At 41.0% G+C, this 144,179-nt stretch overlaps 2 protein-coding genes across 2 annotated transcripts; both read right to left on the minus strand.

The window, feature by feature from the left end:
• Window positions 1-3,829: 3,829 nt before the first annotated feature.
• Window positions 3,830-6,233, minus strand: foxl3 (forkhead box L3). The gene is made up of 3 exons (XM_035912189.1): window positions 6,033-6,233; window positions 5,115-5,283; window positions 3,830-4,812 (listed from the first exon to the last, which is right to left on the minus strand). The coding sequence occupies exons 1-3, from the start codon at window positions 6,137-6,139 to the stop codon at window positions 4,339-4,341; spliced, it is 750 nt and encodes a 249-aa protein (XP_035768082.1). The 5' UTR covers window positions 6,140-6,233; the 3' UTR covers window positions 3,830-4,338.
• A 4,533-nt stretch (window positions 6,234-10,766) lies between these two features.
• On the minus strand, window positions 10,767-67,362 carry fam20cb (FAM20C golgi associated secretory pathway kinase b). Its single transcript, XM_006800933.3, has 11 exons — window positions 66,065-67,362; window positions 65,702-65,877; window positions 61,136-61,214; window positions 19,939-20,031; window positions 15,865-15,980; window positions 15,147-15,327; window positions 14,738-14,847; window positions 14,482-14,563; window positions 13,397-13,456; window positions 13,042-13,192; window positions 10,767-12,608 (listed from the first exon to the last, which is right to left on the minus strand). Exons 1-11 carry the CDS (start codon window positions 66,574-66,576, stop codon window positions 12,492-12,494), a joined length of 1,677 nt encoding a protein of 558 aa, XP_006800996.1. The 5' UTR covers window positions 66,577-67,362; the 3' UTR covers window positions 10,767-12,491.
• Between the last annotated feature and the right edge of the window lie 76,817 nt (window positions 67,363-144,179).

The following is a 144,179-nucleotide window of genomic DNA, read 5'->3' on the forward strand; positions in this document are numbered from 1 at the left end:
ACATTTGCTTAAAACTACAATACCTAGCTTCTGTTTTAATTATCTTGCCTTTGCTAAAAATGACAAACAGCATCTATTTTTAAATGTCTTTAAAAGCTTTCATTTAATGTTTATATGTGTGTGTGTGTGTGTGTGTGTGTGTGCGTGTGTGGAATCAGATGTGAGGCGATCCCAACAGCTAAAGCTCAGCTGAAACTGGATCATGCAATAGCATGGTCAAAATACAGACTCCAGCCTGTATGAAATTTTGCATTGGGGCATTTACAGAGCTGTGCATGAATAAATACCTGCAGACCTCAATGAACTGAAGCAATGTTGTAAAGAAGAGTGGGCCAAAAATCCTCCATAGTGATGTGAGAGACTGCTAAAAATCAAATCATGCAATCATCGTGCATTCTGCATTTTAGCTCAGTTCTTGTGAAATAAATAATGAGCCAGTGTAATATGCCATGTGTTGTTGTTCATGTGAGTTTCTGTTTAAATGTAAAACCTCATAAGAACCAGATGATCTTTTTTTGTTATGTCCTCATACATAAAACCTACCTACCTAGCATACTTGGGTGCAATGCAATGCACCTACTTATTAGTCCTACAAAACAAGCGTATAAATCGGATGAATTTAACTCATCGAAAAGCTTCCAAAGGGACCAGCAGCACTGTGGCTCAGCAACTGGAATGAGCAGAGGTGAGGCCTTGCAGACAGCTCCCCGTGTACTGGCACACTTACAGCAGACACACCCCTAACTTGAAACCCTGACGAAAAATCTGAGAAAGCGATTAAAGACACCCAGTGGTTATTTAATGGGGGTGGAGTGGATTAGGTATAGAAACCAAAAATATTTTTATGCAGCCTGAAGTTAGACGTTTAAGCCTGTGGGGATTGACTCACTTTTGGAGCCAGCCACAAGTGACACTTAAAGTAACTGCAGCTTTGGCCACTTTATCATGGCTTCTCTTTTTTTTAATTTTAGCACAGGAGGTCAGTGTTTGGAGTGCTAAAAATAACAGCTTTAAATAGTACCTTAGTTAGGTTTAAAGTGTTGCTAAACCGCTGTATCTGAACACATTGTTCTCGGCTATGTCAAAATGCGCCCTGTTCTTTTTTATTTGTGCAATTTGTGCATATTTGTACCTCCAACCAAACCTTTAACCCCCGCTGTCCCCAAAACTTGACTTAACTTGGCATGCATGCCACATGAGAACTGACATATTTAAACAGATATCTGGAAGATTCATGGCTTGCATTTTCATTAAAATGTCAAGCCCTTTACTACATTCAATTGCCTATTTTCCATTTTCTTTCCAAAAACCCTCCCGGTCACTTCCAGTCCTCCCACTTCTGCTGTATTCCTAGAAGGGGCATGCAGCCGAAATATAAACACGTCTCCCAACTGCAGCTGATTGACACGATATGTTGATTTTCTCATTGCTGACACTCACTTGAAGACATTTGAAAATAATAGCATATTCCAGTCTTAAAGCAGCTCTGCACGCGTCACGAAATGACAAAGGGCAGAGGTGTGTGTATGTGCAGGTCCTCAGGCTATTTCACTGCTCTTCATTAGTTAGTATACCCTAATATGTCTTGGAAGTGTTTGCGCCACAATTCATTTGCACTTCTGCAACCATAGCTCAAGGAGAGTTTAGACAGTATGGTGCAAAATGCATTTAGATCAAAACACCTAAATTCATCTCCAATCCCATAATTCCCACCACAGCCTCAGTGAAATCCGGTCGCTGCGAACACTCAAGATTAAATGACCTATTTGTGTTTATAATTCACTTGTTACTGATGTTGCAGACCAGTGGTTTCCCAATTTCCTCTACCTGCAGTTCCATTGTTTCTCGCCCTCAGCTGCTCATTTCACCTGGCAGTACGGGCATAATGAAGTTTCAAACAAAACCATACTTTGTAAATGGAAAATATTGTGGAATTAATTATAAATGACTGGTGCAAAATATTAAAAGGACTGAATGAGGCAGACAGACGGATTCAGATATTATTATTTAATAGAGGCCATTCATTGGGACACCGCGCCAGTAGCTACACTTTCATATATTCACTGACAACGTAATATGTGCATTGACTTTTCGGGCCTCACTGGTGCCTTTCTCTTTCCTCAGACTCCCTTAGCCTTGAAGCACTTTATGCTAAGTTAATTTACCCAAATATATCCGCGGCATCACGGCAGCCGCCTCAACATCAACAACTTTGTTAATGGAAACTTGCTGATCCATAAACGTTTGTGCCGCCACAGACTTTTTGCTGGGGGGCAGCTCACGTATGAATGTTAAAAACCATACAGATCGATGAGGGGCATTTGCAAAAGAGGCATAAGGTGTGTTTAATTATAACTGCGTCAGGGGTTTGTGGGTGTGAGCACGCTGCTGGGGGTGGTGTTGCAGTTTAAGCTTCAGAAGCGGGGGGGGGGGGGTCTGGTATTTAAATAGGGTCACTCCTGGGCCTCACCTTGCAAGTGTTATGCTATATTAAATGCCACTCATGTTAAGTGTGTTGAAACCCTCCTTTGATGTAGTCAAGACATAATATAAAGGTTAAATTGAAAAATGTCCCCATCCACAGCGCAGGAACATGCCATGATTGATCTCTCTTGTACAGGAAAGAAATGTTAGGCAGACCTGTTTAGTTAGGCCTCCTTTAAGTGTATGAATACAATATGCTGTAATAAGTGAGCGGATTAGAATTTAAGTGTCAGTCAATCAGGATTTCAAAAGGTCAGTGAAAACAGAATTTGCAAAATGCAGGCTGAAATTAGGTTTAAAATAACTGAATTCCACCAGAACAGGCTTACTTGACAGCAGACACTTATCATAGTTGGGAAACCTTAGCTATTACTAATTACATTAGCAATGGTGCTAATCTAGTGCTTGTTTTTAACCCTTAAAAAAACATTTAAAAATGCATATTAATTGTAAGCAGGTTTTGAGTGTACATACAGATAAACTGACCAATTAAAATGGACAGAAATCGGTGCCACGGATGCCAACAATCTACACAATGACTATCATGTCTCCTGATAGGGTGTAGCATGTTAGCACGCTAACATTTAGCCTATTTACCAACATAAAACTACGGAATACAATTATTATTTAGTGGGTATCAAAGCAATAAATGGAATATAAAATCAAGTTAAGTTTTTTTAAATAGTATATGAATCAAATTTAAGTGTATGAAATTGGGTATTTGTAATTTGGATTTGTTTAGAACACAAAGGATCCTGAAGCTAAAGCTAATTTGAGCCTAGCACTTAGTTATTTACACCTATATGATTTTCCTTGGTTATACTAAGGCCTGTTTGTAACTAAAAGAAAGACATTTTTTTAAATTGTTCACACGAGATTTAAAAAAAAAAAAGAAACGAAAAGAAGCTCAAAAATAAATGTTTTTTTAATCAATATAAAATTAATTTGAAAAATGTTAACATTTCAACCAGAAATGTAATATACTTATTATTATGTTTTTACTTGGATGTTAGAGCTTCTCTGATCAGATCAGTTTTTATGTAGAAAATAATAAGAGAATTAATTAATTGAAGGTATTAAAAAATACCTATATTAATAAACATTTTTATTATTATTACGGATTTGCGTTTAAAGTGTTTAAACTTTGAAAATATTTTGGGGATTAGTATTATTATCATTATTGTTATTTTCTTTTTGGATAGGAATTTCAGATTGAGCTGGGGTGTAAATAGAGAAAAACAAATTGTGTAAGCCACATTAAAGGGTGTAAAAAAAAAAAAAGGGGGGGGGGGGGGGGGAACGCTTCAAAGAACAAACCATACAAGTTTGAGTTTTTTCCCCCTTTATATCAACTTTTGATCTGAACATAATCCAATAACTTCCTTTGTCTGATCCATTTTAAAACAGTTTTACACACATCATAATTGTGCTCACAGTTTCTGTGTATATACATACAGACAAAAATCTATAAATGGTAAATGGCCTGTATTTGTATAGCGCTTTACTAGTCCCTAAGGACCCCAAAGCGCTTTACACATCCAGACATCCACCCATTCACACACACATTCACACACTATAAACCTAGTCTATGTCAGCACTAGACACCACAGACAGTATAATGATAATATCCTTTGCTGAAAGTTCAAAGTTAATCTCTTGGATGAATTCCCACATGTATTCTTAGACTTTTCATTTAGATTCCACCACACAATACTGTACCTCCTTATTTTGTTTCTGCATTTACATTTTCAAGTAAAATTCCTCTTGGAATTCCTGTCTTCAGATGTCCTTGTACTTCCCAGTTTTAGACACAGACCGTGATGAAATAAGTTTAATGTCTGCTTCCTTCTCCTCTTACAGAGTCCAGAAGTGCAGGTTCAGGTGCTGTGGCTCCAGAACGTGTATCGGCGGCCCTGGGGGCCCTATATGCACGGGGCCATGGGAGGATCTAAGCCCAGACAGGGGCGGATCTGGAGTGGATAGGATGTAGTCAATGCTGAACTTGATCTCTGACTCTGGTTTCCCTTGCTGGGTGGGGTTAGGGATAAGGTGGTTATGTTGGGGACCGGGTCTTGGTCTCTCGGGGTTTAATGGGCAGAGGGTGGATTCAGGGTCAGGACGTCGAGCTGAGGGCGTGTGCTGGTTGCTGTGGCTCTCCAAAGAGTGGAAAGGGCTTTCTCTGGAGTCACGGAGGCCAATTTTCATGTTTCTCCGGCGTCTGCGACGGCGAAAGTTGCCATTTTCGAACAAATCGAGCATGGATTCACAGCCAGTGGCAAAAGTCCAGAAGTTTCCCTTTCCCTTCTCATTGCCCTCAGTCCGAGGAACCTGCGGAAAATAAGACAAAATATGTCCTTTTTTTTACTATAATAATAATAATAATTATAATGATAATTGCAAAAGTAATTCTGCTGCTGTAATAGGAGGAACACATCTTCTGTCCTTTATCAGGAAAGTAAAAAATATGTATAAGGAAGCGTCTTAATCATGACAACAGAATTGAATACAACTAAAACCAATGATACAAATAACTGATGATTTCTTTCTTGAAAAAGCCTAATGGGAAATAAAAATCTGTGTGAGATGCACCATTTTTAGTTCTCCCTGCACGCTGTGCTGTGGGTCCTTACCTTGATGAAACAGCTGTTGAGAGACAGGTTGTGTCTGATGGAGTTCTGCCAGGCTCTCTGGTTGGATCGGTAGTAGGGGAATCTCCTCATGATGAACTCATAGATGCCGGACAGAGTGACCCGTTGGTCGGGGCTCTGCTGGATAGCCATGGCTATCAGAGCGATGTAGCTGACACACAAACACACACGCAAACTTTCATTAGGTGAAACGTAGTAAGACGAAAAGAGGCAATCAAATGGGGAGAAGAAAAAATATTGACAATATTTTGTCAATATGTAAAAAAAAAAAAAAGTCCAATATTTTATCTTTGATTTTGATTTCATTTATTTTACAAAGATCAGAAAGTACATAGATCCTCCAAGTGACCCCTTTTTTTTTTTTTTTTTTTTTAGCAATGATTCTGTTAAAACAACAGTAATTTATATTGGAGAATAATAGTACTGTAAGCACCAATCATAGATGGCTGTGAGCTCAACAAGACAAAATATAGTTTGTTTTTTCAGCTGTGCTGAAAAATACATTTTAAAAAATCCCCCAAAAAGAAGTCTGGTTTATTTTTCTGAGAAACGTTTTGAGTATTATAATGAATTTCACTTTAAAGTTGCAGTTATAGTTAAATTAAACCAGGTTATCATCATTTTTTGTGTCAGATTTGTAGCACTGGGGAAATAAAAACAACAACAAAAAAACACAAGGCATTTTTCTAAGTAGCATTTTGTCTAACGAGCTATTATTAAACTGCTTTTCTATGACTTTACATTGTAAAGAGAGACAAAAAGTCCCACTGGAAAACAGAACTGGACCTAAATGTAAAATTTGTCTTTTTGTGTGTATGATTGTGTGTATAATGACTAATACACAAAAAATGGGGGAAAAGAAAAAGAAAGAAGGAACTCTGTATTAATAACCCTCCATACCTGTACGCCGGTCTGCACATTTTCTTCTCTTCGTCCGTGCTGGAAGAAGGGTATCCGTCACCATCGTAGTTGAAACAGTTGAAGGGGTAGTGAGAGTTGTCAAACATATCTACACTTTGACAAGTTTGACGTGTAATCCGAGGTGTTTGGCTCCTCTGAGTGTCCTGGCCAAGGCCCAGCAGCAACACCCTGTCCTGCTGCTCTGCTCTGCCACCATGCTCTGCTCAGCCGACTGACACTCACTCCGAGCCCTGCTGATGACGGCTGCCTCCAGCCCCCCCCCCCCCCCCCCCTCTTTCCCTCCCCTCCTGGTCCCAGCTGCTCTCCAGGAACTGCTGCTGATCTCGAAACCCGCAGCCTCCTCTTACGAGGTCGTTGAACCCTTGCGACCCTCCTTTGTAACACCAGTATTTTCGGCAACCTCTTGAAAAAGAACGCTTTTTCCCACCTTTCTTGTTTTTATTTTCGGGTCAGGGCCTGTTTCTAAGCCAGTCCCCTACCTCTGATCGCCGTTTGTTTACACACTCTGCTTTAAGTGGCGGGTGTAGCACTCAAAATCTATGCAAACTCAGATGTAAATCATTGCACCTGACTACACTGCAACAGTGTTGCTACAACACAGAGTAGTTGTTGACTTTTCAGAATAATGACTGGAGACTTGAAAGCACATGAAAGAAAATTATAGCTAAGGAGTTATAATATATACTATCTAAACTATATATTATACAGCAGAATGTTTCTCTGTATCAAAACTTGCACTCTGCCTTTACCCCTAACCTCCACTCAGTTGTCCTGCATCTGGACACAGCCAGAGATGATGGATACGCTGCAGGGTATTAAAAGCTTTCAAATTTACACTCCCAGATTTTTCCTTGTAATCTCCAGCCCCATCTGACACAGACAAGCGGCATCTTGCGGCTCATTTTGGAGTAATGATACATATTCTCCATCACTTATTAGCAGACCGGTGTGTAAAATAAAGTTTAAATGTAACCCACTTCCAATCATGTAGGACAAATCGACAGCTCCTGGTTGGGGAACTAAAGTGCAACTTTAGGTTTTCAGGTGAGCTTGGCTGTGTTTACTCACTCCTGCGTGCTCACGCAGAGCCGCCACGTTACAGTGAGAATATCGTTGCTGTCAGCTGTCACTGCAACTTGACAAGTCTTGCGACTCGTACACAATCATATAAAATCAGTGCAACCTTCTGCTAAGCTCTTGCTGTGCTGATGCAGTCCACCCAGCCTCTCGCTGTACCCGGAGAGAACATACACAGGACAGACTGCTCCTCTCCCCCCCTCCCCACCTTCAGCAGGATTCTGGGTGGTCTCCAGGGCTCGAAGGCCGCCTTCATGTTTTATTTTACTTCTTTTTATAGCTTAATCTCTCCAAATGTACCTAAAACAGCAAAGCCCAAATCAACAAACAAAATCCTTTGCATCTTTGTTTCCCTTTTCTCTCCGTTAACTCTTTAGGGTGTATGTGTGTGTCCACTCTGGCAGACTTTTTAGCCAACAACGGGAAGTATTGTAGATGCTATCTATAATGTTCTTTAATGGCCATAAATTGTTTCCGTGTCTTTAAAACAGGGAGATGTGTATTCTGAAGGGCTCTTAACGGGGCAATTGGAGCTCTCCTGTGGGGCGACAGAGGCCGGGAAAACAGCCCCAAGGTCTGCCAAGCCTCTGTGTGTGGCCTTTCTGTTGTTGGAGTCACATGTAGGTCCTACGCTGGTGCGTACGCACAGACATTAAAGCAGTGCTTGTATTTATTTCTGACAGCTGATCGAGCAGTTGAAAGGTCAAAACCGTGCTTAATTTTCTTGGAAAAAACGTTGTTGTTTAGTCTTCATCCACAAAAGGATTCACAGTTTTGAAGTGAAGGTAAAAGCAAGATTAACCCTTGAAGGTCAGTGTAAGGTGCTGAGAGGAGATGCCAAGGCGGCACCTTTGATTCATTAACAAATGTCCTTAAGCAAGTAAAGATATTGCTCTAAAACTGATTTAATGTCCCCTCGTGTTTTTTTTTTTAAATTGTATGACTGATTTGAGCTCATTCAGGAGTAGAGCCAAGAAGAAAACACAGAGCAGTTCAAACATGGCTGTAAACAGGACCGACAGAAGAAAAGGGGCGCAGAGGAGGAGAAGGAGAGGTCACAGTATCGGGCTGGTTTGAACTGAGATCTGATAAGCACCTCGTGGCTCGCTCCCATGACTAGGCTTCCTCTGGCGTCCTGTCTGCGGCCGGCCGCGGAGATTACGGCCCTCAGTAGTTCTCCTCTGGTCACTCTCTGTCCCTCTGATGGTTGTCTCAGATGCAGCTTCCTCCATTCATCACTCTGTCTGCCTCGTTCTGCGTATCTGCGTGTGCGTGCATGCATTTATGTAAACCAACCGAAGAGCCTTTCCGGGGGCTGTTCTGTGAGGAAAGGTTATCAAAACACAACCGTGCACTGGGAACTGTAAACATGGTTATGCACAGATCTGAGGCTGAGGGCCATTTTCTTTTGCACTGCACTGTGCAGCCATCCTCACTGCCACCACCTGAAAAATTACACTGGATGATGTGGAGCTCTTCAGTATCACAGGGGTGCCGATTTTCCCCTTTTTGCCTTTGTCAAAAGTACTTATTGACGGTATGAACTAGTTATTATTAATTATTTTTATTGATCATAACACTATATATTAGGTATTATTAATCTCTGGCTCTCTTCCATGGTGTGTCTTTTGTCCCATTTTCCTCCCCATGGCTGCCTCTAAGCCTGCTTCTGCCAGAGGTTTCTCCCTGTTAAAAGGGAGTTTTTCCTTCTCACTTTCACCAAGTGCTTGTTCATAACGGGATCATTAATTTTTGTCTTTCTATGTATTATTGTTGGATATTTATCTTGCAATATAAAGCATCTTGAGGCAACTATATAAATAAAATTGGATTGAATTGAATATATTAACATAACTGGTACATGCATATTAATTATTAGCTTCTCTAAAGCTCTTGTCTACAGATGCTGACAGATGTTATTTACAACTGAGAGGGAAAAAAAGAAAAGAAATTTAATAAACAAACAGTTTTAAACTTTTAACCATAATTCCACAACTTCAACATCAGTTTGAAGGACCTCTTTAATACCTGGATGTCCTCAGTGGAAATTTTGGCAAGAGAAAGATATTTTCTTGTAAATAAATAAATAAAACGTCATTGACAGAAGGGTTAAGAAGAAGACAAAACACACACAAACACACACTTCCCCAAGAGGAAGACAACATGATTCACAACCAGGGAGGCTTTTTCCGTGATGATGTGACAAAGAGCATCACTATCATGAGCCTTACTGCCATTAAAGATCTACCTCCAGCAGTGCCTGCGTAAGGCCCACAGTATAATCAAGGATCACAGCCGTCCATGTAGCACACCAGCTATTCTCAGGCAGATGGTATCCACCCACCCCATGTACTTTCAAGAATTTTTAATTATTGATTATTTTTTAAATCTTTTTTATCTGACTTCTCGCTACTTTTCTCATCTTAGCTTTTAAACTCACATTGCTTTTGTTTTTTTAAATTTATTTTTACCTTGACTTGAGAGCCGAGTTATTATGGTTGTAACTGCTTTCACTGACGAGCTGTGCCCCTCCAAATACACGTCACCAAACTGGTGACGTGTATTTGGACGTGTATTTTAGGACTCCTAAAACATGTTTTTGATGCATGTTGAGCATTTATTATTATATTTTTCAGAATTGTTGTTGCCAGTTAAATGACAGGGTGCTCTGTGTTTAAATGCATTTACAAACTGCAATTATCCAAATATAAAACATTCCCTCCACTCAAAGTTGGAAGGGGGACACTAGACACAAGTGGGAGTTTGTGGGGATTGATTTCTTTTTACAGCTCGCCTCAAGCAGCATCTAGAGCAGGGGTGTCAAAAATAAGGCCCGTGGACCAGAATTGGCCTAGCCAAGACTCAAATCTGGCCCACTGGACGTCTTAAAAATTTGTATGACGATATACATTTTTTCTACAATAGGAAATTCAGTTTTTTACATTGAGTTTACAGTAAAATAAATCATACACATGTATTTATGTTTTTTACAATTTAAGCTCAAAGAGTCATGTTGATAGATTTCATTCATTAAATAGAGCAGCATTTCTTTTGTGTAGTAAAACTGAGATGCGCTGTTGAAATTGCACCTCTTTTTTTATATTGAGATGTTTCAGGGATGAAATATACAACTACACTTGTTTACACTCACAGAACTGTGTTTTTACTGGTCTGCCCCACTTAAGCGTTTGTGGCACTTGATATAAAATGGGTTTTACATCTCTGATCAAGAGGAACTGCAATTTACCCACTTCTGCCTTGGCTTCAAATAAATTTACTAACTTTCACAGGTCTCGCTAGTTTGGGGAAAAGTTTGGGGCATTTTCAGGTAAAGTACCAACCAAGGAACATTTGCACATTTGTAATGAGTTATGAAGTTTTTTAAATGTTGTTGAACCACATTACGTGTTTCGTGTAGCATGAAAAGGAACAGTAATTACTCCCACAAAACCAAAGGATCCACATTAAAGTTGAACAGGCCAAATCTAATCCAATATCCTAACTATCCTGAGGACTGAAGGTCAGAAGAAAAAGAGAGAGCTCAGAAAGCTGCGAGGCACTGAGGCGGATGAGGAGGTTCGCTCTTCTTCTTGAGCTGAGTCAAAATGATCTGGCTCACTAAAAAGAGGCGGAAGAGTGCTTGCATATGATTTGTTTAATGACATTTCACATTAGGTTGCTTGCTTTGCTTTAGAGAATGAAAAAGACACATTGTTACTGTCAGGAAGAAGTGTGTACGGAGGGAAAAAAAAGACTCAAATTATGCTGATTTTGTTTTATTGCACTTTTACCATGATGCAAAGAAATTCAAGATAAAATCCACAGAAACGATGAGCGGAATAAAAACTAAAAGAAAGAAAAAAAAAAAAGAAGCATTTTCACTTCAAGGACACCATCTAAGGTTCTCCGTTGATCCACCCATACATCCATACACACTGTACCGCCCTGACACAGGACTATGGAAACTTAATAAAAACCCCTTATGGAACAGATGGAGTCAGCACACATATGTAGACCTCTGTGTCTTATCTATAGCTCGTACCCAGGAGGAGCTTAACCCTTTCTGCTATGAATCCAGACATTCAAGTATTTCTATCATTGCACAGGCACTAGATTTTTCCTAATGTAATATATTAAACTTTCAGCCAGTGACTGAATCATCGACACCAACAGTTAAGCAATGAGCTGCTGGTAATGAATGAAATATACATCCTGAAAAATAATCTCTCCACAACAGCAACATCTGGACATCAAATATATATTACAAAGAAACATTAGTGTCACATTTGGCTTTTGGTACCGTAACTCTAACCGCATGTCTGTTGCGCTGAAGGCAATAAAGTTGGGGGAACAAAAAAAAAATTGTAAATGCTGTAAACACAGGTGGCGATGTGTGGTGCCTGTAAAATGGGACTGCCAGTACCCGGCAGCTGGCCACCCTTTTTGCACGTGCTCAGGTTGCCCTCTTGTGGACAAATTAAGGAAATTCAGCTTTAAGACAAAGAAAAAAGGAAAAAGAAGATATGTTACTGATTAGTATTCATTTTGAACAATAAATAATAAATACTCTCTTAAGGACATGTAACATTTATGGGCAATAATTCATGGGCTAATCCAGGAGTAAACCTGCACTCCACTCCAGTCGAATATTTTTCATCGTCCAACTATGAGATGCTGAAACGGCTCAGCAGGAATAAAGTTAAAAAATAAAAATCGCAGCAAATCAATATCATTTTCATAATGACGATAACAGGAAGTCCCCTTCTACCTCTTCCAGGCACCCTGATTGGTTAACCATAACGCTTGCAATATTCAACAGCAGGTAGAAACACATAATTCAGCATGTGAAGAGGAGGGGGCCGGATTCTTTTACAAGTCCCTCGGAATTCACTGAATTCAAAAAAACGGGTCCTGAACCAGAAAGGCGAGAGAAGGCGTCCTTTGCAAGACTTTAGCGGTTTGGTTGGTCGGCGGGGTCGGCTGTGGTGGTACACTAAACTCAGGGTTGGATTTTTCAAAGGAGTCTAGGTGATGCGGGGTGGTTCGGTTCTGCTAAGCCCCGGATCGCTCCAGAAATCTTCAGCATGTCTCGGGCATCAGTACAGTTACAAGTTAATGCACTGTTCTTTTTTTCAGTGCTATCCAGCAGGCGTCCTCTTCTGCGCAGCCTATTACCTCGGCAAGGTGGGCTTTCCTGTAAGTTCAGCAGAATTTAAGCCCTCGGAGAAATTAAGCACAGATGGAGTTCATCTGCGTTACAGGATTCCAGTTCAGTTTAAAGGTAGACTGGGTTTGGTCTGTCCAGCCTCAAATCTCCAGGTAGTCAGTCCAAGTCCTGCCGCCAAGTGCCCCCCGAGGCAGCTACCTCCTTCTCGGGCCGTTGTGGGCGTGGTCTGTCCCTTGGTATCCCTGGAGGTCGTCCTCCACCACGTAGCTGTATCCCTCCTTTTCGATGCAATCTGACAGCACATTTAGCACCTGGTGACGAGAAAACGCCAAGCTTTTAGTACACAGTGAGCTTTTTTGTAACCACTAAGTACTGACTAGCTTTTCCAAGAACAAGAGAACAGTGACACCACTCTCAGACCTCTGTGGTACTCCTGATGACTCGTCAAAGAGCCGAGACTTCCAGTTCGTGATCTCTTATTGTTTATGAATGAAAAGAAACGAGGGAAAATCTGGGATTAAGAATTTGAGACTGCATTTAAGTAAATGTGTTCCTCTTTTGTCCTCCAAACACACTTTCTACTGGTCAATGACTCCCGGATATCAAAGTCTTCAGTCACTTCTAGCTGCTGAAAAACATTAAGTAATTATCAAATGAATGTGTTTACTGACTGTTTATAGTTTCAATTTAGTACATTCAATAGACAATCCCAAGCAAACTGCTTTATGAGTGTGAAGCACTGACCTGGCGCAGTCGTCGGTCCATGGCGTCTAGATGTGGCTGGATGAGGATAGGAGAGAGGCGGTCCCTCACCAGGGACTCTGCCATGAGCACAGACAGCTTGTATTCCTCCTTAGCCAGCAGCTGCAGTCGCAAGTGGGTAGACTTCCTTACCCTGCAGAAAGAGAACAGCCGGGGGAAAAAAGAGTCAGCGCAGCCACACGCTTTACATCTCTGCCTCTGCTCAGCAACACTCACACCAAAATACAACAACACCCCATGTGCTTTACTAGCCTCATACAGATTATAATTTTTAAATAGGTTTTTGTCCTTCTATATTGCACTATCCTTCCAGAACTATCAAAAATGAAGACCTCACCTGCAGCACTGGTTCAGTGGCACCAGGATGGACAGCTCATCATGCGAGTGTTTTCCAAAGCTAGGATGGAAAAGCATAAATAAGTGTGCAAAATGTGATGTGGTTCCAGATTTCTGTGCATCGTGTCCACAACACCTGAGCATTATTTTTTTTGTTTCACTTATTTGGTTTAATTTGAATGGCCGGACAAAATTAAACATAGCCTGTTACGATTTTCCTTAATTTATGTGTACACTGTTGCAATGGTGGATGCTCACATTTCATATACGAGCAAGTTTTAAATATGAAATCAAGTCTTATGAGCCAAAAGACGAAACTTCAAAGCGATATAAATTTTTTCAGCTTTTTTTAAATTACACTTTTTTGTTTTTTATGATGTCATTGAGAGCTGATATCCCTTATTTGGTCATCTCAGATATACAGCGCTGTTTGTGGAGCTCCAGAGATGCTAACAGTTAATTATGCAAAGCTGCTCTAGTAGAGTCCAGAACTGAAATCATGGTGTCATAAATTAGTATAAGGACTTTAAACATCCCTCCATTTTCTTCTCCTTATTCAGGGCCGGATCGCAGGGGGCCACAGCTTAAGCAAAGAAGCTCAGGGCGTCCTCCCGATAGGACATGCCCGATACACCTCACTCTAGAGGCAGTCAGGAGACATCATTGTTAGATAGCCAAACCACCTCAAACCTCACTTACTGTGAGACCCTCTCAAATGACTGCACAACCTCAAACTATCTCTAAGGGAGAGTTCAGCTGCCCTTTGGAGCACGCTCATTTATGACGCTTGTATCTGTGATCTCATTATTTCGGTCACTACCCAAAACTCGTGATCATAGGTGAGGGTAGGAATGTAGATTAACCAATAAACTGACAGCTTTGCTTTTACGCTCTGCTCTCTCTTCACCACGATGCACCAGCGCTGCGTCTGCATCACTGCAGCCAAGCCCTCCTTCAAGAACAAGACCCCACGATACTTAAACTCCTCTATTTAGAGCAACAACTCATCCCTGACCCGCAGCGGGCACTCACCCATTCTAAACTTAAGCTATGAGTCAAAGTAGCAAACGTGCTGCACTGACTCACCCTCTGCCATTGTCTAGATGGATGATGAAGGTCTCATTTCCAAACTTTTCAAATGTCTCATAATGGTGGCGATCCATGTTTCCTGTTAAGAAAGAGGAAAACAAAAAACAAATCAGCTAGTGGATGTTATGATATGTGAGTAATATACCTGCTTATAAGGCTACATACTGTATAACGTTCACTCGACTGAACACTAAACAATCCGACTTTTCTGCGTTGGTAGAAAACTGATTCTCGTCTTATGTCAGACACTCACCCATGAGGAAGTCAAAGATGGTCATGTCCATAATGTCCAGCAGTCGTGTGCCGCTGTCATAAGGTGGAGTCTGTTTGACCTCCTCACAGTAGTCTGGGTCCACCTCCCATCTGAAGAAACGTTTAATACTTTTATTTTTTTGCATCTGATTTGGAAAATGTCTTTTAAACCCATTTCCCTTTTATGCTATCTACTTTTAGATCGAAGTGTTTTTTTCCTGCGTCGTAATAAGATTGAAATTAAAGCTGTACAGTCAGCAATGACCTCTTGCACAGCTCTTACGAATTCATGCTGCTGGTAACTGTCAGTGACTTCAATAAACACCCCCTGATTGCAGTGAATCGCTCAGTATTTGCTTCTACTGAACGTGCGAATGCAAGAGTGTCTGAACACGGGATCGACGTCTTACTCTGCCTTCTTCCGTTTGTGGTACGAGCGTCTCCATGGGTTCCTCCAGGTCTTGCGTTTGGCAAGGGCCAGGTCCGGGAGGAAGGCGGCCAGAGATCCTTCTATCTGGTCAGGTTTACCACACAGAGCGTGCTCAGTGGAGCAGTAGTAGGAACACTCTCCGTAGAAGCACACATTGTTGGCTAAAAGTCAGAAAAATAAAAGCAAACACATTCATATACTAATACTCTGATCAGCCAGTCAGTGCTAAATACTTAAAGAGTCACTGCACTCTTTTTCTCTTTTTGTCAGTCGGTCCACATATATTTAAAGGCCATTTTCCACCCGATTGAAATTACCTGGGGATGCTCGCTGACCTGTATTAATTGCTGAGATTGTCAGTAATTTTAATCCAGTGACAATTTTCCTCGTGTATAATATGTAAAGCTGCATTGCTAATTAACTGTCGTGCTTTGGCACAAGGTAAAGTCCCCTGATAATACTAATCCCATGCAAATGAATATCACAGCAATTCAGGCCAAAAGACATGCTCTACATTATGATCAAGGAGGTGCTTTATTTTTGCTGTGCTTTTGCATTTTTTGAGGGGGGGATGTTAAATAATCTTTCAAGGTGTTCTTCTGACATCAACAATTCAGACCATCAGCAGATGTTTGGGAAACTGCACATGGACACGAGCGGTTTTTGGAAGAGAAGCTAAAAATAGTCTAGATGTGTACCTGGTGAAATGAAGAAGGTCCTCCAGAGCTTTTTATCTCGTGTAACATCGCGGATCTCTTTTGTCATGTTAGCTAGTCGGCCGGCCACAGGAGGGACACGACGGAAGTCCAGGATCCTACAGGATGGAGACAAATACTCAGGGTCAATTGACTTCAGTGGCAGCCCACCAAAAAAGTATGAAAGCGATGAGTGCACGCGTCCAAACAAAAGATACATTAACCGTGGTTATTTGGATCTGGACCGTTCGTCAACAGTGTTGGTAGTTGCAGTAATTGCAACAAGACACAGGTCATTATTTTAACCTAATGTTTCACTCTATGCATGGACTATATAATATAATAATATGAGCAACAACTGAGTCATAATTGAGTAAAATCTAAAAGCACAAATGTGATTTAGTTAGTTTAACTTTTACTGTCAAACATCAACCTACAGGCCACAATAGGGCTGCCAAAGGATACCAGATGACCCCTCCCTTCATTGTCCTTTGAAAATCTGCCGTATATTGAACTTCTATGTGTGCACAGCAGCAACAGGGACCAGCTGTTTGTAATGCAGAGAAGCCTTTTCACACCAAATGGGAGGTGAACTTACAATCCCTCACTTAGAGGAATCAGTACTTCATCGTTATGCCACTGGAGCGAAATACCTGTGCTGTCATAGTGAAACCTTATGTGATTGAACGTCACTACCAGAAGGGGGCACTGTGACACAAGTACCAGACAGTTAAGCCACATGCTGGTAAACCTCCCTGTGGTTTTCATGTGGCTGTGGTCCTACATTAAGCTATTTTTTAACTTCAGTGCAGCTTTTTATTGCCTTAATATGCTGAGAGATACAAGTTTGCAGTGCATTCTAATCTATTTCTGGGTTTGTGTTTTTGCATCATTTGACCGGAAACCAGCCCAGATACGGGCTGGTTTCCGGTCAAAGAAAGGTTTAATATGGCGTGAATGTCTTCCTGCATGTATGCAGCCACCCCACTACAGCACCAGCATGGGCTCTTTAAAAATTGATACCTCTGACAACACCTAATGGCCAAGGCCTGAGGGCAGGGAGACACGGGGAGACAGACTGATTAAATGAAATGAAGGCGCGGGAATGAGAGAAGAGAGATGCAGCGATATGGGAGAACAAGCCCATCATACAAATGATGCCATCAAGTGTGTTGGCGGGTGCAGTGACACAGACACGTGCAGTCTCTTTCCTGCTCTCTGTCAAAGAGACAGAAGGACACAGGATGCGGTGTTGTACGGTGCTGTTTGGCCTGCTGGGCCTGGGCCCGCTGCCATGCTAAAGGGAACAGCTAGTGCTGGCTTCTGCCTCTTTTATCACTCACACACATTTTCTTCCATCTTCGTCCCCTCTGATAAGCCCAATTCCCACAGTGCCCATTTCAAACTTGCGTTATATTTAGTTTGGGTTTGAGAGAACCTGCTAGAGCCATGAAATGAACAACAGTGGGAATCGCTGCTTCCCATATTCCCAGCTGAGAAAATGTATAAGACCCAAGTGAGTCTCATGAGATTGGGGCTTATATGGTTTAATATTTTAAGGTCACATTTGGCCTTGTATGACTTTAAATCTGCTGACTACCTAATGCAGCACTTCCCAGTTAAATCCAATCACATTATTAATGATGCCTAAAGCAGTTTAGCCCATATAGGAAAAGACATTGTCAGTGTTGGTGTGTGTATGCGTGTGTGCGGCTGTGCTAGTGATGCTTTAAAAGTGCCTGTGCGTGTGTGTGTGTGTGTCTGTGGGCCCCCCTGGGAGGCAGTGTAGCCTCAGCCTCTGCACCAGCAGCAGCAGCAGCAGCTCTCTGGACAGGCTCTAATTTAGAACAGACAAAATAAGGAAAAAAATTAAGCGCTGCTTTTGGCAAACCCTGCCTGGCTTATATTTAGAATGGCACAGGGCCTTTCGTGCCTTTGGTTTCCTCTTCTTCCCCTTAACCCACACATATGCTGGAGCATATTTTCATGTGTGTATGTGGCGAGGAGGACCAGATGTGAAGCAGACTGGTGAAGAACGCCACTTCTAATGCAATTCCAGATGAACTGTGTCATTGTGCCTAAAGGAAAAGCAGATTCACTATCACGGCCTTCTATGGCCCTATTGTGTGTAGACGTGTGTGTGTGTTTGTGTGTATGTGCGCAAGACCTCGGTATCATCTCGCGTCAGCACAGAGGAGCACCAGGATTCAGACTACAACACAAGCCCTCTGCTCGTAATAGCAAACAGCCACAGTGACGTCAGCACGACTTTAACAGCAACGCACTAAAGCTCATTGCTCTCGCTCGTCGATCGGAGGCCCTCGCGAGGATTTCTCTTTTCATTAAAGTCTCTCCAGCAGCCGGGTGGGCCGTAAAGTACTAGCCTGGTAAAGGCAGTGAAGTCAGAGAGCTTGGTTGTTAGCTAAGCAAGGAGGCTGTAGTCATTGTTCAGTCAGATGCTAGCTGCAGGAGTTCAGCATTCATCCGTTATGACTCATGGCCTCTCGGAGCTCACAGCTTCTGCTGGATGGGTCAAACTCGCACAATTCACTGTGTTTGGGTGAAAAAAAAGAGTATCTGAGGGACAGGAAGCAAATGTGAAAATAAGTGCAGAAGAATATGGAAGGTTTTCATCCACACGGCGTAATGACTATGTGTTGCTATGCTTGGGGTGACTTCAATCGGCTATTTTCTTTTTCCTCATTCAAACCTTTAAAAACAGGTAGAATGGCAACATTTTGATCTTTCTATCCTTTGATATTGTAATAACCAGATTATGCTAATCGAGCAATTATGTAAGAGAATTCACGCATTAATTAGCGAGGCTTCGCACGAAATATGGAGAATATTCACACGAGCACACGTGTCTTAAAGCGTTACTGTAAGACACCGGTACACGGATCTGGTGTTCTTCCCAGGCAGTTAATGAGCTGACACGAGGACAGGCAAAAAAGAAATAGCAATCAGGGAGGAACAAAGCCCTGCAGGATGTTGGCCCTCGCGGGTGGAAAAAATACTTGGGAGGTTAGCGTAAATTTAAGAACATGAGCTTTTTTGCTCCCCTCCTTATTAAGTCTGAAGTGTTTGTAGCAACAGGGCTGTTTCTGGGTGTTATGGTGCTCAAGGCCAGACACCCACTGCTGCCCCTGAAGGAAGAGGGCTTTTCACAGCTAATTCTTTAACGTTGTTTCAGTTAAATTGAGCTTTTGCCTTCTGGTTTGTGCCAAGCTGCATCTTTCCTTGTTTTAGCCACGTTCCAAACATTATTATGTTGGACCCAGGAAGCTGAATAAAAGTGTATTTTTATTGTGTTTCCTTTTGCTTTTTATAATGTGTTTTAATGAAGACGTTTATACATTTTACAAGTAAAAATCTGCAACTCTGAATCCCTCTGCACTTTAATAAAGTTAAAGGCCTTACATTTGCTTTGCATGTCAGAGTTTTTAAGCTAGCCACAGTACCGCTGCTCACAAACAAGACTGTATGTTACCCAATAAATTGCCCTTGCAAAAACTAAACAGTCTGCCTTCGAGTTCACACCAACTCTAATGTCAAAAACCAACAAATTACAAATCAAAAATGATGTGATTTAATTTGTTATGCGCAAATCATTGACTGCCTCATCGACACATGTTTAGGTTCAATCTGAATTCATCAGCTGGGTTATGGAAAAATAAAATGATGCCATTATTTTACATTTTAAAAGTAAATAGGTATGTTGGAATTTCACAATTGAACTGTTTGAATTGCTTTATGGTTTTATTCGATTAAAAAAAAGCATGGAATCAGATATCTTGCCTGTTTTTTTAAGGTTTTAACTGGAATGACTGGTTGGGCATGTCAATCTAGTGACGGTGATCTGTGCCTATACAGGCACATAAAATTCAGAATAAAACATTTACACTGAAAAGGTCTATCTTCGCCTTTATGGTGATGTGCAGCTCGCCTGCGGCTGATAATCTTGTCCTTTGCAGCAAGGTACGGAAAAGCTAAAATCTTTTGATCTCCTGCTTTATATGAGGGACTGGTGGTTTTCAAAAAGTCTCAGAGTATTGTGACAGGCTAGTGTTCACCTACTTGTCCAGATGAAAGGCTGCAATTTCAGCATTGTGTCTTTCAAAGTCAGAAAAATAGAAGAAGTCTGGCGGCGTTTCCTGCTCCCGGGTCTGCCTGCAGGAACACAAGAGAAAAAAAAAAGCACAGTTAGCTGAGGGGTTACACACACACACACACACACACACACACACACACTCGTATATATCTTATGCATAACCAGCAACCTGCAGCGATTTGACACTACGCATCGAGCTATGCATGCATTTCACTGTTCTCAATGATTAATTAGCGTGGATACAGAAAGAATCGAGCCGCAGGCGTGCAAAATGACCGGAATTCAGTGTCACAGTCTTTGACGGGTCCACTACATATTAACCCCTAACGCATTTCCACAGATGTCTCACTCCACAGCAGCCCAGTCAGTGATAATCCGCCCAGGCTTTACACCTGTGCAGCTAATACTACAAACACCATTTGTGAGTAATAACCTAGGCACAATAAACCAGTGTCCTTGCCTCACAAAGAGACCCTCGTCAGAGTTACCCAGGGTGTTTTGTGGGGCAGCGAGAAGGCGGGGACAACTCAAGGTCAAACACTTTCTACAGAAGCATCCACTCCTGTTCTCACCCTACCTATTTCTGTCCAGCTCTGATCCTTCCCTCTCTTAAAAAAACTGCATTCCACACACATTCTGCCTTAAAGCTCTTACTGGAGGGAAAAGAGGCTCTTAAAGGCTTAAATCCAAGAGCTGATGGAACATGGGCCAGGATGGAGAAGGACAGGCTGGATGGCCGTGGTAAAAATAAGAGGGGGAACGGGGGTCAAAGGAAGCAAAGGTGAAAAGAATTCCTGAGAAGATGCTGCTTATAGAAAATATGTAAATATCTATAAAGAATGCAAAGAGAGCCATGAAACTTTCTTCTTTTATACACTCTGCCTTCTCTTTGGTCTTTTTTTTGTTATTGACAACAGTAAATACTTTCCAGGAAGGCAGCTGAGTGTAATGATTTGGACTGCAGCCTCTGCCATTTCTACTTCAGCTAGTTGAGGGAGGATAAGAATGGAAACTATCTTGGCAACTTCTCTTTCTCTCCTTCGCTCTCTATTCCCTCTGGATGGCTCTCTCTGTTTATTTCACTCAAAATCCTCTATCTCACCTCCTCTGCTTCACTGCTCTCCCTCAGAACTGCTTTCTCTAGTTTCGTGTGTGTCTGTGCGTGCGCGCATTCACGGCTTAATACTTTCTATCTGTCTGCATCTCTCTTTTTCTCTCTCCAGTCCATCCGTCACTCCCTTCCTCAGCTGGCTGGCTGATTGTAGCTCCACAGCTGCGTGGCTGACATATGCACCAGTCATTAACTAACCCAACATGGAGCCCAGAAACACTCTCATCCACTAAACCCCCTCCCACACACCAATTTCCTCTCCTTCTTTATCTTTCTTGTTCTGTCTTTCTAAAATCTATCCCCATCCTCAATCTCCCCTGCGAACATTTGACAGGCAGCCTCGTGCAGATGGGTGGCCAAGTTTGACTGCAGCAAGCAGAAAAGTTTGAGAGTGAATCCTGCATCAAAACTGCCCAGAATACAAGAATATTGCTTTTTAAAAAGACGTTCGGCTTGTGTTTTCGCATTAGACGACTACGTTCAGCATCTAAAGTTAACATAAGCAGTAAGTTATTCCTCCTTTAACGTTCCTCAGTCTTTGCTTCCTCACTCTCTGCCTCTCTTTTACTCTCGGCCTCACTCCCGAGCGGTCATTGAGACTCTGCCAGTAAAGGCCAACCGCTGTCTCTTGATTGTATCGCTCTCTCCTTCTGGATAGCCTCGCTTCAGGGACACAGCTCTCGCTCCACACGAAGGAAAAAAATGAAATGATGAAAGCGGAAAGCAGCGTCTATTTACCCCCAACGCTGCTCAGCAGCTCTGCGACAGAAACAAATATCATTCACGCCGACACATTAAGCAGCTACTTTATCAACAGCGGCGTAAAGTCAAGTGCTGAATGTATTGTTTGCCAGGGGGACTGGCCTCCAATGAATAAATGAATTTTGGAGACTAAAATGTGAAGAGGTAATGTTTACATGCACGCAGTTGGTCAGTAAAGCTTGGCATACAGAAGCAAAGGAAACAGGAAGGAACAACAACCAGTGCAATGCATCCACCTACCAAAAGTAAAGCTCACTAACAAAAACTACCTTTTTATTTACAACTGAACAACAGAAAGCTTTTTAAATGTACTTGAAGCGCTGCCTTGTTGTCCAAGTTCATTAACCACAGAAAACCTATAACACTGGCACACTTGTAACTCAGTTAAACTGATGGCAAAACCCAAGCATGCATTTTCTATAAGAGGGATTCCAAACGCATTGCTCTTTTACAATTTTATATTTCTTTTTGAATTTAAGGGTTTGTTTTGAGAGTTTTATATTATCTGAGGTGAAGCTGATAAATCCTTATTAGCTGTACTGGGCCAACCTGTATTCAAGTGGGTGGAAAACTGACCATTCAAGGCTGGCTGACGTGATAATCACCTGTTTAAAATGTATCAAAGTTATCAGTTAGTTGCATGTCTGCTTTAGGTGACAGGCGGATGCACCTCCACTATATTGAGTCAGTACCAGACCATTCTCACCATGTTCGCGGTGCTGTTTAGTCTTTTTAATGGAATTACACGACAAATGTATCTATCAGTGCATTCAGTTGCCCTAGCAACCTCGTCAAGAAGCCTGTGCTCCAGTTTTGGCGAGTAGATATTTATTCATATAATACTAAATGCTGATTAGAAGATGGGTATAGACGCACCTTGCAAACCATATTCTCTTGTCTTGGCCGATATTATCAGCTGATATTACAGAGATGTCGATATATTGGTATCACAAAATATAATTATTTGAAAATGAATATAATTTCATATTTCAGTTTTTAGCAGATAAAGGCGAATGGCTTAATTAAGAATTGAGGTGCAGTTTGGGGAAGGCTAAGCAGACTGAAAACAAGTAACCTGCAACAAATTTATTCTTACCTGCACTCCCACATTATCTTAGTAAGGACTTGTAAATAACCACAAATAGCAAGTGTAAGGGAAAAGAAAAAATATATCGGCTGATATATCAGATTTTTCAAATCCCCAAATACCTAGGCTCCAGTTCGGATGTAATCATCTTTGGCTCTAAAGTTAACAAGATGGCGATGCCCAAAATCATAAACATTTTGAATGTTATGCGCACATTGTGATAAGATGAGAGAGCAGTAGATAAAATACCCCTTTAGAAGGAACGAAAGCTGATTTCCAGCCCTGTTTGGCAGACTGTTGTATAGTTTAAAACAAAGATAATGTAAAAGAAAAAATACTACAAGGAAACGTGTGTTACTGCAGCCCTAACTTGCCAGTGTTTCATGACTGTGCTGACCGTACAGGAGCGTAGTCATGGAGATTTCTTGGAGGATAAGAATGAACAAACATTCTAGTGCGATGATTCATGGCCACTCAGCCTTAAAGAAACTCACTAAAATACTTCACGTAGTCGTGCTACACTCCTCTCCCTGTATAGGGGAAGAAACCACAATAAGGTGCTTTATTCGTGAGTGCTCCACAGACCCAACAACAAAGCTTGTCCAAGGTGCATATGCTTGAATCACTGCTGTTCTCTATGATGGTGCGAATAAGAATATAAGAGCCCAGCGGTATATGTTTATACTTGAGACAAATATCTCTGCCTGTGGCCTGGCTTGATATGTGGCTTCACTGATGCTCTCCTCTCACTGAATGCCAGCCAGGAAGCAGGAAGGCTGGATAATTACCACAGTCCACAACCAATTCAAATGTCAATAAAGTTATTTAGAGCATGTCATTTTGCACCCCCCTGCCCCGCCGCCGAGTGAGAGCAGGAGGAAAAAGGGTAAAGAGAGGAAGAAGTGAAGGAAGGACGCGAAATAAATTGCGACGGAAGGTTAAACAGACAGATTAGCAGTGATGACACGGAGGACGAGCTACGGTACGTCTCTCAGGTACCTTTGAACTCACAAATACGCAGCTGTTTTGCATTATGTAACAATGTGTTTGAGTCGTGGAACACAAGCACCTGTGTTCTGGAATATCTGCGCGCGTCCTGATCAAACAAACCATTAAGGGCACGTTACGAGGGAAGCGTTCCATCAAAGCATGGTAGAGGAAACATGCATAAATGCATGCCACATAATAAAGTCTATAAATGTTTGAGTACACAGTATGCACTGAGTTCAAAGGAAACTGTGAGGAGGGCAGAGATGTCGGCTGTTCGAAAGCTACTCGTCCTTTTCATTTTGGACTGCCTGCTCGAGCCCAACCTTTAAAATATTTACAAATCCACGGCGGACTCGTGCTGAACGAAACGTAGATATCTACAGCATGCATTTCTTCTCCCCCTCAGCAAGAGAAAAGTAACAGTATATTTAGAACTTAGCTGTCTTTCTACACCAAACATCAGCTCCTTTATCATCACAAGCAGGTGAGATGCACTGAGCTGAGCATGCCCACTGTGACCCTGGCCCTGCTGTAAACACATAGTTTACACTGAGTAGCCAGACACTTTCTTGGCTCTGCTCCGAGGGGCCCCCGGCAGCCACCGGGGCAGCGAAAGTCTATTAGCAAACACACAGCAGTGTGAAAACATAAAGAATATGAATGAAAGCGCTGCATCTGGAAAATCTACCTGTGCATACAGGACATAGCTGACCTGTGAAACACCAGCGAGACACAGAGGGGACCAAGGAGAATGGGGGGAAAAGGCGTTTCCATTCGACCTGCTATTGACATCAAGTCACAGTATTTTAATAAGATCTGCAAATAAAAATCTAATCATTAGATTTAATGATCAGTTGAAGCTGAAATACACACACCGAGTAACCTTTATGTGATACACTATGATATATTTTATTGTACCCTTATGAGAATTTATTCTTCAGTAAATTTCCCTAAGGGTACAATAAAATATATAGTATCCTATCATATTAGATCTCCTGCCCTGTGTAAAATTATCTCAGACCAGCCACTATTGCAAATTGTCTGAATGGCCACATAAGTGAGCTATTACAGGATTCCCTAAATTTCCCATGGTACAGCTCAATACCAGCTCTCTTTTTAAAAGTTCTTCTGCATGGTTAGTACCACGCAACAACCTCAGGGGTTTAATAATAAAGCCAGCACAAAGGCCCAAAACTGCAGTTCCATAAATGGCCACTTGAGGCTGACATTAAAAGCAAGTCAGTCATAGTAGATTCACGTGGTAAAATAGCCATCTTGACAGTAGATATAAACATACAGTTGTCAAAGTTCGTGAGAGTACACTAACAAAATTAATGTGTATGGTGTATTCAAAAGGAAAGGGGAAAGCCACATACGACAAACTTGCATCTGAAAAAAACCACTGTAACAATATCCTTTGGACAGTTGGATTAAAGAGGAGATGGCTGGCTATAATGTGCAGTGATAGAAAAACCAAACACAGCATAGCAGAACAAAGACCTCATACCTGCTGTGGAGCACGGTGGTGCAGGGATTTTAGCTTGTTTTGCTCTGTATACTTAAGTATACAGTGGTCCCTCGCTATGACGCGGTTCACCTTTCGCAGTCTTGCTGTTTCTCAGGTTTGGTTTTTTTTGTTTGTTTTTTACAGCGTGTTGTGTTCTGTGTCCTGATTGGCTGTAGACCATTGTCAATCAATCTTGTGCCGTGTCTTCTGTACAGTACAGCATGTGTTCAGCTTGTCACATTTACATAAATCTTCGATTGCTAGCGCTGTGACTCTGAAGTGCTGTACTGTATATTTGTAAGTTTTCTCCCCAACAAACACAACAATGTAGACGAAAACATTTTGCACCGTTAAAGGCAATTGCGGGTGCCTTTAGTTTCACTCTATAATACTGGACTTACTTTTCTATGAAGGTTTGAACTTTGAGAGTGTTTAAACAAGAGAGAATGTTCATGCCTGTCTGAGAAAAGTGTATAAAGTGTGTAGTGAGGGTTTTGCAGCCTTAAAACATCTGTAATAATTGTAAAAAATAAAGTTGGCTACTTTGCGGGTTATTTTTGGAACGCAATCCCGCGATAAACGAGGGACCACTGTACAGCAAAAGTCATGCAACAGGACAATGATCCCGAGCACAGCAGCAAATCTACAACAACTGAAATCGAGGTGTTGGAACAACTCCGTCAAGTCCACACCGCAGCCTGACTGAAAGGCTGCGGTGTGGACTTTAAGAGAGCTGTGCATAAACCAGGGGTGTCCAACTCCAGGCCTCAAGGGCCGGTGTCCCGAAGGTTTTAGATCTCACCCTTGGTCAACACACCTGAATCAAATGATTAGTTCATTACCAGGCCTCTGGAGAACTGCAGGACATGTTGAGGTGGTAATTTAGTCATTTAAATCAGCTGTGTTGGATCAAGGACACATCTAAAACCTGCAGGACACCAGCCCTTGAGGCCTGGAGTTGGACACCCCTGGCATGCCCACAAACCTCAATGAACTGAAGCAACATTGTAAAGAAGAGTGAGCCATAATTCAGAGAGCGATCAAGTCATCCAGAAAAAAAATTACATCAAGTTATTGTTGCTAAAAGTGGTTGAATCATGTAGTATACTTTGGTGCATATATAGGAAAGTATAATCCCAGCCTACCTGTTAGGCATCACCTCTGAACTACACTTTTGAAATGCAAACTTCTGACAAAGAAATATGATTTCCTGTGCTGTTACCTGCATTAACAGCCTGTTAGATGTTTTTTTTCTATTTATAATTAGCTATGTTACAGTATTTTATTTGCATGTCAGGCTAAATTCTGTGATCCATTCATACAATCCATAGATGCCCTTTGCTAACCAAGCTAGCTAGCATTAGCTGACAACTGAGAAATCGATCTCGCTGTCCATGTAAGGCCTCTCAAGGCTTTAGGAAACAAAAGCTGCAGTTTTTAGCAAGTTTATATATAATATGCATCGTGTTCAAACTCTGTGTTCTGGAGTCTAATACAAGCTTTGAGCTCCGGAAGAAAGCAGTGTTTACCACAGTGTATTTCATCTGCTCCTTTATCTTTGAGAAGGTAAGATGTAAAAAAAAAAAAAAAAAAAAAAAACCCAAAAAACAAAAGTTACTCTCTTAACTATTTGTTCACTTTTGCTTTTTCAAAGTTAAAAAAAAGTTCTCTTTTCTCAGAATGTTCCCTCATTGAGTTTTTCCCGTTGCTCACAATCAAAATCCTTTTTAAGACATCAGCAATGCATCTCAGTGGCTTAAACTCATTCATTATGGAGAAAAATTCAAATGTGGTGACAGTCAAAATTATGCACAAAGCCGTTCACTGTGAATTCCTTCCACACAAATCATAATATATGCTTTTTTTTCATTTGCATTTCATGTTTTTCATGGTCCAACTGCTCACTTTTAAGCAATCCTTGCTCGTGCTGCAGTATTCTGTTTCATCTGCAGCTGAGCTGAATTATGGAAACAAAACATCCCCAACATATCGTTTCATCTGACTTTACAACCGGAGTGAATATCCTATCCAAGGTGATGTGTAATAACCCGGGTGTCACCATGTCACGGTGCGTTTGGATATAGACCGGAGAGGATATTTTCTGTTGTTTCAAAGTCAAGCGGCCAATCGATCACCATAAGCCCGCAGCTATGGTTGCGGGCCAAAGCATAAAGAGAAAAAAAGCAGAGAAGAGTAAAAAGATATGCTGCAAAATATAAAAAGACAAGGGCATCTTCCAGCCCCAGCGGGTTCCCACCAAAGGGCTGACTCCACACACTTGTCACAGATCATCTGTGAAAAACCCACGGGCATGGCGGGGAGAGCGCAAGATCGCGTGCACAAAAACATATACGCTCGTACGTACACATCTGCACAAACACAGCACACACACACATTCATAGAAAGAAGAAATAGCAGCTTAAATGATTTTCTAAACCCCGAGAGGGAGGAGCTGAGCGCCAAGGCAGCAGGTAAGCTTTAAATGCATAAGAGGGTAAGATAGCGAATACCATTTATGGGTCAAAAAATACCATCAGAACCACGCGGAGATTGGGGATGAGAGGAGGCGGTGCATTGTTTTATCTCAAGCATAATGCGTGTGAAAGCTGACCTTTCGCGCAATGACATTTGATAAATTGAGAAAAAAGGCTTTTACCAGCATATGAGACAGGCGCACCTGCGTGTTTGTTGTATCTGACGATACGTGTTGCTGTTTACTGGCCTTTGCTGCTATAACCCTCTGCTGTAATCTTATGTCTGAGCGCAGGTTTTACCGCACAAATGGGAAGATGTGACATCTTATTTTGTATGAGTAAGTGCTCCGCTCTGTGGGTGGTGCACTGAGAAGACATTTTGTGTGTGTGAAAGAAAGAAAGCTAGAATGCAAGAAAGAAAGAAAGATGGCAAGGGAGGAAGGAAGGAAGGAAGGAAAGTGACAGAAAAGGGTGCAAGACAAGGAATGGGAGGCAATGGAAAGAAGGAGAAAAGAAAGAAATGAAGGAAGGAAGGAAGTGGAGGGGAGAAAGAAGGAAAAGGTGCAAAACATTTTCTGTTTTTATATTTCCTTATATTTTAAGGAAGGTGACAGAAGGAAATGAAACCAAAGGAAAGGAAAAGGCAGGAAAAAGGAGCAACACATTTGTCTCTTAATTTCCTTATAGTTTAATGGGGAAAAGAGGACTGAAGGAAAGAGAAGAGGAGGAAAAGAAAAGAAATGAAGGAAGGAAGAAAGAAAGGAAAAGGGAAAAAAGCCTTTTCATGTGACGTTAATGTGTTTTTTCTTTGAAATTCAAAATCATGATTTGACTTGCTGCACCTCAGTGCGCTCTCTACCACTCTTCTTTTAAAAGCATTTCAGCGCACCTCTTGAGTGAAAGGCCTTAATACTCCCATCACTGCTGAGCCCAACAGAAACGCCGCCTGTTTTTTTTCCAACACTGGCAATTTACAAAATTTAAAAAATGAGCGTTTATAAAGACACAAACTGATGTGAGCTGAAAAAAAATCAGCATCAACCTTCAACACCTCGTAAAGTCCGAGCGTAGAAGCCATAATGAGTCAGGTAGTAAAAATTTCACTCAAGGATTTTTAACTAGCACACCGCAAACACTCAAGGGCTCTCTAAATAACCTTCACAGACCAATCCAGGTGGGTGTGTGTGCGTGTTTAACTTGTGTGTCACAGTTTCTAAGTGTGATAGCTGTCATGGCTCCCCAGGCACTGCAGTGCTCTTCATCCTCCGCCTCCTCCTCCTTCTATACTCCTTTACCCCTTCAGATCCCAGGCCTGACATACAGAAAGACAGCTGCTTCCTTCTGGCAAAGCTCACTCTACCCCTCTCTCTCTGTAACACATTAACACACGCACACGCACACACACACACACAGAGGAAGGTGTGTAAACACACATTTTTGAGGGGTTTAGGTAGAATGAACTACAAATAGGCACATATAGGCTTCACAGAATAGGACACACACACCCTTACGCACACACTGGCAAGTGATGAAAGTATTGAGATAGCATGATGACAACTAGGTTAGCACACGCACACACAAACAGTGCAAAAATCACTGTTACAGCTTGAGCTATTCCCTGTGGAAAACAGCTATGCGTGCGTGTTAAATGCATTCTCAACGTGTGTGCATGAAGCTAATGTCAATATAATGATTTATGCAATAAAAGTGATTTTAAAAGAATCTGTATTCAGCTGCGAATTGAGCTTCTGTGTCCTCCGGGGCCAGCACCATGTAAATGCAGTCATCCTGAATAAATAGCCAACGCCTTTAGAACACAACAGCTTCTTTTTCTCCCTTTTTTCCCGGTGCCACTTCAAAGAGGCCTGTGCTTAAGCAAAGAATAGCCCTAAATGAAAATCACTGAGCAAAACACAGCTATTAGAGGTTTATTGCGTGGCATGACACCATGAAGTCTGTTAGCTGTGAGAGGAGAAGGAGGAGGAGGAGTAGGAGGGAGACGCTGAAAGAAGGATGTTCAACTAGATTGTTATTGAGAGGCTTTTTTAGACTATGGTGAGAGACAAGGGACAGAAAAAGGTGAAACGTGCGCGCCATTAATTTTAAGACTTCTACTGGGATTATCTTTGCATTAATCCGTCATGGTAAGTGTGGATATTGTGCAAATATTCCATCCAGATAAACTGGCCATAAAGATGAAGTCGTCATTTCAGCATAACCCGAGAGAGATACTCACCACTCCCTCTGAGCAGGCATCAACTCCTTATCTGTGCAGGATACAGCAACAGCACACATCCTAATACAGCACCAGCGTTTAGCTCAACACCTCTACTTATCTATTGCTTTCTTCATTAGAGACAAAAAAACATGCCTTTCTCTTTTTGTTTGTCAGAGGAGGAAGAAAAAGTATTATTTATGGAATGGCTGTGGATAGAAAACTGCCTGGGAGACACTTCCAGGAGTTGTCCTATTCCTTGGAAATAAACAGTCGGTTCTTACTTGGTTTTGAATGCACCAAAGCCAGCAGGAAATCAGCAAGGGCTCCGACTTAATTAAATTGGCTTCGATTAAAAATTGAGTGAAATTCAATTAAGTATTGCAAAAACGCCTAATGCTTTTTCCTTCCACCTGGAAGCTGGAGTCAGAGGACTTAATCATAAAGAGTGAAAGGGAGGATGGATGGATGGATAAATTCTCTCCTTATGAAATCCTGCTCTCTATGTGAGAAACATAACATGAAGGCATAGTAAACATTCACAAGATCTGATTTTCAAACAAAAATGCAAACATGCTTCAGTAAATTCCCTTATAAACCATATAAGAGCAAGACTGAACTGTTTTTAATTTCCATTTCTAAAGCAGGGTTGGATAACGTGTGTGTGTGTGTGTGTGTGTGTGTGTGTGTCTGTGTGTGTGTGTCTGCAAGTGGGAAGGAGAGATGATGAATTTCCCTGTACGGCATAAAAGATGATCCTTAATCTGCCGCATTCATTCAGCTTTCAAAGGAACAACATCAGTGAAGCGCTGCCACCATCAGTTGGCTCACACGGCGCTGCGTGAATGAGTAACATGCAGGGCCACATATTGACCAAATAATCACATTATGTTACACAACTGTACAGACTGCGAATATATATCCGTGCCTTTGAAATGTGACACTTTACAGCGAGGATATGCTACGACGTTTGTGGAGGAAATAAACGAGTGCAGCTTTTGTGATTTGCACAGTTGGAATCAGTGGGAGATTTCCACCCTTGCTTTTATTTTTTCAGTAAATCTTAGGTTTCTGATGTACTCTGCCTCTATTTCTAAGGTTCTTCAAGTTCTGGTACTCCAGGTACTTTCAAGGAAACACAAGTGTTGCAAGCCTGGCGGGCTAATGCGTCTAAGTGCCCCCCCGCTAAGCATCAGGGAATTATAACTTGCAAGTATTAAGTTACCTAATGTATCTTTATTAGCCTGCTGTTACAGTTAATTATTATTACACATATAAAACAGCTTGAAAGACAGTTAAATTTCAACCTAACTCGAACACAACAAACAGCCTAACTGTGCTATTTCCACTGGAGGATACTAAAAACCCCCAGCAAACTAAAGGGAAAGCGCACCACCTGTCATTTCTGGGGTTTCAATTAAAAATGATATGGTCTTAATGATATAAATCCAATCTGAGACGAACAACAATACATACTATATTATACTGTGCCATAATTCATTTAACAAAATTGAGCCAAAATGGAGAAGCAGTTGTAGAAAACTAGACTTCGACTGGACCATCTTTTTTCCCCCAGTCATTCTGTTGTAGATTTGTTGCTTTGATTGGGATCACAGTCCTGTTGCATGACCCAGTTCACACCAAGCTTCAGCTGTCAGACAGATGCTCTCACATTTGACTTGAGGATACTTGGATATATGAAGGAGTTAATGGCTGAAGCAAAAAAAGAGTCAAAATCATCATCCCTCCGCCACCATGCTTGACAGCTGACACGAGGCAATTACGCTAATATGCTATCTCTAATCGTGGCGCTGTGATTTAGCGCCAGACATCTCCACTTTGGTCTCGTCTGTCCAAAGCTCGCTGTTCCAGAAGTCTTGTGCTTTGGTCACGTGTAACTCTGCAAACCTAAACTGTGCTGAAATGTTCTTTTGAGAGAGAAGAGGCTTTCTCCTGGCAATCCTTTCAAACAAGCCATACTTGTTCAGTCCTCTTCAAATTGTACTGTCATGAACTTTAACGTTTAGCATGCTAACTGAAGCCTTTTTGTAGTTGCTCAAACATTGCACTCTCTGACCTTGGGAGGAATTTGCTAAAATATCAGCTCTGGGAAAACTGGGAACTGTTTTGAATGTTTTCCATATGTGAATATCTTCCTCACTGTCGACTTCAAATTCTTTGCGAACGCTCTTATAACTCTTCCCAGGTTGATGACCACTAGCAGGTGCTTCTCTAAAATGATTGCTGATGTCTTTTTTCCTTGGCTTTGTACTAAGACACACCTGAATGCTCCAGACCTACAGCTGCTAAAGCCTCTGCTTTTACAGAGGTCCTCAAACTTGCTCATGATCAATTAATCAAATGCATTTGATTAGCAGCACCTGGCTGCTACTTCTACTCTTATTTCCTGTGGAAGCAAGAAGGGTGAAAGAGTTTTTCACACACCGCTTCTTCATTCTAGCTTTTTCTTCTTCTTCTTTTTTAAAGAAGTACGTAAAATAATAAGTGCTGTTGTCCAGGTGAAGCTCTTTATTGTGTAAAACCTTAGAACTGGCAGATGGTGTACTTTCCTTTCATAATAACTATCTAAAATCTGTGATTCTTCTGCTACACACTTTTGGTTATAAAAGGCAGAAACACTTATTTATTGAGTGTGAACATCAAAGGATGACAGTTCAATCTCAAGCACTGGGATTATATCTGCTGTTAGTCTGACCTCGAGTCTGATCAGCTGCTATAACATTTGTACATCTTATACGTAGCACAATAAACAACCCGGACTCAAGTCCGATAAGGAATCCCGTTCACTCACCCGTGTCTGTAATTTTTGCATATTTAACTTCATTGGAGGCACTTGACGTGGCAATTTGTAAAAAATAACCTCCATTCAGAATAAAAATCTCCACTGGATGATTAGAAGACAGGCTCGGCTAAGACTGATTGCCGTGGCCTTTCCAGAGCTATTCTGTCTCTGCTGAGTGCGTGCCTTCCACTCACTATTGATCTATCGACCCACGGTCCAGTAAAACCTTGCTCAGACCAAAAGGTGAATCGCACACGCACACACACACTACAGGCACGACCAAGCATGCATGTACACTCACACAGACACAGACTAACAGGCATGTTGATTTTTGATGACAAGATTGATGTAGCCTCTCTGAATTATGCTCACGTCAACAATAGCCACTCCAGCTCGCTCACTGTTTGCGATTCTTTAGTGTGTGGCGGCGGCGGTTAGGTGCCATTGACCAGCCTTTGTAAGCTTTTGTCACAGTGATGCAATCACCACAATGCAATTGGAATTGAGCAGCTCAGTAAATAGGGTTAGGAAGGTAAGAAAAGGATCGGCATTGTCTGCTGTAATAAGATGCAGGTGGATGCACTGGGGAACACATCACCATATATATAAAAAATTAAAAGTCAGTGCAAAGAGTGCAGAAAATAAATACTGCATGAATAAAGGAAGGACTCTCACTACTGAGAGGAGTTTAATCCGAAAGTAAAAGGAGTCGGTCTCTTAAGTTTCAAGTCTTTCTGCAAGCCATTGTGACTATGTGAGTGGCCCTCTCTGCTCAGCACTCGAGCCCAGGCTCACTCACCCACACTGAACTTTTCTCTCCGGCGTGCAGCAACAAACGCTGGCGACTGCAGCTTGTGTGTAAGTACATAAAGAGCAGCTCCTTTACAGCTCTGTCATGGCCACTCTTTCTCTCCCTTTGTGTGTGTAACCCCGCACACACACTCCACCCCACCTCACCCTGTGCACTCAAGTGTGCAGAGGGAAGCTTGCTTTTTACAGCTCTACATTTACAGCGCAAATGTGGCAGGCCCACATGCCAGCGCCGTACACGGTGCTTGGTCACGCGCTTTTGTTGTGCGCCGTTTACTTCCTAAGGCGTGCTTTTGATACGCTCACCATCAATGCAAAGCAGCACTTAAATGACAGCAGCTATCAAGTTTATTTCTCATACATGCAATCTACAGAATATCTAAGACATTAGGTTAACACCGTGTACGCCTATCAGGCATAGCATTGTGACCACTGACAGGTGATGTGAATACCTCTGATTATCTCTTCATCATGGCATGTTAGTGGGTGGGTTTGTTAGGGAGGAAGTGAACATTTTGTTCTCAAGGTTCACGTGTTAGAAGTGGGAAAAATGGGGAAACACAGTGAGTTCGATAAAGGCCAAATTGTTATGGCTCCAAAACTGCAGCTCTTATGGGGTGTTGCCAGTCTGCACTGGTCTATATCTATAAAAGGTGTCAGCAGCAGGGTCCCATGTGGCTATATTCACTCTCACTGAAATCACTGAGACCTAAAAGCAGAAAACTGCCTGAAACCAAATATGTAAAGCAATCTGACACCTGAGCTTTTGGCTTTTATGGATTAATGAGACATGGACTCACCTCATTATTTGAAGCTTTGGCCTTGAAACAGCACACATATGACAGACATTCCCCTTTAATAACACTAATAACACGTTTTATAATGAATACCCAGGCACCAGTTTAGTCTCTAGGAAGAAGATTTAAAAGAATATTTAACTACTTATTGATGTTTAACATTTATAACTGATCAACTGAAAAAATAATAAGCTGATGTGTTCATTGCATCTGTAATAAGAAAGAAAATCTTTGTCTAATGGTGCAATCACATGAAATATAATATGAAATCATTTAGAATAAACAAAGCGGGGAACAGAAGCACTGTGAAATTCTTTGAAACGCCTGATATGAAACCCAAACCAATTGCCTGATTTCCCTCCTGAACAACAATTACCGCTAATTATCAGCCTCTCTGCTCTCCTCCGCCTCTGCCCATAGCACTCAAGGCACGTAACACATATCCATCCCCTTACTTCTTAGGCCATTCTTCTTCTGTTCCATCTCCTGCTCCCTTTCGCGCAAACAGCCTTCATCTGCCTGTAACCAAAACAGACGAAGCCGGGGTGTCGCCGGGCCCTGATGGGACAGCGTGAGCTCTAGCACTTTTCATTATTCATGCCCGCCTTCTTCCTCGTCGCAGTTTCCCTTCTTCCTCCCTCAATCCCCCTCATCCGCCCTTTTGCTCTCACAGCGTGCAACGGATTTATTAGAAGGTATTACCAAGAAGGCCCGACGTTACTGCGCTTACATCCCAACAGACCCGAAGGATGGCGGAGAGGGGGTGGATACTGGGAGAGGGGTGGGACAAAAGCCAGAGGAAGGGAACAAGAGGCAACACAACAGCAATACTCGTGAGAGGAGATGTTCTTTCTTTAAAACGCATATTTTATAATCGGTGCTCGAAACAACAGACAGTTTTAATGTGGCTTCACTGAAACGGTCTTTTAAAGCGCATGCATTGTTTCATGCTCTAAGGACTTGAATGTATACTCAGCATCTATTTCCTGTATCAATCGTCAAACCTGTTTCTTTTTGTTTCTGTCTGTTGCTTTTTATAAAGTGAAAGGTCTTGTCCCACGACACTGAAGACAACCACAGAAGAAGATTTTAGACCGTACAAACAAAAGCATTAACGGTGATAGACGTGCTGGTGAGCCAACTTATCCTAAAGAAGACCACATCAGTGTATCTCCATACAAGAGACTGATTATGGCTCTCAGTTCGGCACAGACTGCGGATGGACACGGGCAATATTAATCTTTCTTTGAGCGAGACTAGCCCAGCCTGACACACACACTTAGACACACACATACATGTACATAAATGTGCATGTGCACATACTCCCAGAGGTGATTGTGTCACAGAGTGTGCAGGTGCACAAATGTATAGATGTGCCTTTTTGCATTTGCAAATACGTCTACCAGTTAACTCGTTTATGTCTATGCAAACACATTTTAATGACATACACGGCCACAACACGTTATTTTGTGCCATTTGTTGTATTAGAAGCAGAGCATGAAGCCCCAACAATGAAAAAATAAATACAGAAAACGGGGCTCTCCTAAGCTCATCAAGCGCCTCTCAGAGCTGATAGACTTCGGCTTACAGCACCAGCGGTAGCTGCTGCTAGAGGCTACAGTGCAGAGAACAAAGCCAAGGCTCTGTGAAGCATCACACAGGCCGGCGCCATCCAAACCCCCGAAGAACCTCTCCATCGCAAAGTTCATTGTGCTGCAGACTTATCAGGCCATTCCTGAATAGGACCCACTAATAGAATTATGTGGAGGGAATGAAAGGACAGGAGAATGGCAGCAATGTTTCTGTTGAGAGGGGATTCATTTCCAAAGGAGGCGACGCTCTCATGGACATGTGTTGCAGATGTTGTCACGGTCAGTAACGCCAAAGCTGACACGGGATGAACTCTCGGGCGCAAAGTAAAATAAACCCAGAGAAGTTACATCTACTTCTCGGCTTGGGTAGCAGGCAACAGACAGAAAAAGAGGGAGAGATGAGACCTGCAGGCAAGGCTGTTTCCAGTGAGGTCTGATGCTGAGCGAGCAGGTGGAAAAATAGAATTTCAAGTCTCTCTCTCTCACACACACACACACACACACACACACACACACACACGAGCTGATGTGGTTGATCAATGCTACTGCACAGCAGAAAGTCTCACTCTGGAGTCAAATCAGCACTTTTTTATGTCTATAACACGCGTTGGTGTCTCATTGTAATTATTTTGTAATAAAGTGCACGAGGTTATTAAGAATTAATTCACAGTGCTGAATGAATTCCCCAAAAGCTCACTGAAAATCAACATTTAGAAAGTTTTTATACTTTTATTTTATTGCAATTCACAAATTTGGCTCCTCAAAATAACGACTTCTACTGTAGCAGGAAAATTGGCGGTTCAGACGTCATTGCTGAGTCCCTGCTACACAGTGCAAGCTGGCTCCTTTTATAAAGCCTGCTCTGCGATTCGCTCTCGGGTTTTCATTCATCTGTCATGCACGCTGAGAAGATTTCTCGCAAGCATCAATAATTTGGGCAAATGAGGCAAATTACCAAGTGTCAATTAGAGGGGGGGACAGCGTGCTTTTCTCAATTGCAGTCATAATTTCAGTCTGATAAGATGGGTATATTTTCAAATAAAAAATTAAGTCTAGTCCATTTTCAAAATTCGCTGCTTTTTTCCCCCAAAAAATTGATTGAGGAAAACCATTTTCATTTAAATTTTGTCATTTCTTTGAAATTGAATCATTTAGAGATAACTGCAGTAGTTTATATGCAACCCTGTGTTTCCATGTACCAGCAGAGGTTGCCTGCTGCACTTGTGTTACTCGAGCTGACAGGCAAATGGCTGTATAAGCAACGGAAATTGCGAAGAGGATGGATCACCACATGTCTGTGCTTTGTGCACATGATCAGGTTTTATATGACTCACCGGTGCTCTTGGGCACATGCATATGGTAAATTGAAAATTTGGTTATCCAAATATGTCAGTGGCCAGAGCGTCCGTGAAGGCTAATCTCATTGGAGAAGGCCTCGGCGAGCAGAAGGAGAGTGCAACATTTGTTGAGCTGATACATTACGTTTTTGTTTGCTGGAGCAAAAATTTAGTTCATCTATTATTTGACTAATTGTTTTGGTCCAGAAACTACGGTGGCCCTGAGAGATCAAACACACTCCAACTTATGGAAACACCAGCAAACACAACACAGATGTTTTTCGGGCTTTTTCCAGCGTTGTTTTAGACGAGTTCGTCAGACTAACTGGTGCACTGAGTCAGAGCCAGAGTTATTACAGTTTTGTATTTTCTAATTCTCTTTTTTATTTTGTTTTTGAGCTTTATTGTCAATTCGTTTCGTTTCGGTTCATTTTCAGAGCGGGGCTGAGGATTTCACTCTGCTTTTTATATTTTGAAAATATTAACTTTTCATTCGTTTCAGTCGCTTTAGTTATAATACGGAGGGCATTTGTCAGGGGCAAGATTTCAGAAGTTGAGAAAACAACACTTTATTAAAGTAGTTGACTCACGGTCATGCAAACACTCATGCATATGCATCTAAGCCTCCTCGGGCTTGTTGGCTTGAAAACCTTAACCTAATTGAGAAAGACTAAAACCACAAACATTTTCTCCTTATTTTCACTTTTAGCTGAATATAAATGTACTGTGCAGAAGTCTTAAGTTATCCCTCATTTCCTTTTATTTTGCTTTCAATGAGCCATTTAGTAATTTTCCAGTAATAGTTTTCCAGGCTTTCTGAAGGTCATCAGATTTTTGACTCATTTTCAGTCCAGTTCTTGTACCTGACCATTTTCAGATGTTTTTTTTTCCTTTGTTTGTTAAGCCACTTAAAAACTGACCTACAGTATGATTCATTCAATCACAAAAACAGTACCTCAAAGGATGAACCAGTGATGTATCTAGCAGCAAAGCAACTTTAAAATGGATCTTTTAGCACTTACTAGCAGCCTGTCACAAAACTCACAATTTGTTCCCATTTCTTTAGTTGAATCTAAAAAGATAACACCGTTTGACGGGCATAAAAACAACCTTTTTGTATCACTGCAAATTTGGCACATCTCAGCAAGGTGTGCAGCGTGTTCTTAAAAATTAACTGGACAAGTTCAGGACAAAAGTAGAAGCGGCATGCCGAAAAAAAAAGAAAGAAAAATCTACAATCTACAGCAGATGAACAGTATCTGAAAGTTATGGCATCCGACCTGAGCGATCAATCTGGACCTTCAGTTGATCCATCTACTGTTCACTGAAGTCATGAGAAATGGTATCAGCAGAAAGGTGACTGCCAAGAAGTCATTCTTAAGGAAGGGAAACAAGGAGACATGGCTGAGGTACGTATAATTACACTAGAACTGGACTGAAAATATGTGGCGACCTGTCTCATACAGTGTGTTTCTACAAATATGTGCAAAACATGGTGGAGGCTCTATCACGGAACGAAAGGCCGCCAACATCCAAGGAAGGCTTTTGGAGTATAGACCTACCTACTCACCCAGAAAGCTTGCCTGCAGCCAAATATTGACTTTTAAGCTCGTTAGAATTCTCTATTTTACTTTGGTGCTTGATCAAGACTTTTGCACAGTCCTATATGTAGAGTACTGTTGTTGGTCAGACAGTCCAAAAAACAGCCAAGTCACATGCCGAGCAGCAGCCCTCTCCAAAAGAAAAAAGAATCCTATAACCTCGCTTTTGTCCAAACCTAATCATTTTGTGCAGTATGTATACCTCCCAACGTTACTGTGTGATCCAAATGACAGCATAAGTGCTGGCCCGGATACATGTAGATGCCATCAGATTGCCTCTCATTGGGGATGAAGTCATCCCTCTCTTCTCTTCTCGTCTTTCATGGTTGCTACATTAGTGACAAGAGAGTAATCAAAGCAGCCATTAATGCCTGGCCATTTCCTCTGCCCTTGCCACGCAGGCCCACGGGGCGTGATATGCTTCCACTGGACTGGAGTAAAGACTACAGAGTGTGTGGGTGTGTGTAGGAGTGGGGGGTGAGTGGGTGCAGCTAAAACCACCACCCTAATGGATTTTCCTCATTTCCTGTGGCTTTAGTCTTAAAAGAACGAGGAAAAAAAACATCTGAGATGCTGCTGGTGGTAAGACTTGTGATTTGTTAATGGTTCAAATTTAGAGATAAAAGGGGGGTGGCGGGGGTCTATGTTTTAATCACAATTAACCAAATTCAGAAACATTTAGAGAAACAGGCAAGTCAGTCTTACAGCATGGTTATGGGTTTTTAATGGGGAATGCTGGAGAATAATTAAACCCTCTTTGTGAAGTTTCCGTCTTAAATGACCACTAAATAAAAAGTAACACCGGTTAAAACTACAAATATAAATCTTTGTTTAATGACTTCAAATAATGTTTTTCTGTTCACTATTCAAGAACAACAAAACAGCTGCTTCACTGTGCACACGAGACACATTTTGATTTTCCCATCTAACTCTTGACAAGAGTCCGAAACATCGTTTTCCGACCTTGCTGCATAGAAAATAGCACGGCCAGCTGCTTATGGAGTAACATTATTAACTAAATCAGCGGTCCCCAACCTTTTTTGCGCCATGGATCGTTTTATTGTCAGGCAATATTTTCACTGACCGGCCTTTGAGGTGGATAAATACAACAAAATAAAATGATCCGACCGAGACAAAAATGGTGGTATTTTGCAAATATATTAATAAAGGGGAATTTACTGTGTAATTGTGTAACTTTATTAGCAACGTCCTCCTGAAATGCGCCAACAACAGAGAGTAACATCCTCCTCTCTGCCCCTTAATGCTCTCTGGTCGCTATGGTAAAGTGTAAATATTTCTTTCAAAATAAGACGCGCAACTACAACACGGGAAAAGACCGAGTTAACGATAAAAACCCTGAAAACCATAAATTTCACACCCGAGCCTCAACTCTCGCGGACCGGTAACAAACAACTCACGAACCGGTACCGGTACCAGCTGATTTATTTCTTAGGAATAATTTGGGAACTATATAATGTCAAGCACGTGACTCCTTTCAATAAAAGATGTCACCAAATCTTCTCGTGGCTCGTCCCCTTCTGAGAAGCTGAATTAGGCGTGAGGAGACAAACAGTTCATTCTGTCTACCTCCCAAGTCGTTTCTATCTCTGTCTCCTTCTCTCACTACTTCCAGCACACAGCGCACTACAAACAACCAACAAGGTTTTTTTTAATCCTGTGCCTGCTGTGCACAATTTAATTTAACTCTGCCTCGACTTGTGAGTTTCTTTAATCAATTCTAGCTTAAAATTACCCACCATCCACCACTGCGCCAGTTCCTGACATTAAAGCCCTGTCTCTGTCCCAACACTCTGAAAACTATGTGAGTAATTAGTAATGCAGCCCCCTCCAAATTCTTTCATGTCTGAATTGAAATTTATTGCTGAGACAATTAGTTTAATTATACTGTTTGCTGCCTGCTTAAGAAGGTTGTGGCATGCCACTCTAGCAGGATCCAACTTGTGCCCTTATGTGCGTGTCTCCTCTTTGACTAATGTGTTGTTGCAAAATCATAAACATGGGAAAATGCGCACTGACTTGATTTAGCAACATGCAACATGGTAGCTGACTAGCACGTGTGATTTATGGCACCCAAATCTCTGTTGATCACAGCTCACACCTCATACCTAAAGCAATATGTGGTCGACAGGAATAGAAGAGCTGAGCGCTTAAGCAAGTTCTTTTCTGTAGTTCCTGGCAAAAAACAAAACAAAACAAAAACAGGGGCAGCAAGGGATTGGGAGTCTGAGAGCAATGAACCTCTGTGAAACAGCAGAGCAGAACACTGACTAAGAAGGGAGAGGCAGAAAGCCAAGGAAGTGGGTTAGCAGGGAAAGATGGTAAAAGAAAGAAAAGTAATAAAAAAAATGGTTGGGAAAAAGCATAAATAGGTATGGCACAAATCAAGGGATTTGGGAAAAGTTTTATTTATTTATTTTTAAATGAAAGACAGAGAGAACGGGGATCAAGGTCTGAGTGGCTGCAGCCAGGGACTGTGGTGCCCTGAAATCCCAGGGCTGTGTCTGGTAAATTGGTGGGTGGGGTACATGGTGGCTGTTGATAAGCAGATAGAAAACAGTGCTCAGTGCCTATAAATACATAATAAATACACATAGGAAAACCCTGGAGCCATGGGACTAGCATGGCAAGGGTGCACATGGAGGGAAGATGGACTCCCTACATAAAGATGTGGAGCACTGCTGCAGAGACGTTCAGTGAAAAACGCAGAGATGGATACAGAAATATAGAAGAGGGTGAGAAACAGTGAAAGGGAACAAATTAGATGGAACGAGGAAATTATCCTGGAGAAACTAATGGGATCACGAGTCGTGTTGTTCTGTTTCATAAGACCAGAAAACAAAAAGAGGATGCATCTTACTCCTTCAACCTGTCAGGTTTCAACTTGTTTTTGCCATTGTGCCACCATTATATCCTCACAGATACAAAAGGAAACCGCAGAAATGAAAAATGGTGGAAAGCAACAAAACTGAGCTCGTAAAGCATTTATAGGGGCCGTCTGAGAGGCTTTATGAGCAGAGGAAAACAAGTTTTTGCAAAAAGGAGGAACAATATATGACAGATTCAGATTTTCCAGAGATGTGAAAGCTGGGAGGGTAAGTGGGTCACGAAACTCACAGGAGAGGAGCAGAGGGGCAGCAAATACGGCACACTGAGCCGTTTCCTTCCAGCTGAATCACTCATATTATATCAGGAGAAAATGAGAGGATGGAGGTGTTGTTGGAGGGAGGGAAAGCAGGGCTCGCCTCTCGCTTTCAGTTCTCCCAAGACCAGAGATTGATGGGTGTGGCTGGAGGAAAGAGGAGTGATGGTTAAAAGAAGTGACGGGAAGAAAAAAAGGGACAGAGAAAAACAGGAAACAGCCTGGGGAGGGTTAGATACGAAGCAGAAGAGAGGCGAATGAGGAAATAAAACTGAAAAAGCTGGGAGAGGAATGAAGAGGTAAAGGAGAAGTGCCTAAAAGGTGCTGTCAGAGTCCAGGTGTGGAACATCACGCTTACTGATTTTAGCATACCAAAGATATTAAAGGACAAAGTTAATGATATTAGTAATTTAAATATTAAATAAAAATTAGTAATAAAAAACAACTAATTCCGTATTTAAACATTAGGCTACATGGATGAAGTTTAAGTCGCTGTTTTCCTTCCTCCTCCTTTCTCATCAATCGATCAATCAAATTATTTATATTGCACTTTTCACAGGATAAAATCCACAAAGTGCTTCATAGTAATATAAAAACAGAAATACATAAAATACATCAAAAATCCAACATACAGCACAAATCTAATTAAAAACCAATCTAAATAAATAACTCTTAAGCTGCTTTTTAAAAGAATAAATACAATCAAGGCAACGTAATGATGGAGGGAGAGCATTCCACAACCTGGGGGCCACCGCTCTAAAAGACCTATCACCTCTGGTCTTAAAATGAGTTCGTGGGACTACCAACAGCCTTTGATTAGATGATCTCAGGCTGCGAGAGGGAGCGTGGGGTTCTAAAAGATCAGAAATGTAAGCAGGGGCATCACAATTCAAAGCTTTAAAAGCCAGTACTAAGATTTTAATATGAATTCTGAAATGTACTGGAAGCCAGTGTAATGAACGTAACACTGGTGTAATGTGCTCTCTTTTTCGTGTCTTAGTTAAAAGCTTTGCAGCAGCATTCTGGACTAACTGGAGACGGTCAAGATTCCTTTTGCTCAAACAAAGAAAAAGACTGTTACAATAATCTAAGCGAGATTAAATAAAAGCATGAATAACCATTTCTAACTCAGATTTAGACAGCAAAGTTTGCAGTTTAGAGATGTTTCTAAGCTGAAAAAGGCAATTCCTAATTAACTGGTGAGTGTTGTTCTAGGGACATGGCACAATCAAAAATCACACCAAGGTACCTGAGGCTCGGGTGAACAAATGAGCCAAGAGAACCAAGATGCTGTTTGATTAAAGATATCTGGTTGTCGGGGGAAATAATTAATGTTTCTGACTTTTCAGAGTTCAACTGTAAGTAGTTGTCACCAAGCCACTGTTCAATGGAAGCTAAACATTTAATTAAAGAGGACAGTTTATGGACTTCCATCGGCTTAAAAGAGCAATAGAGCTGAATATCATCAGCATAGAAGTGATAAGACACCTCAGGGAACTGCCTAATTATAAGTCCTAGAGGTAACATGTACAAAAGAAAAAGAATAGGACCCAGAACTGAACCCTGCGGTACCCCACATGTCAGATCCTAGAATGTGACATAAACTGATTTGCAAAAACACTAAAAGATCTGTTGGAGAGGTACGACTGAAACCACTTCAAAGCCAGACCGGACACACCGACTATGAGCCTGTTAATCAGGATGGTATGGTCAATGGTATCAAAGGCAGATGTCAAGTCCAACAAAACCATGACTGAGGATGCTCCGGAGTCAGCTGACATCATAATGTCACTAGAGACTTTAAGTAATGCGGTTTCTGTTGAGTGACTTTTACGGAAACCCGACTGAAATTTGTCATAAATTTCATGTTTTTCTAAAAAAGTGGAAAGTTGATCTGCAACTACTTTTTCCAGAACTTCCGACAATAATGGAAGCTTAGAGATAGGCCTATAATTCTTAAGCTGAGCTGGATCCAAACTGCTCTTTTTTTAATATCAGCTCAACAACAGCATGCTTATAGAACCTAGGGACCACACCTGTTAAAAGAGAGGCATTGCATATCTCTACAATAGAGGGGCCAATGGCAGAGAGAGCATTTTTAAACAGCCCAGCAGGTAGAATGTCATTTGTACAAGTGGTAATTTGTATTCCATCCAGCAGGAGTGAAAGGTCAGGTATGTTCATTGGGTTAAACACTGACAGTAAATGAGGGGGAGGTGGCCCAGAGACACAAACAATATAGTGAGACACTCACTAGTTGCACTCCATATGACAAGAAAAGCAAACAGTGGATGGAAATGACCGTTGTGGTTACCTGGTGGGAAATTAGGACGAGAAAGATCAAGCCAAGATGTTACAAAGTTGTGCAGGCGCCACGTTCTGATCGGTTTTTACTGTTAAACTAAAGCCTTAAGCAATTATTTTACTGCTTACGTTTGCCTTACTCTATGTCACTATGATTGCACTATAATGCTGCTGCTGCTGGCAACTTGCTTCAGTAGATTCACACTTCAAATTAGGAAGTGTGTCATCAGTGATAACAGCTCATTGGAAAAGAAGGATGGAAAAAGACCTTCCCTTACATACACTTAAAAAAGCATGCGCTCTGTGAGCCACAAGCATCAATAAAACATTACTTTTTTCAGTATTTTCTTTCTTTTAGATTATCAGAAATATCATTATCACAAATCTTTGTGAAATATTGTATATATATTATAATTTTGAGGCTATATCACCTACTCCTACTTGGGAGTCACTGGAGTGCCACTTGTGGGGAGCATTACTGTTTTCATGGTAATCAATTGAAAATGAGTAAAGCAACCAACTGACAGACCGGCGTTGCTTGGAGCAACATGGCTAACATTAGGAAAAGGCACTCAGTGCTAAAACCTCTTATTAGTTTTAGCTGAACTTTTGGGGTGCATTAGATTTAGTTCTGCGTCTCCTACATTTAAATCCTATTATTAAGAGATCTCCAGAATCATGTATGGATAGGAGGAATGACTACAACAACCAAAAACAATTGGGAACACTGTCACAAATAGACCAGATAGACAGTTTCTTTATGAGTTAGGCTTACATAAAAAATGTAAAAGTATCTCCTAGATTCACAGAGAGAAAGGGAAAAAAGCTGAAAAGTGAAGAAGCCAAACTGGCCACTGAGACAAAAACTGCCGCTCAGTTCCTCGTGTACCGTCACGCATTTTCCTACAAGAGCACAGAGCAGCAAATCTTCATGTAACATGCCAATTTTTTTTTTCTTTCTTCTGCCTCGAGAAAAACTGGCTTCAAATGCAGCAAGCTAACAGTAACTAATGATGTACACAGCATGACAGATGCATGCACGTTTAATTCAGCGTATAAAAAATACATAGGGGGGGGAAAAAAGGAATCTGTGTATATTTGCATATTTAATGTGAAGCCTTTTCTTACATCTGCTGCACTTAACTGCAGCTTTTTCCATTTACTGCACAGCTGAATAAAGGAGTGTATATTCAGTGAGAGCGCAAACAAACTGCTTTTAATGTTTCCTTACACACTATGAAAGATGCGAAAGCCTCTCTTCAGACTGACTGATAAATTACGAGTTACACTCTTACATTTAGAGGAGGGAGTGTTGCGTGCTGCATGTTTAAGCGGTCTCCCTGCTTGAGTTGTTCATTGACAGTGAAGTAGGGGAGGACATGTAGAATTAAAGGTGAAAACCCTGCCTCGATTTAGACTCTAGGCTATGATTTTACCGGACCATTACTTTGAATGATGAGTCAGCCACGCCCCCTCTGAAGTTAGCTCGTGCGTGGGCAAGAACTGAAACTCCAAAGCTCATATTTGAATAGGCACTAGGCAAACACTGTAAATGCCCCCACCGCTACCACCACCCCTCGCCACTACCACCTCCCCCCGCCTCCATAGCCCTACACTGAGTTAAGCGAACACACAGCACATCATCACAGTTGGTAGAGAAGCACCATCGCTCGCAGCACACTAATCCGTGCAATTTTGCCAAGCTGCTTTCTCCTCGCAGGGCCTAACAATGCTGAAGTCACTTTTCCTGCCTCTCCCTCTCTTTTTCTTTTTTCTTTTTTGCAAACAACAACAAATCATAATCCTTTGGTGAGCTCAGCCATATGGTCTTTTCTTTATCCTTTCTTTATCCACACCCCACTGACATTAATAATCTGTGTGGCTGGGGAGATGGTATAGGGCCAAAACACTCCCAACATTCAAATAATCCCACTGTCATTTTTTTGTACTTCTTTTGGCTGAAAAAGACATTTGCTTTGAAACTGATGGGTTGATGTATCGTGCATCTCCTGCAAATGATGAGGACACAAAAAAACTGTCAGACTGTAAATCATTCACTGCTCAACTTCTAAATATATTTACGTTTTATAGCAACTGAGTTGTAAAGGGCAACAGAAAAACACTGACAACCCGAGAGGACTTGCCAATAAATCTATAGTCCTTCGTAGCTTTACAGTAATTTCAGCTCTTTGTTTAGCTGACTGCTGCAGGCGGCGGTTGTTTTCACAAAAATCTTTAAAATCAATTTGTGCTTTAACTGTTCAACACCAGCACAGTGAACAACTAGCTGGTGAACACAGTGGGGCCTTTAGTTATTAAAGAGATATATGTTTCCTCCAAACCAGCGCTAAAAGTAGAGGAAACGATGGACTTTTCATTGGGTGACCAAGAATTACATTTGTGCAAATGCAGACTGTAACATTTTGCAAACATTTTGTTAGCCAAATGAGATTTAGCCGTTCTGTATACACATGCATGCAAAGCTGCAACCTAAGGCCCCAATCGCACAGGGCTAGAGACCAGTCAGTCACCCGTAGCCACCAGTCTCTATGGAAAAAAAGTGTATTCTTTGACTGGTTGGTGAATGGTAAATGGAGGTTTCTACCAGTAAAACTTGCACCAACAAACTCTTTGCGAGTTTCTTCGGCTCCAGTCAATGGCAGGTTCCCAGTAGTTAGCATGGCAGACAGTGACTTGTCTTGCTAAGCAGCAGTCAAACTGATAGCTAAAAACATTTTTATTCAAAGTTAAATTTGTGTTTGTAATGTGCTGTTTGCAGGGGTAAACTTTCACTTTGAAAGCTAATATTCTCCATTGCAAATTTCAAGCTTCACTACAGCTTAGAGAGTTAATTAAAGTTAGTTAGTTAAAGTTTTTCTTGACAACTCAACTGCATCTTTTATGCAAACTACAGGCAATAGTGACATTGTGTTAGTGAGGAAACCAGCAACCTCAATCAACCACTCGACAACTGGGAAATACTTACTTTTCCTTAGCAACCAGTGGCTGCCAGATATTCTCTGACTAATCTTTAGGTCTGTGTGACTGAGGCTTAAGCAGAAGTTCCAAAAAACTGCAATTCACTGAATGACCACTTCAGGCTCCCATCAAAATGTTTGAGTGAAGATTTTGTTTATAATTCAGCAGGTAAAATTTGACTAAGGCTTAAAATTTACATTATAAGAGATGTGGCAGATTTGACTGGAATACAAATACAGCCATCTGCCTTCACTCATTTGGTTGCACAGCTCATTCAAGAAGTCTTCCATTGCAATCAGTTTTTGCCAGTGAAATTGTGTTATTGTATCTGTTGTATCCATGTAGCCATACAACGCGGCTTGCAAGCATCAGCCAGCAACAACAACTCCACACTTTTGTCTAAATATCTTCAAAAATAAAAGATATGGGCATGGTCATAAAAATAAATTTAAGGCATCAAAATGTGAGTCTGCATACCAGCGGGTCATGTAACTGTGGCTGCATCCGTCTTTTAAAATTGATGTTTGGTCCCTCCAGCACTAATGCAGGCAAGCAAGTCTTTCTTCCAGTAGATTTGTCTATTTTCTGAATGAGAAGCCTCCAAAGTCACATTACCGCACTTTGTCAAATTATGTAACGATTGTCTTTGTTGTTTTTATTTCAGCAGAGAGCGCTAACATGCCAAGAGGGCCCCTATAAACTGTAATGAAACTGAAGTGTGGCCAGTAAAAAAACAAAAAAGAGCAACTGAGAATATTATTGTGCCACTAAATCAGCACATCCCAGTGGAACAAATTACATGCTGTCATCACTTGTAAATTATGTTCAGTTCTTAGACATCCAGTCCTAAAAGGTGGAGAGAAAGACTCACAGTTCACTATAGTTGTACGTTTTTTTTTTTTCATTGCGATTCATGTTAGGCATCTATTCATGTTGAGACACGGGTGCTGTGTTTGACTTTTTAATCTTCCCATCTGAGACTGGCTGCTTCACTTGTTTCGAGTACCCACCCTGGATTTTTCTCCCCTCTACACAGGACGTCCACGGCTAAAACTTGGGGGAATATGCAGATATTGAATTGTGACAGCAAAACTTTCTACTTTAATCAAGCTCGTGCGGTACGCAGCGGTGTGGCACAGATGTTTAATCTACATCTATACCTTAGCAAGTGCACTGACAGCTGTCCTCTTTCCCTCTGTAAACTTAGCTGCCACTCCGCTGGTTGCTAATTACGTATCCCAACATGCCCTCGTAACACCACGCTCCTGAATGCTTCCCTTAGAGGGTGACTCTTCAGGGGGAGAGAAGGCCTAATTAGACCAAGTGTCCAAGAACTGACACAGATGGCTCTTGATGGTGAGCTCAAGAAATGAGATAAATGTTGCAAAAAAACAAAACAAAAAACAGCCAAGGACCTTGCAGTGCTATAATTAAACCTGACAATCAGGAATGCTGAAAAGCGATGGTTGAACATGGTATTTTACCTCCTGCTTCATTACAGTCTAAAGGTGTTTTTTCCTGACACTAACTGCAGCTTACAAAAGGGATCAGTTCCTGCTGCCAGGACAGTGTGAAGAGACAGTGAGCTTTAATGGCTATTGAAGGCGAAGCCAAAAAAGCAAGAAGGAAGATCACAGAAGAGGCCTTGAGCTCTGCTGCAAACCAGAGCGGAGCTTCAACACACGATAAAACGTTGGAAACTTTGCTAAAACCAGAGCTGTCCTGCACCATGGCAGGAGAACAGATTATGGTTGTTTCCCCCCTTTAGAATAAGTCCAGAAATAAAGACTCCTTCTCCTTTAATTAAAACAACTAGCAATGCTTTCACCAATACCTTGGCTTTGTTCATCCTGAGCACACAGGCTCAACTAACTGGACCGAGGCGTGCCGTGCCGCTCCTTAGAAGCGAAACTGCATCTAGGCCGATGACTGTAAACAGTCCCAATGTGCAAGGACCAAATTGCGAGATGAAGCTGAGCAAAAGGGGAAAAAAAACTGCAAGGACTGATCGTCAGACTCAAGCGTTTCCTCCACACGCTCCTACGCTGGTATAAACAGCACAGCAAGTAAATTAGTCCACGATTCTTGGCTGGAGTTAAAGGGACTGAAGTTAAGATTTATTTAAAGTCGCCCTTCTGCCAGAATTTCTGTCTTGACAAGATGACAGCTTTCTAAAACTCAAACTCCAGTAAAAAATGAGCATGATGTGAGGAAGTGTGACTTTTGTTTACAGGTCCTGCTTGATTTGTATCTTGCGTCCTGAAAGCAAACGAACAACGAATACAAGCATGGAAGCTTTAACGTGGATTGGCCCACGGAAAGAGAAGCGAAATCAAACAAACAAAATCAAAGGTGTGAAAAGCTTCTCTGAAGTTTATGCTTTGCATCAGTTTGCAGTCCCAGATTGTAAAAGCGCGTACTCGACAAGTCGAGTACACAATGCCAAACACAGGACACATGACACTGACTCTCAGAAGACATTAAGGGCTCATTTCCAGCCACCCTCTGTGCCTCTGCTTCCAGCATCTGGCTCGCAGTAATAGCACCGTGGAGGGGCCGGACTCAGGCCAGATGAATCAATGCCTGCTGCCATTGTCACGTCAGCTGCTGAGGTGTACTGTATCCAGACAGAGACAGAGTAAAGCCTGCCTCTGAGTGACAGTCCCTTCAAAGCAAAGAGACAAGATGACAGATGGTATCAAAGCCTGCATTCCCATAGAAATACAGAGCGGGATCAGGTTTTCTGAGGAGTTTATGCCCGAGTAATTAACTGCTTTTTTCTTCTTTCCCCAAAAACAATGAGTTTATCAGTGATGAACCGCAATTGTGACAGAGTCGAAATAAACTTGCTTTTGAGACCGAAGAAAAATGGCAGCGCAGCACGTATTTAAAATGCTTGTCTGTGCGTGAGCATGTGCAGCTCTGGCGACTGCTCGAACACGCATACACACAAAAGCACACAGATGGCAGAGGAATTTAGCCGAGGCTTTGATATGCAGATTGGATGCTGGCTTGTCATCTCTGCTGGCTGCAACACTGTGTTATCGTTTCTTCAGCACAACATTAAGGCTGATAACATTTACCTGAAGGGGGCAGTTGACTGATAATATCGTCAAGACATTCCTGCTCCTGGAAGGCCTGGGCAAGCGCTACGTGGAACAGTATCGCAGAAGAGCCATGCTGTATGCACAGGGGCATGAGTAAAAACACACACAAGCACACACACACACAGACACAGACAGATCAGCACAAAAAGACAAAGAAATAGGAGCACACTTTTCTCCTTCTTGTCTCCTAGGCACCGACAGTATGAGTACTGTGACAGCTGGGACGCCTTCATGTCCAAAGTCATCAGAGGTGGCAGTAAAACTGTGACACACACATACACAGACACACACAGTGAGATTTCAATTGCAGCGACAGCAATGCATAGTGTGGAAGATGGGAGAAGAATGGATGCTGATGCTGGGATTGCTGAAAATTAACTGTAAATTACATAAAAGGAGTGAATGCCAGCGTCTAACAGACATGTCAATAGAAAATGTTAGTGGAGGCTTACTAATACCTACATTCTACATAAATCATGACGCCTGATTACTGTAGGTGGCAGAATGCCAGCAGTACATTAGTAGATTATTACAGTGGGACACTTGCTCATGTGCAGCTTCCTGCATCCCCGCTAGACCATAGATTAGTTGCGTAAGCTTCTGCTGCTGAGTACTCATAGCAGGGTTGGCTATAGTGTAGGCTCTATGCTGTCTATGACATTGGCCCAAATTAAGAGATTATTTCAGAGGAGAGAGAGTTTATCCTTTAATTTTAATTATAGGGAATTTCACAGCAGATAAACTGAGTAATTAAATAGATTTAGTGGCATTATTTTTTTTCTAAACTTCTTTTTATCACTGTTATTTTTTTTCTTTTTGGGTTGATAAAACCAAAATATTTAAGGTGATTACTGATTACTCTCTACTTAAAGGTATGGGATTACTTATATCTACTATGTGCGTCTTCTGTAGTCTGTATTTTTCCATTAGTATTAATATATGTGGTATATATAGAGTGGAAGTTCTAGGTTTGCAGTAGCAAATTACAGAGATTAGCTAAAATGTTATGAATGCTATGATAATGAGTTCTTTTACAGCCTCTTACCGCCTCTAGGAAGTGGGTAAGTGGCAGCCAGGTGCTGTTAATCAAATGCAACTTAATAATTGATCAGCAAGTGACCACATCTGTAAAAGCAGTGGATGTTGGTGGTTGCTGGTCTGAAGGACTCAGCTGTGTGTGTTACCACAATGCCACAGTTTTTCCAGGATTGGACGTCTCAACAAGATGTGAAGCACGGTGGTGGAGGGATGATGATTTGGGCTTGTTTAGCAGCCACAGTACCTGGATGCTTTGCAGTTTTTACGTCAACCATGAACTCCAAAGTATTCTAGAAATGTGAAGCCCTGTATGACGGCTTAAGCCCGGCCAGCACAATGAACCCAAGCACAGCTGCCAATCTACAACAGAATCGATGGAAAAGAAAAGGATCGGGGCATAGCTCAAAAAAATTAAAGCAATGCTGCAGAGAAGAGCGGGCCAAAATTCCCCCTCAAAGACGTACAAGACTTCTAAAGTCACACAGAAAATGATTACTTCATGTTAGTGCTGCTGAAGGTGCTTTTACAAGTTACTGGCTCATAGGCTGTACTTAGTCATATGAAAAGGAAGTTTTTCACAGCACTCTATGCAGTGATGTGAAAATTTTCTTTTTCATATGACTGCATTTCATTCGTTCAGCTGCTCAGGTTGTGTTTAATTTACCATTAATGTCATCGTAAGTGGTAAACATAACCTTAGATTTGGTGAAGGTTAAAGTTGTTCCTGTTCTTATTCTTCCCGGGGGTTAGGGGTAAGGTTAGGGTTAGGGTTGGCGCTCAAACAGTTAATGTTTATCAGAAGGGTTGTGAGGGTGAGTTGCTGAGTTAATCATTCATACTGTGGTAGGACAGTATGAATGACAGGAATATGAAGACTGCTGCTCTGCTCATTGTAAAAAAAAAAGTACATTTCAATCTGCTAAGCTGATATTTATCAAGAATTCCAGACAAAATGAAATATGATTGCATTTAATTAGCGGTAATTGCGGTATGTAATTTGAGAAGGTATAGTTAGATTGCTTGTGCCTGCTGCACTGGCTTTGTGTAATTAAAATGAAAAAAGAAGTGACTGAAAACTAAGTCAGTTAACTGGAAATATTTTAGATGACTTAATAAGTATTCCAATGTATCTGTGATCAAACTGCTGGTATACTTTCTGCTGACTGAAATAAACTGGGGAAGTGGGACCGGTGTACAGATTTTGGAGGGTTATTCATCAATAAGAATGAAAGCTGAAGGGGATGATTTTTCCCGTGGAGTTAATTTTGTAGCCTCAATGAGCCAATAATGTTGAATAAAAAGCTCTTAATGTAAGCTATTGCTTTGCTTATATGCTTATATAAAGGAAGGGAAACTGTGTACATTCTTAGTGTTTCAGGGGTTATAAAAATAAAATAAAAAGCAGTGATTTACTGGAACCAGGCCGCAGCTGAACAGCACAGTGTGCATCACTGCCCCGCGGCACTAGCTTGTCCAATATCGATCATTTCAGCCACGCTTCACTCTAGCAACAAAAAAAATCAAAAGTTCAAACATTTTTTTTCAGGGCGTCCTGTCGACTGCCTCGTCTCAGACTACATCTGTTTTGTGATCGGCGCTGTACTAATGCACCCAATCTTCTCCCTTCCCCTTATTCACCTGAGGACAACTGCAGGTGAGTTATAACCTGGCATCCCTGGCAACACTGTTGAAGAGTGAGATTATATTTGTAAGACTCCACGGCATCAGGGTGAATTACACCAAATTAGTTTTAGTCAGATTATTCCCATATCGCTACATGTAGCAGTCAGACTAACACATTTAGTGGAGAACACAGTGCAGCTGCGTGATCCTGGCGCACAAGCGGCCCACAGTGTGTCACGGTCTCAGTGGGGAAGACAGAAAGGGGGTCAGATTACTAAGCCTAAGGGTTTCATTTGATCGTATGAATCATTCCGCTGCAGCGTGCACTCAGCTACTGCAAATTTCATCTACAGCACATGCAGAAAGACTAGTGTGTGCGTTGTCCCTGCTTTGCTGGCGCGAGCACCTCTTTTAAATTGAGCACTCGTACACACTTTAATTTCAGCTTCGGCAAAGGCTGCACAATAATACCCTGGTGAAACAATTATAGCACTGGGGAAACAGTCAAAATATTAGCCAGAGAGAGAGAGAGCAGCGAAAGGCAGTGAGTGCTGCTAAATCACACATCGCACTGTGGTTATAATTTTAGATTAATTATTTAACAATCAAACAGAACCAGCGGTAACGCACAAAATGAATAGGCCTCAGATATTTCATAAGGGCGGTCATTGCTTTTACAAGCATTTATAATATTCTGCTAATATTCAGGAAGGCACGCGAGCCGCGATGCATTTACAGTAAAGCTTGTATTCTGAATATGCTTGAAGCTTGAATGTGTTATAGTGGAAGCTGCCTGTGATCATAGAGCAGCAGAGATATGCAAGTGCTGATCACTTCTCCCGTGATATTCCCATTATTGGTCATTTGTGCTCTCGAGCGTTATTTTTAGATGTATACAAACAGATTCAACTTAAATTAAAAGTGTCTATTATGTGGAAATTCTGTACACTCACAGTTTCACTGCAGCACTCTGTATGTTACAGGGTTTAATTGCTATATATGCTGCATGCATTTCTTTTGCGCTACTGTGCAAATATCTTATGCACGGTTAACTGCAGGCGCCAAAATATTGCATTGCGCCATTTCCAGACACGTTTTCCAGCAGTTTGGGGGTTAACGTGGAACTTTCAGCCCTGGTGTTGCTTCTGTGCTGCTATGAATTTCCTCTGTTTCCAAACAGAGCTGCACTCATCATCCGCGCTCTGAATGACTTGTCCTCAGGCGCTTCATCCCTTTATTTCCTGACTCAAAGTCAAAGCACAGGCACAGAAGACCTTGTGAATACAATATCATACAGTAAACAAGAGCGCATGCACAAACAACCAAAATCCCGACTATAAGTCAAAATATATATAACAAAAATTGAGGGACAAATACAGAGCTTGGTCCACGGAGGCGTTGTGTTTGCTTGGCGCTGTCACAGTTTGAATACATGCTGGAACAATCGCTGAACTGTCCTGCTCCTTTTTTTCAGTCTTTGGTCATTTGCCTCTTTCAAGGACAAATCTGGGCAGCTTGCAGGACAAGGATAATAAGGACACATGCCATTATTAAACAAAGCTCCTTCAATTTTATTCTTTCACCACCCACAGCTTACACATCTTGATGACACACCCTCTCCGTACACACAGGCAGTTTCTCACTAATATTTCACATTTTACACAGACGTTTCCTGCGTGCTGTTATTTTTGCGCTGCGGTCAATATGTTATCGACACAAACGAGGTGACGTGTGGCATCGGTCTCTTGTGTCCCCGGCGTGTCAATCAAAAATTACTCACGGACCCCGACTCGAGACAGATATAGATCTCTCGATGAGGAGGAGCAGCGGAAAGAGCGGATATCTCTTCGAGGAACACTGGAATTGATTTGCGTGCGACTGAGCCAACAGCCGGGCTGATTGACAAGCGATACAATTAAGTGGAAGCAAGAAGGAACGGAAGACCATCATTATATCAATCATCAGTCCTTCCCCCGCATCCCTTCGTCGATCATCTGCACTCATCATCTAATGGGCTTTGTGTGCTCTGAGACTAATTTCAGTGTAAATATTACAGTCACGTCTCTGCCGTTGACACTAGCACAAAGTCATGGTGACAGAAAGACAAAAGATAGGGGGAAACACAAGAAGAGATGAAGATAAATAGAACAGAAGTGCTTGCTTTCGTTACCTAGTGCCTCAGGTTCAAAGTACAATCAAGCCCAGCAACAGCTGAACACACGAGTACTTGTACCAAAGGTCGCCCAGTCCATAGAGTATAACCTGCATACCTCTTTTTTTACTTCCACTAACAGGTACATGGACATTTGTGACAGGAAAAGGCATTATATGTATTACTGTTATTTGAACTTGAACGTAAGCTTTTGAAGGTACAAAATGTGTCATTGCTGGAGTGTTACTCCCAGTGAGACTGTTACCTTTTAAAGGGGCAATTTTTTATTTTTTTGCCACCATGGACTGCCAGTTCAGTCAAGTGCAGTCTTTTTTTGCAGTTTCTGACCAGAACAGCTGCGATTAGTGATCCTTTGGGACTAATGTGAGATATTACATAGCAGGACTTCACAGCTGCCAGTCCATCAAAGACAGAAAAAAAGTGTTAAATTATCAGGGAACACAGGCACCCCGAGTGGTTTTTGGATTCATACAAACCCGGGTTGAACATGAAGTTAAGAAAAAGAAATCACAGTTTTCTGCTACCTGTTGGTGAGCCCCAAGGGCCTATCTGAGCTTGTCTTTGACGTAATACTGCTGCAGAAGCTGAAAATGTGATTTGTATACATGGTAATGGTAAATAGCAAAAGTCATTTTTGCAGTGTTTTGATCAAACGTGTGGATGGGAGGCTTTTCTGATATTAAAGTATCCTACGATTCACGCAAAGGTGAGCTGAGCTAGGTTTGAGCATGGATGGATGGTTGGATGGTAAAAATGGACGATATCAAAGTTTACTGTAGTAGTACCATTCATTATTATTAGCTCAAAGCAGCTCGTTTTGCCATTTAGACTATTTTTCAAGATTCTAGATCCTTTAAATATCACGTAATCCTACTCAAACAGGTCAGCTACACTTAACATACTAGCATTGTTTGGCTCGTTCGTGCTGTTGAATTGAAAACAATATAATGTTTTTATAGGTGCATGAATGCTAAAAGCAAATCATTTTATCCTGTTGCTATGTAGTTGCTTGGCAACGTGATGATTTCTAATACAGATTTAGAACCTTCGGGGGCCTAAAATGTACCTGTGTGCCACACTTTGGTTAAAAAATGTCATTTCATATATACAACGAGAGGGCAAAATGACTCAACCAGTCCTGGTGGAGAGGTTATCATCACATATGCAGAAGCTTTTGTGGATGACTCTACCACAGTGCCACAGAAATGCAGTCCACTGTTTTGTTCAAGGCCAGCACGGCTGTAAAACATAAATAATACTAATAATAATTAAAAGAAAAAACAGCTCACTGGTTACTGGTTGATGTTAACTGTTAGACAACTTGGCTAAATCTCCACAAACCTCCAACTTACAAGTGCAAAAGACACACCAAAAGTCTGTCTTTGTACCTCTTTGGAGGTTTGAATTTTGTGTGTTTGAGGTCAGTTTTCATCTATTTGCAGGTACCTCCATCATCATTTTGATCATTTTGTGTTTCTTTGCTGTCATTTAGCATCTGTTTGTGCTCAAATGCATCTTTTTAAGGCTTGTTTGCTTTTGCTGCTGTTTGTTGAAATGGTTTTGCATATAATACAAAACCAGTGTGACTATGTCTCATTTTGCTTTGTTCTACCTGTGAGGTGTTTATTCTTGGTTTTAAAAATTCTGATTTTAAAAACCACTTTACAGGAACCCTACGACATAACATACGACATAATGTTACGTGCTCCTCCTGGGAACTGTAACTACACGTCGGTTTGAGGACTGCGATTAGCCTGTTCAGCACCCTCGATTCCTCCTGTACATTTCCAGCTACTTTTTTTGCTGCAGTTTTTTAATTTATCAGTGAGAGAAAAACAATTACACCTCGGGATGAGAAATAATAATCATAGGTTCAATATAAGGACTCGCAAATTTCCTGAAATGAGATGTTAAGAATATTGGAATGGAGAATGTCCAAAAAAGCAGAAAAACTTGAGTCATAATTATATGTGCACCCCAAAACATTACCACAACAAAAGGGAGGGAATAAAGTCCTAGCATGTTATTTTTTCCTATCAGCTTCCATCGCATGTAAAACAACAGGACATAACCACACACTAATTAACACATAAAGCACCAGGACAAGCATAAATGTAGGCAATTGCCTACAATGTAATCACTTACATAGGCAACACTGTAGACTCTAGAAAGATTCTCAGGACCACAGGACCAGCTTTTGGCTCCTCGTCCAACTTGAAAAGTTTTTTTTTCTTTCTTTTTTTGCCGCACTAAAGGCAGAAATTGTGAAATTGCTGTAAATCAATGTTCTTTCAGTCCAGACCACAGACATAACGAAAGCAGAGGATGACAAAGATGATAATTGAGCTTGCTCATCCAGCTGAATGGTGCTCAGGTTACATTGCAGTTGTTGTTACAGACATTGCACAAAGATGTTTTCATCTGTCTGCTTAAGCAACACAGGGCTGGGCATCAGCTGGGATTTTTGCCCCATCCCGTGAAGCCTCTTCGATCCTCCAAGAGAGCACAGACTTAACAACTATTGCAAAATAACCCTGGAGTTAGATTAGACTAGTTAAGACTGGGTTTATTTCATGTCTGGAAAGCTGGACCACAGACAACAGATTTAATGGTCTGATTCATCCCTATTGCATCAGTACAGACAGATACTGTAGGCCACTTTGTGGTGACCCAGTACAGCAAGAAGCTAAATAAATATCTGCCACATTCAAGTACACACTGAGGCGTACTTTGCTTCTCCAAATGCATAAAGAAATACTGACCGTGGCATCTGATATTGACTCTAACTGAGGGGAAAAACAGGGGAAAGAATGCCTAAAGGATCGATACAGAAGGCCTGTTAATGGATTTCTGCATTTCTGCTGTTCAGTAAAGAGAGAAAAACACACGGCAGTCAGTGTTGCATGCACAGAGGAGGAGAATGATGGAGAATACTAAAAGTGAGAAAGAGACAGAAGAGCTGATAACCATATAGAGAGGAGGAGCGAGAGTGCAGTTTTACACAGATATGGATGGTTGGAGGGTCGATCGTTACCCATACACTGCATGCATGCCTGCCTGCCTGCCTTTCGCTGCCTGATTGCCTGGCACATATTTGCATTAGAGCTGAGAGGAGTCGAGCAGAAGCGCACAGCCAGAGAAGTCTTTGATCTCTCAGCCTCTGTCTCTTTGATGCACCGTGTGGAAACACACCAGCAGATTTGGGAACGACGGGATGATGTTGGGTGTTAAGTGGATGTGTGTGTGGGGTTTTTTATGAGTGTCTGTGTGTGTCATGTGTGATCTCTGCGAGGAAAATGATGTACATAGCTGGAATGACTGTGCAAATCTGTCAAGAACTTGATTGCAGCCCAAATGAGCACACACACACACACACACGTACATGTCTGCATGGGTTGCCCTATTTTGTTAAGGACAAGTGCATTCAAGTTGGAGGAAATGAAATAGCTCCCCTTTGCTCCTGCCGTTCTTCAGGATTATCAAACATCACAGCGGCTCCGACAGCCACGAGTGTCAAGCAGCAGATTTACATCCAACACCATCGGCCCGTGCTTTTCTCGGAAAATGTCATTTCACATTTTGCGCCTGGGTTCAAATTCGAGGCAGTGCACCGAGATAATCTGTGGATTTGGACTCCGTGCATGTATTGACAACGCTCTCTCCCCACGTCTCTTCATCTGTCTCTCCTTCCTACCCCCTGTCTTCCCCAATCCGCCCCACCTCACCTCCCTAGACTCTCTCTCATCCTTTGCCTCCTCTCTCCTCATTCTTATCTCTGCTTTTCCCCCGCCTGTCAAGGATGATTTCAGGCTTGTTGCGTCTGGCCTGACTTTGTGGGGTGCGACCGAAACAGTAATTACAACAGTCTCTGAATAGCTTTTCCTCCCTCCCTCCTACCTATCATCCGCGGGCTTAACCCCGCTCTCCAAACTGACATGCAGGGGCCAGAAAAACAGCCCGCGTAGAGAACCATTAACCCACAATTAAATCACAATCACAACAGCAAAGGACGGGTGACATTTAAATCCATCAATTGAGGTGGAATTAGGAGCACTCTTCACAAGATGCATTCTCTTCTAAATATGATGGTGCAGACAAAGGAAAAGTGAATTAATAAAATATTTCACAGTATGTGGGTCAAAGGGGGCAGCCGGGAACCACTGGGTAGACATTTACAGGTTAAAGGGATTTAAAATTGTCTGCACAGGTAAATACAGGTTACTGTAGTTCACTGATTCACAAGTGGAATAAGATTAAAAACAGAAATGAGGCAAAGAACAGAGGCTTTGTGGCTGAACCATAAGGCTCACAGGAATTGTGGCACCACTTCACATGGGCATGAAAGCACGTCGCCTTCAGTTTTAGGATAGAAATATAAATATCTTCACATATAACCTGTTGGGTAGGTATTCAGCTTACAGTTTGGAGGTTATGACGTCATTTTTAGCATGTTAGCTGACTTTTTCTACAAAAGAACCTAAGGAATAAATCTATGGAAAGTACTGCTTCAAGACCGAAGGCCTTGCTCTCAAGAACCAGTGAAGACGGAAAAGTGGCAGCTTATAACTTCATCACCACCCTTAAACTTGCTACTGGTATTAGTCTTGGAACAAATTGAAAAAAAGTTCTGACCTAATGAAGAAAGAAGGTTATCAAAGTAATTAAAGCTCATCATCAAAGAGAGGGGAGTGTCTGTGCCCGCTTCATGGAGAAGGTAATGTGCACTTTAGTCCAAGAAAAAAAGAAGATGTCATGCAAACATCCAAAATATCCATCACGCTTTCTCTTACACGAATCATGGCAGTAGGTTCTGTGGTAATTTAGTTAGTAGTTAGTACAAAAAAATTGACCTGCTGGTGTAGTTTAGTGTGGATTCGTCATCTGGGAGCCATGGATGTTAGTAGTAGTCTTAGTATTTACAAATGCCTTGTTTAACCTTTGCTCTGGACCAAAGTTTGGCCAAAAGGTGAACCAACCAACATTGCCACCCCTACAGCCATGATCCTGATCCCTACCTCGATCTTGCCAACAATCACCAACAATCTATTAAGATGAAATAGTCTAGACAGGCAAATATCAGCAACAATACATTTCTACTGGATTATGATAAGCTGGATCAACGGTGTCTGCTTACATGTGGATCACATGCTGAGAACAAGATAGGGGCATTTAGCTCGAGTAGATGGTGTGATAATATCTGGACACGTAAAACTAATCAGATGGAATCAGTAACAAAATGTCTCAGGCTGAGAGCCGAAGGCCTCCAACATGGCCACTGAAGAATGTGATGTGTCATCCCAAAGCTGCGAGAGGTGAAATGCCTATTCAACATTTGGCTCTGACACAGCAGAATGATGTCGGCCTTCAATCTAATATCAAGGTTGTGCTGAAATGAAAGCAATTTGATATTGCCAGAAAGGAGAATGAGGAAATGAGATTGATGTTGTGAGGAGAATGGGTAGGTGGTGAGATGCGGGAAAAAAGGAAGTGAGCCAAGGCAGAAAGCTGCACAGTTCGTGTTTTATGCTGAAATGGCACTCGAGCTTTAATACCATATGAAGAAGGTCGTTTTTTTGTTTGTTTGTTTTTTCTGAAAAAAGAGAGCAGGGTCAACGATGCTTCATGTGTGGTCGAGCAGGAGAAATGTAAGTTTAGCAGCAACGCACATCTCAAAATGGGAAAAAAAAACTTACTTCATGGGTTTGAATAGTGCCTGTCCGTAGTTCTGGAAGGTCATGATGAGCTTCAGCTGAGTGCCTCCAGATTTCATTGCTGTTGGAGTCAAACAGACAAGACCGCTATTAACTTCAACTACGTTGGGTATGTTGAAGAAATGAGTCGTAATACTGTAGATCTCCTGCCCTGACCCACTGTATATTGGTTTTAGTTAAATCAAAAATTTCTCCCATTAAATTTCTGTTTCATACCTTCTTGCTACTGTTTCTAAGTTTCTTTCTAAGATTTATAGCCCACATATTATTTATTAATGTTGTTTGCACTACTCTCTCGCACAATCTCACTCTTACTTTTTACTCTTTTTTTAATTTAACTTCACTTTTTATTTTGGTTTTTAATAATCATTGTTGTGTATGAATATTTTTTTTCAGGTATCTCACAGTATAAAGATCTCATTAAATACCTGTGACGCTTTCACTATAACTATATTGTTTATTTATTGTAGACTACACTATTTTGAATGATCTACTCTGCTGCTGTAACATAAAAATTAACCTCAGTAAAGTATCTATCTATACTGACTAGCTAATATCTCGCTTGACTAGCTAGATACTAGCTAGTGGTGTTAGCTACTTTTGCTAGCTAACCTGCAAAATTTAAACTTAAGCTAGGTATAGTTTTTAGCTCAGCTAATTCAGTAAGCTTGCATATCACAATGAATAAATACATAAATAGAATAAATCATAGCCAGTGTTCAACTTTTACCCATTCCAAGTTTGCAGCATAGCTAATTTGCATTTGACTATACTGTACTTGTTTTGAACTCTGGCTCTAAGAAAATTTAAATCAAGTCTGTGCTCACTGTTTTCAAAGTTTACTGAAAAACTTTCTCCCTAAAGCAGCACAGTCAAAGATTAGTCTGCTCATTATAGGAAACTGTTTTAATGTCTCTTTTTACACTGCCTTATGTTTTAAAGAGAGAATTTACCATTGTAGGGGGAAAAACTCAATATCACTCTCTTGTCTAAATATTAAGACTAAGCTATTTACACATCAACAAAGCTAGTAATGAGGGCTCACCTCTCAAAGGACTTTAAACTACAAGTTTTCATTTTAAACACACCTTCATACAGCATTTTATACACTTGAAGCACATATACCTCACAAATGAACCTAACATACATGCCTTTGAATTACCAAAGGAAAGCCACGCAAACAAAAAAGAGAACATGCAAACAAAGACCCCAGCCGGGGTTCAAACCAGGAACTTTCTTGCTGCGATACAACAGTGTTATCCACTTTACCAGCATGTCTCTCTTTATGCTATAGAACCAAATGTCATCTTTTTAAATGCATATAGTAAACTTGCATTTAAAAACACTTGTCACCTAACTTTATTTAGTCATTTCACACATAGTAACACTAACCATACATGTGTATTAATGCAATTCCTTAACAGCAACAGACTTTGCGCCCTTTGTTCTCATACATCATAAATTTGAAGTATGTTCTGCTTACATTTAGCAAACCTGTAGATGGATTAGACATGATCTTGTTTTAAATGGGAATGATTTGATTTACACTTGAGCGACATCTCACAGCACAGCAGAAACATCAATCTCCTCTGCTATTTAAGTGAAGAGCCCCGCTGCATATGTAAGCTCATACACGAGTGGTGGCAATGTGTCTTTTCTAAGCCAGTTATGTTTGTGTGTTTGAACTCCAAAAAGACCGAGAGCTGATGTCACAGTGTTTGTTTGATGGCAAAGGATAGCGAGAGGGTGAAGGACACCCAGTGCGCATCCAGCGCTCGTTGCTCCTCTGCTGTTTACTCCCTCCCAGTATTCTCCTGGGGGTCTGTCCCTCTGTTGCTGTTTCTGTGTGTGTGTCTTTGTGTTTTTTTATTCATCCTTCCATATTTCATGTTCTCTCCCTTTTTGAACACGATAATGCAGTCTAAAGGCCCTCATGGGACTCGCTGGTGCCAGAATGACAGACAGAAAACCGAACTAAAATTCACCAAAAAAAAAAAAAGGGAGCAGAGATGACAGAGTGCCCGTTATTTCCTACACACTGATCGACTGGAGGCTGTTTTTCGGTGGCGCGTTGCCAGAGAACGACCTCCTCTATCAATGTGTTCATTTATGTTTACATACATGAATCATGACGACAAGCAGACTGTTTACAGAAAAATAGAGGCAGAAAGATCAGTGTCCATCTGCCCCCCCACCTGCTGCTGTGCAAAGCTGTGTGTGTGCTTGTGCAGACATTTGGGATATCTCAAATAATGGATACCCCTGACTGTAGTCGCTAGGAACTCATGCATGCAAGGGGCCATGAAAATAATGTTTCAGCTTCCACTCTCAGCGAGCAAACCGTATTCACCGAGCCTGCCGTGTTGCAAAGCGTTTACCTGTGTCTCTGCTCGGGCTGTGAGCTTACAGGTTCATCCTATCAGCTTCGATATCGTCTTCTTTTCCATGCTCTGTCTTCATATAATACATCCAAGATCTCCTATGCCGAATTTGAGATAATAGATGACTACTGTTGGCTTCTATTGGTAGCCTGCCTGAGGCCTGTGCTAAGACTCTGTAATTACTGAGCCACCATGTATTCAGCTGGCAAGAGATGCTGAGAACTGCTTCCGCTATCCACCCAGGCCGACAGACAGAAAGCAAGAGGAAGAAAAATCTGAGAAAATTAGAGAGCGTCTTGACTAGTACAACAGAAAAGAAGGATATTCCTCTGCTAGTTATGCTGCATGAAGACTAGTTTCATAAGTATACAGCATTCCCAACAATTTTTTAATCTTTGCTGCAGACCACTTAGATTTTAGTCACTGGCAGAAAAACCTGAAATCTGGGAATCTACCTTTTTACAGCGAGCCAATGATAGGAGACCTTAGGTAAACAAGCACTCTTGGAATGAGGAAGCTAGACTGAGCCAAGAAGGAACAACAACAACAAAAAAAACAGAGAAAGACGGTAAAAAGAAAGAATTAGATTCAGTATAGGCAGATGACCCAACACATTATCACCTCTATCAGGTATCTGCTGACACTTTCTTCAAGTATTTAGGGGTTCTCTGCCGCTTGCTAGGTTTATGGCCCACCTGCCAATCAAATAAAAAGTCTGAGTTTGATTTGATTCAAACGGCAGTGTAGCTGTGTGATTTGCATCGAGACCAGGTGTTCTCTCGGGCTTGATGTATTCCACTGCGACGCTTTTGTGGAAATACATGAGAAGAGACCGGGGTGTTATATTATACCTTCAGCCTTGTGAGGCGGGAGCGTGCGAGCTGATCGGATTCAGCGCCCGCAGCTCGCTTCCATCTTCACGCACGCTTGTGTGTACAACTTTGAGATCGAGGAGCACGCTTCGCAGTCAGTTAGCAGCCCCTCCTCACAACCGCCGGCCCAACTCGGGCTGCTTACGCGAGCGTGCAGAGGAAATTTGATTTGTGCGGCTTGCTGTACTTTGGGCCTCGCCGATGAAATAATTTTAGATACAGTCGTCCCTTTTTCCGCTTCAGGTGGCGTTAAACAGTTGTTCACATAATAACTCCACCCAGTAGTGTAGAGGGAATCAGAGCTGAGCATTACAGAGCTGTCAGTTCAACAGGCTCAGCATGCAGCGACTGAAAAGTGATGATGAATAAAAGGCACTTCAGTCACAACTAGGCTTCGTTTTTATCCCAACAAGCAGCCTTGAAGCTTTATCTGCTCCTGTAAGATTATTTTCTATCCACTGTGATCATGGTTTTGGATTTCCAAAACTTAAACATGTATAATAGAAGTCCAGAGGATCATCACGCATACACTTAAATAAAAATTTAGAAAATGTGTGCTCTTGCTGAAATAGAGGTTATTTAGGTTAAAGCTCTATAAATGTTTGTGGAAAGACATCAGCATCGGTCGATGTTGGCCTTCTTAACCTGAAAGCAAAAGAGTTTTCTTGTTTCTTAACATATCAATTTTTGTGCTAGCTTAACATTCAGAAATGAAGGACTTAAAAACTGTACTTAGAATTTTCTCACCAGCAATATCGGCATCTGTCGTGTTTGCTTATCGGCATTGGCCACACTAGTTAAGCCATTTAATAACAGGTCATTATTTTAAAATGCCAGGAAAGAGGAGAACTGTGTAAACTGTAATTAAAAATGAGACATGTTTGTGATGATTGGGTGAGCTGACCCAGTCATCACAAGAGATATCTTTATTGGATTGCACAGGTTTTAAACCATGAGCACAACAATCGGTATCTGTGTCCATCAGCAGACACTGGCCTATCAGCCTGTTCTGAAGTAAGACACCGCACTCTCTATAATCTCGTTTTAGCGGTTCACCAAATGACACCGGAAAGGTGGCTGAGCTCTTTCACCTTCTGCTGCAAAATGCACAGATTTAATCCACACACGCTGCAGTGACGTATGTCAGCCCAAAATAAGTGAGAAACGTTTTCTGCGGTGTCAACATGGTGTCTTCAGACCAAATGTAATTTTGACCCTCCATCTGTTCACTGAAGCCCACCTGCTGGTTTTTGTTTCGATCAAGCTGCCCCCCTGTGCTGATTTATATGACTCACCCACGCTGGTGATCCTCTGGGTAGCCAGGTCCTTCAGAAGAGCATCGATGACCGGGTTGTGTCTGGAGTACAGCTCGTATCGATTAATCCCAATGTGGAAGCGGAGCCAGTTGGGGTAGGAATCGGCTGTCAGTTCCCCAGTGGGGCTGAACTCGTCTATGTTGCTCTCCCCAGCCCTGGAGAGAAGAAGAGGGACAAGGAGAGAACAGAGAGGTAGAGATTGTTATTATTAGTATTCCTGTTACTGGTAATATTATTACTTTATTATTGCACATGACTGAACTTTACTGTAATGTTCAAAGAAATTATGAAATATTTATTTGTAGGTTTTGTTGCATTAAAGTTTGGCTTTAAACACTTTACCATGCCTGATCCTCTGCTGCTTTGGGGTCAAATCTAATGTCCGTGTTGACGTTGAACAGCGTGTCCTCGTCTGTCAAAGGCGGCAACGACGTTTTATATAAAGGATGGTCATACAGAGCTGACAGCCTTGAACCTTTAGCCGGCACGTTCTTGTCAACCCCGGCGTCTTGTATGAACTGCCTCTTCCTGTCACCACGTTGTCCGTGATGGTCAAGTCTCCTGAAAGCTTGGGATTTATCTCCTGCAACCGGGACCCTCTCCAGGGAGTGCAGGGAAACATTTGAGCTGGGCTCGTTGCTGAAGTCCTGGAGGATCCGCAGACTGTGCTTGTTAGGCCAACCCTGCTTGCCCCAGCTCTTTGGCTCCTCGCTCGGCGTGTGCGAGCAGGAGCAGCCGGTGCTGCCGTGCCTCTCCAGCTTTGGTAACAAGTCTATCATGATGTGCATGGAGCATGCAATTAGGAACACCATGAGGATCAAAACCCGGAATTTGCGCAGGAGAATCATCTTCATGGTCTCCCTTTTGAGTAGATGTGAGTACTTACTGCAAATGATCAGCACGCAGATGAACAGGCTGACTACATCGCTGATGATGTTTATCAGACTGGACGCCAATCTAATGAAATACACATTAAACACGTAGGACCCATCTTCGCTTGCCGTCTTGAGTAAAGGATTCAGTGTTCAGCCTTTGTATTTTCAACATCAGAGTCCTGCTTGTGGGTTTTAGGCGAGATCCCCGAAGCGCCAAACCATCCGCAAGAGTCCAGGTAAAACAGGTCGAGTCGCTTCAGACCAACGGCCGATTTGCTCAAGCCTCATCCTCTTCGCACTGGCCCCGGTCTCCTTTCCTTGTCAGCCAGTAAAATTATCAGAGGGAATGCAGGCTACAAGACGAGTGAAGCAGCCGGGACAAGAAGAGAAAACGATCCGTTAAACGTCGGTGCCCGAGAGCGCGCATCGATCTCACCGACCAGCCTGCGCAAGGAAGAGTGGCCTGGGTTAGCCGGGACGTCAGCCCGGAACAGACACACGAGAAGTGCAGCTCTTCACATTTAAGTGTCGTTTCTGGGGGAAAGTCCCCGGGAAGTAGTCGACGTGTTTGCTCCAATTCACATATAAGCGATCCGGGATGCGTAATTCTGCCACATCGAGAGCCGACAAACCACCAGAGGCGAGCCAAAGGAGTAAGGTAACAGGAGACCGAAATCTCCCTCCCTCCCGGGACCGGGCAACCTTTAGGAGTACAGCGGGACAAGAGAACGCACCTCTTGTAGAATGTGTGAATCTGGGTGGGTGTGTTAAATATGATGATGAAGCCGAAGCTAGATCCTGCCTTTGCGCAGCGTCAGAGTGCACAGATTGGCTGAGGAGGGAGAGAGAGAGGGTGAGGGAGGGAGGGAGAGCGAGAGAAGGGGGGAGGACAGTGAGACCATGTGAAGCATATAACTGCTTGTCTGTATTCCTCTTGGAATAAATCCTCATTGCACATCCCGGCTGCGCAAGAAGAGGGCGTCTTTCTCCTGGCCAATATCCAGGCTGGCTCACACGCAGCAGCAAAGTATGTTATTTTATTTATTTATTTATCTTTAAATCTGAAATTCATCTGCTGGAATCCCTCTGAAAAGTCTCCTCCGAGACGGCACTCAATCCATCGATGATACATTAGACAGGCCTATTAGACCGCTCATCAGTCTGAGGATCCAGTTCCATCCTCCACTGCTGCCACTCAGCAGCAATCGCATCTTCAATAATGTTTAAAGGCTGCATGAAATGAAAACCACAAAGCACCTTTCAGCGCTGCATTCTGAAGGCAAAGAAATGACTTTGGCAGCAAAGAAAAAATGAACAGGCTCCTTGCTTTCCTGCTGCCCTCACCTCAGACCTATATAGCATACCACAAAAAGCCCATTTACTAAATACTGAAATGAGAGATTCTTCTTCTCTCGGCCAAACTATTTGGTCAGCTGGGTAATGTTTCATCCTTACGGCTAATTGGAGTGGCATTAAGGTCCCCCACACCCTTCCCAGTGGCTGTAAATAGGTTCAAAGAAGCAATAAACTACTATATGTCATATATGCATATGTTTATGAGTAACTAATCATGCTGTCTGTGATTACCTCTCTAGATTGGTTTATAATTAAAAAGGGCCCAGAAGACAGAGGGAGGGGGGGAGGTTGATGGCAGTGGCTGCTGCACTAACACTGATTCATAAGAAATGAAAGTGGAGATGACTTAAGAAAGGCTCTGTACGGGAATTTACCCAGTGGAACAAAGCATTAGTTGTGAATGTTAATGAAGCTGCTATAGAGGCAAAATTAAAACAACAGTGTAGAGATCTCTGCTAATCTGATGTGTGTTTTTTTTGTGTGTGTGTGTGTGTGAGTTTGTGTGTGTGTGTGTGTGTGTGTGTGCTGGAGATACACTGAGGAGGAAGGAGGATGAAAGACACTAACAATGGATTTGTCCACCTATCCCTGCAGCATTGTCTATTGAGTCACATATAAGATTGCTGTAATTCCCCTGGAGGACCCTAAGGCGGACTTACCCCTATTTTAGTGAGTAATGGAGGGTTAACGAACATAAGATACAATGACCAGTGACATTTTGGGGGCCCCTTTAACAGTGGCTGATTCACAACAAACCAAAAAGGTCCATCAGATTGGCCTCTGTGGTGTTTGATATCAGTCACGGCGTCAGCGCCGAAGACAAAGTGATGCTTGTTGTCCGCCCAGATCTCGTGCCAGCCACTGCAGCCTGTGGCCCACTAGCCTGAGGTGAAACAAGCAGAGATGAATGTGTATCGATGTCAGTCAGACATGGATCACGGTAGTCGATGGGTCAGTGGTTCTTCGCGAGGCCTGTCATGCGCAATCATGGCTGAGCCCTTCAATTGGAATCCAAAGGAATGGTTGATTCTCCCACTTTTTCATTTTGTGTTGGTGTGTAAGGGGTGGGGGGGTGGGGGTGATGTGTCAACACATTTTTCTTTACTTATTTTTGTGCTGTCACAGGACATTAACACTTCGGCTGTGGTAATAGAAGTGGACTGTTGTGAGATGACAATTTGCAACACCCAATTATTGGCCTCACTCTATTATTGAGCAGAAACGCGAGCTTAAACACAAACGAAGTGAAACTCAAGAACAAGAAAAAAATTAACAACATAACAATAGCCAGACAAAGACACCTAAGTTTGAGATTTCCAGTGTCAAATTTCAGCCTTTGTCTGGAACGCCATGTCTGAAAAACAACCACAAAACTTGTTTTTGACTGGTGAGCTTTCGGTCACAACCTATGATGCAACAGACTGATTGAGAAACACCATCCACTATCACATGCCATGTGGGAACACTATCAAAAGCACCTAGACCTTGCACAGACAAGATCAGGAGAAGTAGAGGGGCTGGGTATCCTAACAGATAGCTGACTACAGCAAAGGTCGTAAATATATAAGATTTATGTCCTCTACACTTCACAGTGTCTCTCAGCGAGATCACTCAGAAGATACTGAGATAGCGTGAGCCGCGCTCCTATCTGGACTATCGCAGTGAAGAGTGAGCTCCGCTACTGTACAAAGTCTGCCAAATCAATTCAGGGGAGAGGGGATTCAAGTCGAAATGATGTTTTCATTTTCTTAGCAGCTCTACCGTTTTATCGATTTCATGTAAAGAAAAAAATTAATAAATAAAATAAAACAAAGATCTATATCAAAACAAGCCTTTTATCTTTGTTGTTAGGTTTTATTGCATTGTAAATAACAGAGACGCTTAAAGAATGCTGAATAGCAAAACAACAGCCAATCAGCTGCCACCTGAGGAAAATTATGAGCATGTCGTGTTGTTGTGCTAACACCTGCATGTTTATGAGGTTTCATTTATCTATTCATCATCAAGGCAAGTGTATTTTGGGTTTTTTTTTACCATGGCCTGTGACTTTAACAGAAATAAGCACGGCATTTTGATCTAGATTGAGCAAATTTGCACATTTGCAGTAGCGCTTATGCGTTTGGCACACTTTTTAAGTAGTTTTAAGTGGTATAAGATGGTGTTATGTCTGCCAATATAAAATATGTGTTTCTTTCCATTCATTTAAGTACAGATTTGGCCTTGATAACCTGAAATAACTGCCCACAGGCGTTGCCAGGATGTCTGCCAGGTGCAAGACTTTCTTCTAGAAAGATTTTGTTCACGGTACACTAGATTAAACGAAAGTATTTTAAAACACTTTTGAAAAGAAGATATGATCCACGCGCCATGCTGGATTATGTCTCACACTCTTACAGAAAAGGGTGTATCAAATGAATGGAGCCATTATAGGCTGGGAACTTTTTTTTAAATTAATAATTATTATTTTTCTAGCTTTCTATACCTGTTAAATCCAGAATTAAATTTAAAATCCTTCTCCTCATATACAAGGTCTTAAATAATCAGGCCATCATAGTACCCATCTCAGACAGTGGGCTTACTTTTGGTACCAAGGGTATTTAGAAGTAGAATGGGAAGCAGGGCCTTCAGCTTTCAGGCCCCTCTTCTGTAAAATCAGTTCCCAGTTTGGATTCGGGAGACAGACACCCTCTCTACTTTAAATATTAGGCTTAAAACTTCCCTTTTTGACAAAGCATATAATTAGGGATGGATCACGTGACCCTGAATCCTCCCTTAGTTAGGCTGCAAAAGGCCTAGGCTGCTGGAAGTATCCCATGAATCACTGTATATTTTTTCTTCACTCTCTATGTGTTTATACACCACTTTAAATTGAATCATTAGTTATTATTAACCTCTGGTTCTCTTCCACAGCCTGTCTTTGTCCTTTCTTACTACACTCAATTCTAAGTTGCTCACAGCAGGGCTGCCTCTCCCTCAGGGTCTCTTCTTGTAAAAGGGGGTTTTTCCTTCCCACACTTTTGCCTTTCCCAGTGCCCGCTCATATGAAGTCGTTTTCTCTGTATTATTGTAGGGTCTTTACCTTATAACATAAAGCGCTTTGAGATGTCTATTGTAATATGTTAATGTACAAAAATTGTACAAAAAATGTTAAAATATCAACATGCAGTATGCAAGATTTGTTATCATTTGTTATTGTTGGCTTTAGTTTAGTTGTAGTCATTGTGTGATTTTCTCATGCCAGGAGCAGCCAAAACGTGAAATTCACCCTGAAGCTGCACGGAAATGAAATGCTGACAGTTTTTTAGTTTTTTGTGGACAGAAATGAGATCAGGTTGAATCACAAACTGACAGGCGTATCTCTCAAATCCCACCACTCTTTCAGCCATTCGCACGACCCTCTGTATCATCAGCGTTGCATATGTATTGTCTGCATAAATTCATTTGTCTGATGCGCCCTTGGTGTGACCAGGGCTGAGTGGGGAACAAGACTAATTTCCATCTCTGAGAAGCGCCGCACTCGCTGCATCTGATACGGCACATGTGAATGGATATTATAGATAACAATGCCCTCTGTTGGCCCCAATAAGCCTCACGACATCTTCGCTCCTCAACCCTCCTCCTCGTCTTCTTCCCCTCCTCTCAGCCCCCCCCCCCCCCCTCCCCCTCCTCATCTTCCATTAACAGTTGCCCAGCTTGGGAGTCTGACATGTAAACACAAACACTAAAACACTAAACTACTACAATAATATCTTAGGTTAGAAAAAAATCCCAAGAGAGCTGGGGAAATGTTTAAAATAATCAGATAGCTTCTGAATGGCTCACACCCAACGCAGCGCTCTCCTTTCACTTTCAATACACTTGTGTACTCGGTGCGGGTTGTATTCTTTTGTTATCCCTTTTCATCTATTTCGCTATAATATTTGAATGAATGATGAGCTTTTTGTTTACACAATTATCACTTGTGGGTGTCAGCACAAAGCAAGCTTGACATTTTGCTTGATTGCATATTAAGGGTGTATGTGAGATATGTGTGTCCTCTTTGTGATCATCACTTTGTTCTTAGTTACAGAGGGATGGAAGTTGTTGATAAAAAAAAATAATTGGCATCTCATTTGTAAGAAATGTAATATTCATAGAGAATTCATTGTTCCTCAAGATGATGCCTGGGGGCTTTAAAAAAAGCACATCTTGGCAGCCCTTTACAGATCAGTACCTCTACACAAGCATTAGCGTATTTACAAAATATGCAGTGTATTCCTCCATGAATAATTATGACAAGATGGTAAACTAAAGTGGGCTGGGTTTTTTCTCATATTTAGCACTATCACAGTCACTGACCTGACAGCTAAAGCTACCTGTTGTCCTCCTGTTCCATATACAAAAAGCACCATAAATTAAACTAATAAATGAAGGGCTGTGTTTGTGTGTCATGCGTCTCGCCGGGGACACAAGGAAGTCCAGCACTGGGTTTGAGCTCCTCGTTTAGAGGTGTTCGGTCATGCTTCAATGACAGTCAGATGTGAAGACATTAAGTGACCCTCGAGGGCTGACAGACTTTACTGCTGACCCCAGCCATCTCCAGCTTAATCAACTGATGGAGATTTTTTTTCCAAAGACGCTGCAGATCACCCTGCACGCTGGCCCGCTCTTGTATGAGAGCTTTACCTGTGACTGCCAAGCCATCCATGCAACAAACACCATAAACATTTTTTGCAGAGGGCATTGTTATGCCCTCAATACCAGAAGGAACAAGTGGCTCGCAGTGGCAGAAGAAAAGAACCGATCTGAGTCTCTAGCTTTACATTGCTGGTAGCGAACACCACTGGAGTGCACACAGCTAACAACAAAACCTTTACTTGAATCAAACTTTCATAAGATCTCCTCCTTAATTTCTTCCAATGCACAGCGGAGAGCGTGCCGACTCAGGACATCACTGCACTGGTATACGGCAGCTGCACTAAGCAGGACCACAGGGATTTGCAGTGTGGCGCACAGCTGCCTACAGTTGAGGAAATCTACTTGTCTAGATGTCAGAGAAGGGGACTCTAAGATTACTGGAGACCCCACTCATCCCCACTCACCACCCGCTTTGAACTGATCCCCTCTGGCAGATGTTACAGGACTTTGCACTCACACACCACAAGCATGCTGAGCAGCTTCCCCCCCCCCCACCCACCCACCAAGCTGTTAGGCTCCCGAATCAGTGACCACCCCCCGTGTATTTATGTATTTATAGTTTACTACTGTTCAAATTTTTATTGCTACTTTTAAATCTCTCCTTTTTTTTTTCCATTTAACTTATGTCTCTTTTTATTTTGTCTGCTTTTCTTTTTTTTAAACGGAGAACCACGGGATGCCTAATTTTGTTGTCTCTGCACTGCAGTACAACGGCACTAAAGTCTTTTTGAATCTTCAATCTAGAGATAGTGACAGCATGTTCAGTGAGCTGCAGCCAACGTCCTGTTGGTGTGTGTGTTCACAGACTGCAGTGAAACTTATTATTGCCCAATGTGAAGTTGTTTTGTACGCTGTCTTGCCTAAATACATTTTTTTTTATGTGTTTATGTAACTGCAGTTGTAGTGGCAAAAAAAAGCAACTAATAAAAGTTGAGCTTTCCCTTAGTGTTTTTAACAATTCCTCACACACACACACACACACACACACACACACACAAATAATGTTATTTCCTAGAAGAGGACCTATAATAACCCATCACAGGACAGGGCAGGCATAAATAACAACAGACATGAGACAGCATGAAGGGAGGAGCTGGGGTGGGTTGCAAAGCACCTTGCAGAACCACAGTGAATGTGAATGAATCAGCCTGTCAGCTGATGTGGATCGGCTGAGCTCAATTTAACTAACGCTTTGCTCACTGTATTTTTCTGATAGCTTTGCTTTAAAATTTCTCTTTTTTGCACTGGAAATTAGACTAGAGCCATGGCAGCAGGTCTGTGAAGCTAACAATGGACATTGTTTAGATGTTAGCATCTTAGTATTTGCTAATTAAGAGCTCCAGGTTCTTATGTGCGCAAACTTTAATAATTTATTTCACATTACTGAAACCTAACTGAAATTTAGACTGAAATTTAGACACAATGAAAACAGTGAAAGGCTCACCAAAGCTGCCATCGTTAATTCTGAACATCCATACCATGCCAAATGTCACAGTCAAATATCACCACAAACATTTATAGGAATCACATACATGATCTTACAGTGAGATACCAACCAACATCCCGAACACGCCATCACTGTCGTGTTTGTATAAAAGCTTAGAACCCATGAAAGTTTAAAGTCTTTGATTTCTACCTGCACAAACTGCTCAGTGCGAATAATCAATGAGCCTGCAGCTCATTTACTTATCTGACCCCTAAGGGATGAGTCAAAAATGAGAGGAAGAAGAAATAAAAGAAGTCCCTAGTGGGCTAAAAAATCTGGAAAGTAGTAAAGGGAGGATGCTTCTTTCCCCTTTAAGACTGGTAAATGGTGACACCTCTACTCTGGGGGCATCACTTAAAACATCTTAAAAGCCCAGACTGTCTGTGGCTATAATAAGATGTTATTGAAAAGAGATCTCCTGACCCAGTCTACTACCCTCTGCTATCACGCTTTGGTACTGACTCTCCTTGCTTGCTCTACCTTTGGGGTTATTTTTAAGTATGTTTAGGAGTCACACAGTCAGCACTATACTTACCAGGTGTATGTCTTGTTTGGTTTGGGTGACTTCAGACTCCCGAGTCCTGTGGAGAGGAGGACAAAAATGGGTAGTGTATAAATGAGTGTTTTGAGGTTAGAGCAGGAGTGTGTGTATGTGTGTGTGTGCTTGTGGGTGGATACCTGGGTCACTAGGTACAGTGATCTGGCGGCATCCAACCAGAGGCCCTCGCTGTGTCCTGCTGGCTGCTCTGTAATCCTATAATTAGAACTTGGGTGGACCACTTTAATGAAGGCTGGCTTGGATGGATTGCTGTTGCTGTTTGGATCATTTTGGTACGAGCGTGTGTTTATTTTAGAGTGTGTGGCTCTGTTGACTGCCAGGCCTCCCCAATATAGAGTTCACTGCTCGGGTCCAGATATAGTAGCGACCCTCGGCGCCCTTCCTGCTCCTTGTTAAAAACAGTCATCTGTGGGAAATTTGTTTGTTAGCTTTCGCTCTGATTGCCCGAGGTACTCCTTGACCTTAAGTTTAACGAGTAACGAGTTGTGCTGCATTACAAAAGAGACCAGTGCATTTTGCAGGAAATGATCTCTCAGTCTGGGCAATCATGTTTCACTGCTAATGTGGCGAGTGCTAGATGAGAAGATTGTCACTGCTTTCATAGACGCTTTCATAGCTTAGCTTAGCTTAGCTTAGCTTAGCTTAGCTTAGCTTAAAGACCAGGCCTCCGAAGATAATGAAATTCATTTACTTCTTGTGGTTTTATGGTGATTAGAGTTGAACTCTCAAGAGTCAACAAGGAACCACTGCATCACTTTGTAAGGTTGAATTAAACACCTCTGCTTAGCATTTTCTTCATATTTTTGAGAAAACAACACGGTGATAACATTTCAGCATCTGGAACTAGATGCAGTGATATTATTGGTACAGACAATATCTTATTGCACCTTCTCATATATGATAAGCATTCCCTCTTTATTGGTGGTTCAGCCTCTATTCTTCCATGTTTTGCTCTCTCATAAATCTGGGACTTTAACCCATTTATTTTTACTAAAGTATTACTTTATACAGTCCTGTGCAAATGTTTTAAGCATCTCCAATTTCTTTATATTTTATAACAAATTGGAAATAAGTGCAGCAATTTATTGAAACATGCAAAGATTCACAGAATACTGTATATATACTGAGTTTGAAATTCAATCTTTGGTATGACCACCTTTACTTTTCATCGCAGTCTGAGCTCTTTTCAGCAGCTTTCTTGCAATTTCTTTAAGAAGTCTTCAGGAATAGTTCTCCAGGCTTCTTGAAAGACATTCAAAGCTCTTCTTTGGATTTTGGCTGCCCTTTTCCCCCCCATTTTCTGTCAAGATGATAACACACTGCTTCAATAATGATGAGGTCTGGGCTCAAGGGAGGCCAGTACATGACTGATAGTGCTCCACTGAGTGTTTTTCTATCTAGGTATGCTTTTACTGCACTAGCAGTGTGTTTGCGATCATTGTTATGCTGAAAAACAAAGCTGTCGCCGATCATATGGGTTCCACCAGTTTCAACAAGATCAACAACAGCACAAACTATGACCGCTGTACCTCTCTCTGGTCCTCCTCTGTCGTTCTGACAATTTGAACCAAACCAAAAAAAATCTAATTAGGTTCATCACACCATAAAATCTGTTTTCATTACAGTTCTTTGTAATTTTCTCCCTGTGTGTGTGTTTGTACATTGAATTTCAGAAGTCAGATATCCGTTTTTCATATTGTTTCAAAATTTAAATAAGAATTTTCTTATTTTTACCTATTTAGAGTTTTGAACAACTTTTCCTAACTTTAATCTAAAATTTAATTTAAAGTTTTAAACATTGCTCAGTATGACTACATTTCCTCTCTGGTACATGGCACTTTTCCCATCTGCATTAAACTGCTTACCCTCACTCAGATGTCTGTACCTTTCATTCTGAATCTTATTTTTCCACATGCCCACATATTCAATTTCATGCAAATATTTGAATTAATCACCGTAACTACCACGAGAGTGAAAAACATTCTTATCTTATGACATGCTCTTTTTGACACACTTTTTTTACACTGTGTGCTTTTACATGACCTCTTTCACAGATACCATCTCCTAAAATCAACATTTATATTACAACATTTTCTGAGTTTAGTGGCGACCGCCTTCACAAGGAGGTGGGCGTGCTCCAAGGGCAAAATTCTCATGTTAGGACGTCAAAATAATGTAAACATCCAGATGGCTTTAAAACACTGAACTCTCGCTATTAATCCTGCCTTCAGACACATGTTTGTGTTTCTAATTGCAGCGGGAGTGAAAAAAATGGTTCTGCAGTAAATCTCAACAGTTATGACAGCTGAGCGAAAATAGTGCTAAATGGAGACAGATCCTGGAGTCATTAAGTCAAAATGAGAGAGAAAGAGATATCTCAAAGATTTGACTCGCAGCCAATACCGTTAGGAGGATGATATATGAACCTATTCGATCTGGGATTTTCACTCATAGTGGATGGTGTACAATGTACCCACAAGCATGTGCGCATACACACTCAACTCGCTGCCGATTCCACCAGCTCCCTGCAGCCCTACCAAGAAGCTTCCACACAATCACCTATCTCCTGACTGCTGACTTTGCAACTCATCCCACCCTCTTCTTAGTTTTTCTCTAACTCTTTATTTTGTTCTTCTCGTTTTGGCACACTCCTATAGACCTGTCATACAACTCCTCTCCTCTCCTCTTTGCTCCTCTCCTCTCCTATCCTCTGACTTCTCCTCTTTGTGCTCATCTCTTCACTGCTGTCGTGGCGTATCAACAAAGTCCCATCACTGTCAGCCAACGAAACTGCCTCTGCTTTTCAGTGTGTTGCTTGGGTGTGTGTGCACATGTGTACTGCTGAGACACTTGTCTTTGTTTCTCTACAGGAGGTACAATCCTGGCTTTAGACTCACAGTCTAAAGTCCGTAGGGTTATCGAAATTGGGCTAGCTGCCGTATAATCGTGTGCTACCTAGAGGCTAGCTATAGAGCTATGGCTAGGCTAGCTATGGCTAGGATAATATAAACACATTAGCAGATCAAAGATGGAGGGCAATGCTAAATTTTTACCCTCAATAAAAGTCAAACTTCAGTCAAAAGACGGAAATGATACATAAACAACACAAGGTTAGTCATTAATATGTTGCTCGCTATGAAAAATTCTTCATCCTAAGCTAGTAGCCACAGACATTCCACTTAGCCTCAGAGTGATTCAACAGACAACAACCCTAATGAATGCAAAGCTTGGACCCAGAAGCAGGGCTGATACGTCATCACTTAACAAGCAAAAGGAACTTTCTGCTGGCTGCACCAAGCATCAGCACCCAGGGTTTAAAAAAAAAAGTATATTCGGGAAGCACAGTGTAGAGTTAGGGTCATCAGTGATGATGACTTAGGCCTCCCAGGGTTAAGAGAAAAATATAAATGAACCAATCAAATGATCTTTGAGTGAGTGCAATTATTCCTTACTAATTACAATGTTTACAAAGGAGTAAAGCACCAATCTATGTGATGGGAGTACCTATTAGTAATGAAGAGGGCTTTCATTACACTCTCATTTACCTAAGAGGCCAATTTCATGGAAGCAAGCAAAGTCCTTCTCTCTAGATCGTATCTTGTTTGTTTGTTTGTTTTTCATCCTATATTGTCAAGCAAACATTTGGTTGACATAGTTTGGCATGGAGCAGTAATACCTTGATTGCCAGGCATTACTCTGATGTCTGTAAACAGACAGAGGTATCATGTCTGTTCACCACATTATCAGGACCATAACAATGGATTTGACACATTTTTAATTTACAGGAGGAGAAACCATCAGCATTTGTGGGTGTATCTTGTGTCTGTATACACTGCGGTGTGAAAAAGTATTTGTTCCTCTCCTGATTTCTTGATTATTATTTTTTTTTGTCACACTTACTCGTTTCAGATCATCAAACTAATGTTAATATCAGACAAAGATAACCAGAGTCAACAAAGCACTTAAATAGGACCTGGTTGACAAAGTGAAGCAGGCTAAACGATCTCAACAAGCAACACATTGTCACAATCTGAAAAGAACAAGCTAAGAAACAACATTACTGGCATTTATTGGTCTAGAAAGGATTACAAAAATGGCATTCATTGGGAGAGTTCCAACATGAAAACCACTGCTGACCAAAAAGAACACAAAGGCTCATTTGCCAAAACACATGCTGAGGATCTCCAAGACTTTTGGTTAAATTTTCTGTGGGCTGAAGAAAGAAAAGTTTAACTTTTGAAGGTTTGAGTCCCGTTACATCTGGCGTAAAACTAACATAGCATTTCATAAAAAGATCATCATACTAAACCTCAAACATGGAGGTGGTAGTGTGACGGTCCGGGGCTGCTTTGGTGCTTCGGGACAACTTGCTGTAAGTGATGGAACCGTGAATTCTGGTATCTGTCAGAAAATCTTGATGAAGATTTTCAGCTTGTGTGCTGAAGCTCAAGAGCACTCAGTTTATAGTGATCCAAAATATACCAGCAAGTTCCCCTCTGAATGACTGAGAGAAAACAAAATGAAGTTATCATGAATGGCTGCATGCAGTTCTTGCTGCCAAAGGTGGCACAACCAGTTATTAGGTTCAGCAAATAATTACTTTTTCACACAGGGCTGTAGGTTTGGATAGCTTTTTTCCCTTAATAAATGAAATGATGTTTGATGATAGGAAACACACACACACACACACATATATATATACATAGAGAGAGAGATACTTAAATGTTAAAATTGAATATGTTACAGAGAGACACGCATGCAGCAATGACACAGTGAAAGGGCACTGTAAATGTGAACGACACAGGTTATATTCCTGACATCAACAGAGTGTTAGATGCCCATCTGTATTCACAGCGATTAAAAGGTCAGAGCGTTGTCCTGACATTCTCTGCACCTCTGGAGCTCATACCCCCCCACCCCCCACCGCCAGGTCGTGGAAATGTTATTGTAACTGAGATGCTAGCTGGACGGGGCCCAGTACGACACAGGAAGTGTGTATCCTAAATGGAGTTTCCATGAGATTCGGAGCGGCTTGACCTTTCAGTGATGGCCTCAATGTGAAGTACCTTCCCCTCAGGGTAAAAAGAAAAGGTGCGTCTGCTGTTTTCCTTTCCTCAATGGGAGCTTTATTGAATGGGGGAGTGGGAGAAAGAAGGGCAGCTGTTTCTCCTCCGCTTTCTTTATCGAATGTCGGACAAAATTGTGATAAAGTCTCCTCGCATTTCTCAACCCTGAAAAGCAAAAAGTTGTTTGTTTTTGTCTTCCTTTACAAAAACAGGTCTCTCTGTGCAAATTCAGTAGGAACAGAATAGGTATGAAGCCAGAGAGTAGGAGACGTATTGCAACACACTCCTTATTATTGGGATTACTGGCCATGAACCATGCCTGGCTTTATGTCTGCTCTGTCTGCATTTATTATGACATAGCTTTTTGTGATTTGCAGGATTTTGTTTTATGATATCTGTTGCAGCAAAGGCAGTATAGGATATTATCAGTTGTTGTAAAATATCACATACCTTGAAATATTACAACCTCATAAACTATGCTATACATCAAACTCTATTACTGCGAACGCTGTCCAATAGATAGCACACACAAGACCTCTGTCGCCTGTGGTTTTGTCATTTAAAGGATATATTGATTTGGCCTTTCTGTGTTATTTCCCTTAAGGCTGCAGTGGCACCCGTATTAATTTTGTAGATATTGATACTCTTAATAGAGCAACACACACAGGCACTCACCTTTTGGCTTTTTCTACGTAACAACCCATCTGTGAGATGTTTTAAGTTATTGTAGGGTTCTCATATTATTCTCATATTAAACCAAAGGAAAAACAAAGATCATTTAAATGTGTGTGTGTTTGCATTGGAATGAATTTCTTTCCTTCAATCTAAATTCAGTTGTCCTTTCCCGTAAAAGGTGTTGGTTGGCAGGTGGCTGGCCTTGATTGCATTAGACTGATGACGTGCTCAAAGCGGCAAAGAGAGGGAAAAAAGGAGAAGGTCTGTTTTCTTGCCAGAGGTATAACAAAAAAAAAGGCGAAAACTCTTAAGTATGTGTGATACAGCAATCTGTGAGGGAGAGGATAGAGGTAGGATTAAGGGTGCAGACTGAGTAGAGAGCGAGATATGGCCGTGATAGAAATGATGATGTGAGAGAACACGAGTGGTGGGGGAAAAAGCACCTTCACAAAATATGAAATCAGTATCAGCATCTCCCGATCTCTTATTCCAACATCAAATAGCGGCGTTCCGACACTAATTTTCTGAACACAAAACAAACATTAAAGCCCTGGTTTTCTGTTTCCCTCAGATTATAGTGCCTTGGTGTGTCTCAATGAATTCCCCTCTATCTGATTCCCTGTTGTTCGCACTCCCACCTGCCTGCCTGGGCTTTTTGCCTGAGCTTTGTTGGGCCCTGAGAGCAGCTTAATACCTGTGGCTGATCTTAACCCAGCAAAAGGCTTTCTCTCAGGCCTCCTGCTGCATCTCATTTCCTTCTACCGGAGGTCGTTTGCAGACGCAGAACACTAAAAGACAGAGGATGAAAACAAGGGATTGCTGTGTGTATAGGTCAGATGGGTTTTTGTGAGCCAACAAAGGCTGTAATTGTTAAAAGACTGATTTGAATCCTAAGTAATCACGTGGGGATGACTGTCGCGTCGATGTCTAAATATCAGTGGTCTGACAACTGGTATAGAGCTCCTTGTTCTCAGTCAGCACAGATATGGACAGCAAACAGTGGCCCTGTTTTGTTTGGGTATCACACATTTTCAAAGAGGCTTGAATTCAGAGGAAGTGCCTACAGCGTCCAGTTGGTTTCTTGGCCAGTGGATTTTGTGCCAAGATAAATACAGTAAAAAGCCAGCTGATTTGTAACAGCACTTGTCTAAATGGATACCACTCCAAAGTCTTTGTGACAAATTCAAAGCAAGTACAAATATACTCTGTGGCCAGTGATCAAAATCAAGCCTAAAGATACAGACACAGCCTCTCTCTATCCATCACTTAGCCCACTTAAATTAGGGAAAGCAAAGGAAAATGGTTCCTGGTCTTTTGGTAGATCTTAGTCAAATGTAGAGGGGTATCAATGGGATTAGTGGTCTTCAATCATTCAAGCTTATTGATCCGCAGTCTGAGGAAATATCTGGAGGGCTAGTGCAGTATAGCCAAAGTGGGATTGATTGGGAAAAGGGGACGGGTGATTTAGTTGATGCTTTCAATCTCTTTGAAGTTCAACAAACACACAACAGCCTCCATCACAAACACACATAGACACATGCACCACATTTAAAAGTATAGTAGCCATGCTAACAGCTCTCTCTAACAGCAGCAACCACCAGAGGTGAAAAATGAAGATACTGCACTGTGTGAAAAAATGGCAGTTCCTCTAATGGCCATACACTTGTTCCAGAAGGTACTCAGTCCGTTTTAGAATTAAAACCAAGAATACCAATCTCAAAACAGCTTTTCTTTATTTCCCACTTCAACTGTATAACGGGTGAATTTCTTTTACACTCTATTTTGCTAAGACGCTAAGTTAGTGTGAGCCGACACAGGCAGCTCACACTAACAGAAACATCTAAGTGTGACAAAATCTGCAAAAATAAATAAATAAATAAATAGAAAGAAAAATCAGAAAGGCGGCATTTAGTTTTTCACAGCACTGTAGTGCCGCTCAATCCTGCCTCCAGCATGAATTACAATGCAAAGATCAATAAAACACCTGCATGCTGAACAGAGCGTCGATTTGTTTGTATCACGCCGAACCTGTCTCCAGATTACAGCTCTGACAGCCTCCAAATCAGAAGGATGTCAAGATGCAAGCGAACACACCATCTGTGTGCTTGTTTTTAGCAACTGTGTAGCAGCAAGGGAGTGAAGGGCTGGGGGTAAACACAGGCCTAGTGTGTTTACCACCTTAAAAACCCACCTAAAAATTGAATATAATGCATTATGAATGATACCATTTTTCTCCCTTCACATAATTGTCAGCAGAACAGAAAATAATAGTATTTAAACACCTACTATAATTATCTCATCTCACTTTAACTCAAAGGTGGCTTTTTAAGAAACGTACATTAACTCCAAATGTATCCATTCTCAATTACTTGCAACATAAAACACAGAGTACATACAGTGTACAACGTGATTAAAAACATGAATAAAGAATTTGCAATATTGTTCATGCTCATTTAATTTTTTAACTGACATTAGATAATTACAGAACACAGTTTAAACACAGTGATTTTCCATTTTGTTTACAAGTTTGTGATGGAGAAAAATACTGCTTTTCATAATACATTATAATCATCTTTTCATAGTAATTATAGAATCAGTGCCAATAATAAATATAGTGAATCCTTTCAGGATTTATTGTGGTTTGACCTCCTTCACTTCAGTAACCACCCACAGAACTTATATATAGATTCGTCAGGCCGTGAAATATCAACATGCACAATCTAGGCTTCATAACTCTGCCCCACTTTGCTTTTTGGCTGGAGAAGAAAAGCTTCTTAGACTTTGTGGTTGAGCAGTCACTGAGTCACTAGCATTGATCAACAGCCTCTATCGACCTCAGTTCATTTTGTTCTATGGTGCAATAAAAGTCTAACTTGTTAATCCTTTTAAGTGGAACTAAATGATTTCGGGGAGGCATCTCGCAGCAGGACAGATCTGCTGTTTGTGTCCAAGCATTGCAACTTTAGGTGGTGGGACGAGATGAGCTGCGGCCACTGCAGCCGTCCTTCAGTCCGCCTCATAGTGTGTAATGAAGCCCAGATTTTCATTCTTATTTGTCTTAGTTGGACCGCAGCCAGCAAGCAAGTCAAACGTGCATCATGTGTCCGTTGGTTAAGGTGAATAAAGTCTTTAGTATTCCTGGCGTGAGTCTTCTCTGCCCGCACAATTAGGCTCAGTAACTTGTCTGATTTGACTGTCAGCATTTTTGTCCAGCAGCTGGAGGGACACAGTGAACAGAGCAACAGAACTTCAAAACGCATATCAGGTTTTATATCATTGGTTAGTCCCTGTTTTATAATTTAATTCTATTTTAAGGCCTCTGTAGCTACCATGTTGTTTACATCGGCCCCTCCGTCTTCTGTTTCCGTTTGTTTAGACTGGACCTTGGTGAACGCTCTCTTCATCATATAACTGAAGCGAACCATTTAGCACACATTTGTAAGGTTAATGTAGTCAAAGTTCAGTTTTCTTTACTATTTAAAGGGAGAGATTATTACATTTTTCTTCTAAACTTAAAAAAATAGCTTCCAAATCACTTTCAGGAAAATGGAAAGTAGACACATTAAACCTGTGGCATCTGTTATTTGATAACATACATGAAATATCACCATCATTATTGGCCACCCAGCACATCTGACAGATGGCACCCATCTCAAAATGGCTGTTGTTGTCTTATCTGGGCAGTGGCAGACTGAAATGTTAATGAGGCCTTTTGATCAACAGCAGCCCCGTCTGTCAAGCTAGCCTTTAAACTGATCGGTTTGTTTGTCCAGAAGATTACGAAGAAAAAAAAAAGAAAAATACAACCTTCAGTCCATTGACCTCTTCGCTGAATTAAGAGATACAAATAGTTTTGTCTTTACTGCAAGTGATTGGTTTCATGGCCCCTGCTGTATCCAGGTATTGACTTGGTCTTAAAAAGAAAGACAGAAGAACAAGAAGTACTTTGATGGGAAAAGGGATTTGTACAAGAAATCCCAAATGGAGATGAGTACTGGAGAAAACGCCAACATCAGCAAGCAGAGAGTGACAGAGATTTAAGCCTGAAAGAAAAGCAGAAAGGAGAGAGGAACTGCCAAGAAAGAAAAGGAGGAAATTGAGAAGGGAATGAATATATTCATCTGAAGTTGCGAAAGAACAAAGAACACATCTTTGATGTTGCTCATTCTCCACTGTGAAGATTAGAACTTCATTACGAATCACAATAGAGATAGGGATGAACGGCTCTAGCTACGTGTCTGTCATCATAACTGAAACCCCCAGAGAGAGCATCCGCTGGTCAGTGTTAATATCAGAGATGATAGCAAATTGGTCCCGTGGGACGTTTTTAGAAATCCTGTTTAAGCTGTTCTGTTTAAGCTATTAAGTTTGTAGAGTCAGGTGAAAAAGAAAGCTTTCACAGGACTCTATGCAGTGCAGGGACTCAAGTCTGGATTTTGACAGCAACTTCATTTCATTGTCCTGTTTCATGAACAAATTCGGGTCAACGTATGGTTGTTTGACTGATGGCCTCACATTTGACTACAATACTCTACAATACAGAGGAGTTAATGGTTCACTTGAAGTCTTCAAGGTGTCCAGGTCCTGTGGCTGCAAAACAAGTCCAGATTGTCACCCATCCACCATCGTGCTTCACATTTGGTATGAGGTATTTGTGCTTATACGCTGAATTAATTTTTCTCCATGTGCTGTTGCGCATTACTGCTTTTCATCTCATCCGATGTCCAAAGCACATTGTTCCAAAAGTCACACCAAGGAAAACTAATCACATGGATATAACAGATAAGATCTCTGTGCAGCTGCAAGGGTAATGGACAATATTTTGGGGCTTGCTGCCTGGTTCAAGATATTCTGTTCAGTCTTCCAGCTGATTTAAGAAAAGGTAATAAACTGACAATAGTAGACAATAGCTAGTGGTTGTGAGACAGCATTTTGGCAAATGCAACTCTTCTAATTCTCTCTGCATGGACTGTTTACCGGCATGCAAACAAACCCTGATCAAATGTGATGGATCTATAAAACTGGGTCTACAAGTAGGCCACATTATAAACAAGAAAGCTTCCATACCCAAATCTTGTCCCTCACCTGTATATTCCACATACTCATATGAAAATATCTATTTATAGAAATGAGAAAAACCAAGCAAGATTAAAAGCCAATGCCAAAAAACTAGTGAAGAATTTTCAGACATCTGCATAATCTCCAGGAATCGTTAAAGACGCATTTCCAGTAAGAGAATAATAAACTTCCGTGACCAGCTTCCAATTACAACACCCAAGATGTCCTCGTAAACTGAAAACCAAGTCTGGAAATGAAATTAAGAAGAGTATTTGACAAGCTTCTAATGGAATACAAAAACATAGTGGTGGATTGCCTCCAGTGGAGCCAGAAAAACAAAGCATTTTCAAAGCTTTAACAGGACCCAAACCACAGAGAGAAAAGAAGATTTTACTGTGGGCAGAATACATTTCCAAAACAAGATTTGACATGTACCCAAGCATTCACCATGATATGCAACAACAGAACGTCACAGGGAGAAAAAGATGGTGCTACTGTCTAAACCACATCATCAACTTAACATCTTCTCTCCAGAAAAACACAAGTATGAACTCGCACTGGAAACACAGTGGAATTGGCTTCGCCTTGCCATGCTATCAGAGGGCTCAGCTGCCCAAGCTGTCATTTGACAACATGCTGAAAAAGAAATTCAGTAAAACCTCTCACTTTGGGTGTAAGGTGAGTTTTCATTTACAGCTAAAGTCACAATAAATACAGCTAGTCTAGTGGTTATTTTAACCACTAGACTAGCTGTGGTTCCTATGCATCCATCCACATTATTTTATTTTACAGGCACAGGTTTGCTTCATAGAATTTGATTTGCTTCTTGCAACAGAAATATTACAACATCTTATGAAATAAAATTTAACTTGCGCTAATTTAGCATTTTTCATGAATGTTGATCCAGTGGCTGAATGAATTTGAACCTTAGGTCATATCTCTGTGAACCTCTGTGCTATCTAAATATTTCAGTCATATTTCATCAAGCAGAGTGCATTTTTCTAATTTCATTTAAAGTCCCTCTTGTATATGCATAATGCATGAGCTCCTATCCTTCACCTGCATAGACCGTATACAAAGTCCATGTTCATGTTGCAGGTTTTGAGAGCCTTAGTGTAGTGATTCACATATGAAAAGATACACCTTTTGGAAAAAGATCTCACAATTATTCCTATACTAAATAAATACAAAAATGGTTTTCTATCTACACTGTTACAAAAAACATCTTAAAAAAACGGTAATATTCCGGCAGCTGGGGCGCCAAAATACTACCGTAAAATAACAGAAAATAACTTCCTCATAAAAATACAGTTATTTCCAGTAATGAAAATAGAGTTTGTTGTGCTAATTTTACATGGGATTCTGCCTTTTCCAAGTGCTTTTAGACATTAAATTAGGAACATTTTAACGTGATTAAACAATGAAATTACCTGTAAACAAGATCAATGAATGTGGCAATATGAATCATAATACGTAAATGTACAGAAATATACAGTTAACAGTTGGTTTAAATAATAATGGATTGCATTCATTCAATATTATATGTCCTTAAGCTAATGCCTCAGTCAACAATAAAATACAAGGTTTTCTCAGGTAATTTTACTTATGTCCACTGCAAATTCTTCAACTTTATTTCAGACAAATCCTGTTTTGTCCCTGAACATAGCTGGTTTTATAGATAAAGCCTGTCAGAGGCACGAGGCTGAGCAGCACAGATTAAAAACACTTCGCTGTTGAGTGCGTGAATAAAACACAGTGTCACAGTCGCTGGATTTCACACACACACACAAAAAACAGAATCCAGAATTTACTGAAAATACAGGTTGTCATCACTTTTTTCAGCATGGTTATGTTCAGCTTTAACCGTCCTCCCCATTCTATAATAATACCATCTTAAGCTTTCCGTGTTTACATTTTTTGCCAGTTTGAATGACAGTGAGTTTGACACATTTAAGCACATCACACATCCCTCTTAGGGTTTTATTCAGTTGTTAACATTTTGCACTAATGATTAAATCAAGAGAGCTTCATTTTAATTAAACTGATACAAGTACTCAGATGACTGAGTAGCACTAGCTTGGCTTGCGAGGTGCATTTATAATTGCTGCAACTTTAGCAGCCGAAATTTAAAACACAATGTAATTACTGGAGATATTGATACACTGACTCTTTGGAGTGCAACTGAACAGCTAAACAACACAATGTCAAGTAATATCATCTATGGAGAAATAAATGGGAATTTTATTTTACGATTAAAAGACCACCTAAACACTTCTTTCCACTTTGCACTTGTATTGTAGTAAAGTGTAATGATGGTTCTCTTTATTACTTAAATAGACCCTTACACACGAGTATCTTTAATAGTATCTGAATAAAACCCATCGACAGAGGTTTGTCATGTTTTATTGATTGATGTTTTCTGTACTTGATTCCTTGCTGGTAGCCTGTCAGTTGGTATTGATGAAGCTCTGCCCTAGGACTAGAAATATAGATTAGTACAGCAAGTTTGGTTAGGCCAATAGAAAATAATAAAATTAATACAGTGTTTTAATATTTATATAGTAAATTAATATACTATACACTTTATAGAATCTACCTACAATAGGAGGCGAAGAGTCTCCAGACATCCTGAAAGGCTTTTACAGGTTCCAGTTATAACAAAGTGTAATTGAGGAGGGGATGGAACGGGCATATCAACCCTTATTTTACATTAAAGGTTGATCAAGGCCAAGTTAGGCAATATTTATTCAATAGTTGTTGCTTTTTCTGCAGTCATGATTTAATGTTAATAAAGTTGTTTTATGCAAGTTGTGTGTTAAGTATATCAGTTTAGTTCAGAAAGTAAGTTTTATTATGATTTGGTGAATTAACACCCGATCGTCCGCATCTCATCTCTGCCTCCTACTTCAACGAGCCAGTCACTTCAGGATGGGCAGTCGCTACTTTCTTTGTCTTTCTTTGAGTTTTGTTAAAACAAAACAAACCTCAAGTGCTCACCTTACCACTATGGGGCACAGAGCTTTCAGTTGCTCTGCTCCTCGGCTCTGGAACTCACTTCCTTCAGCCTTAAGATATATAGATCACAACATAAGTTACAACTCAAAAGCTACTTTTTAAACTGGCTTACTCTCTTTAATATAGATTTTACTTGCTGTCAACTCTTGTTTATTTGGGGTTTTTTTGGTTTGTTTTTATTCGTTGTTTTTTGTATTTTGCGGTTTTTTATATTTTAATTTATTAGAATCTATTTTAATCTACTGTTTTATTGATATCTTTTTCTCTTTGTAAGGTGACCTTGGGTTTTAAAAAGGCACCCTCAAATAAAATGTATTATTATTATTTTATTACTATTACAAGTGACAGTAAATGCAAACATTAGTAAGAGAAAGCTCATAGCCTTCCTTATTAACTAGTTACATTTTTCAAATGGAGTAAAACAATACCATATACAGTCATGTGAATGAGAAAGTTTTGACAAGACTTGCAAAAAGCTAAGTCCACCAACTAAGTAACTAGCAGCCAGGTGCTGATCATCAAATGTACGAGGTTAACTGATGATCAGTTGACACTCTCTATTAGCGTTTTGGCAGTTTGCTGGTCTGGAGCAGGAGACCAGGTATCTGCCACAGTTTTCCGAGGAATCAACATCCCAGAAAATTCAACATAAGCTCAGCAACATCGTAGACTACAGAATCTAGGTGGCATGTTAAAAAAACGAACATGGCTTAGATTATGCAGAACCTGAACGGATTCTGAGACTTCTAGAGCAATGTCCTTTGACCAGATGAAACCAAACCAAACATAGGCTCTCAGTACAAACACCTCATAGCAGCTATTAAGCATGGTAGTGGAGGGGTGATAATTTGGGTTTGTTTTACAGTCTCAGGAGCTGGGCGCCGTTCAATCACTGAACTCATCTGTACCACAAAGTAAATGAAGGCCATCTGTCTAATAGCTAAAGCTTTGCCAAAATTGGGTCATGTAAGAGGACAGCGATCCCACACATTGAAGCGAAATAGAGTGGCTGAAAAAGTCCAGACCACAACCTGAAATCGGAAATAAAATTCTGTGGAAGGACTTTAAGAAAGCTGAGCATCAACAAAAGTCCACAAACATTAATGAACTGAATCAATGTTGTAAAGAAGAGAGGGCCAAAATTCCTCCCTAACAGTGTGACAGACTGGTGAAATCATATAGAAAGTGATTAATCCGAGTTATTTGCTGCTAAAGATGGTTTTACAAGCCACTGAATGATGGAGTGCAATAGAGTCCTGTGAAACCTCCCATTTCACATAACTGTATATGTTGTAAATGGACAGACATCTCACATTTGCATTACATGAGTCAAGGTTTGAAGGTTTTGCAAGGCTGTGTTAATACAGTTTCTTTTTATTTACACCAAAAAACCACTGAGAAGAGAGTCCAACAGTCCTCCAAAGTATTCCCAGCAATAAAATCAAGTGTACACATGCTATTTGTGTGCTCCTGGTGTAGAAACTGGTACTGGGTGTTGGATTAAAGGGTGAGGTGGCAGTGTCACAAGGTTATCAAAACTGACACCATGATTCATTGAATTAGCCACTGATATCCCCCCGAGGGTGCGACTGTACATTCTGCTGGCCCGGAGCTGCCACTGTCCCTGCTTATTAGACCTAGATTATACTCATCCACCACCTGGGTGACACGCTGCACCTATACATAGCCTCACCATGTGTTTGCGCAGTGAGCAACATGACTACCTCATTGCTGTTGCCCATCACATTTCCTGCAAAGCTAGAGAATGCGCAGAGACATCCATAAATAGTAGCTTTTCATTACTGTGAAAAGCATTGCCCCATTTGACTGCTGTTACTAATGCTGTCGCCAGATGAGTATATTATGACTTAAAATTAAAGTGACATCCAATCTTTTTCACTGTCATTTGGTGACGTTCCTGCTGCGGCTGGTGGGTGAAAAACCATGAGGCCATGAAGCTTGAGCTTTACAATTCCTTCAAACTCCACTATATAAATATCTTACGAGCAAGATAAAGAGAGAGTGGGAGAGTTATTTTTACGTCCCCGAATCGAACTTTTGAAGCCGAAAGATTTTCTTTTCTCTTGATGGTGACAATCTTTTATGTTTAATTGAAGGACTCTATATTCCCCCGAGGGTCCTGAACTTTGTTGAGCTCTTGGCTTTTGAAAACATTGATTCCCGGGATTGTTTGAAGCATGAGCTGGTTTTCATGATAAACAGAGAAGCGAGTAGGCCATAGTACCTATCGCTCGGGTACAAAGACCTAATCAGCACTCGGGAAAAGGAAATGATAACCTCTATTATCCCCATTCAAAAAACATTTTTAGCGATACCTCTTCAGTGCTGTTGGGATGGGTGGAGGGGTCATGGGGGAAGCAAATGCATCAAGTGCCCCTCAACTGCACATCTAATGTCACTCTATCATTGTTCCAACATTAGATATACAATGTCTCATTTATCTCACTGTGCACTCCTCATTAACCATGCTAGATTCTGAGATGGTCTCTGGAGGCCTAATAGCTGCAATTAGCAAAAAGAGCTGCTCTGTAGCTTGAGTATCATGGCGCACAACACCCAGGTCCTCACACACATACTGTCACTGGGAATTGTAGCCCTGGTGTGTTGAGTGAGAGTAAGACGAGAGCGAGAGACATATCCAGCAAGCTAAGGCAGAGTTTCTTGTGCATTTGCTAATAATGTTGTGCTGAAGGTGCCAAGCTCGATTTCATTGGCTGTCAGGATGAGGAACACCGGGCCTGGATTAGCAGTGGGTGTAGAGGGTAGGAAGAAAAAAACTAATGATGAATTAAACCCTTTTTTTTAACAAGGGCTTTTAAAATATTCACTTAAGTGGCCCCCATTAAACCGCTTTATCCGTTTATATATAATCTCAGCCCTGATGGATAAACAATTGACTTTGTGAAGGCTGCTGGCACAGATTTTCCACAATTTTAGTTTCATTAGTTAATCCTCATTTCATTAAGTGCTTCTAATTCACAATAAAGGGAAGTGACAGGTCCGGGTGAACAATATAATCCGATTATGGAAGCCATGACCTGACTTTTAAGTGATCAGCATAGTTCCAATGTTTGGGATCATTGATTTTTGATGCATTATTGGAGGGTTTTTTTTTTAAAAAAATGTGAATTTATGTGTTTATTTGTAAATTTATCAACTAAAGAATCGGCTACCAGGCATAGCTCATTTATTTTACCTAAAACTGCGCAGTGAGAAGCACAGCAGTGTTAAACCCACAAACCAGTGTCTAATTAATGTGTTTCTAGCTAGAAAATATTTACTTGGACAGCATTAGAATTTTTGTAATTTTCCCTATATTACACCACTATAGTAGAATTTAATGAAGAACAATGCAGATGGGATTGAAGTGCAGACATTTAGCCTTATTGCAGTGCATTTTGCTCTCTTTGAAGGGAAATATCAGCATGCTCATGTTCGCAATCATGATGCATCAGAAGGATACAAAGTGATCTTCCCATACCATCAGAGATGCAGCCTTTTGAACACTAGCGCTGAGAACAAGAGGGACCATCTCCTCCTTAGTGTGGAGGATGTGGCATCCATGCTTTCCAAAAAGAATTTGAAATTTCGATTAATCTGACAGCTCTTCTGCGGTCAGATGAATCATTTTGCCTCAGTCCATTTTAAATGAGCTTTAGCCCAGAGAGGATGGCAGCTTTTCATGTTCACATATGGCTTCTTTGCATGATCGAGCTTTAAACTGCTTTTGTGGATGGCACGGTGACTGTTCCTGAACCCATGACTATGTAGAAAAAAGGGAAAAGCATAGTAGGTCCCCTTTAAATTTTTGATTGAAAAGTTGAGTTTTGAAAAAAAAAAACTTTATATGAATCCCAGCATCCCAGAATAATTTTACAATATTCTTCTTGTGAAGTGCGATGCTAGACCTCCTCAGTTTGAGGTCAAGTGACTGTGGAGGGAAGTTCGTAACAGTCAGCACACGTTGGTGTTCTTTAGGTCTGAAGAAATTCTTGTAATCCTTTGAGGTGGGTGAGAACTCATTATTCTGCACCACAAAGACGCAAACCAAAGGGTGAAGCAAGTCTCTGAGGAATACAGTTGTGGATCTCCTTGATCTGAGTCGGGTCAATTCACTGTAGGTGTCCAACTCCAGAGTCACAAAATCTGAATCTTTCCACCACTGCGGTTCGCTGAGAGTTTGCTGCGATATCATTTTCTCTGGTCTTAATCCCCTTACATACACCTTTCTGTTGCTGCCATGGATTGCAAACATGGATCAGTTGATCATCCTTTTCTCTGGTAATCCACTGTAAAATTCCGTCATGTATAGTCTTATTTCCCCTCCTGAGAAAGTGTTTTATAAACCATGGCTCATGCTTTGAGACACTCTCATCTCTTGATTCAAATCTTGGATTGGAATCTTGGGATGTTCTGGGTTTTTTTTAAATTCAGTAAAGTCTGTACCTGTGATGAAGTTGCTTCTTTTCTAACTCTCAGAAAACAAAACCCATCTGCTGATGGTGCCCTCACTTTTGGTCTGCTTGATTGCGCTTTGGATAAAAGTGATCCAGTTTCCACAAAGTCTTTTAGAGGTCCATGCGCTGCCTCCTGAGAAGACCCTCACTTAGCCATGATTTGACACAGAGAATAAAATGTTGACTTTTGATACTTTAACGGATGCAATGCCGTGTTTCTCACTGTCACAATGCTACTTAGTGAGCATTGTTCTGCTGGAAACTTGAGGCACAGCCAGGTGAACAATGGCGGTTGATTTATTTGAACAAGCCTTTGATGAGTAGATCTGAACCCCATTAGTCTCAAAATGTGAACTTGTTAACAAAAAAGTCAACATTATCAGTGGCATACATGAAATTAAATGTGATATTTCTTCTTCATAATACATGTAACTTTCAGCGAATGTAAGTGTGAGTGTTTGTTTCAAAACTCAGACTAATGGTGTCAAAGCCTGAACTTGAGATGATTATTCATGCTTTTATTTCCTCCCATTTAGACTACTGTAACGGTCTTTTTACTTGTTTTAACAAATCAGCCTTAAATCGTCTTTAGACTGTGCAGAATGCTGCAGCACGACTCTTAACAGGCACCAAGAGAAGATCTCATATCACTCCAGTTTTAGCCTCCCTTCACTGGTTGCCTGTAAGTTTTAGGTTTCATTTTAAAATTTTAGTTCCGACCTTTAGGGCCCTACATGGTCAAGCTCCCCAATATTTATCTGACCTGCTGCAACCATACTCATCTTCTCGAGCTTTAAGGTCATTAGATCGGAGACTGCTGGTGGTACCGTGCACTCGTTTTAAAACTCGTGGTGATCTTTTAAAAAACAGCTGAAGACATTTTTATTTAGAAAAGCATTTGATTAATTTACCCTTATGTTGTTTTTATCATTTTATCTATCTGTTACATTGTTTTATATTTCCATTTCTTGTGTTGTAAAGCACTTTGTGATTTTTATCTGTGAAAAGCGCGATATAAATAAATTTTACTTCACTTACTTTACTTTGTCTGTCTTCCAGATGACAGCTGAGATAGGCTCCAGCTCCACGGTGCCCAAGCTGGATAATCATGGGTGGAAGTCCTCAACCTTTCTGATTATTCTCATTTTTATACGACAGATTGTTGATACGGTCTCAGACACTATATATGATACCTTGCATAACTCTCGTAATCACTTTTGTGCACACCATAATATGTAAATGGCCTCCACAAATTAGGGAGAATTACACAAGATTAAAATTAATCTTCTGTCTAAGTACCGTACGGGCTTAGAGGCAGGCGCAAGTTAGCTTAGCATATTGCCTGGAAGCAAAGTAACGTGGCTCTTTTCAAGTGTCTTTTAGAGGTGTCTTTTTTTGGTGGTGGTTTTTTAAAAACAAGTGGCTAACTCCTGGGCTGAAAAGTGTAAGTCAGTGTATAAGTACCAAAAACTGCAGTTCCTAGAGTGGCACAAAGAGCAAGTCAGTGCCCAGAGAATCAAATATCAAACTGCCTGATTTAACAGCTGTTTGCATGTTCTTAGTACATAAAATGGATTTTGGTCTCTACAGATACTTTACCTCTGCCTGACTTCCTAACGCTATTATAACTTATCTGTTTGATTTTGCAAAGGCTTAATTTAAATTTATCATCGCTTTAATTGACAGCATTTTCCTGGGCTCCATCTCTGCTCATTCCAGTCTCTGAATCTTTCAGTCAGGTTTATGACCGTGGGTGGGGCGATTGGGAAGCTCATCTGTAACCGGAAGGTTGCCGGTTCGATCCCCAGCTCTCTCTGTCCTGGTCGTTGTGTCCTTGGGCAAGACACTTTATCCTACCGCCTACTGGTGTTGGCCAGAGGGGCCGATGGCACGATATAGCAGCCTCGCTTCTGTCAGTCTGCCCCAGGGCAGCTGTGGCTCCATTATGATATCAAGAAGTGATATTGAGAATATCACTTAGCACAAAGTAGGTAGCAGGTACACAGTACTGGGTCAACTACACATTACGCCAACAAGAGCTGCTCAGCTCTCAGCACATTGTTTTTGCACCGATGTTAATGCTAGAGAAGGTTTGGAACGCTGCATTTATTGCATCATTTCTTACAGTTGATTGTGGAAGAAATTTCACATACTCACTTATTACAATGGTGCCATCCTATTACAGTACATTCAAAGTGAGTGCGCTCTTTAGAACGACCTGTTCTTACAGAAATGTTTGTAAAGGCAGACAAGGCTAGGTGCTTGAGTTTATATGCCTGTGGGAATCGGACTAAAAACACTTTAATTAAAGGATTAATAGTTACTCAATACTCTTTTGTCTGTATAATCTATTTGTTTCTGCATGTTTCGCTAATCAAGATTGCTAACATTAGCACTACACCCTCTTGTTTTAAGATTATAAGGTTGGAGTCTTACCAATGTGGAGTCCACAAACCCCTGGTGTTACAACCATCTTTTTTATGGAGTCTAGGGTTAAAAGCTGACCACAAATTATATAAGTTGTTCAGTGTGTTACACAAATACTGAGCTTTTTTTAAGTTGTGCTTTTTAAACTTTAATATATGACCTAGCAGCAGTGGACATTACCAGACAAGCTAGTTCCCTGATCCATTCTCTTCCACTATCCTCCTGTGATATTTGACCCATGCAGCTGTGATCAGTCAGGTGATCTCAGAGTCCATCAGTATGAGTAATATCTTTGACATGTAATTGGTCATGTGACTAACTGAAAATGTAAAATTATGCATTATAACTACTACTTTGCTAGTCTGCTCTTAGAGCATTCTCCAAAAGCAGCAGAGTAGCAATTCATGGGGTCCTTTTGCTTTAAGTCTTGGACACAAAGTGCATGATGGAAGTTACCAGCATGTGTATTTGTCTCAGTCTAAGCTGCAGCTCTTTGTATGAAGACAGCAGTCACAGTCTGGCATAAAGGAGAAGGATAGCGGGGGAGCGAAGGGAGAAAGGGATGATAAGAAAAGGCAGAAGAAAAGGAAAAAGATGAGAGACTGATGCCCAATTTCTCTCTATCGGAAACCTTTGCAAGTCTGTACACAAGTCCTGAAACTGGAAGAAGGGAAAAAGTGGAAGGGTGAGCAAAGGGAGAAATAAAAATAAAGGTGACAGAGGCAGTGACAGGAAGGGGATTTAATTGCTAGGACAACCTTACCAGTCAGGTTTAAAGCAGGAGCTGGAAAAAGAGGAAAAACTAAAAGCTTGATGGGGACAGAACAAGGCCCAGTAATTTTCCATAGAAGCTCCTATTATCTGCCATGCTGTCTCAGAGCCAAGAGTCCAATCCCTGGGGTATAGCTTGTGCCTCCCTTTAGACACACATGTGCACACACCAGGAGAAAACTCGCAAGCGGACAGACAGATAATCAAAGAAACACATGTGCAGCCATACAGAGAGACAGGCAGGCAGGCAGGTAGAGGCGGGCAGGTGGACAGACAGACAGGAGGGCAGGCCGGCAACGCTCAGGCACCCAATGTCCCCAAGCAGCTAGAGATATTGCTGCTCCACTGAACAGCATAATGACAGTCTCTTCTACTTCACATGGGCTGGCCGATGTGAAAATCTACTCTTAGTCGTTCTTTGCTTCAATTCCATCAGGAGAATAGACTGCTGCTGCTGGCCCCTGAAAGGAGCAAATACGGCAGCATATGACTGTATGGCTAAATAGAGGGGAGGGGGGTGCCTAAGTAAACTTATTTGACGGCAGGTTAGTTTGGATGGTATCTAGATTGGGTTAAATGAATAGACAATTTTTGTTTCTGTGTTTGGGCAGTACTGCTGGCTGGGTAGCTAATAAAGGATGAGGGTTTGTGCGGTGCAAATGAGCTCAAGAAGCACACTACTCTCCACGGGGAGAGCTGTCTGCTAGTGAGGCTCCGCCACTACACAGCACACACACACTCACTGAAAAAACACAACTCATCCTCGATTAAGACTAATGGGTACTTTGTCAAAGCAGAGGTTTGAATCACAGCTCGAGATTCCTCCTTCATTCCATCGTACACGTGCACACACCCTCTCACATTTATGTCAGTCACTTCCTCGTTTCGTTATCCAGATGATTCACAGGGAAATTATATCATCTGGCGCAATGATGCAGACTCCAGGGTGCGATAGCGCGTTTTATTTGGCCTGATAGGGTGGCAATTAGCCACAAAATTGATGGGCAGCCTATCATACAAGGCTAATTAAACAGGCATTCACAGTATAGAAACTGGGCTTTGAGTTCACAGAGCAACCCAAACTGGTTAGCGCTGGTGCAAGGTGGAGGCTTTCATCATTTTTTTCATGTCCTTTTGCAGTGTTTTTACTTGCGGTGACTTACCTGAATGTAAACTAGTCACGGCAGTCCTGTTTGATTTGCTCCCGCCTGCTGCTGGTTCATGGTAATTTCTGTTTACTTGGACGTATATTTGCTTAGAGTATGTTTCTCCGAAGGTAAGCGTGAACCCGCGAAATGACTGAAGAAGTGTGAAATGAATCAATTAGGCTGCGACCACAGATGGGTAAATGTTACTCTTTCTTTGCCTTGTTTGAAGAAAAAGAAATTTTATGCACACTGCCCGAAGGCCTTTATTTTTCATTTTCAAGATTGCATAGAGGCTATTGTGGTTTTTAAATTACAGGAGTTGCAGGATAGTGTGTGCGTGTGTGGTTTTTTTTTTTTTTTTTTTTTGTGCAGAACAGACTCAAACTTTTAATGCACTATTCATTAATGTGCTTCTTCAGCAGATAGTGCGCTGAAGATAACCTCAGTCACTCACAGCTATGCCTCCTGCTTTTGGGAGGGAACTGAAAAAGACAAGAAAGCAATTATATCAGGTACTCTCTCTCTCTCTCTCTCTCTCTCTCTCTCTCTCTCTCTCTCTCTCTCTCTTTGTTCTCCCAGGCTGATGACAAATGGAGGAAGACGAGCAGAGCTGAAGGTGATGGTGTGCATGTGTGTGTGCTTATGTGGGTGATGGTAAGCGGTGGTGGTGGGGATCATGCTTCATTTCAGCTCATGTTATGGTGGGGGGAGTAGTGCTGACCAAGAGCACTAACAGTTTTTAGGGCTTTTAGCTTCCTCTCTTCCCTCTTAAACTCAGACTTAATGGCTACATTTTAGAGTGATGTAATGATGTGGGGGCCGTCTCTGTTTGGTGGTCAAGCTCTGCTTTCTAAGTCAGAACTTTTTCTGGTTATGCCGTATACCTTTTGTGCCCTGCATGCCTGTAGCTGTGACTGCTTATTCGTGGAAATAAACCAATTAAAAGCAATGCTTGCCGAGAGATTAATATGTGCAGTGGATAAGAATTACACACCTACACGTGGTACTTAGGTGACTCCACTGTTGCCAGTTCACAAGACGGCATTACTCAGGCATCGTGTTGCACCTGCCAAACAAGACTGACCAGTATGAAAAAATCTGATGTGTAATCACATGATTGCACAGGGGACACAACACTGACCTTATTATGACTCTGTTTCCTCTTTCGTTTTCACCTAGTATAAAGCACTTAAGTCAGGTCAGGTCACTCAGACATGTGAAGGCTATGCAGTCTTCACAGAGTAAGTCTTATGTTGTGTGCATTGTAATTCCCTCTGAGAGGATCTTGTGATCTGAGCTGCAAAACCCTGACAGGTGATACTGTGTGTACAAAATGCTAGAAAAGCAGAACAGATAAAAAAAAATGTTCAATGTTGTTTTCAAGCCTACGTTAAGCAGTTCCTGACACACTTTAAATAACTATTCAAGTCCTTAAAGGTGCAATGTATAAAATCTCACCACTAGATGGCAGATTGCAGTCAACTGATTTCTATCTGGTCTTTAAGTGATGATGTGATGAATCCTGCTTCTGGGCCCAAACTACCCTGCCTTTAATAAGGCTTTGTGTTTTTAACATGTTTTAATGCTTTGTGTCTTGTTCTATTTAATCTCAAAAAGCCCCTAATTACAGTCAGTGATCACTGTCAGCCTCTCTAAGTTTTTCTTACCGCTAATCATTTTAAAGCTCAGTTTTTAAAACCTTACGATGTAACTACAGCCCAGCCCATGCAGCAGTATATGAATGACTAACCTCTTATTGCAGATGGATTATCTCAGTTATTCTCCTGACTGAAGTTCGGTCCATTTACAGCATCCTGCCATGCGATGCGATTGCATTTGTCCCTGACCACCGAGAATCCTCACGTTAACTTTTATCGAGTGGTTAGCGTTCATCCTCCAGCTGCACTGTGTTTATTATGCTAACATGGCTGTGTCACTAGCGATCACGTAGCACATCGTTATATACCAGGTAGCCAAACTTCAGTAACCCTACAAACGTCACTGTTGTTTAGTTTTCTGTCTTTATTTATGTCGGAAGTGATAGCAGAGCTGTACATCTTAATTTGTTTCCAAAACCCCGCAGTCAGGACATGCTATATTGTATTTAGATGAAAGCTAGCGAGCTAACTCCCTGCAAACTTCTAACTTCGTTAAATGTCATAAATTCCATTTTCATGGAGGCCTGGATGTTAAACTTAATTGTTACACCTGTTCATTTTATTACAGATGAAAGAATTTAGACAGTTTTTCAACTCTCAGTGATGCCACAGTGATCGCTTGACTTATGGACCTGCAGCGGAGTTTGGGCACAGACATGACTAATGACGTCAGACTTAAAGACTGGATTGTTTTTACCCCTCTCAATTCAAGAGCATAATCCTAGCTACGGCGACCGCAATATCAGTTGGTGTATTTTAAATAGCTTATGAAGGCTTAAAACAGCTTTTTGTTTTTTCTATAAGCCCACACAGGGTGACTCCTGTAGCCGCAAAAACTTCTCAGTCAATCTATAACCTATGAATTCTCTAATTAAGCGTAAAACTTTTTGTGCATTACATAAACTATATATAGGTCAATAGATAGATAGATAGATAGATAGATAGATAGATAGATAGATAGATAGATAGATAGATAGATAGATAGATAGATAGATAGATAGATAGATAGATAGATAGATAGATAGATAGATAGATAGATAGATTTTCTTTCTCTTCTGAATAAACCTGATTTACTGCAAATGTCTAAAAAAAAGTCTTGAGAATTAGTTTTCATTATTTATTGATTTTACTGATCTAAAGAGGTCATCACTGCAGGCATACACGATGGAAGTAATGTAACCTTGCAAAATGGTTTAAAATTCACAAAAAGTTGATCCTGACTTCAAAGATTCGGTTAGTTTTATCTGAATTTTGCCCTGGACTGCACTTTTTTAATACAAAATTTACATTTTACAAAATGTCAGCTTGAAACATCTTTAAATTTTGCAACAAATCTGCAAGTTTGAAATTAAATAATAGAATTAGCACCTAGGTGTTAGCTGATAATGTGTGCCGGTGACAGTTCTCATTTCATGAAACAAATTCCACCATTGTTCGCTAGAAATGAGAACCTTGCTGTCTTTTCAACAACATTCAATGAAAACAGAAAACACTGAAAACGCTGATTGGAGCTTTTGTATACCTTTGCTTCAGAAGCTCTTAAAACCAGAGTCAACAATGCGCTGCTGCTCTTGAATAATTTTCTGGCGGCTTTGGAAACATGAAAGATGCTTGTTGAGCTGCTTTTGTACCCTGACTGAATGCAAGGCTCAGCAGAGAAGAATCGGCTTACTCCGTGCTTAAGATGCGGCACATTTATTTTCACAGATGTCGTACACTAATGCAGCATTCACTCGACGACGATGCCGCATTGTTAGGAACATAAAGAAGATGCAAGATATCATATACTGGTACACGTAAGGGGAGCTGATGGCTTTTCATATCCGGTGTGACAGAGCAGTGATACTCTGCTCTTTGCTCAGAGAAGAGAGACTGAGAGAGAGAGAAAGAGAGATGGCTGGAAGAGTGCCTTTCATCTTGAAAAGATTTAGGGAAGCTTAGACAATGACTAAATTAAAATGATTTTTCTCTCTCTCTCTGTCTCTTCCACTCGCTTCTTCTTTCTCATTTCTATCTTTCCTTCCAATTGTCTTTCAATCTATGTCTCTGTGTGTTTTCTGATTGATACACCCATTTCACAAAGATTTCATGCTTGAGGAATCCCAAATGGGTCTGGTCTCATGACAAACAGATCAATTTTTATAGACTTGAAAGTTGCTGGTCTTGAAAATTGTTTGACTATCTTCAAGACGGCCGCAGAATTTTGCAGCCGAGCTTTCTCGCGCGCTCTCTCTCCGAGTCATGGGCTTCATTTATTGTTCTTGTTGTTGTGTCGTTGTCATAAACCATGTATGAAGGCGTTAATATCCGGGAACCTTTTGTGCTAAAAAGAATTTGCCAAGTTGAACTACAAAATGTATCAGAGGTTGGGGGAAAAAAATTAAAGGTTTCATTTTGAGGAGTCTGAACCACTGTTAAAAATGCTGATACAAAGACCTGCATGATGTGCTTAATGGTCTGGAGGCTTTTAATGTAAACAGCAGGTGGCAGAGGCTGTGAGCATGGTGGCTGCTCGGGGGTGGGGGAAGATGTTTCGAAGCGATTCACCTGCCTCTTTGATATACCATTGGCGGCCTGGAGTCACACTTCAACCCTGTAACTTATGCACACACACCCATGTGCACCTGCACAGTCACTCACATACTGAATGCTTTTTAAATGTTTTTTTTTTTTTATAAAAACACATTCATTTGCATGCATGTGTGTGCAAGCACCCGCAAACAATGTAATTAAAATGCCCCGTGTCTCCACCTGCAGTGATATTCTTCGGAGCAGATTTTCACAGTGAGCAGAGCAGTCATGTCTCTAAAAGTGCTTTGATCACAGCAGGGTTTGCAGTGGCAAGGTGAGCAGCACATTTACATCTCAGAGTACACAGCAAGGTGAGCCTCCAAGCCTCACTGCTCCTTTGTGTGTGTGTGTGTGTGTGTGTGTCCATGCTGGCTTTTTATTCTCTTTATAATCTCTCCTTTCTTTTATTATTTGTATGTGTGTGTCAGGACCATTATATTTTATCAGGGGGGTTTCTACAGTGGGATTTCAAACATATCATCAAGTAGTTCCTGTAGAGTTGACACTTTTTTTTCTGCAACAGTAGTCCCAAAATTTTCCACTGCTTCAGACTGCACTCTTTTAGTTTTCCAGTCAAATAAAGGACAGAGCACAGATCAATGAGTAACCAAAAAACTACAAATTTTAACCTGGACTTTTCCCAAGTGCTTCAACGACAACAATGTAACTCTTAAACAAAAGGAAACAACAATGAATACACTGCTCAAAAGCATAAAAGGAACACTTGATCATCACAGTACAGCACAAAGTGCAGTACACAAAGTGCTGTACTGTAACTGAAGTGATTCCATTGTGATTTACTGTGCAGTTTAACTTGCATTTACCCAAGAAGGTGAAACAGGTTCACATTGATGGTGCTGGATGACGCCTGGATTTATACCTCCAGACCATCCAGCACGATCAGTTTGGCATGCTGGGTGGTGTGGAGGTATATTCTTGCTGAACGCAAGGATGTAAACCCCTAAAGGCCACCCTCATGAGGTCTGTTTCCATAAGTAGCCTGCTGCAGGTCATTTTGTAGAGCTTTTGCATGGCTCGTCCTTCTTGCACAAAGGAGCAGATACCAGCCCTGCTGCTGGATTGATGCCTTTCTACAGCCCTGCACAGCTCTCCTTATGTAACACCTGGTCTCCTGGTATTTCCCCTACACTCTTGATACTGTGCTGGGGAGAGACGGCAAACCTTCTTGAGAAGGCATGTAATGGATGTGCCATCCGGGATAAGCAGGACTACCTGTGGAACCGGAATGAACTTCACATACTGCCTCATGCTTTCAGCAGTGAATAGGTCATTAACAAAAAGTTATATTGAAGAAAAATAAGAAGGAGGGATAAGGAGAGCGTTATGGTCTGTAGTCACCACCTGAAAAAACATTCCAGTTTTGAGGGTTTGTTTGATGTTGCCCCTTCAGTAACCAGCTGTGACTGTATTTTATACCCTGGAGAGACCGATTCCCCAGAGTCTTCTCTCAGCTTAATTTTTGACCAGTATAGTTTTTTGGGTTGGTTTTTTTTTTTTTTCAAAATATTAACAGAAATAAAACACTGAAAAAGAACCTTTTAACATGTTAATGTCTTAACTGTTTCTAATCTAAAGTCTAAAATTCGAAATCGAAACTATTGCAGTGAAAAGATGGAGGAATAGAAGTTAGACAGTGGCATTTAGGAAAATATGTAACATCTGGACCGATCAATTAGTTGTGATTGTATTGATTTGTATTTCTGTACCTCACAACATTTTCTTTTGTTCCTCGTGAGCCAAGCGGCAATTCACATTTTACGTCAATTCCCAACAGTTCACGGAAGATTTTTGCGCCACCTACAAAGTCATGTGGACAATCGTTAAAACGTCCACGGCGACTTGCTCTGCTGCTTACTGGCAAAGAGCAGTCTTTAAGGGGCATTTCTAGCACGACTAATTTCTGGTGTGCTTTTTTTGTTCAGGCTCCGCTCGGAAGCGTGTTCGCAATCTCCAGCGCTGTAATCCTCCATCACTCTCACTAACAAGACTTTTCGACGCGACAAACAACAGAGGCCTTGAGTGTGTGTGCTTGTGTACCGTGGATGACAACATTTACCAGTCTACTAAATCCTGAGCGGGCAGCCACATAAGCAGCCAGAATGGTGGATTGTGCTCCTGAGAGCAATGACTCGTAACACTGATGGGGGGGACAGTAGGTGGAAGGACAAGTTGAGGTTGATTTACTACTCAGTGGAGTTGCTCTCCCTGCTGAGATCCTAGCATTCATTTACAGTGTATGCTTTCATCTTGCTTGCAGTTAGGTAAGTTTTTTTTTCTTTCTTTGCTTTCATATAGTGCACAATTTGGACGCAGTGGTAATATTTTAATGGTTTTTGAAGGAAGAACAGATTAAAGAGAGACAGAGGTACACAAATGAATCAGCTAACTTGCAAAAATAAAGGAGCAGCAGAAAGTCATAACGCTGGTTTATAGAGCAGAAGAAAACAGGTGCACGGTCCCATGGTGGGTATCTGCAACCAACCAGCTCAAATCAGACCAGGTAATCATTCTCTACTTGGTTTGTCCAGTCCCAGTTGGGGCCAAAAACAGGTGAGTCTGATTAATCAGCAAGCAGACGCAATTCATCTATCTCCGCATGACTGTTCTCAGCTGGACGGGATGGAGTTTATTCACCTTGAATCACTTCCATCTCTTTTAGAGTTCGACGATTTGTTGTGGTTGAGATTTTCTCCTTTGTTTGAAACGCTGCACTGTAGACACTTGAGGACATTTTAAATATTTTCCCATCATCCAGGCAAAAATCTCATCAACTGCTTCACAAGCCACTGACATCCAATACTACCCTTCAAGGCCAGTGGCACCACAAAAGTCACACAAATCTAACTTTTAAATACATTTCTTCCAAAAGATTAAGCAACGACATACGTACGTTATCGGCGAGAGGTTTTGTCATACTGAGCAGGTCTCCAAAGGCATATCAAAGGTGTAAAATATTGTAACATAATTCTCTGTATGTTCGCTTAATAGAGCCGAGGAAGTGCACAAATATGTATCTTGATATAGAGCAAACATCAATATGCCTAGTGGACATGCTTCCTGATTGATTTTCAGCTGCAGTGGATAGATGTGCACACAGGCACGCAAGGTTATAGTCAGACAACTGAAGGAAACATCAGTCTGATGGCAACTATTTTTAATAGGAAACAAGGAGAAAAATTCTGCAGGTGCTGCTGAGGAGGAGGGGGTGTGCTTTATTTTCTGAATGTCACATGCCAAACAGAAGAATATCCAGATAATAAAATACTGCTTTTAATTAGATGCACTTCATCATAGTAACACCCCATGGACTAATTTTGCAATGCTCTGTCTCCTTATATAAACTACCTAAGCACATATGTCCTCCCTTATGAACCTCTATAAGAAAACAAGGTACAATTTATTTCCTTAAAGGTACCATGTGGAGTTCTTGGCCTTTACTTGTGCAGTGGATAAATCTCTTTACAGTGGGTACCCTGCTTTGTTAATGTTATGCAAGCATATGAAGGATATATGTGCGCAACATACTACCTGATGTTTTCTGTTGGCGGTGGTAATGCACAAAGAAAAGTAGCAAAGGAAAACTAAGAAGAGTGCAACTTAACAAGTATGAATAACTATCAGAGTTTCGAAATTTTTGCTTCATATATCAAAAAATGCTCAATTTTTCTTTTATGTGTCCAAACTTTACCACAAAAGTTTGATGTAAAGTGGAGCTGATTGAGCAGAATTCAATTCAATTTTATTTATATGGCGCCAAATCACAATAAAAGTCACCTCAAGGCGCTTTATATTGTAAGGTAGACCCTACAATAATACAAAAAGATTGCTCAGTGCATGACCCCCTGAGCAAGCACTTTGGCAACAGCGGGAAGGAAAAACTCCCTTTTAACAGGAAGAAACCTCCAGCAGAACCAGGCTCAGGGAGGGGCGGGGCCATCTGCCGTGACCGGCTGGGGAGACAGGAGGAAGACAGGATAAAGACATGCTGTGGACGAACGAACTAACGAACTAACTATATGCTTTTACAAAAATGAAAGTTTTAAGCCTAATCTTAAGACTAGTAGAAGGCACATGTTGATCTAAAATCAGCCTTTCTCTGGCCAACCCAGACTCTTTTCATCATATTTTTTTTAAAAAAATGTACGCTTTCATCAAACATTTCTATAAATTCAGAAAAAAATTAAATCTCTGCCATTTTTTGCTTCCTTTTTTATATACTTTCATTTTAAGACTTCCTTTTCTGTCATTAGTTGGTCAATTTAAAGCAACAAACACAAACACCAAAGTAAAGTATAAAGAATTATGTTTCCCAAGTGGAACATGCTGGTTACCATGGTTATACATCCCACCTTAATGATGAACGGAGGCCTGTTGGCTGCATTCACATCTACTTTACTACACGACACTACAGGAATCCCCAGTGTATGTTACAATGTGATGCCTAAGAGCGCAATGAGCTACACTCCCTCCAAATTTGGAACAATGTCAGTGCCCTCTTTTCATCATCAGCGACAGTTTCTGTTAAAGATTTGTCTCTGGCATTGAGCTGTAAATTACATACATGCACACAGCAACAATAACATAACTAGGTAGTGTCTCAAGTAGTAAATTGTCCAAATAGTATAGTACACCTCTTTGTCCCTTTAATTTCATGTGTCATACTGTCTTGTGGTGAATAGAGGAGGATGAGCAGCCTGGTGTGACAAGTAAAAGCACCTGAACTCCCATTACTGCTGTCATGAAGAGCATATTCCACTGTAATGTATGTCAAGACATAGTAAACTAGAAAGACTAGATAACTTGGGGCTGTGCCACGGGTAACAACATATTTCATAGGTTGCATCATGTGTTTCAACTCTAAATATATCACTGCTACTGGCAGCAGTGGTGAATTCTCTGCATTGCTATATATTATATATATATCGCTGATAAAAAAAAAAAGAAGAAAAATGTTGCACTGGCCTTTGATGAAAATGGCTTTTTTTTACATGGAATATTTTAGGTTCAAAACGTCCATTGAGCTAAGCATGAAAAAATACAAAAATAGATGCCATGGTCAAAATCACGTAAAGGTAGGATTCAAACACCAGTCATGAGTAATACTGAGGCGCTCGCAGTCCTGCAGAATTTTAAGCTGTCCATAAAGGGATAGGATCATTGTGCGGATATGATCGCTCTCCATTTCCCAAAGATTTTCTGTCCTGGTTGGTGGATAACACAACTCCCATTATCTCCTGAAACTCAAGAGCACCACCATAAACGACAATTTTGCCAATCAATACAGTAATTCCATACAGGAATATACAAAGAGTTACAAAAGGGGTTGCAAAGGAGGGGGTGTGCAGGGAGCAATGTCACAATTTATTCCCAAGATGCATCGGATAAAAGCAGACATCAGTGCATCTGTCTGGCAGCGAGTATCAGTAGGAAAATGGACAGTTGGACATTTTTATCTCCTGGCTTTGATGTTGGTGAAGAGGCTGATGGACGTTCAAGGACAACTGCTGAGGGATGGGAGGGACTGAGAAGGGGTGGGACAGCGTTGGGGGAGGGGGGAGGTTAAAATATGGTGGTGTGTGAGAAGAAAAAGAGCAAGGGGTGGATGGAATAAAAGAGACACATAACAAAGAACGTGAGAAAGGAAGACATGGCTGCCTCAACACCTACTGGTCTTTAAACATTTACCTGTGCCTGCCTGTGCTGAGGGGGAGCAATGGCTGTTTGATTCCATTACACTTCTATTACAGCTGTAGTTAATGGCTGCGTCACAGTCTATTAACTGCATTCATCTTTGCCTCTGATATATAACAGGACATCAGCATTGAACAAAGACAGATGACTGTGGCTCCCTGCTACACCATTACCCTACATCCATGCACATGATGAGGTGGAGGACATGTGCACGCACGCACACACACACACACACACACACACACACACACACACACACACACACACACACACACACAACATTTACTACAAACCAAGAGGAAATGCACATAGACCAAACACACATTGTAATATACTGTACACTGTTACAAATGCTGTAATACAGACATTCATCTTTCTGTCCTCTCCTCACTAATGTAGCAGTGACAGCCACGCAGTCTAGTGTGATAACAGGAAATGGAGCGAGGTACTTTGAATCTAAAAGAACTGGCACAGATACGTCTGTATCTGTGAAATCAGAAGACGCCAGTGTAAGCATATATTCAGTTTAGCAGATATGGCATAAACAAGAGAGGGGGGAAAAACAGAAGGTATGCATGAGTGACCGTGTTAGCGTATGTGGATTTGAGTTTTCATTCACGGCTCAGTTCCAAACTGCTGCCTCTATCTGACTGATCTGAATTACGGAAATGAACGTATCTATTCCAGAGTGTAACCTACTCCATATCACAGCATATTAAAAACATTACAATGCTGATAAGAGGTATGCAGTGAGAGAGTAAAAACACAAATTTAAGCTTTTATTGAACTGAATAATAGTTGATATTTTCCTCTCAGTTTGCTGCTTTGTGAAATAAACTGAAAAAAGATCCGAGCAATATGAGGAAAAGAAATCCTGACAATAACACTGTATATGTAAAATCTGATTTCTGATATGACATATATTACATTTCAGCTTTTGCCCTTTATTTTTCATGTACTGAGCCATGAAAAAAGTATTTGCCTCATTTCTGATTTTTTGTAGTTCATATTCGTAACAGTTAAATGTTTCGGAATAGCAAACAAATTTTAATATTAGACAAAAATAATCTCTTTTTTCTGAAAACTCAGCTAAATTTTTGTAGCCACACCCATGCCTGATTGCTGCTGAAGAAACTCAAGAACACCTGACAAACAAAATCATTGAGGGTTACAAAACCATTTGGTGTCCCAAAAGTGGTTTTGGGACTCTAGTGAACTACAAACGGAGAAAACTTGGAACAGTGGTGAACGTTCCCAGGAGTGGCTGGCCTACCAAAATAACTCCAAGAACTTAGGCTACGTTCACACTGCAGGTCTTAATGCTCAATTCCGATTTTTTGATCAAATCCGATTTTTTTTTGTCTGCTCTGTTCACACTACAAATAAAATGTGACAGCAAACGCGCTCTAGTGTGAACCCTCAAAGCGGCCCGCATGCGCAAAAGAAGACTTGACGCTCTGTTTAGACCCAGACCAAACAGTATTGTTTGACTGATGACTTTACATTTCCCAATTTTTGCTTTAAGTTATTTTGTTATTTACATAATAATGTAAATAACCTAATAATGATCCTTATTGCTGTTTTAGAGAGGAGCGGTGCTTCAAAGGATAGTTGCAGATTTATCTGAATCTGCAGATTATACAATATAAATAAAATGTTCACGTTTCTCCAACGATGTCTTCCCAACAGTTTCACTGACATCTACGCTGGATGGCCAGGAAGCGTACGTGATGTCTTATTGGGCGCTTCTCCGGAGCTGATAATTGGCGTCTGTCTTGTGTCAGTGACGTAAAAGACGGATTTAATGCGACTTGACCATTCAAACAGCAGTCGCTTTCTGAAACATCGGACATGTATCGGATTCAGTACCACATACGAAAGTGACCCAGATCGGATTAGAAAATATCGGATTTGTGCCGTTCACACTGTCATACCATGATCGGATATGGGTCGCATAGGGTCAAAAAAATCGGATTTGATGTGCCTTCGCCTGCAGTGTGAACGTAGCCTTATTGAGGACTCATGCAGGAGAACCCAGAACAACATCTAAAGAACTGCAGGACTCACTTCTCTAAGAAAAAGACTGGGCAGAAACGGCATCCGTGGGAGAGATCCAAGGCGAAAACCACTGCTGACCAAAAGGAACACAGAGGCTCATCTCAAGTTTGCCAAAACACATCTTGATGATCTCCAAGACTTATAAAATATTCTGTGTTGACGAAGCAAAAGCTGAACTCTTAAAGAGGTTTGTTACCTTTGATGTAAAACTAACACAGCATTTTATTCAAAGAACATCTACCGCTGGTTAAACATGGCGGTAGATGGCCGCTTGGCCCTGGATGACTTGCTGTAATTAATGGAACCATGAATTTTGCTCTCTATCAGAAAATACTGAAGGATAATATCCAGCCATCAGTTTCTGAAGCTTAAGGCCATTTTAGACAGTACAATGATCTGAAACACACCAGCAAGTCTACCTCTGAATGGCTTAAAAAATAAACAAAATAAACATTTTAGAGTTAAAGTCTGGAGATGCTTTGGCCTGACCTTAAACAGACAGAAAAAAACAAAAAGCGGGCCAAAATTCCTCCACAGTGATGTGAAAGACTCATTGCCTGTTGCTGCAAACGCTTGATTGCAGGTTTTGCTGCCAGGGTTGCAAAACCAGTCATTAGGTTTAGAGGACAAACAGAGTCAGGTAGGTTTGGATGCCTTCATGAAAAGTGGGCAAACACTTGTTCACGATGGTGAGTGAAATTATTATAGTTTAAAAACAAGTGGAGCAGTAATTAGCTATCACTGTCAACACACGAGTACAGCCTTTTGACCCAGCCTGCTAACCAAGCTAGCTTGCATTAGCTGATGACTTAGGCCTCTATTATATCTGCTAAATTTGGAGTTTCAATACCTAAGCCAACAAATCAATAGATTTAAAAAGCTACCGCCATCTTTCATAGACAGATTATGATTGCGTGCACATTAAACTTTAATATCAACTATCTTTTTTGCACTGGTGAAAAAAATTTAAAAATCCTATTAGGAGTCAAATTGAGGCTTTAATTCTTAGTTGACTTAGTAGCAGTGTTCACATCGTACATGTCTGCACTGGGGTGAGACAAAGGTAGATCAGGAGCTCCCTGCACGTTTAGTTAATTTCATAAAGGGATTATTCGTGGTCTCAGCAGTGCCTTAACCGAGCCACTCTGAGATGAGACTCTCATTGCTTCTCTCCTCCCTGCTGGTTCTCGCTCTCCAGCATTAACCTATTTAGGGGAGCTTTCAGACCTCTCCATCACCCCTATACTCTTTCACTATTTATGAGGCCTGATCAATACAGAGTGGAGCGCCTACATGAAAAATGGTTCTGGAGAAACCGCAGAGGAGAGCACATCAAAGACAGGCCTCCCTTGTTTCCAAGAGATACCACTCTCCAAATTAATATAACCTGATACACAATGTGAAGAGCCCAGACCCCACAATAAGAAAACAGAGCCCGGAGGCTAACACCCTGATAAAGCAGTTTTATATGACCCTTCTTCTTCCCTGCCTTCGTCTACACACCCCCTCATAAAGCTTTATCAAAAGCTAATTAAGCCAAAAACAATGAAATAACTCATAGGATGTCAGCCTCTACAGAGCTCATTGTATGAGCCTCTTGGCAATAGTACCCCACAAAAATTATATTGTCACTTACCTATTAATGAAGACAAGTTTGCATGCACTCTGTGGTCTATTTTAATTTATATTAATTCTCCGCCAACCCTCATTATGAGCATTATTAAGCCGCACCCGGAAGCAAAACAAGGCTTTTGACCTGAGCAGGAGTTGGAATAAATCTCTCTTAATCATTTAGCAGCTCTGAGCAGGCAAAATACCTTAACAAACAACCTGACAGAAAGAGGTATGTGAGGAGAATTTAAAGGATAGTGTTTCTATTTATTTATTTAAAAGTAGGTCCAAATGGCAGAGAACAAAGCAGAATCTAGAGGACAGCTATACCAGGGATGATAAGTGAGTTGTGCTAATTTACTGAGACTTTCTGCACAAATTTGGCCAGAAGAAAATGACTCACTCAGTACATCAGTGTGTCAAATCATTTGGTTTGAAATAAAAAAATAAATTAAAAAAAACTGATTGCACCATCAGTAGTTATACTAGGTAGATAGGGAGCACTGCAACTTTGTAAGCTAGCAAAAGAGAGAATTTAACTGGCCACCTTTTTGTAAATGCAAGCATGACACACGTGTGGTTCAGAGTCTACAGTATTTATTAGGTCTCAAAGCAAAATTATGCAATCAAAATCACAGCTTTGCTTCAGCATTTATCACATGATGCACACTGGCCCTCATGCACAATCACTGGAAGAGGAGCAGTGAAACAGCAAAGCACATTTTCTGAGACTGACAAAAATATTTTCTTTTCATTGTTAGAACTGGGGCCATTCTGTCTGCTGGCATTTGAAATGCCACATGATTTAGGGTGGAATTCCTCTAGAATTAAATAAAATTTCTGCACATTTGATCTGAAATGACGAGGTACAGATAAGCGACTACACCCCTAAAAGTACAGCGTATTTTTATACAAAATGGGAGCAAGTTTGCTTGTTTTTCCACTAAATCATCTAAAAGTTAGAGAATTACTTAACATTACTTACAGTATTTATTTCTTCTTTCCTGTAAAATAGAATTAAATTGTAATTTTTGTAATATTGCAGTTTTACTCACCAGTCTAAACAGGACAAGCAAACTAACATTCATTTTGTCATGTTTCTAGTTAACTCAGCTCTGGTGCAATTACAGCTGGCAGTACAGCTGGCACAGCTGGGTGAAAAAACTGTAAAACATCTGTGAAAATTGTGCAAATGTAACAACTTTTTGTACTAAAGAACTAGTTTTGGGGTGTTTGAATCCCCTGTGTGCTAGTAGCCTTAGATCTGCTGCTTCCATTTCCTTCTAATCTTGCTTCACTGAGGAAGTCTAATATTTTTTTTTTATGAAAGCCTGATCATTAATGTTGTTGACAGTAAGGTCACAGATAATGTCCACACCAGAAACCTTGCATCACAACACAGATTCTAAAAGAATTAATGGGCAACGATTGGCTAATGAGGCTGAAACTGCATCATTCCAGTCAATTTAACCAAACTGCCCTGCCTCTGTTTTGCATTGTGATCACCCAAACTGCAAAATGCACCTCAGAGTGCACTCGAGATTTTCAACAGCCGATTCTTTTCCCTAACCGAGACAAGCCTCGCAGACGCTCTTTTCTCCATCTTTCACAGCAGTCAAATTAGTGAGCCTACCTCCGTCCACTACAGGAAGACGAACCTGTTGTTAAATGATCCATTCTTTCTTTGTGGGCGTCTGCTGTTTCCGGTCAGTGAAGAATGTCTATTCTGCCGTGCTTGAGTCTGTAGGAATGTAACAGGACTGACTGAATGCGGGTGGTACTCTCTGATTAGAGCACCTGTATGTCTCTCTGACTGGCACAGATATCTGCACTGCCCACCTAACTGGTGAATTGGCTGACCACCTGTCCGAGCACCTGATTGTGTCTAGTCTGACTGCATCAATGTGGAATTTCCTAAATGTTCGTCTCTCTGTGCAAAAAAATGAATTTCTGCCTGAAGGCAGATGTCTGTGACCTGTCTGTCTGACAGCTTGACTGCTTGACTCCCAAAAACGCCTGAATATTTGACTAGTCGCTTGGTTGCGAACACCTGTCTCGCCTCTCGCCTGCCACTCTCAATAGCTGTTTGCCTGCGTGAGCCAGAAAGTCAATCACAACACAATCACATCAAGTGACAGGAAAATTGGGATGCAAGGAACAGCCATTATTGATGGTTTTATTTTTGCGAGTGATTAACACATTCCGCAATCACCCATCAAATGTCAGAAATAAAATATTACGAAGCATCTGACGGCGCATATGCTATATCGCTCCGTTCAAATCACTTCCAAACTTTTTGTCCTTCAAGCCAAAGTCATTAACTTTTTACATTACCTTTTACTGCAGATACCACTGGACATTCAAGGTTAAAAGCTCAGTGCCACTATGATAATCAGAGCAAGGGTAACTGGCCACAGTGTGGGCTGAAATAGATCTCTTGCTGAGCAAAAAAAAAAAATGCATATAGTACAGTATTATTTTTTATTAGGTCAAAAATGCTTTGTAAAGCATTTGCAATGAGAGACAATAGCAGGATGAATTTCTTACTGGGATAATGTGCAGCGGAGCTTCTTCCTCTGCGTGTCGTCTCTATAAATATTCAAAGCCACAGTCCCGGGGTCATGTTTGGTGCTAGGAAAGCAGTGGTTGTTCAAACAGGGTTTTGCTAGCGTGTTGCAAAAGGTTGACAGAGGTCATGTTGACTGAGTGGCCCTCTGGCCTGCCTCATTTCTTCTGTACATAATATTTAAAAGTTTTCCTGTTTCACTGTCTCTCACGCTTTACTTGGCTAAACCCTCTATCTCTTCATCTCTATGCTCATCTTACTGGCTACATGTTAGATTTCCCCTATTTAATAACCTCTCAGTGCTTATTCCTAGAATTCCACTTTGCCTTATGGGAGAATGCTTGGACAAACCAGAAGCATGTGAGTTTAGCACAAATAGTCACCTTAATACTCTGAGATGTCCCCTTTTCCAGTTTGTTTCTTTCATTAATCTATTAATTAATACGCTTCAGAGGTGCTAGTTGCCATTTTTTTGCTGGACTGTATATAAAGCATGGATGTAGCCACTGTGATGTCGCCCGTGTGTTCGTGAAATCCTATTCTGAAGCCTCAAGCTGAGAATTTTGGTCAAGGACGTCCAGTTTGTTTGTTTTTTAAACTTGATGTGAAGAACAAGAGCGTGAAGACACTGCACTCACAGAATTTGTCCATTTCTCTAAAGCGTACTGTGTTCATTATCTATTTCACATGAGATCATAATTTACCAAACAAATATAAATACAGTTTTAATAAGACTTGAAACTAGAGGACATGAACTCCTCAGAAAAAATATTTACTTATATCGTATAGCAACTGTAAAGTAGAGTAATTTCCCATAGATTTCTATATATCCAGAGGAGTCACCCTCTGCTGGCCATTAGAAGAAGTGCAGATTTAACTCATTTTGACACGGGTCATGTATCTCACGAGGAAGCTTAAGTTTTCTATTGGTTCAAAATGGTAGACGAATCTAAAACATCACCACACATCTATGAAAAAACTTGGACTGTAAAACTGAATAAGGCAACATCTTGCAATTTATGATTCTAGATCAGTGCCGGTTTTAATCACCAGTGTGAACAGAACAGGCAATCTAACATTCATTTTGTCATTTTTCGTGTTATGTCAGCTCTGCAGCAGTTACAGCTGGCAGTACAGCTGGAACAGCTGGGTGCAGATACTGTAAAAGTCTGTGCAAATGCTACAAATGTAACAACTTTCTGTAGCAATAAGCTAGTTTAAGCTAGTGCGTGGTGCAATCTTTAACTTTATTTGCTATCACAGCATCAAGTCGTGTTTGGACATCAGCCAAAACATCTGAATCCCTCACATCACAGCGGCCTCAGATGTGCTTCTATTTCTGATTAATCTAACTTGACTAAGGAAATAGCTCTGAAGTGGGATTTCTTCCCATGCTATTCACTATATCCAGGGAAGTCGCCCTCTGCTGGCCATTAGAAAAAGCACACTGACACATTGACTCAAGTCTGGCATCTCATCAGGAAGCTAAAGGGCTCGATATGTTCAAAATTGCTCTTTGCAATTGGCTTAATTTTCACTGACCAGAATTCTACGTCCATCTTTTATTTACAGCCTGTTATTAAGCTTCAATTGCTTAGCTATGTGATCCTTCTTAATATTGCTGCTGACTTCCTGTAAAAACCTGCACTCTTTATTCCTTCATTAGTCCTTCATTCCTCCCTTTGGCTATCCTTTGTCCCTCCGCTTCTCTTTTTTTCTTTTTTGGTTTGTTTGTTTGGGTGTTGTTTTTTCCAACCCCTGCTATCTGCCTTGTGAAAGCCTCGGCCCATTCAATTAGCCATCTGGTAGCCTGGCCGACAGCAACAGCAGCAGTGAGACTGGCCGGTTTGATGATGCGACCTCTGGGTTCAGGACAGGTGAATGGTCCACAATCAGCCACTTTGATTACTCCCTTAACCACTGCAGAGCAACCAATTTACCACAGGGTTACCACTGAACCTATTAACCTGTTAGCCCACACAGCCACAGCGAGGAAATTGGATGTTGAAGGAGAGGATGTAATGTGGTGTTTTCTAAAGGAAATCCTGTTTGATTTCCATTAGATTTGCCCTTCAGCTGTAGAAAAATAACAACAGGAGCCAGTTTGTGTCCATGTGATACACGATTACCTGCGCTACAGTCACCAATTTGCAGTAGGAATCTAATAGGTTACACTCAATCATTCAAACACCACTTTTGCCCTCACGTTAAATGATAAACACGTAAGTAATGTGGAATATCTTCAGCATGGATCAGGACACAGCCCAAGAGTTTACCTCTGTGTAAGCGTGTGTGATATTAAGGTGAGTAAGAACAGGAACCAGTTTGATTATGCTGCTATTTTTTCCAATTTGTTTTTACTTTTCAGTTACATGTTTGAAGGATTATTTTAGTGCTCCTAAGTACAAAATTGAAGATAGCACCAATGCCCCCTAATAGCTTTACAATGATAGTTATTATTACTGCGAAGGATAGACTGAGACTGGCACTAGGCCATAGCTTAAGCTGTTATAAGATGAAACATTATAGAGCAACCATTATAAAACATTCCTCAAAAGCTGCAGAGAGCCAGGAAGCATGCACATCAGGGAGCCAAACACACTGTAAAGGAGATGAAATGACCAAAAAAAGGAAAAATAAAGAAAAAGGAAATTAACTTCTGGGCTTTCGCCTGCCTGCAGTAATACTGGAAATTGTAGCTCTACTGTGAACAATTTCGGCTCTACTTTGCACTTGGAGTCAATTACACTAAGCTACACTCCAATAGGATAAATGAGCCCAGAGGGGGGAAAAAAGAAAGCATGTCGGCGGAGATGTGCATGAAAGAAGGGACGGATCTGTTAGTTGTAGCAGGCGATCGGTGCTTTGTGAGAGATCTCACTGAATGCCAGATTAAGCTTTGAATGTTGGAAAACAAAATCCTGCTGTTACACCGTTCCAACGGGGTCTGTGGGTGATGCCGCAACTTCAGCGACACATTTTCAGAAATCTCGCACATAAAAGTTTCAAAGCGGCAGAAATATGATTGTTTGAAGCGACGACAGAGAGAACTTGAAAAAGTGGGTTTTTGTAATCACTGAGACAAAGAGTGGCAGCAGCACCTGCAGAAGCTCTGAATTCAGGACAAATTTCAATACAAAGAGGCAATTATTTGGTATTATACTACTGGCTATTGTTTTAATGAAGGGTCATGTACCATGCATTTAAATGCCCTGTAACTTCCAAGAACTCCATACAGAATATGATAAGGCGGAGACATGACACATGGATATCCCAATCTCTCAAAGAGTCGGTTGTCTGTTCGGTTCAGATTCAAATGTAAGCCGGTGCACATATCTACTCGTTACCGTAATAAACACGCACCTTACTAATTATCTGTATCCGTAATGTGATGTGGCATTTGTCACATCCTCCGGAGTGTGAGTCACAGAAACGGATATTTTTGGCACTCATGACATCAGTAAGTGGAGGTTTCTTCCTCTTAAAAGGGAGTTTTTCTCCCCACTGTTGCCAAATGTTTGCTCATAATGGGGTCATCTAATTGGGTTTTGGCTTTATTACTGTTCACCTAATAATATAAAATGCCTTGAGGAGACTGTTGTTGTGATTTGTTGCTATATAAATAAAGTTGAATTGAAGTTAATCTGTGGAGGTGGAAAAAACGTCTTAAATCTTCTTTTTGAGCCCAAGTTGTAAAACCTATAAGCATTTTTTTTTTTTAACAGATGATGATCAGTGAGGATTCTTCATGACCAGTTTAATGTCCCAGTGACCACTGAAGGTAAAGTTACATTGCTGTCCCCATTCATTTAGACTGGAGCTTGGTCTTAAAACCCCTAAAGCTTCTGCTCAGAGTCACGACGGTGGCTGCTGAACAGCCAGACTTGTTTCTAAAAGTCTTTTGATCCAGTCCTCTTTAAAAGTGTCAAATTATTGGCTGGAATGACCCCCACTAATATGTATGCAAGTGAACTTCAACACTCCCTAAATATAACTTCTATCTCCTGATCCTAACCATGTGTCTTTGATCTCTAATCAGAAATAGATATTTCAGCGTCCTTAAAACACTCTCATACATATCCTATCTTGGAAAGTTGAACTTATTAACTCTCAGTGTCCTGTTTTTCACATTGGTATAAAATTTAGAACGACACTATCCACTCTGTGCATGTCATGAATCCGTAAGTGTCTCTAATTTAGGACGGAGGAAAAGGAGGGCTGCAGGAAGGTGACCCCAGCTGTGTTCTTAATCATCAGCTGGTCCAGATGAGGTTAAGAATGGAAATTGGCTTGGCTCTGTAGTGAATCTATTATCATATCTCCTCACCCTCATCTACCCTTCTTTCTTTGTTTCTCATCTCTGTTAGTCGCTGTTTTACATCTTCACTCCCTCGCCTCGTCTATCTGCCTCCTCATTTTCATTCACTCGTTTTCTTTACTCTCTTTTCAACTTCATCTTTTTTTTTCTCTTTGATGTTTAAAAAAATGCCTCAGCATATTGATAATGGGATTTATTTAAATAGTCTTTCCTAAAGCGAAGGACATTCTCTGTGACATCTGCAGTAATTACGTTGAATCATGTTGGTGATTGTCCCGCTGGCCTGTGTAATCCTAGAGACACTTACTGACCAACAGTCAGACTCTCGTGGTTTACTTTGGCTCTGAGCCGCCACCAACTGTGGTCGGCCTTATGTTGACCATGTGTTTGATACTTCTTCGGGGAATTTTGGCACTAGGAATGATGAAATCATTAAAGATTTGGAAGTTAGAAGGTCAAACTACAAGGACATCGTGAATTCACACGTTTTTAGTACATTTGCACAAAATATTTGATCAGTGGTCATGAAAATTTGAATATTAATGATCAAGAGACTGACCTCACAGCCCATTGTTCCTTCAGTGGGCTGGTTTCAGTCATTGTGCAAATGTACTGTTTATAAGGTTGGAGAAACGCTACGTCCAGATGAACAGAATCAACCTTTTGGGAACTAACAAAATGATAGTGATAGTTTTTATGGGTAACATATTTTTAGGCTGTAGTGCGTTCTAAGCCTAAATGCAAAACCTTTTTTTCAAAAAGCCTTTTGATTTATTGTATTGTATCTCAGTTGGCTTAAAGAGCTGCTTGTTGTTGTTTTAAGGCAAAAAACAAAGAATGTTTTTTTTAAATAGTAAAAGAAAAAGTTTTCTTAACCTCCTAAGACCCAAACTCTTTCATGTCATGCATTTTTAATTTTACTTTGCTATTTGGCCTTACAGTGTTCGATAGAACATTATGAAGTCACAATTGAGTAATGACTAAAACTCTTTATTTGGTGTCTGAACACAGCAGCATTTTACCTGAGTACAAAAACAAAATGAGAAACAACAATTGTCCTCTTTTGAGCAATATGGCTCATTTGAAAGAACAAAATTTTGTATTGTAGTCTAGACAACCCAAAACACGATGTTCCCATATGTGGACACCAGGTCCTAGGAGGTTAAATCACTGATGATGTAGACGACTAAAAAATGCATAAATCAAATATAATAGTTTTGGTGTTACAGGTCTAACTGTATGTGCTGCTGTAGTGAATCAACTCGAAGGCTAGATTTTAGTAACGGTTTAGGCACAGGGCTCTAAAGTGCAAGACCACAAGGTAGAAAATGTTCTCTTCTTCCTTTTTTTAACAGCATAATCTTTGCCAATCTTATTTTTCAGAAAATTCAGCAAATTTTCCAGAAAGTCACGCCGCACCCTTCCCCCGCTCAAAGGACTCAGAGGCTGTTCCCACACAGTATGAGATTTCCTTTCACTACAAACACTTGTTGGTTCATTAGGAACCTGTTGGAATGACTGACTGCAGCTTGTTAGGCTGATTAAAACATCACGTTTAATTAGCGGCTGCATCACGGCTCACTTCACGGCTGCTGTAGCATCAGAAAGATACAGGATACACTGGAAGTGTTAAAGTCCCTGCGCTCTGTCTGCCATGTTGGCATGAAGCCTGACAGTCACGAGAGAAGTGAGTGACAACACACTCTACTCCTTGTTGTATGGCTGTGCTAATAATCTGTCCAGGGATTCCCAGAAGTCTGGAACTCCGGTTTTTCCTATTTAAGGCTGATTTTTCCCTAAAATTAGCAGTTATTAATCAATTACCAATCTGTAGGAAGTCATGTATGAAAAGTTTGTTGCTCACAAAGAGGATGAACAATCATGCATACTCATTATGTTGTAGGTACAAATTCTTATTTTCCAAGAAACTGAAATGTAGGAAACTGCATGTCTGAAAGTCAACTGTAAATCTCAGTTAAATCCTATCTGTCTGCAGCAATGCTGCAGGATACATTTTGATAATACATTAATATTCAACTCATTCCCTGAAGTTCATAGCTGTAGGTCAATCCACTTTATGTAAACACTAAAGGATTTTTTTTTTAATCAATAAAGAAATGTAATCAAGCAGTGCTACTAATTAGAGAGAGTTAGGGAAATGAGAAGCTTGCTGCAGGAAGTAAATAAAACATTTGATTTAAATAACATTTTAACCTGTGGGGCTGCGTTAATTTGTTCACACCGATTATCCCTATATGCAGCCGGCATAGATTAATGAAAACTGTGGCAGGAAGAATGTGTTGAGCTGGAAGATTAGGCAGATAGCTTGTTATTGTATACTGAAAACACTGAAGGTTTTCAGGAACACAAAACATATCCTGCCATTGCATTCAATATTATTAACTATTGGTTTGTATTTTCCAATACTGATAATAACACACGGTCTTGGTCTGAGCAATCGTTCTCCAAACTTTCTGAAGGTCCTTCTTTGGACATTGGCTATTTATTCAGTCATTTTCAGTCTAGTCCTTGAACCAGACCATTTTCAGAGGAATGTGTTATCACTGACCTATGAATTATTCAAAAATGTAAAAAAAAGTCAAGGAATGGCATTTTGTAACTAGCAGCCTGTAACAAAACATATTTGTTTGTTCCCAATTTTTTCATTGAATCTATGAAAAATATCACAGACAACACAGTTTAGCAAACATAAAATACTGTTTTTGCATTAACAAGGAAATTTACAAAGAACAAATCTCAGCATGGTGTGCAGTGTGTCCTTACACCGCATTCCAAGTTATTATGCAAATTGTGTTTAAGTGTCATAAAGATTAAATAAGTTGTTTTTCAATTAAACCCATGGATGGAATTGTGTCTCAGGGCTCTTTGGATCACTGAAATCAATCTCGGACACCTATGATCATTAGTTTGCCAGGTGTGTCCAATTAAAGGAAAAACAACTAAAGAAGGATGTTACACAGTATTAAGCGGACCATGATTTTCAAGCAATATAGGAAGGAAAAAGGATCCCTCTGCTGCCGAAAAGCGTGAAATAGTTGAATGCCTTGGACACGTAATGAAAACCTTAGATATTTCACAAAACTTAAGCGTGATCGCCATAATGTTAAGAGAGCACACATGGGTTCGTGCAGATAAAGGCGCAATGAGGAAGGTTTCTGCCAGACAAATATATCAGATTAAGAGCGCAGCTGCTAAAAGGCCATTACAAAGCAGCAAACAGATATTTGAAGCTGCTGGTGCCTCTGGAGCCCTGCGAACATCAAGGTGTAGGATCCTCCAGAGACGTGCAGTTGTGCATAAACCTTATATTTGGCCACCCCTAACCAATGCTCACAAGCAGAAACGAATGAATGAAGACTAATTTTCAAACAGTTCACTGATGAGTGCAGTGCAACCCTTGATGGTCCAGATGAATGCAGTGGTGGATGGTTGGTGGACGGCCACCATGTCCCAACAAGGCTGCAACGTCAGCAAGGAGGTGATGGAGTCTTGTTTTGGGTTGGAATCACAAGGAGAGAGCTGGTCGGCCCCTTTAAGGTCCCTGAAGGTGTGAAAATGACCTCTGCAAAGTATGTGGAGTTTCTGACTGACCACTTTCTTCCATGGTAGAAAGAGAAGAACTGTGCCTTCCGCAACAAAACCATCTTCATGCAAGACAGTGCACCATCTCATGCGACAAGGATTACCTCTGCATCATTGGCTGCTATCGACATAAAAGGAGAGAAACTCATGGTGTGGCCCCCATTTTTCCCTAACCTCAATCCTATTGAGAACCTTTGGAGCATCCTCAAGCAAAAAAATATGAGGGTGGGAGGAAGTTTACATCCAAACAGCAGCTCTGGGAGACTCTTCTGACATCCTGCAAAGACATTTAAGTAGAAACTTTCCAAAAACTCACAAGTTCCATGGATGCAAGAATTGTAAAACTGCTATCAAATAAGGGGTCCTATGTTAATATGTAACTTGACCTGTTAAGATGCTTTTGATTGAAATAACTTTTGATTTCAGTAAAATTGATCTACTAATGCTGCAAATTCAACAAATGACTATTTTCAATTCTCTACAACCTATAAAATGTTTTGAAACTCTGTGTGCGTAATAATTTGGAACAGTGCATTTTAAGTTTTTTGTTTTTGAAAAACATACTGATTTTCATTGGGAGTTTTGTGCAGTAACATTTGACATGCTGCCAATATTGTAAAAGCATCAATCTATAGAAAATCACACAATACGACACTATCAGTCATGGATTGGCCTCATCAGAGCCCAGACCTCAACATTGTTGAAGCAGTGTGAGATCATCTTGCCAGACACAACAAAAAGCTGCAAACATCCAAAGAAGAGCTTTGAATGTCCTTCAAGAAGCTTGAAATTATAAGAAACCTTCCTAAGAGAGTTTGGGCTGTGCTAAAGAACAAAGGTGGTCATGCCAATATATTGACTTTATGGTCATCTCAGGCACACAGCTCTGGCTGTGAGCAGAGAAGCCCCGCCCACTGTCAAATGTTCTAATGTGAGGGGCAGCCAATCAGAAGGAAGTTGAGTTAAATAGACAGGTAAACTAAACTAAACTAAACTAAAGTTTAGTATAGGTTACTCTAGTATTCCAAAATGACTATAATTGATGCCATTTTTCCTATGATTCCTAAACACATCAATTTCTTTAAAAGCTAAAGGTCAATTTACATAAGTTTTGACAATGAGACACTGCAGCTCTCCTCATGTGAGAAAATAAAAAACAAGAAAACTTTGACATTTTTCCTTTAACATTGCTGAAACCACTGAAAGATCATTTGGAAATATTCATCTATCATTTTTCTAACTGCTAGTCTTGTGATAGACTGTACCACCTCTTGCCCGGTGACAGCTGAACTGGATTTTAATGCTTGTTCCTAATTATTTATTTGAGGCAATCTTCAGCCCACAAGCAAAACCAACAACCGCAGATGTGCAGAGGATAAAATATCCTGTTAGGATTAAAACTGCAGGTGATGAGTGAAGAATAGAAAACTGAGTTTTGTGCAGCACCAGTTTCATCTGTAGGAGAAACGGACAGCCCTGTCCAAACTAATGTTCTACTTTAAAACAACAAAGACATTTTCTGATTTCACCTTCTTTAGAAGTTTGTTTTCCCCACAACATCACAGGAGTTTTCCCCCCTAACTTTGCACATGTGATACTCACCTAATCAGACATTTTGAAAGCTCTGCTTTAGTTCACATCTGCTGCGAACTAAAACAGCAGTAGATGTGAACTACTACGATGAGAGAGAGGTTTTGCGGTGGTTTCTGAGTAATCGTTCTGGAGTCATAGTGTCAAGTGGAGGTGAGATACAACACTGACCTTTCGTGGCCTTCGCAAACACAGTTCTGCAAGGTGAAAAGGTTGCAAAACATAACTCAAAGGTTGTTGGCACGCACCGGGCCAAGGTTGTTTTTTGTTTCATTTGGAGTCCTCGGGGGTTTTTGATTGTTAGTTCACCTTAAGCCTCGTTTCTGAAACCAACAGGAATCCAAAAACAGCTAAAATTGTTCACATTTCTTTAGAGTACAGCTTTCTACCAGGCCCCCCCCTGCAGCATGATAGCCAGTTAATCAATACATGACCTGATGTTAATTGTTACATTATATCCATTGATTTGGTGAGAGTTTCTCAGCCTCTACCAACATCTGATACAAGTGCAGAATTGATTCAAAAGTAAGTCAAAAGCAGCGAGTGAAGCACACAACCTGAACAGCTTCACAGCAGAATGAAACTAAAGGTTCTGCACATACAAAACATCTTTGATTGTTCAGACATGTTATAATCCAGAGACGTCAGATTCATTTTACATAGTGAGCCACATACAGCTCGATCCTAAATGAGCCAGACCGGTGAACTCCCCTTTCTGCCAGCGTAAAGTTTACCATTTAGAAAAAGATAAAGAAGGGCGATTTCAACAGAATTTCTTAGTTTTCTACATGATAAAGAAATCCTCCCGTGGTAAATGAAAGAAATGTGTCAGTGATTTAAAATGTAAGAAATAAATGTGTAAAATTACAGAAAAAGAGAAGATTTCTGTTGGGGTTTTTTTTAAACTGTATCCACTGTAAAAACTGATCATAAAAAAACAGGAACCTTTCTGTCATTTAATTGTTTTTCTATTACTTAATTACTTTGGTGTCGGTGGCCGTGGGCAGGGATGGACTGGGACAAAAAATTGGCCCGGGCATTTTGACTAGAGACCAGCCCACCAGGTATTAAAGCCATAAAGCCTTTGAATGAAAACAAACGCTGTGGTAACAGTGATGTACAGTCTTGTTGGTATATGTATGATTTCTATACATTTTACGTCAGATAAAAACTTTGGTTGTAAGATTCAGATAATTATTTATTCAAAGCGAGACATTTTAAATGAGAATAAGAAAGAAAATATTTCTTTGTGCCCTCCTTTCCCTGTTAATGCCCCACCTGGCCCCCCTGGAAAAACTTTGCTAGACCCGCCCCTGCACAGTTACCAGCTGTCAGCTACATAGAAAAGGATCCTGGTGTTATTTGTCTCTCAGAAACAGTTCATAACTTCCCTTCAACTCATTCATGTCACCTAAAAGGTAAACCTGTTTCTCCATCACCTGTTCAGCTCTGATGATTCAGTAAGGACATCTCCTGGTTTCATCTTCATGTTTCCCTCTCACCACATATACAAACCGACATCATTAACAGCAGCTTTACAGCTGTGGCTCCAGCAAACATCAGCTGATACTAGAAATTAATATTAAATAAATTCTAACAACAGCTGATCAAGCTTAAACGTGCTGCTGTTGTTTAACGCAACATCCGCTGTTTTCCTCTTTCTGGCGCAAAGTGGGCGATAACCAAACAAGAGAGAAAAGCCAATCAGCTGATCATTGATCAGTTTTATGATTGAAGTAACAACAGGAGAGGGAGGGGTGAGAATGAGAGAAGAAGAAGCAGCTGACAGCATAAAGACAGAATAACTCCAGCTTTGTGTCTTTTTCCATTCTAGCTGAAGTTCAGGACAAACTGTGTTCCTTCTCAGCTCAACACGAAACGCGTAATATTTTCTCTGAATACGGGACGATTCCGTTTTTTAAGGGGCGGTTGGCAACTCTACTAACTAACCTTATGAATAAATAAAGTTCACTATCAGTAACATCATAGCACCCACCCAGCTGTATAGAAACTCCGTCATGCTACCTAGCACGCAGTACAAGTTATTGTAACTGACTGTAAAAAGTCAGCACAACAAAAATAAACTCCACCTAAACTTGGTTTATATCTGACCCAGATAGACTGCAGGTCATAACTTCTTACCTGAAGTTCAGTTCACCTGACACTCGGAGCGGCCGCCTCGGATCTCTCCTCCTCCTGCCTCCCCTTTCCCTCATCCACCTGCTGGCTTCTGTGGAAGCTCTGCCATTGCCACCACCAAACAACTGACTTATTTTTACACACTGGCCAGCATCTGGCCAATCCTCCATATGTTTCCACTGTGAACAGCAGGATTAACCGGTGACTCAAGGTCCGTGCATTTCTTATGTGAAGATGGAAACTCAAAACAGGGAACAGACTTACTGGTGAAAAATAGCAGAAGAAAAAAACAAAACTAAAAAAAAACAGCTGATGAAATTTAAACTGAGCTGATAAATATGATCTTAAAGCGGGAAGTGTTTTGATAAAGGCCTGAATGATGGATTAAAAGACAAGTGATTTAGAAAAAGAAGATGCGATGTTTGATCAGAAGCAAATTAATCTGGAAAACATCCATATCTGAAATCTTTTCGCTGTTCATAAGCTTTAAATGTTTTTACTGGTGTATTTATGATCATCTCAATGATCAGATACTATCACACAGAAAGCTCCTGTTAATATGAATGAGCTAGGGCCCCTTCTCCAACCTTACACATATGCATAAGTGGGAAGCTAGAGGTGTGGAGAGTGTTAGTAAACAAAACAGTGCAGGCATCAAATGTACTAACCCGGCATCTTTTAGCACTGCCTTAATTCTTCATGGCATAGATTCAACAAGGTGCTGGAAGCAGTCCTCTGACAGTTTGGTTCATATTGACACGATAGCATCAATGTAAATCTCCCGTTCTATCCCACAGGGGCTCTGGATTGAGATCTGATGATTTTAGAGGCCATCGGACTACAGTTACTACTACTAATTGTACTTAGTAGTCAGTATAATCTGTTAATGATATAAGTTTTAATATGGTAGAATACTGCATGTAATCACTTGTGTTTAGAAGTATATAGTTGGTGGCATATTGAAAGAATGTCTCATCCTAGGAGGTCTGTAACATTCCAGGGTGTTCTGGCGTTCACCCCCACATCCTAGGACCATGGGAAAGGTTGTACCTTGTTTTATTGTTTTACAGTAGGATTAACGTAGCTATGTCAGTTTTAGTCTAAGTGCCTTTTTTACATATAGATGAACTGTTGGACTTTCCAGACCAGCAGGTCAAGGGAAGTCGTTTATGGGGTCACACTCTGACACACACACACACACACACACACACCACACAAGCACCCACTGAAGTATAAATAAAGACCGGGGCAGTTTCTCATTTGCGAATCTTGGAGCCTCACTCTTGGTGTGTGAGCTCAGGAGGCTGCCCTTGCTAGCAAGAAAATCTGTGTGTTTCTCCTCTCTGATTCTCTGCTGAAGAAGTGTTTTAGAATATATCTCTTAACACATTGAGATTGAACTTTGTGGCATGGTGTGATATGGTTTGAAGCAGACATCAGCAGAATGGCCGATATCGAGACTCATCTGACAACCAGAAAATTTTTCCAAGCGTCTTTTGTCCAATTTTGGTCAACCTGTGTAAACTGTGGGCCCTGTTTCCTGTTCTTGAGCTGCAATAATTTATATTCAGCATTTTTACTCAGCTCCACGGGGTGCTTTAGTGCCTTTGAGCATCTCACAGATCTCAGAAGTGTTGTTTTCCCTCACAGTGTGGCAGTTACCAATTAGGTGGTGAATATACTGGAGCAAAACATTTTTTCAGAAGCTGGTGATGGCTTAAAAATAACTTTTAAAACTTTTAACAAATGCACTGATAACAGTTTACATTTTTCTTCTTCTTTAGCGTTTAACACAACGGACCATCTGCCTCCGTCTCACCCTATCCCTAGCATCCTCCTCTGTCACACCAACCTTCTTTTTTTCCACCTTCACTACATCCATGAAGCTCCTCTGAGATCTCCTCCTGGCTGACAGCTCCATATTCAGCATCCTTTGTTCAGTATATCCACCATCCCTTCTCCACACATGTCCAAACCACCTCAGCCTTGCCGCTCTAATTTTGTCTCCAAACCGCTTAACCTGAGCTGTCCCTGTATTTCTAATACTGTCCATCCTGGTCACTGTCAATTAAAATATTCTCACAAATTATAATATAATAATTAATAAATGGTAAACTGATAGCTAACCGAATATTAGAGGAGAGATGAAATAAAACTGTATTACCATTGTGCGATTATGGGGTCATGACTATTTGCTGGAAATGCACACGACAAGGATGAAAACAAAAGCCATTACTGAACAGTCAAAAAGAGGAGACGGAAACATTGAGAGCAATAAAACACATAAATGGAGCATCACCAAAATTAAGGACCACATGTGGCAGTAATAGTGAGGCAGATCCCACTCGTTTTTATCTTATAGGGAAGCCTGGCCTAATCTAACCAAGCAGAATGTGAAAGTAAACAAGTCAATACAAAACAAAACAAAAAAACCCCAGAACACAAACCAACAAACCACAGTATTTTGGTTGAACGTCTTTTAATTTCTAAAGTGGAGACTGATGCCTCCAAACCCATCTCCTTAAACCAACTCCTTCATTAGGTACACATCTTTAGCTGCTCGTTGACACAAGTATCTAATCAGCCAGTTACATGGCAGGAACTCAGTGCATTTAGGCATGTAAACATCGTCAAGATGATGCTTTGAACGTGGCATGCTTGTTGATGCCACAGGCTGGTCTTAGTATTTCAGAAGCTGGTGATTTGCTGGGATTTTCACAACCAGCTCTAGAGTTTAAAAAGACTGGTCTGAGAAAAGTAAATGCCCATTGAGCGGTGGTTCTGTGGGTAGTTCTCGGCCTTGTTGACGGCAGAGCGCTTCATGCTGTCAGGAAGGCAACGGCAACTAAAATAACCACCCACTGCAGAAGAGCAGAAGTGGATGGACAACATGTCAGGCGATGATATGGCAGCAGAAGACCGCACTTCGTAGCAGTTACACGTGCTTTCAAAACGTCATTTATTACCTTAGAATTTACTACTTTACTGTTGCATCCAGATAATTTTCAACCAAATACAAACAATTAAGGGACATTATTAATTATAATAATGGTGAAATAATTCATCTAAACTTTAATCAGCTATGGCAACATTTATTATTAGAAACTGTCACTTGCACATGCATTTACGATGACTTTATGTGGTCGCAATAATAGAATAAAAACTTTCACTTCATAATAACACACCGGGCATTTTTAGGTCCGTTACACATCATCCACAGAAAAAAGAGCCAATCAAATGACAGCAATCCCTCTTCTTTCTGCACTTCGTTCTTCCAAATACAATTTTCTTCTCAGGAGCGAATGAGAATGCAATTGCAGCCCATTCACCGCTTCTCATTTCACTTTAGATTCGAGCTCACAGCTAAAAAAAAAAGTTGAGCCAAAATTATCCTCGGAGAGCACATCACCTCCTCTGGATGATAAAAGGTAAAAATAAAAAAGGTTCTGAAAGAAATTTTTGAAAAGCAGTCATGAATAGCATGTTTTAAAAAAATATATAAAATAAAAAATCTCTGGACCACATGGATGCAATCAGAGCCTCTCACACCTCCCATTACTGTGCATTACAGCAACACATTAGGGAAGCAGCGTGAATGCACAGTAAGAAATTATCACAATTAACACATTCATGTCTAAACCACAGTACAACAGCTTCATTAAAGTGTTTGATGCAAAGTGCTTCTTTTTGCCTTTGAGGGGGATAATTTCCCATTATGCTATCTTGCTAGCATAGCTGCTAAGACACCCTGCCAAAATAGCCACGGTGAAGAAAAAAAAGAAGCATGCAGGCTGACAATACAAACAGATGCCACATGAAAGCGATCACATCCCAAACATCAGTTAGACACAATTTACTTGATTTCCTGCAACTGCCTGATTTTGTGAATAAGTCAGTGAGAATGTATCAATAGGAGGAAATAACATGATTCACTGCACTCTAATTAGAGATTCAGTGAGATGAAAAGGGAAGATTTGCTTTTTGACATGGGTCACCCACAGAGAAACACAAATACTATCTAAATGTCATCAGGCTCACTGTAGCCACAGAGCCTTCGCGCGATAATGCGCGCGGTGAATTCATTATTTTCATCTATTTTCATCTATGTGCTATTATAACTCCGTCAAAGGGAAGTGACTCATACGAGAAAGAGAAAGTGGAAAAGCAAAGTAAAAAGCCAGAGTCGAGGAACATCTCTCAAACACGATATGCTCTCCAGAATGAACGGGGCCTAATTTTAATGTCTCCTCAGACTTTTTCTTTTTTCCAAGTGAGATCAAATGAGACAATCTCTTTGCTGCATGTGACGACCTGGTAGCTTAAAAACTGTCCGCTCCTAAGACTTGGTGGCTAAAGCTATCGGAGCGCAGATCAGTAATTACTGCAGGTTGTCAACAATTTATCACAGTGGCCCCATGGGGCCCCCACACGGAGAGGCCTGGACGGTGCACTCGTGCAACGTGGCACAGCAGAGGCACACATGCACCCGCATGCATGGAGCCTCAAAGACACACAGTTGTCAGCGTGACAGGACATTACCTTCTGTCCTTCATGATAACGCCGAGCGCCTTCAGCATGGTTTTGTATGGCTCTTTGAAACACTCACACTCACACACATAGCAGGAGCCATTCATTCACGGAACAGTTTATAGACCAGGAGGAAAATTGTTTTCTATAAATATCCTTCTTTTTTTCTTCTATTAAGGTTTCATTCTGCAGATAAACAAAGCTCTCGCGTCTCTACATTATCATAAAAACCAATTAAACAAATATTTTTTGTCCACTGATTTGTTTTTAACCACGCGGGTTTAAGTGTAACACGAGTTTGGCTTTTGTTCCTCAGTGAGCAAATCGAGGCATTTTTTAGCATCTAGTGGCGCCGTCAATTGTCAGAAACTTATCGCAAACTATATAACAATCCATCATCAAACAGCTAAGGTCATGCTGTAAGTTTACCCCGCTCAGCATGCACACGAAAAACATGAAAATGCATGCTGACACCTGCACGCATAGCCTCCTTCACCAGACTGTTAAATGTGATTTATTAAAAGTGACAACAGCATCAGTGTTTTTAATTATTAATAGGGAAGAGTCCACGGGAGTCATCTCTCAATCCTCCCCACAAAGGTAATAGGGTTATTTGTTGTGGCGGAGGCCCGTATACTATGATTCATTTGACAACCATCCCTTGTGTCAAGTGGAATAGCAACGGCACATAGATAAGGAGGCTATTCTCGGTGATCCAGTGACATTGACCTGCCTTACAGGAAGGCACGCACACCTGCACACATCCACATTTACAAACACAAAGCCACGCACTCACACACACGCACATTTAAACTGATTTGATCTGCCAGACAGTATTACGCGTTCTCTTACCGAGATAGAGACACTATTACACAAGCTGAAGGTCAACATGTGACCCCTTTTAAATTGCACCTCGGCCGGACGGAATAAAGCCAAACACATTAAGAGGTTAAATGAAGGTTAAGTGATGTTAGTCTAACTGTAATATCCGTGTGTGAATCTGAATGCCGATGCCAACGAATTCATATTTATTCAGATTTTAAAATGTGTCCGTGAATGCAATTTTGCATGGTTGCACACGGTGTTTATCATTCAAGACGTCTGTCATGCTGCACAGGGGTAGGCGCAGCGTTTCAATCTGTGCTAATTACAACCCTCCTGTGAAGGAACACTGTAGTCTGAAACCTTTTCACTGCTCTTTTTGCAGGACTGCAGGAGCCCAGAACAAATTAGTCTAATAGCCAGAAAGTGCCTCCGACGCAGCGGCAGAGGTCAACTAGTTGGGAAACGTAGTCAGCTCAGCTGGACAAGGACAAAGCAGAATGTTGTTCGTGTCACTTCATTTGGATCGGCCTCAAAGATGTTTCTGAACACCGGGCAAATGCAAATTAGAGGCGTAACATAAATATTTCATAAAATCTTTATTTAAAAGAGGAGCTACTATGTTCATTTTCAGATCCATATTTTGATTCTGCATTCTACTAAATAATTCAAATTTTATTTATATAGCATCACATCAAATGCTTTATATTGTAAGGTAAAGACCCTACAATAAAAGCAAACTACACCCTGTGTCTATTCTGAATCTTTCACATATCAGCACATAATTTTCAAAAAAAAAAAAAAAAATCACCAGGCCTTAAAAATGGGTAAATACAATCTGACATGAACTACGACACACATGCAGCAAACGTTCATGGAAGAAATTCACAAATTGATGGGGCTGCCTTCCCTAATTACCCATGGAAAACTTTTGGCAATAGTTTGGAGAAGAGGTGTAGCTAAGAAGTCCAGTTAATAGATCCTTTTCATCTCCAACAGCTAACGTCAGTATACAAAATTAAATAAATAATAACATTACTTTCCACCAACTTCCCTCAACCATCAAAGTATAAAATTTCCCATATTTTAAGCTTTAAAATGTAATTGGAATGGTTTTACTGCTGCTACATTAACAAATCTAAAGTAACCAGGAAATCCATCAGTGCCTGTGTCTAAGATCACGCCCCTGTGTATTTGTTTATCCCTCCAAATCCATCAGCCAACCAAATTAAAACTGATATCTTGGTGTTGCAGGCTTCCCAATATTATATCCAATCAGGGACAAAATTATTCAGCAAAGGTTGTCTGCTATAGTTGGAATAGGTGAGGTTGCATTACTGGATGGGTACAGTGAGGGCATAATCAACCATAAAATGTGTAGTTATGTAGTTATATATATATATCTACATCTATATATATCTATATATATCTATATATATATATATATCTATATATATATATATATATATATATATATATATATATATATATATATATATATATACTATATATACTATATATATATATATAGTAACTACATAACTACACATTAATTATATTATATTATATTATATTATATTATATTATATTATATTATATTATATTATATTATATTATATATTATGTATTGCACATTCATATTTATCTTAGCTGCATGCAGTCTGGACAGGAGTTGTTATTTATCTGTGATAACCTGAAATCAACCCAAAGAATTATCAGCACTAAAATGATTCTGCAGCCAGTTTAAAGTTTAAACTATTACAGTTATCTCTCATGGAAGCTACAATACATGCTTCTCATGGAACTATACAGTTTAAAAAGAAAGCAAACTATGAATTTCCCTGTGATTAAAAAAAATACCAATAAAATTTTAAAAAATAGACTATGAATTAATGAAAAAACACACATGTATGTATAAATATACATATACAGTTTAAAACTTTCTACTTAAAAAGAGTTTTAAAATGCGGTCGCAAATTTAACATGATTTCACAAACATGCAAAGAGCCATTCACAGTCAGAGCAGTACGCACAGTCGTAGACATTGTATCTGCAAGCCAAACACACCAACCTCAAGCTTAATCGCATTAGTTTGATAATTCACCACACTTACTCTACTCCAGCTTGGCACTAAATCTTTATGACCAGACATATTGCATATACTTAAAAGAAGCGACAGCTACTTACTAAACTGTTACCCCAATCTTCCCTCTTATAATAGATGAGAATGAGTTTGGTAGCAAAGCTAATGACTGAGGCACCGTTACCTTTTTGCACAATAGTTAGCGTTCAGCACACGTGCTTCTTTGGATGTAGGCAGATTTATTTATTCAGCTGTCGGATAGATTTGGGGTTAGTTTTTTGTTTTTCTTCTCTGTAGAGTCATTAAATGATTTATTGGTGACAGGGTTACACAAAAAGACGTACATATTACCACTGTACATGTTGTATTGCATGCTGTAAGTCTTTCATGGGTCATGTTTACCATTATCATCTACTTTGTCTCACTGTGAGACTTTGTAGCGACCCTTTATATTTACTGTTATTATACGATTATTGTATAGTATTGGTCTTAACAGGGGTAGTTCATGTGCGGGTTAAGTTCTCCAAATGAGGTATCGGCATTCAAGTAATTACGCTTTATTTATCCAGCAGTCCACATTTATAGCCGAGAAGACCATCAATGCATGTGCAAGTGCAAAAGGCTGTTTACCTAATAAAATGTACAGCTATTACATAGCTTACTCTTAAGTAAATATAATATAATTTCAAGCTACTTTAGAGCTACATAACCTCTTTAGACATGCACACTACTCTGATACTTAGTAACTTACAGACACCGCAAACATGCTGCTCGCCAAAATCTACTATTTTACTGCTTTTATTGTTAATATAGAACATGTCTGTCACAGAGCAGTCCACATTTAACTACTCATTACTGATTGTGTTTGTGTTTTGTATCACAGATTCTTTTTCAAGATAAAATTCAGCAAAGAATCAAAAGTGGAGAAGAAGACTTCCAGAAAGCATCTGGCCATCAGTCTTTACTGGATAACAAAAAATGTGTGAACCTTCTCTCATCTGTAAAGATAATGGGGTGCCAGTGGCAGACCAGCCAGTTCCTGTATTCTCAGAGGAATGCCAATTGATCTACATGGTGCTGGGCTGTGAGCAAAAGTCCCGCTAAAGGACATCGGACCCTCATGGAACCCTCGGGGAGTCTGTTTCTGGCAGGCTGGTCATAAATATACACATGAGTAGCCCACTAGAGGTCATTTTGCAGTGGCTGTGGATGTTCTGTTCCTGTTTGCACAAAGGACTGGTCCTGCAGCTGGGCTGCTGCCCTTCTACAGCCTCATCCTACTCTCCTCGTGTAACGACCTGTCTCCCAGTACCTCCACCACATTCTTGCTAGTTGCTAAATTTTTCCATTTCATTTTCTGTTCTCTTTATTTGGCTCCTAAAAAGCCCCTAAACATTTTCATTTGTATAAAAATTGTACATAATTTTGAATTTTGTCATCAAGAATGTTGAAAGAAGGGGAAATATTTTCTCTTGTGTTCTATTTGTTAACAAGATTAAGTGTTGAGAACAGTGATAGAAGGTGGGATGAGGGTTTGAACCAGGAACCCTTTTGCTGTGACCGTGTATAACTATAAAATATATATTTTAAATATTTGAATAATCTTACACTTCACATCATAGGTTTTATGCTCTCAGCTATAACAAGTCTCACTGTCACACTAAAACAAAGCTGCTTCACATTCATTTAGACATTTTCTAATCATTTCCTCTCACGCTCATCCTTCAGCACCTTCGAAGTTAAAATGTTTTTTCTTCTGCAAATGTCACGGTGAGGAATATTGTCACCAGCCCTCCTTTCCTCCTACCCTGCCTCTGTCTCCATCTCCCACCGCGCTGCTTCGACAGGCAGCTGAGCCAGAATTACACAGGAGGTGAGGACTAATGAGCGGGTTTGGAGCATTTTCTCATATCTACCCAGATGAACCTGCAGGTCTCCTGCTTCTCCAAACCTCTCTTATTCTGTTGTTGTCTCAAGTTTTAAAAGGGGTTTCTTGTTGTCCTTGCTCTCACTCAAACTGAGACCCAAACATCAGACTCTTAATAACATTAATAATAACATAACACAAAATTTTAGGTGTTAAACTAAGAGGCATCCAGGAATCCTGAATCGAGCCGTCACCTTTTAATAATAGAAGCAACAGCAGCAATTGTCACAATGAGGTTAGGGGTTTGGAAAGGACTGCTGCCTGATCATAGATAAATAAATATCAATTTCAGGGTTCCTGCTTCTGAACATTTTGATATTAACATTTTTTTATTCTGCCCCACTTAATAAAGACCTACAAACCCCCGTTTCCTCATCAAATGAATCCTGCTTTTTCTCTTTTACCAGCACTCTTGTGGAAGAGACATCATTGAGTTTCAATTACTGAACGCAGGATATAACTGGCCTAATATGGAAATCTTGTAAAACGTTTCACTGGGGATTGCAAAATAGGATTTGTGCTAGATGTGAACATTGGACTTGCAAGGTAATGGAGGATATATCCTTCCGAATATCAGGCAGACAAAGGGATTTGCTTTCACAGAAAATCTTTCCGACCTTGTTCCAAACCCATTTGGAGGTGTAAATTCACCACGCTTCACTCTCACAAGTCAAATTTACCCCTACTCCCTTGATAATTTCTTCCGATCCATCACCCAGCACGCTGATGTGTTGTTAGTGTTTGTAGCTACCGTGCAGCTGTGTCTGCTGCAAAACATACAATCAACCGGAGGCAGACCTAACAGACACAGAAGAATTTATTTGGTAAACAGGGTTTTATTTGATTTCCCGTTGTGCTGCGGCATACAGTGCAGGGGAACGATATTGTGTTCATTACTTTGTGTGCATTAGCAAAGGCATCTAATGGTTTATGCATACAAGGCCAACAGCGGAGGGCTCGGATGATTTAAGATGATGCTCATTTTATGGAAATCAAAGCGAAAAATAAGAATAATTCTTGTAACGCACAGACGCCTCCCCTCCTTCTAGTTTTGTGTCTTGCGGTTGTCTCTGTCAAGACAATTCTCTGCCTTCCTCACACTCTTCCTCCCCTGATCCTTCCTCACCTTCCCTCCATCCCTTTTTCTTGTTGCTGTCAGAATGCATTAGGACTTTGCTAACGAGTGACTTAAATTAGGATCCCCCACAGTCCTATCCAGGTGCGGGTAATGAGGTGGGAAGACAGAAGATTGGGGCTACCCCCCTAGTCCCCCCCCAACCACCCTTTCACTCTTTCACTTGCTAAACAACAGAATAAGATTTTTCACTGTGTTCCAGCAACACATCAAAATATTCCCCCATGTCCCTTAACAAGGTTATATGCTGGTGATGTGACAGACAAAATGAGCACACCACACTTTTGGACATAAACTGATGAACAACACAAGCACTGACACTGGCGCATTTGTGACAGCCATTATTTGTTATGTATTGCTGTGGATTTATGGAAACTAGCACGGCAGACAGGCTTAATGATATGGAAATTGAAGTCGTAAGTTTGGGAAATGCAGTCATGAGTTCTCTTCTCAAGGCCATCAGTTAGATCTGAGCTCCGGTGGCTGATTGGCCGTGATCTGTTATCGTCCCTGTGGCCTGGCCTCTCACAGACAGGCTAAATAGGTGGTCTCCCTCCACTGGAGGTGGAAATGAATCTGGCCTCAGATCCCCGCTCCTTTTCTGCTCCCTCTAACACCCTGCTTGTCTCCCCGTCTACCTATCTAGGCCATCTCACTTTGTTTGACGTGATGGATCCAAACGGAGAATGTGCGTGTCTGTGTGTGTGTGTGTGTACCTCTGAGCCAAAGCTTCAACTTTCTAAAAGTACAGAATGATCGACTACAGCACAATTTTATTGAATCCAATTACCTTCAATTCTTTCTCAGGCTGATCTGATGCTCTGAAGCAGCAGTGTCAGCTAAACATTCAGGGACTCACATTTTTCCTGCTCTTCATCACTGTCCTTCAAGCCGCCGTGACTTATCAGAAGCAGCAGAGGCCTTGACAGAGTGACATAGTCGCAAATGATGGTCATGATCTGCCTTGCATGAAAGTTTTGAGAAAAACTAATCTTATTACCATCTCTCCTCGCTGCCTCAGCATGTTTCTGGTCCAGGAGCTTTTACTGTTTGAGTTACAGCAGGAGAAGAAGAGACGTGGAGCTGGACTTTCCATATATATATATAATAAGGTTCACTTGTCTTTCTACCGGGTTGCTAAGCTGTCACTCCATACACGGCTTTGCCTCTTAGCCTCTGCACTCCTTTATTAAACTTTTTGCAGGAGGTCTGCTGTGTGGGGATAATAATGTTAAGTCAACTTGGAAGGTATCACTCACAATAATGCAGATGTCAAAGCTGAGAGCCCTGGATCTGAAGGAAGCTGCAGGGAAGTGGCCAAAAAAAGGGTTAGCCAGAGAATAGAGTAGTAGATAGAAGCGCACTTGTGCATTTACATTAAGCTAGTTAGCTTGCCTTTCTGGATTCCTAGCTGTATTGTTGTTGTACTGCAGGACCACTTTTTCAGTAATTAGAATTGCTATTGTTTTTGCTTTATTAAATTAAACTATTGGTTCAGTAACATTTACTCAAGTGTTGTACCAACTGGAGGCATCAGTACTAAGGTTTTTGCAATTTGTGCAACTTTATACTTCTATTCATCAGGCGCCAGGTTATCTTGGAGCTCTCTGCTCTCAGACTGCTGGCTTACTTTTGGTTCCTAAAGTATCTCAAATTAGAATGGGAGGCGGAGCTTTCAGCTTTCAGGCCCCACCCTCAGCCTAGTTCTGCCAGAGGTTTCTTCCTGTTAAAAGGGAGTTTTTCCTTCTCACTGTTGCCAAGTGCTTGCACATAGGGGATCATCTGATTGTTGGGTTATCTCTCATTTATGCCTTACAATATAATGTGGCTTTGAGATAAGTGCTGTTGTTATTTGGTGCTATATTAATTGAATTTTATTCCCAATCACGCCCCTCTAGGTAGCACTGTTGCTGTCCACATGAACGTTGAAGTCTCCCAGTAAGACGACAGAGTTCCCAGATGGAGCACCCTCAAACACCCCACCCAGGGACTACAAGAAGGCTGGGTACTCTGAACTGCCATTTGGCGTCTAGGCACAGACGACAGTCAAGACGCATTCCCCAACCTGAAGGTGCAGGGAACAAACCCTCTTGTCCTCCAGGAAAAAAAACCAACCCTACAGACAGAAAGCTGAGGGTATACTAAGATACCCACCCAAGCCCACCGCCCCACTAGACTGAGACAGAGTCCAGCCCCTCTCCAGGAGACTTGCTCCAGAGCCCAAGCTGTGTTTAGGTGAGCCTGACTATATCTAGCTGGTACCTCTCAACCTCACGCCCTAGCTCAGGCTTCTTTCCCACCAGAGAGGTGACGTTCCATATCCCAATAGCTAGTCTCGGTAGATGGGGATCAAGCCGCCGGGGGACGTCATTGGCTGAAAACATGGCACACATTACACCTGACCTCTACAGAGCCTCCTGTGGGTGGGCTAAGCCATATTTGTAATATTATTTAAGCACACAGACGCATGAGTGCTATTAATATCATAAATTTCCTTGTAGAGGAAAAAGAAAACGTGAGATTCCAAACAGTGTTTTTTATAATCAGTCTTTAGTGATATTTAAAAATCCTCATAATGGATCTGACTCAACCATGGATTTTAAAAAAAATCGATATCTGCTGCCACAGAATGCAAGGCATTGTGGAAATCTGTAAATAAGCCCTCTTGTACATATACTGTGATCTCTAAATGCAAAGATTTGGATGTGATCAAATAGATATGAGAAATCTGTCACAGATAGAGGTAGATCTATGTGTCAGGGTCTCACTGGAAGCTGACTGGACATACTGGACAAGCTCCAGCATACTGTTGTGTAGAGAGTTGGTCCCCAGTAGCACCTGGTGCTTTGTCTTCACTTTGAACAGCTTCCGTCTTCGTAGCTGGCTCCCTTCCTTGACACAAATCTCCCCTGCGGAAAAGAGAGAAGTGAATTGGTGTCTGCCTTCCTCTCAGGTACATCCTTCTCCCACCTACACACTTCTCTTCTCTTCCCTCCTCCTCCACTCTCCTGCAATCCGCTGCCCACTCAAGCAGCTGTCAAGGTGAGGCTGTTTTACATGGTGAGGCTCCAATGCCCTTGTCCAATTTCACTTTAGAGTGAAGCTGGGCTGAACATGCCAATCCTGATATTACCAAACAAATTAAATCACGCGGTTGGGCGCAGAGGAGAGGGAGAGTGCTGAGGATGCCGGGATGAAAGAGGGGAGGAGAGGGAGGGAGGAGGGGGAGCAGTTGTCAACTGAGCTGAGCAGCTTTCTGCCTGCTCTGATCAGGACATCCTATGAGGAGAATCACTAATTGGCTTGGGATGGAGGGAAGCACTGGAGGGAGACCATTCAGGTGCTGCTGGCCTTGTCCTTAACAAATCCATGATGGTCAGCAGTTAAAAAAAGAGCAAACTATTTCAGCTTGAGGGCCATAATATGCTTTAAATACCAAGTCTATCAAATCTTAAATGTTTACTACATCACGACCTACCTAAAGGTTGCACTCACATTGCGTGTGCAGTGCACTCTGGGTCCATGACATGAACCGGCTGCGCTCCAGAGCTATCATGACGAGTTCTCTAAAAGTCGGGATTATAAAAAGTATGAAAAAATGTCACCGTGTGCTGCTCTTGGCTGAACTTCCAGGTTGAAGGAAACGAGTCCTCATTGCTTTCCTGTCAAGAAGAGCAGAACGGAGCGGGGAAGAACTTGGGGAGGGAGATAACTTTCAGAAAAACAGCGACTAAACAATGGCTGTAAGAACCATGAATTTGACTAGGATTAAAATTTTTAAATGAAAGTATTAGTAGAGTCCATGCATATTTTGGAATTAGGATGTTTTATCGAAAAAAGAGAAATTAGATCTGTACGATTACCTGCAACAGCTGCTGCCAGAAAGATGAGCTCTTTCTAAGAGACACCAAGGGTTTTGCACAGCGACTGCTTCTTTGCACAAATGACGGTCTTCTTTTTCATGTGCTTTTTCCTAAGTAATGTAAAGCTTCCTCCTCGGGTTAAAATTCAAAGGGCTGAACTAATGTTTTTCCTCACTGTAGGGTCCAAAGATTGCGACCACTGCTGATCCAACTGTGACAGATTAAACTGCTGATGTCAATGTAACTTAAATGGGTGTACATTCATATTGAGAGCCTCACCAGAGATAAACAGGAAGTGCAGGTAAATTAAGGATCAAGCTAGGTACACTCATTTAAGTGATGTCACTGTCTGGAAATAATTCAGTGTTGGTCCATCCCTCCTCTTTCTGTAAATAAGATCAGAAAAGATTAATCCGTAACCATAGTGGCATGCTCAAAATGACCATGCTAACATCCTGATTCTTTACCCGGCTCGTCTTAGTTTATGTGCTGGCATGCAAACAATTGCTTTGTACTTTTGGCTCAATTAGAAAATGAGCCTTTATATGAGGTTTTGCAAGCATTTCTAGCAACGCCACCTAATAATAAAGCAATGAGTGAAGGAGATATAATGAATATCTTCCCCAGGTTCAATGTTAGCTTAGCTAATGGAGGCAAAGCCAGGCAAAGCCAGGCAAACCATAGACGGAGATGACTTGATGTTTCCATTTGGGTCATTTTAAGTCCCTACCATGGCTAAAAGGCCACTTTTAAACTTTTGCCATCAAAGCCTTTTAATTCATCCTGCAATCCATTAAGAAACAGGGTTGTCGATTTCCCCACCAGAGTCGCATTCGGTGCAGAGCTTCCTGACTCCAGTCACGCTGCTTTTTTATTTGAAGTGTCTAACAGGGAGTGAGTTTGAAGAGGAACAGCAGGTGTTTTCTATCTCTTATTAAAGGGCTGATTCTGGGAAAACAACAGGATGCGAAGACAGGCCATCACCACGTCCGAGGCTGTTTCTTGACTGGAAAACACGCTGCTTTGCTCTTACAACTTATCACCTATCATACAGAGTTTGATGCCTCCTATAAGACACATACCAGGGTTGCTTATGGGAAAGTGGCAAATGTCTAATTTTAACTCAGATAAAACTGACGCACCAAAAAGTATACTAAGACACAGAAGAGCTCGTCTGATGACTCGATTGTAAGTTTGTGTATTTGGGGATGAAATTTTCTTCAAGTAAATGTGGTGCACTTACTATTTATATATTTAAAGAAGTAAATGTATCTCATCGTGGGACCATATCTCAAAGCTGATTATTATGTCTTCTATCCTTCTATTGTCTTTCTGCCATCCTCATTAACCTCCTCTCTCCTCTGATTGATCCCTAATTGGCTGATTGGCTTCAGTAAATGTATCATTGAGAGGGTCACTGGGTCACTGTATGAGGCCAGACAAGGTGATGAAAGTTAGATCCGACTCGTTTCCTCTCACTTCTCCATCAGCTCTGGCATTATCTTTCTGCTTTTGCATTTTTTTGTTTATTAGTTAAGAGTTTATTGTTCATTTCCAGCAGTGCTGCTTTCAGTTTTGGTCCTATTAGTTGAGTTAACGAACACTAGTTTAGGGCAAAAAACAGAATCCACGACTCACTGTGGTTGGTTCTTCTTCTTGTTTTGTTTTCTTTCTATATAACCATGTTTTCATTATTAAAGGTTTATTGAACCACAGCAGTGTCGTGACATCTTATATGTTAAGTTCCTCTGAGCCATGGATTTAGGGAGTGGAGAAAGTGTGAAGGACTTTAAATTTTATTGGAACATTTCTCATTGCTATAAAAATAATGGGAAGCCGTAGACTTTTCCATTAATTAAAATAATAACTGTGGTATGGAGCAAGAAAGGCGTTCGCAGAATCTGCAGCACTTGTTTGTGAGTATAAATGTGCTCATTCACAGCACTGTGGAATTTTTAAAAAATAATATTAATAGCTAAATAAAACAAGTCTTCTGTTGCCATAAAGTGTACGTCAGCTTTTTTGCTACTGGAGCATTTCAGAGACCTCTCCCCCATGGGTTCACACAGTCACCAAATCCATCACCACAACTTGCCTTACAGGTTTGAGAGCCTTTCTAGTGCCTTTCATGCCGCACTGCCAAGGGCAAGCACATTTCTAGCTTTGTACCTAATCAACGTGTCCAGCAGGAGCGGGACACCGATCGCTACTGCGCACAAATTGATTTCTGAAGCAGTGTGATGTGCTAAATAGTGTTTGACACCAGGAATCATGTAAACGGCGGTCAGGCAGTCACTTGTGTGATTAAAACAGGCTTGGATTTAAGGAGAAAATGGGCTTTTCTATTAAATGAAACTGAAGGGACACAAGTAAAGACAAACTGAGAGTGAAACAGGATTGAGTTAGAAGAAGCATGTTTAAAGGGAAAAGGCTCAGCGAGGCTCACTTTAGCACTACTACAAGTTCAGACGGTAAAAGAAATAGAACAAGTATAAAACCAGATGCAACGCGAAGGAGCGCAAACCTCCACCAGGGCAGCTCTCTCTCTGGGCAGTACTTACTTTTAAGGGAAGTGTAGTATGTTTAGAGATGCTCTTCTGCATACTGCCATTGTAACTAGTGGTTATTGGAGTTACTGTCGCCTTCCACATCATATTCAGAGCCACTTAGGTCACCTTTCTTAATCATTCTGATGCTCAGCTTGACTTTTTGCAGGTTGTCTTTACTATGTCTACATGCATAAATGCATTGAGCTGTTGCCATGTGATAGGCATGTTAGGTATGTATTAGGGATGCAACGATACCAATTTTTTCAAACCGATACGATACCGATACTTGGATCTGAGTACCTGCCGATACAGAGTACAAAAACCGATACTTCTACCACACACACAAATACAATTAATTGGAAGACAGGTTTTATTATATTCCCTGCCGATAAAAAATTAAATCTTATTAAAAATGACCACAAAAATTTCAGGTGAAAAATAAGCACTTCTGTTAAATTATTGCAGACTCTCCACATTGTAATTTTACAAAATATCACTGAACTATTGGCACTGTCTGGGCATTTGGGAATTTTATATCTCAGCTCCAGTATGCTGAGAAGACGGTGCAATCCTATGTTTTCCACAGCCGGCATTGGCTGGTCATCCAGAGCGATAAAATGAGTCAGAGCCTCTGTTATTTAAACTGCCCGTGGATTTTCTCTTGACATTTTTCATCGCTTTTCCAAAACCTGAGTTAAAGTTGGCTGTTCCGGTCCACACTGCTGACATTTTGTTTAGCCTAGCTACAGCAGCCTCCAGTTTGTCTTTTTTATCTGGAGCCGCCAGTCTCACTCGCCTAACCCTGTGCCTGTTTAGCGCGGGATGTCCCCCTAGTGGCCAATCTAAAAAACTACAACAGAAATGATAAGCCACCCTCTGATTAATGAAATAAGTTGGTATCGGTTCATGGTATCGGTTAACTTTTACGAGTATGAGTACACACACATTTTACAGTATCGGCCCCGATACCAGTATCGGTATCGGTGCATCCCTAGTACGTATAGCTAACAAAGTGGGCAGGTACTCTGAATACAACACAATACAACAGAATAGAATAGAAATATATACAAAACAACAGAAAGGCACACATTGAACAAAGTGCTTGAAAGTAGTGCAAAGGAGTATAGTCTGTATGTGAGTGGTCCGAGTGATGGGGGTTACTCAGACTATGGCTCAGATGAGGTGGGTGGGCAGAGGTGGGGTGTATGTTAACAGTCTGAATGTAACAGGGGAAAAAGCTGTTTGTGAGTCTGGAGGTGTGGGACCTGATTAACCCGCAGCGCCGACCAGAGTCCAGCAGGTCAAACAGGTGGTGGGAGGGGTGACCTGTGATGGTCCTAGTTTTCCTAGGACGGGAGGATTATGCGCTTCATGTCTGAAGTGTATCTTCCCTTCATGCACACTTGTACTAACACCACTGAAGTGTGCTATTCAGAGCCGAGGATACTCCAAAATTAATCATCTTCTACTTCAACACACCAGCCAGAAGGCTTGTCTGTACTCCCTTTTTATTTTCAAATGAATTTTAAAAGAAACTTGATACTGAGGATTCACAATACAGCACGCTGTAAATATAGAGCAACATGAAACACTGCACATGAAAAATTACAGACAGCTTAAATAAAAAACAAGGAATCAAAGAAGGTTTTGGCCCTTAACCTACTTGCTTGAAATTCCACATACGTGCACCTAAGAGAACCTAGTTGCTATTTTGTTTGTTTATTTCTTTTTAATCAAAGATGATTTGAGCTTTAAAGCTAATATAAGGGTTTTTTTTCTCTCTGAGATGAAGCCAAGTTTGTGCAGATGAAGCTAACTACCTACAGGCTCCCAGTCTCTATGCAATTCTATTGCCAAAAAAAGCACCGTTCACTCCAAAGCCCTCTGCTGTCCCTCTCTGCAAAATATATCAGAGCAAGTTTCATTCACAGAAGTGAGTCGTGGACGGGCCTGCCGCATCACTGTCACCCTGACAGAGAGAGTGACTTTGATTGCGTGCCGTACTGCTGTGTGTACAGCTTGTGCAATTAAAATCATAATGGCAGATTTTCGAAACACAACTAATGAGCTCAACTCCTCTGAGTGGAAATGCCATTAGAGGTCCTAATGGGGCTCATTCTCCGAGCAACAAAAC

The sequence above is a fragment of the Neolamprologus brichardi genome, chromosome 8 (genome assembly GCF_056152115.1).
Source record: "Neolamprologus brichardi isolate AB-2024 chromosome 8, ASM5615211v1, whole genome shotgun sequence".
NCBI lineage: Eukaryota > Metazoa > Chordata > Actinopteri > Cichliformes > Cichlidae > Neolamprologus > Neolamprologus brichardi.

Coding starts and splice junctions, on each gene's coding strand:
- foxl3 (XM_035912189.1), bottom strand. CDS start 6,139: ATGTTTGACAACTCTCACTACCCCTTCAACTGTTTCAACTACGATGGT. Junction 5,284..6,032: donor ATGTGCAGACCGGCGTACAG/GTATGGAGGGTT, acceptor TTTGTGTGTCAG/CTACATCGCTCTGATAGCCA. Junction 4,813..5,114: donor TCAACAGCTGTTTCATCAAG/GTAAGGACCCAC, acceptor TATTTTCCGCAG/GTTCCTCGGACTGAGGGCAA.
- fam20cb (XM_006800933.3), bottom strand. CDS start 66,576: ATGAAGATGATTCTCCTGCGCAAATTCCGGGTTTTGATCCTCATGGTG. Junction 15,981..19,938: donor GCAGCCTTTCATCTGGACAA/GTAGGTGAACAC, acceptor TCCATCCTGTAG/GATCCTGGACTTCCGTCGTG. Junction 12,609..13,041: donor TGGACCGACGACTGCGCCAG/GTCAGTGCTTCA, acceptor TCTCGTCACCAG/GTGCTAAATGTGCTGTCAGA.